The sequence below is a fragment of the Chaetodon auriga genome, chromosome 23, assembly GCF_051107435.1.
Source record: "Chaetodon auriga isolate fChaAug3 chromosome 23, fChaAug3.hap1, whole genome shotgun sequence".
NCBI classification, from domain to species: domain Eukaryota; kingdom Metazoa; phylum Chordata; class Actinopteri; order Chaetodontiformes; family Chaetodontidae; genus Chaetodon; species Chaetodon auriga.
Genome location: NC_135096.1, coordinates 14,750,391 through 14,892,967, shown reverse-complemented (window position 1 = coordinate 14,892,967; position 142,577 = coordinate 14,750,391). Strand labels below are relative to the sequence as shown.

The following is a 142,577-nucleotide window of genomic DNA, read 5'->3' as shown; positions in this document are numbered from 1 at the left end:
CAGTTGTGACAAACCCATGATATTGCTCTGTGAGCGAGTATGAGTCACAAGCTAGCAGTCAGATGTGGTTTTATATTATGGGAGGGGTACGTTAGTTGTGCCAAATCACATTTTATTGGATAAATGTATGTATGCCGCTGAGTGCAAGCTCAGTCACGAAGAAATCAGTGTTTTATGGGGAGACTTTGAGCTATAAATACTCCAATCATCAGGGTTATTTTTTCAGACTTGACAATGCTCCTCCAGAGCCACAGAAGACAGTGTAACTGTTTTTACAGGCTGAGTAGTCATAAATTATGTTAGAAATGCAGTTTAACATTCAAAAACATTCTCATTAAACATGAGATTTTTCAGAACGTCAGTGTGAAGAATGAGATAATAGTCGGGTGGATGCATAAGCAGCTGCATCCTGATGGTGGTCTATATATTCACCACAATTCCTTTACAGCCGCCAGTTTCTGAAGATCTTTTTTTTCTTTTTTTTGCAAGACACTTGGCAAAATCCACCACCACCCCCACCCACCCATCATTCACTTCCTCCCCAGCTGTGTGCCTCCGAAGCGGGGTAAATGCGGCGCGAGGCCTCCCTGGAGCTCCTCACCTGCTCTGGTCACCAGCAGGTCAGACTCACCACCAGACCCAGGTCAAGGGCTTTAATGGGTCCATCCAAGCCTGGAAAAAACAGCCTGAGGGCTGGAGAGGGAGCCTGGGAATCTGGCCTGTACCTGCTGTAGAAGGAACGGGAAAGACGGATTGGAAAAAGAGAGACACGTGGAATTTGACATTTTAATAAGTCACTTAATCTAATATTTGGTGCTCAGAAGATGTTTTTATTGAAACCTGAAAAAATGATAATGGGGTGAGATAATCGCATTTAGGTCCAATACAAATCTTGTTGCAAGAATTTGTTTCTAGAAAGTGCTGTTCTTTATATGATCCACCTAATTGGGCTTTATGGAATTTTGGTGTTGGCGTTGTTTTCAGTAATTTCATTACTGAAGCAAAAGCTCTTACGAATAGGTATTTATGTGTTTAGAGAAGAATGTTTAGACTGGGAAAAAAAAAAGAGTAAATGTCTTGAGATGGAAATTGTTTTGCAATACAGTAAAATTAAACTAATTGCATGTGTGCATAAGAGTGTGGCCATATGAATGTGCAGCCAGACTGGGCTGGGCAGCTTTGTGTGCTGTGGTCCTGTCACTGCCACCCGACTGCCCTCTGCATTTCATCCCAGTTGGAATGAATTCACACGGCAGCTTTTTGCCTCATTTTGAAAATGCCAGTCTTTAAATTCTTCTGGTTTAGTCAATCAATGCCATGTGCTTTTTGGCAGGCGAGAGGTCAGAGGTGTAGCGGGCACTTGCAGGTTATTGAGTAACTTTCTCCCGTCTCTATCGTATGCGATGTCCAGCAGGAGAATCTCAAGTGTTACTATGATTCAGGGTGTTGCTGGAAAGAATATGAATAATGAAGAAGGATTATAACTGAGCAGAAAACCTTCTCCTCCATCTCTCTCTCCACCTCTAACCATCTCTTTTTTGGTTATTGATTTCTGATGGTTTTAACAGAATGCTACATCTCGATGACTCAATAAAGGTCTTTATATGTCCAGACTTTTGGACCTGATCAGGAAAACTTTATCAAACTCAACATGCACCCAATCCAGAGGGGACAGGAGGACAACTGAACGTGTTGCAAATATAACATGCCCCAGCCTAGAATCCCTAAATCTATAGCACTCTATTCACGTCCAATGCCAGCGTTCAGTTGCTATGCAAGAAGTAACGTGCCCTTTATTTACACAAGTGGGTTAATAATGTGATGGATGTGTGTCCTATAACGAACCATTGTGCAGACACCTTCCTGTCTTGTTACAGACCATTTAATACTCAATTTTTGTTTTTACCGTTTTCCTGTGAAGATCTTGTATTTGAAAAAGCACAACACACCGTGGATGACTTGCACTCTCTGTATTTAAAATGTTGCACTCCTAGTCCACTTAAATTTTTTGATATGCCATGTTTTGGGTCCTTTCCTGTCCAAAAAAAGAGTATCAATATTCTGTCTGCTGCAAGGGTTGCACCTCCACTGCATCACATGGGTAATTTCTGAGAAGATATAAGCTGCTGTGTTGCACTCGTTCTTGGTTCATCCTGGTTCACATTTTATTAAAAGTTCAAACTTCAGTCAAAATGCTTCCAGGTATAGGTTTTGGCTTCCATGTCAGGGCTTTTCTCTCGAAGGCATGCACTTTGTCAGCATTCCTGGTTAATTAAGGGTTAAATGAGGGGGCATGCAAAGAAATGACACTGAAGGGCTCAGGCTCAGAACAAAATATTTCCAAGGGGGTTTCCATAAGAAGTGCTGAAGTGGCGACAAAGTATTTCTTATTAGGTCTAGTTTTGGGTCTTTATTTGCATTCAAGGAAGCCAAAACAGGAATCATTAAATATCTATGCTCAAGGGAAAAAAATGGCATGTTGTGGCGTGGCGTGCTGTTTGGTTAAAACAAAGCAGCTCTCCACATCACTGCTCGGACCAAACATACTTCTTTATGTCAGGGAAGCATGTAATGGCTAAAAGATGGTTAGCTTTCATTTAGCTTGCTCATGCCTGTTCACTGAAAACATACCTTAGAGACAAATATGTGTCCATGCACACACACACACACACCCATGTATGCTCTCAAGGTCATACCTACAAAACACACCCTCAAATTACTGTTTGGCCTACTAAGCAGGAAGTAGGTAAGCCCACTCAATCTGGCCATTGTCATGGCAACAGCCAATGGGAGCGGGGGGTTAATGAGGGGGTCAGTAGCCTGTCTAGCCAAGTGGGATTGTCAGTCATTCTCTTGTTGGCATGAACTCAAAGAATGTGGGTAGAACAGCGGTGGACAGTCTGGGACGACTAAATTAAGAAAAAAGAGAAGGGGGAGGATGGGAGTAGAAGAAGAAGAAGAAGAAGAAGAAGAAGATATGGGGAAGTAAAGGAGAGATGAAGCTGGAAAGCACCTGAAGTGTGAGTCAGGGGAGGAAGAGGAGGAGGAGGGCTGGTTGCAGCTGCAATAACACTGTCTGGCAGTCCGAGGGGGAGCTGCTAGACTTACAGCGCACTGTGTACACACAGACGCACACATATACACTTAATGTGCATGCTCGGCTATATGCTCTAAAAACATGTTCTCATCTGCCAAGACTTTCTTGTGTCATACATTTCGTGTGTGTGTGTGTGTGTGTGTGCGCACCTCAGAAAACATATTAATAAGCAGCTGCCTCCTCTCTCTCGACACAATGCAAGAAAAAAGACTGCATATGTCATTATCGGTATACACACATACAAGCCCGGGTCAGCTAGTGCAGCCAGCCACAGGCACGGCCACAGCCGCTGATCCACACCCCCACATCTGGCAGCCTGCGATCTGGCCTTGGCCTCGGTTCATAGCCTGCGGTGGTCTGCTCCGGGTCTGGGTTTCCCAAAAGCATCTCGCCTTGCGTCTTGTCTTCGCGTCTGGTGAGACATAGCCGGACTCTTAGAGGACACAGTGTGCTGTTTACTTTGGTTATGGCAGCACTTAAACAAAAAATAAACAAGGGTATGAATCTTGAGTGTTGGCGTAATTTGAGGTCACGGTGGCAGCGAGCACGCCATGGATGCAGACGCGTGAAGATAGAAAGGTGGCACTTCGAAGTGTGCAGTGGGGAGCAGTTTCATGACACATGCAGACCGTGCTTCGAGTTAGCAGCTACAGTTCATTTAGTCAAGCCTTGGTTTGCTGTAAATAGTCCCTATTCTGTGCAGCTGTTGGTTGACTTTGACGTTTTCACTCTGGTGAGGAAATGATATCATCTAACTCTCCTCACTTTACTCTCCTTGTGAGTTCACTCACTGTTAAACTTTACTACTCTGGAGAATCAACCTCCTTGTGCAGTGAAGCTCGGAATAGAAAGTAATAAATGTCTTTTGCTGAACGTTTGTGCCAGCGTTGAAGTTGAAATATTAAAAAATACATATATTTCTGTCCTCTGAGCATTGGAGTCAAAGATTCACAAGTTGACCCTGACTTGTAGGCCAGTCATCCCTCTAGTTTCTGTTCTTACTTACGCATAAGCGTCATGGTTTTCGGTAAAAACAGAACAGAAACAAAAATGAAACAAATATAAAGTATCAGATTGGTTTGGTTTGAACTGATTTTAACCTGAGTTTGTAATTTCCCCCACCTAAAAGTAAATAAGATCTGTTTACAGCAAGTACAGCACCCTCCAGTTACACAGCAGAAAGTGAAGAAAAAATGCTAAATGAGCTGCTGATTACACACCAGAGTGCCCTCATATATCTGCCCAAGGCTTTCGATACCACAATATTTTGTTAGATAAGCTTTAATCAAGACCGTGATCTTCCCCTAACCTTAACCACAGTGCTTCGGTCGCCTAAACCAAACAACAGATGGGAGTCTGGACGTGAACTCCAGAGTCCTGAACTTTGTCCGCCCACCATCCACCCAGACCACCTCACTGCGAGTCCAGTGCGGTGCATAAATGTGGCCAGATGTTACCTCTGCAGCAATTATGTTGTTCATCACAATGTAATTGGGAAAACAATTTAGTAGTATATAAACACAATTCTAGGAGGCAGGGTTGGTACAGCTGGTTCAAATCATATCTTCCTGGTTGTGACGATAGTTTGAAATCAGGTCTGCCAAAGGTGTCCCACAAGGATCAATATTAGGTCCCCTGATAATTAGTTCCAAGCTTCCTTTTAAACATTCAAAATAGTGGCAGTTTCTAGATTAAAAAATAAATGAAATCGTGAGCTCTATCTAATCTAATATTTCCCAACATTAAAGCAAACTGATCCAAGGTGACACATGATTCAACAGTTTTTCTCACAATTCAGGATTACACTTTTGTTTACAGCTGCTTTGACCTGAGCGGGATTTACGTGTGTTTCAGTGTGTTTACTGCAAACACTTGCCATGTCATAATTGAGCAGAAACAGAGATTTTTTTTAAAAAAAAGCGAGCAGATCAAACAAAGATGAAAGTGGTTCCAGGCGCAGGAGGGAAAACACTTTGGGGAGGTATGTTTATGAACGCAGCTTAAGATCATAATCATGAAAACACAAGCTGGCAATAAGGCCTGAGTCGGCTGAAAGCTCGGCCTCCGGTGCTGCGAGGGGAAAAGCTTCTCCTTCTGCAACACTGAACTCTGCTCCCGCTGCTGCTTTTCTGTGTGCTCAGCAGATGTCTCCCACTGATGACATGCACAGATCTGAGCGTTAGCCCGTTTGCTGGCCTCAGATCAGTGTTCGGCTTTGTCAGGGACAGCGTAGAAAAACAAGGCTCGATCGCGGTTCATGTGATACTTTATGTGTTTGAATATTTTAGCCAACACGTGAGGAGCCGCAGGAAAGAGAAAAGAAAACATTTATCCAGTTCAGTGTGGTGTCACTATAATTCAGTATATGCAGCCAACTTTCAACCAGCATTCACAACAGGTGAACTCAGCCTCGAGCTGGAGGGTTCAGCTCAGGTTTGTAGAGTACATTTTTTCTGGCTTTATGCTTTTATTGAGAATTTTAGGTAAATATCTCATTGTGGAACGCATCACGTTCACCCATAAACACTTTAATGGTGCTCTTCCTGTTCCAGGAAATGTAACTGTACATTAACTGACGGGTAGTTTCTTCCTGGAAGGATTATCAGCCCTAGTAAACACTTTTCCATCCATGCCTCATTTATCCAGCATCTTTACTACATGCTTCTGTTTGGGGTCGAGGCAGCTGTATCCCAGCATGCATGGGGGGGAAAAAAGGCGGGGAAACACCACGGACAGGTTGCAAGTGTATTTGCATGGCTGAACACTTTGCCAGAATAAAAATACACCCTCCCAGACGACAACAATGCCGTCCATGTTTGCTGGCGAGCTTGTTAATGATGCTGTAGTTTACAAGCAGCCTGTTTCTCACTGTGGAAAAGTTTTGCAGCCGCTCGGAGGCCAATCTGGACCCTGTAAACAGACTACTTATTCAGATTATTTACAGGGGGCATTAAATCATAAGAGGGCTCTTCCTGTGTGCAGGATACACACTGTGTGTGTGTATAACCACTCTGTCTGTCTCTCTCTCTGCTACTCTCCGCTTGTGTCTCTCTCCCTTTTTGAGCAGCTTTTTGTCCTCTGAGGGTCTGCTCCCGTGAAACGTTCTACGATAATAATGTGGCGACTGGAAATTCAGTTCCTCTCATAAAAGTCTAATTGCTCCTCCTGGTACTTCCGTGCGACACACACACAGACAAACACACACACACGCACATTAAAGTGTCACACCACAGTGCCAAATGGAAACACCTTAAAGGTAAGTTTGTCATAGTTGCTGGAGTAACACTGTTTCCAGTTTTATGTAGTTCATTCACAAGGGTGGGCCACGTCCACAGAGCATTTAAACATGAAGAATCATCCCTCAATAAAGCTTACAAGACCCGAAATACCAATAATTAACTTCATAGATATCAGGGTCCAAAAACTACACCACACTGACCGGCCTGTGAAGTATGCAAAATGACATAACAACGTGTTTAGACTTGGCTATCGTAAAGGAAAGTAATTTGCTAAAAAAAGAATTTTTGGTTATGGTTGACAAGTCACCATGAAAAGACAGATTTATTCCAGAGTCCTGTGGGGTTAAACATGTCACCAGTGCCATAGTGCAGTTGCTAAAAAACAACTCTGACTTACACAGCCACCTTTATATTCTGGAACCTGGAGCCACAGGCACCCAAAGCAGGACTGGGGGATTTTTGCCACTGCATCATTCTTTATACTGAGGGGAAGAAAGCTGTACAGTGTGCAAAGATGAGTTTTCTATGTTATCTAAAACTTGCATCAAGAGTTCTTGCCGGGAATTTACCAAAGTCTGATGCCTCTGAGGTGGCCACAGGTGAGACTTAAAACTCACTTAACGAGCCTTGTTTCCTCGACTGAGAGTAAACAGCAAAAATAAATATTCACACAACCTCTACCCCAAATTCAAACAGGCTCTAAATTTAGAGGACTGTGAAAAAGAAATATTGACAGATGGAATCTGAAGGTATGTGACAGCCATTAAATCTAATAGCCCTAATATGCCTCCAGTGGTGGACTCTGAGCGTCTCTGGGCTTAATTGGGTGAATTTGGCACAGGTAGTGTGGGAAATTTAAATTTGGGATTTGGGACTTTAAAGCTTACTTCACGTGGTGCACTGACCTCAGTAAAGTCAGTCAATGGTACTGATCACCCCACTGATCATTCCATGCAACCATCAGTGGCAAGGCCCACTTTTAGCTGTCTGAGGCTGTTTGAGCGTGAGGCCTGTACACTCTGCAGACGCCTCATACACCTCATCCACACCAAGTCAGTCTATTTATCATTTTTCAGTTGCACAAGTGGCAACTTTTATTGCTGTCTTATTTGCTGTGGGTAGCGTTAGTGGCAGCCCAGGATTTGAGTTGCTTTCTTCGGTAACAGTTTGTGTGAGAGTGTTTTTCCTTCAGTGCAGGTGCAGGATTGCCTGGCCTCTCCCAGGTATCGTAACAGCAGTGTAGTGTGAACAACGGTACTGTTTGTGTGTGTGGTAGAGACAGAAAATGATGGCTTGGTGGAGGAAAAATTTGGTTGCCTTCATTATGGTTTTTAGGGGCATGCTAGCCTTTGATTCCAGGGCAGGGCACCAGGGTGCTTGAGCTAAATGCTAACATTAACCTGCTAACATTCTCATAATGACATTGCTGACCTCTTTAGGTAACGCTTAGTGTGGTCACCACCTATCTTAGCATACCAACATTTGCTAATTAGCACTAAAACTACAGCTAAGGCTGATGGTGATGTCAATAGTTTTCCAGGTATTTGGTCATAAACCAAAGTATTGGACAAACTGAAACTTGGATCTGATGATGGCACAACATGAAGTTGTTGTAGTTCACCCTCAGGCGAACATGATGGTTAATACCAAATCTTGTACTAATCCACTGAGTAAATGTGGAAATATTTTAATTAGATAATCAAATTTGGTAGTGGTGCTAAATGAGGTTGTTATAATTCAGTGTGTTTTCTTTCTTTCAGAAACAGTCTCATATTCGATGTTTAGTGAAGGGGACATAAACACCCAGTCGGGTGGGGTTCATACAATCTTGAACCATTATGATGGGAAAAAAAGTTGATTGCCAGTTTCTTAAAGGGTGATAATGATCTAATTTATTTTACGTAGCGCTGGAGTGGTAACATTAGCACCTCTGACTTTTCTCTGGTGGATTAATTTGTCAGCAGTGATAGATTATGGGTATTTTTTACATGTCAGATTCTGTCAAGTGAGTTACAGCATGAATGTTCATGTTCTCTACAGGGCCTCATAGGACATGGGAGGAGCTGACATCATTAACAGCAGTAATCACACATTAAAAGCATTTTTCTTTTCTGACTCACATTGTCCTTAAGAAATATTTCTCATCAGTGGTAATAATAGTGACTAAAACTCACTGTTTCATAGAAATCACAGGGAGCCCGCTACATTCTTCAAGGAAACATGAGAGTGAAGGGGTTAGAAAAGTTAACAAATAATGCTGCAGCCCACACCTGACAAGCACAGCTGAAAAGAAGGACCACACAGTTTGCGCCCTGAGAAACTGGGCCATAAGATCTATTAACACAATAAACCGCTGGGTGTAATTTCCCCACAGATGAGCCAGCTTCGCACTGCCAGGGACTGTCCTGTGGATGTCAGAAATAAACCTCGGAGTCTGCGGTGTAGGTGAGGGTTTCGCGGCATCACTTTGTGTGTTATGGAACTGAGGAGCTGGAGAGAAAAGTATTTAATTGGTGGAATTGATTGGATAAAAGTACGAGTGAGGACGCAGAGGTTGGCAGTTTAGCTAAGACTTTGCAAACCGAAGATTCGCATGAAAATACTGTTCAACCAGGTATTATATTCTCCCATTTGCTACATTTTTGGTCTTCCTCCTCCTTCAAACATAAGATGGATTATTATCACCAAATTGACCCACTTATAGACACATATCCAGTTTGTAGTCAGCACCATGAGAAATGAAGTAAACTAAGACCAGAAGATCCAGGCACTCACATCCATGCATGGGAAGGTGACTGGTGCACGATGCTCTGAAGCTCTGCAGCATTTTTGTTACGAGAGACGGTGAACAGCCCATTTTGAGCGAAGCGAGGGTGTGCGTTGGTGGACGTGGATTCCCAATGCATCTTGAATTGGATGGTGCCACGCCATTTAAAATTCTCTACAGTTTATTTCAGTTTATTTCTCTAACGGTTTATTAGCAGGAAGACCTACAGGACAGTGTGAGTATTTTGGTATGAGGAATTCCACGCTGGACAGCCCTCATGAAGCCCTGTCGTCTTGTCTTGTGGTTGTTTGATGGCTCATTCAGTGCAAATACAACAGCTTAGTTTGGATAAATTGAATGGCAGAGCCTGTCTGTCCTCTGTTGGACTGCACACTGACCTTTAATCTCATGTGGACCAAGATCTATACCGTAAACAGATGGTTTGTATTTTGCTTCTGCTATCGTTCATACATCATGTGGGGTTGGAGGGGGGTTGGTGGAGTACTCCTCGCACCGAAACCCCTGGGAAATATTTCATTTTTTATTAGAAATATGTGTTGTTCACCAGGATGTTTTCTCAGCACGCTGGGAAGTTGACAGATGGGTCTATTTTTGTAATACATTATGGGCTATCAGCACCCCTTCAGCTTGCAGATGCCCAGAAGGTTTTTTCCCATAATTCCTTGAAAGGAAAGTGAACAAATGGAAAAAAAAGAAACACCCACATGCTGTGACTTCAACTTTATAGAAGTTCTTAGAAAGTATCATAAAACCACAAAGAGAATGGAAAACTGGTTCGTTGCGGATGACTTAAAGTTGGCGAATCTACTGATATTTTTCTCACAGATATGCAGCAAAGGTCAATACTAAAAGCAGAGAATTGAGGTTTATTTGTATTATTATGAACCCATACCTCTTTGAACATCTGTGTAAGCCCAGTTCTGCCAAAAAAGAGTAGAAAAACATAGGAAAGGTTCAATGAAAGAAAGAAAAGAGATAATTTGATTTAAGTTAGTGTAAAAAAAACTTTACTGGCAATGCTTTATGCTCACAAAAACCATTACTTTGTTCATTTAATGCCACCTGAAAGCTTGTATAAGCATTCAGTGCACCAGCTGGACATGCCAAGTCATCATTATTCACATAACACTCACAGAGAAAAACAATGCATGTTGTTAGCGTTTATGTTTAAGTTCATCAGAACAAACTGAAGGTGATCCAGGGTTAAGATCTTTCTGCTGACATTTCGATTTGCACCCATTTAATGGTGTCAGGAAATAAAGTGAAACCTTAAAGGCCCTGACACCTCGGGATTTTCCACACCACCTTGGTATTTAAACGCCGGCTCTGAGCTGGGTGTTTCAAAGCCATGCACCAAGAGTGAGGTCATCCTGCACTTACAGCTGCGGGACAAACTTATTACACATGTGGGCCACAAGATTAATGCTGTGTCCAAAGTGTGTGGGCGTCCCAAGAGATATGCAAGAGCAAGATCGATATTCTTCACCCACTAGATGTCAGATTCACATGCATACAATCCACACATACTGTGTAATTATGTTAATAGACTTTTAACCAAGATGGAAGCTTATCCATTGTGGAATTATGTGGAAAACTCATGTCCATCAGATTTTGCCGAACTGCCCCTTTAAAGAGGCCACGCTGAGGTGTTTATTTACGACAGGCGACCGCAGACCGTGACCAATCGCTCTGCTTTGTTCCTATTGGCTTCCTGCTGTTAATGACCCCCATCCCTGACAACAAACGAGCCGCACTGTGAAAAGAAACCTGCGTCACGGCCAGGATGCTGTCCGGCCAGCTCCAGCCAAACAGTAAAGATCAAAGTTCAAATGTCAATGTCGGGGTTAATGGATAGATCAGACACCAAGCAGTTTGAAGGCTTGGGTGAAGTCAATATTTTGTTTGTCTTCAGTGTGTGGATTCAGGCCAGGCTTTGCTTTGCACCAGTCTATTATACATTAGTTGAAGTTAGATAATCGAGGTAATAAGAACTGGTATAAAAAGATAAACAAGGAAAGAAATCTTTTGCATCTAGGGGCAGAAGAAGGAACTAAAGCTGTCTGAGAAAGAGACAGTTGTGTAACAAAATCTTCATCTTTTATCATTAATTGCTTCCTCTGTGCATTCAAAGTCACTGAGCCGTCAGGGTCTAATGGGATAAACATTTCTGTTTTTCTGTTTTACGCACCTGCTGGTTTTGGCTTTGTCCTGTGGGAGGCTGCCCATTAGAGCAGATTAGATTACACACATGCACTCACACTTGCGAACTTCAGTCATTAGTCACTGCAGTATCATTTTCAGTTCTCAGAGTGGTTCTGGACTTCTCAGTCCAGCAAGGGGATGTGGAAAACTGTAAGGGACAAAATGTGCAAAATGACACGTTTTCTTCCTCGAGAGCTTGATAGGCATGAGCACTGAGAGACAAGCATTGGTCAAAATATGACGTTAGCATACGGATGAACAGCAGAGAGGTGGTTTTTGCTGCAGGAGTGCTGCAAATTGAATTCCATGTCAACTGCCATGAATCCAACTGGACCATCAAATAGAGAGCGAGCATACGAGAGCGCCTATCTTTGCCAAGGCTGCATAAAATAGCAGGAGGCAATCAGAGTTTGGGAGAATATCTAAGTTCCAGGACTGGACAATGTACAGCAAACGTCTGTACAGTTGGAACAAAATGATCCCACGCTCACATTTGTGTGAATGATGCGAAAGTAAAACTGTTTTGCTTTCCGTCTGAACACGCCAACGCAACCAAGAAAAGACGTTTTGAGCCTTGCAGCTCAAGAGCAAGAAGTGCTTCCAAATGATCAAACCAAACCTCACTGACATTCGTTAAGCAGTTGATGAGAAATGCACCTTGATGCACACTTCCAGCTTGCACTTTCATTGATTGAAACACACACATTCCCGCGAGTAACGTACGACACACACCTCACACGCCCGTTGCGCAAATTGCCTCGTTTTCACCCGCCACTTCCTCCTGCTCTCTGTTAACGGCGAACAATCAATCAGGGTCATTTCCTGCGCAGAGTGGACATCCTGTCTCACAGGATGTGGCTTAAGAGGGTCATGGGCACAAGAGACTCGGTGGGCAGAAGCAGCGAAACCCCCCCACCCCCAGCCCTTCATGTCAGGAAACCTCTACATGGCTACTAAACACCATACTGTATGTAAGTGTGTAATGTATACCCAGGCACTGAGTGCAATAAGGAAATATCTAGAGGTTAGTCCTAGTTAATATAAACAATGTATGTAGTTTCTAGAGTGCACGTTTAATGGATTGGAAATTTGTGAAGCTTGGTGCTCGCTGCCTCAACTTCTAAAACACTTCTCCTCTCCCTCGCCTTCTTGCCGTAATGTATAGTGCCTGCCTTGCTAGTTTCGAGGTCCTGTTTCCCCCGCTAACTCCTAGTAATACCAGGGTGAGAGAATGGAAACAGCATGTGAGTGTGTGGGGGTGCAGGTGGCGCCTTCAACATGTGTGTTTGCGAGACACAGCAGTGCGAGGGTTGTGCAACGCCAGTGCCGACCACATTTTTCACACACACATGCAGCACAGGCGTAGCTAGCTGTCAGATAGGGCAGATTCTGGCTTTGGGAGCATCTTATAAATAATGTTTCTCTGCCCCTGACAAGCCACTGTTAACAGATTTTAGAAATTTGCAGAAAATGCTAATCAGAGCCAGCACCACAAACCAAATATCAGCCTGCTGATCTTTAGCAAATTGCATCCATGATTGTGAGATTCAGAGATTCTGTGTTGCCAGTAAAGAGGAGATGCCTGAGCAGTCTGTTGGGACACCTTTCACACCTCAGGGGGATGTCTGCTTTGTGTACAGGTTTAAAATAAAAGCACACTTCGGTGTCTTTAAAAGCCCATTGAAGACCAGTTCCACATGAAGATCAAAGAACTCGTATAACTTTACTCTCAAAGTTTACATTCATTCACTTCAACTTCTTTTTTTTCGTTATTGCAGTTTAACCAAAGAAGGCCATCTGCTTGGACAAATGGCTCAGGTCAGGCCGTGGAAACTTATGTAATGACGAGTGGATCTACACCCTTACGGAAATATTTCACAACGTTTCAGGGAGGGCAAAGGACGAGCCGCTTCTGGGAGGAAAAAGTAGGAACGGTAACAGTGGAGTGATTCACGTGAAGCCAAATAGGTGGTTTTTAATGTGGAGATTTGTGTAGTTTAGAATGGGGTTTGGCGCAGGTTGAAGATGCCATCTGTGTCCCAGGTTAACTTTATTACTGTCAGTGGAGCTGAAATGGAATTATCCTGATGAACTTCAACTGTCTTTTTTTCCTGCTGACTTACATATTAAATAAAATCCCTGCTGTAAAGCTTTTCCAATGAAAGTGACATTTCAGATGTCTCCAAAATGGAAATATGCTATAATCAGAAATAGTTGTTGTTCTTTAAGAGCAGGATGAGACTCACCTGCTGGGGGGCAGAAATGAGCTGTATGTATCCTGTTACCTGAAGGTGCCCATGCGTACAAGGCACATGACAGGCAACACATGACATTTTAATCATATATAGATTGGAATTTGTTTCCTAAACTACACATTTTTCATTCAAAGGAAGGAATAGTTCACTGTTTTGGGAAAAAACGCTTCTTTTCTTTCATGCTGAGAGTGCCACACTTGCGTCTGATTAATCCCCAGCCTAACCCTGTTTTCCTGTCACCTACACGCCTGTTGCTCGTTCCCCTAATCTGTCTGCTGGTTTATGTACTTCCCCACGCGCTCTAGCCCTCCAGCCATGTTTTCCAAACCAGATAATCTACCTGCCTGTCGAGTTTCTTGACCTCACACTGTTTGAAATAGACACATTTCACAACCAAGAAAGTTTTGAGGGTTGACAGCCTGCAGCAGAAATAATTAAAGTGTTAACACTAGATTTTGAGCAAGGGATCCTGCTTTCCAAGAGAAGAAATAGCATCAGTGTGGGAAATACAGCCATACTGGACAATTCTGCACCTCGCGCTTTAAGCACAAAAGATTCAATGCCACGCAATGCTGGATGTGATGGTGGGTTTTGCAGAAACACACAGTATTGACATGCTTGTGTGGTGATAAGGTTGATAGAAATGCATTGCCCCTGCAACAAAATTATTGCCACTAGATAAACCTTGAGCCAGTGGAGCCCCTAAGGGTCTGGAACTCCAAGACAGCCCCACTTCACTTGTTGAAGAGTAAGAAGGTGATTCTCTCCAACTTCACTCCATTTCTTCACATTCTGCACCACCGGCGTTGACAGAGAGTCAGCAGCAACTGTAACTGCACCAACATTATTCTGCCAGAAAACTCAGTATGCACATCACAACATATTTGAGTTCAAACAAGTTGGTGTGCAGTTTGCTTTTTTGCAGTGTGGGTGCAGCTAATGAAGACACTGACAGTCAGTCCTACGCAGGCAAGTGACTCAGCCGCGTGCTGATTAAGGGATCTGCTCGCAGTGGAGCCATCAATCAAGCGCAGGATCACTCCTACTCTAACTCCACAGACTACGGCTGTTATGTCGTGCTTATCCAGCTGCTGGCTCGGTGCCTCTGACGGAGACCCCTGCTCCTGTCCTGGCTATCTGACGGAGGTGCACAAAGACTGTAGGAGAAGGCTGGGAATTCAATCCATGCATGGTTACGTTGCCAATTTGAGTTCAGTTTATAGTCATATGTTTAAAAAATTACAGCTGAAAACTGTGTCACAACCTTGTCTCCGTTCCAGACATACAAAATAAACAATGTGCACACAGCGCATATAAAAAACAAGCGTTTGAAATGTTTCTATGCACCGCTGCCAGCATGGAAAAAACATACAGTTTAGTGCACTCTGGGAAAGTTGGAAAGGTTGGAATCTCAACTCACCCACGTAGAGGAGGATTTGCAGCTCAACACCCAGCAGAATAGACATATGGCTTAGTGGTTTGGAGCCGAGATACGTTGGAAGCAATGGAGACTGAATAAAGAGAGAAAAAGCGGCGATAAAAATGACAGAAATAGAGAAGAGAGAAATTTGTTTTTATTTGCTTGGCTTTTGTTTGATAAAGTGTGCTGAGAGTAAAAAATTTGCGAAATGAGACATATCTAAGGAAGCATGTGAAATACAGACAAATCCGGAGGAGACACTGTACGATGAGTTGAGATGAAATGAGCCAAAGAGCTGGGAGAGACCAGCATTTCTTGGTTTGCATGTCCACCGGGAGGCCAGACGGAGTTAAGTAAGAGAGCAGCTGCAGTAGGCAGGATATAAAACCAGCTACTCCCATGGAATCCCCCAAACTCCTCCAACCAACAGTCAGCTCTCAGCTCACTCCTGGCCTCCAGAGAGTCCATCACACGGAGCGAGGAATGTAAAAAGTTTAATTGAAGTCACCTAAAACTCTAAAATAATGTCTTTCTGCTGATTAGTCCTGCGGCTGTCAATCAAACAATCAAGGTTTTTGGACTGGAGCGACGCCAGAGGAAGAAGGAACGGCAATCACAGCCAGAAATTAGGAAGAAAATAAATTATATAGCAGGCCTGAAATGTAATCCAGCAGATTATGTTTTTAATCAACATAACCAGCAGAGATTTATAGTGAATATATCTCCAAAACATTCACTGACGTAATTCATTTTTCACTGGCAACTAAAGCATGAGCAACGACTCGAAGCACTTGATTAGGCTGGAAAAGATTGAAAACGCATGCTGTCTCATCTTTCATCAGCTTTTTCAACATTTAACCAAAACTATGGTCTTTCCTCAACCTTAACCAAGTGCTGTCGTACTCCAAAGCCAACAGCATGTGGGATGCAGGTTGTGAGCCCTGCACCAGCTTTGTGTAAGCTCAACCGTAGCTTAGTTTAATACCTTCCACAGACTGTTTAATAAATTGTGGACAGAGCCATCGGTTTGTGGACTACTGCTTTCATTGCTCTGCCTCTATCCTGATTGGATCATCCATTTTACCACAGGTGGGACCACAATTTACATGCTGCATTGAGGAAGACTTGATACTAGTGACTGAGACCATAAACGTAACAGGAAAACGTTTCCTGAGGTAATAAATCAAGTAAGAAGTAAGGTCATTTTCTCATAGCTTTCATACAATGTGACTTCTTTTTGCAACCAGTGAAGTTGCCCCCAGCTGGCTAATTAAACAAACAGATTTTTTTTTTTTTTTTTTTTTTTTAGGTTTAAGTCTTTAAAGGGGTTTAAGGCTTCACCTTTCAGACCAGGAAGCTCTGTGCATTATTTCTAGTGTAAATTATCTTATCTGTTTTGCTCTGTTTTGTTTTTAATACATGACTGTTTTAATTAGCATGATGCTTTGTGTCAGACTGTTTCATGTCATGCAAATCTTAGCGTCTGGCTGAATTTCTGCTCGTCTCTCTCTGTTTGTGTATGAATGTGGTCGTTTTATCCGGGTGTGGTGACCTAGTTTCCTCCTCCTGCCTACTCACCTGTGCACCTGTTGCCAATCCACTCATTAGCCACACCTGTAGTGTGCAGTGTGCAACCTTTCCTTCACTCTTTGCCAGATCGTTCCATGCGGTGCTTCGTTCAGCTTCATGTTCATGCTTCATGTGCTCCGGTTCGAGCCTCAGATGCAGACAGCGCCTACAAACAAACAGCGAGCCCTGTCAGCGAGTTCTCAGTCTGAACCTTTGTTGTGTCTTTAGACTCCCCCTCGGTGAAAAGCCATTTCCCTGCAGCCAGCGGACAGAATGATGAGAAGTGTTCTCAAATCCCACACCACCCTGAACACACACAGGCAGGAAAACACACATTTCTACTTAAACACACTTTTCCCAGCCTTTAGTGTGAAAAAGCAGTAGTCTGACATCACTCATGTTACACACTGAGACAGACAGCTTGTCCCACAGGATTAGTCTGGGGTTTCCCACACACACACACACACACACACACACACACACACACACACACACACACACACTGACATCATCTGGTGCCAGCCATGGCCATGGTATATAAACTTTATGTGTGTGTGTAGATGTGTCTGTGTGCAGTACATTTTTGTGCATATTTATGTTGGTTTTCTCGTTAAGGAGAAGGTCAGGGCGCCCACCTGTGACTGGCTCCTAGTTCTGTGAGCCACAGCGTCGTTGTGCACCTAAAATGTCCATTTTTGTGTCCAAAACTGACAAACACTGAAGTTTGTTGTTGGGAATAAGAGAACATTCAGCAGCATTTTGTTGTGTGTGACAGTTGTGTTGTGTATGTCAGCGAACATTATTTGTCATTATAGGTCATTTTACTGACTTCATGGCTTGTCTCTCTCATGTTACACTGGATTTTTAAACATGATGATCTCTTTAAAGCAACACACACAAGATAATCATTAGAAATGATTGGTTTTGGTAACTGGCTTCCACTGATGCCCACAGCGGCAAACATTTCATAGTCTTGCTCTAAACAGTTCATTCAAATCTCAAAGCATGTTTTCTAACTGGTGGTATCCAGCCATGCAGAGAGTTTTGGTTTTACTTGTCCACCCCAGTACAATGGAGATGAATGGAATTTAGTTGCTCACACAACATCTCTTTCCAGAAACTGTGTGGTCTTGACTGAATAATCCACAGAACACAGTCCACTTTAAATTCCAGTTACTTTCTCCTTTTTTCCTCTTCTTGGGTTGTCAGTGCAGAACGTGATGACAGCCAAACAGTCTCCGTCAGGAAGAACGTGAGATGTGGTTGAAAGCTCTGGAAAAAGCTAGCAAATGGACCCTGAATTAATATTTTTCATTCTATTGTTTAGATTTTGCCACGCTACTGCTTCCAAGGTCAAGAACGAACTTTCCTGCTTCGCACTGTCAACAGCTTTCGTACTTCAGTCTCTGGCACAAAGACGTTCCAAAGAAAACTGTTGACAGCACTTAAAGATGAAATCAAAACAACGTGCACCAACGTGGGGAAGTGAGAAAATGTTTATGTTTTTTATTTTTTGTCATTTGGGCAACAAACACTTTAATGCTATTAACGCTGATGTTATTAGACACATGTTGATTGCGTTCCATCGCCCGTTCCTCCCATCTCCCTCAGGCTCAGATTATGTATTTATGCTCTCCCGCTGACATGAGCATCAGTAATCAAACAGTATGATGACACATCCAGCATGTGCGCATATTTTTTCAGAAATGTAATGGACTCGGTTTAAATTTCAGCCGAGGGGCTCTATCTCCCTGACATTTCCCCTCTCCTGCTCTCTGTTTTTGTCTTCTCCGTTGTCTGTCTGTCATGTCTGGAGAACAGATTAGAGGCAGTGAAAAGAGGTCACACATGTGTGCGTATCTTTTTCTTTTCCCGACTTCCTCTCATATTACTCTCTCTCTAGTTTCCATCACTCAACGCAAACATCTAACCTACCCAGTGGTGGAATGTAACCAAGTACTATTACTTAAGTAGAGTTTTGGGGTACTTGTACTTTACTTGAGCATTTTTTCTACTACTGCTCTACACTTCTGCTCCACAAGATGATGGAGGTAAATACTGTTATCTAACTATTGATATATCATTATGGTGTAATCTACCCCGCAGCATGTAAAGTATTTAAAATTAGCTCCACCCTTAACAGCTGCAACCTTAAAGTATGCATCCATATAGTCCAGTAATATGATATATATTATTCTGAAATGAGCCATTCTGCATAAGAAGTGCTTTCACTTTTGGGACTTTAAGTGTATTTTGATGCTTATGTGCCTTTACTTAATTAAGAAGAATGCAGGACTTTTACTCGTCACAGAGCATTTTACGGTGTACTTCACAGCTCCTCATGCAGAGACTCCTACTTGGGGAGATGTAGTTTCTGGCTGCATTTTCACACTGTATGAGCTGACCTCACCAACTGTCTGTCTGGCTCGGCGCTTTATTTGGTCGGGACCGGCCAGATGGATCAGATTGTGCATAGAACTGAGAGACGTACATTGAGCACATTCATCAACAGAGATGAAGATTTTTGGTTTTTAAGCACTGGGAATGCTGGGGCTCTGACAGTTAATCCCCTCACTGCATGTGGCAAAACTGAATATCTAAGTCGCTCTGGAAAAGAGCATCCACTTTCATATGACTGTCGATTATTTGTTCATAGTATGTAAAGGAAAAAATCGCATTTGAATCAGTCACGAGCAATACAAACGCAACCAGCCACCATCATTTTTGAGCTGAACTGACATCATTTTAACCAGGATGTAACAATGATTCACATTCACTTTGTGGCTTGTTTGTGAGGAAGGCTCCATTGAAGTTCATGTTTGAGTTGGATGTACTTTCAGGACCTCAAAATCTATGTCCACCCCCCAAACATGTAAGCCTTAATCAAAGGTGCTGACAGAGGAGTTGTAGTGTGTGTGTGTGAGAGACAGAGAGGGAGAGGGTCGTAAGTCTGAACAATTAATAGGGCTCTGCTGACAGACAGAGAGGAATCTCTGTCAGGGCCTGAATAGGAAGGAGGAGGATAGAGACCAAAAACACCCACACATACATTAGAAGAGCAAACACAAGATGGACGCAGATAAAAGCCTGAAATATGTATACACATGCATTACACACAGGTCATGATCATGGCAGTGGCGCTGCTGCGTGGCGATAATCGAGTCGTGCTCACCAAGCGCCAGTGCATTTTCATAAAGTTGGAGGACTCAGGAGAGACAGATTTAAACATGAACGGTCAAAATCAGCAGCAGCAGCAAAGGCCAAAATATCCTCTCATATAGTCGGTAATATGGGTCACACTCCAAATAGATCCTACACTTCCCATGATGCAACCTGAGAGTGTTTTTATTCGGCCCTCCTGGTCTGTCTCTTTCATTTTCATTTTCGAATATGAGTACGTTATTCAGTATTTCAAAAGCTCAAGAGTCCTTTCTGATAACTTTATTGATCTCACGACCCTGCACATTTATGTTGCAGCCACTTGGAATGGCCGTGACCCAAATGTTGGTTATGATGTCTCATTAAACGGAGACGTACATGTCAAAGTCAAACCAGGAAGTTGGCCTGCAAAATCTAATGTGATCATTTTAACCGTGCCCCTTCTTCTCTCTTCAAAATAAGTATCTTAACCGATGGGAATGATGAGCGAAATAACAAAAATATGACACAAAATTTCAAAGGAAGAGAAAAACACCAGAATGCTCCTGATACTCAAACTACCCGCCATCCAACTGTATGAGACCTGAGGCGGAACGTTGCTGGGAAATATCAATTATGGTCATCTGACTTTCATTGGACAAATTAAACATTGTGTCTAGTGTACACACATCCACGCCTCTTCCATTCTAAACACTTCAAGCCTTGTGAAGTTTTACCAGCCGCAGCTAACCTCTCACCCTCAACAATCTGTTCGGACACTCCCTGCCTGATTAGATTTCCTGCTGCAGGTCAAAAGGATAGAGGTAAGGAGAAAGGTAGAGGGAGAGAGAAAGTGAGGGAAGCAGGAGGGTGGAGGAGAGCTTTGGAAAGTCAACGACTTTGCCCTGTTCGCTCCTCTTACGCACACTTTCTGTCAAAGAATATGGGTCACAAAAACACATTCCAGCCTCTGAACATTCATGCGATCTCTGTGAGAGCAGATGAGATGGAGGTGAAGGGGAAAGTAAGTGCACTTTACTCAAAAAGCATGAAACGGGTCAAAATCAGGCAAAGGGAGGAAAAGGAGTGAGACGGTAAATCATTCAGGAGGTCATTGGAAACATCATTTTGAGCGATGGTTTTCACTTTAACAGATACTGTAATCCTGAGGTGAGTTATAGCCGACCCCCGCGGAGCGTGGAGATCCTGCTCAGAGGTGATATGGACTCCTGCTGTTTTAAAGCAGCTCACTCTGGTTCACAGTGTTTCGCTTCAGATGATGGATTTGACTCCATGATGGGTGGCAGATTCCATAACATCTTTTTTTTTTTTTTTTAAATGGTTAGGATTCAACAGCATGTTGTGAATTCTCTGTTTTCTCACCTGAAGGCTGTGTGTGTGTGTGTGTGTGTGTGTGTGTGTGTGTGTGTGTGTATGGATGTGATGTATGTCTTTAACCCGTCTGACCTCGCATGTGTTATTGAATTCAACTGTACACCAGACACGCTGAATAGCTTTTTCAGCCTGTGGTGTTTTTTGTTTTGAGCTCCTTCAGGGCCAAACGTCTCACTCTGCATCCTCACACTCACTTGCGGTGAAGGTCCTAAAACCCTCTTCATCAAAATCTGCCACACTTTATGAAACCTCGGGGGTAAAATATGGGCATCTTGTCTCATCATTATAGGATGCTTTAATTCCACAAATCCATCTTGTCACAGGTATAAATCACTAAGCGACCTGAAGCAGAATAGTCAGTCTCCTTGCTCAAATAAAATTCTTGCTTGAGTTTGTTTGGCTGCACTGTAGACAGACAGGAGAGGGGCTGATACCATGTGCCCTGCAAGGCAAGGGTCATGTGATTGACAGTAGACGGAAATCCATCACAGCTGCTGCAGAGCAAAACTGCTAGTATGTTTACTACTATTGACTGCAAGAGCTAAGGTCATAGTTTTGAGCAATAAAGGAACTCAGACAACAACGAATCTGTTTCCAAGGGACGTGAATTTGCAGCACATTTGTCTATTTGGTTGTGTTGGGAGTGTTTGCAGTACAGTTGTGTGTTGAACTGATGATGATTTGCCTGTGTTTTGTCTCTTTGCATGTTTTTTCTGAAGCTGCAGTGCATTCTGTTATCACCATACAACGACCAGGATTGAAATCCTAAGGATTATGACCATTAAAAACAACCCCTGTTTAGTTTAACTTTGTGAACTCATTCTGTCAAAGCAGGTGTCGAGTTTTTCACCATTTGCACGTTTGCACATAAAACCCATAATTTAGTAATCCATTCATGTATCCAGTGAAGTCAGACCAATAAAAGATGCTCCCTCTTCCCGTTATTTTTGCAGGATGTTCTTGGCAGTGGGGTTGCAGCGTGCAGAAAACTTTGCAGGGCAGGACTTTGTCATGGCTACATCCACAAATGCTTTCTGACATGTTTAAGAGTCTGAGAGACACTAAACTGATGCAGGCATGCCATGCGTGTCAGAGAGCTGATAAAGACGTGTGCAGAGCGCACCATGTGACGTGTACATTCATGTACATAGGTGCCATTGCGGATGTTAAATGTCTTGTTGACATGAACCATGCTGCGGCTCAGATGTTTGGTTTTCACTGTAATGTAATGAGATAGTGACAACACGTCTGTCACTGTGTGCTTTGTACTGCTGTGGGATTATTTGCGTGTGTGTGTGTGTATATGTGTGTGTGTGTGTGTTACATACGGCTCATGCTCTTTGACACAAAGCAGTGTCGTGTGCTCAGTCAAACAAAGTGCTCACAGATCAGTTAGTCAGCACAGCGAGGTCAAAGGACGACACTGAGTAAAGCTGAAAGTCTTAACAGCTGACAGCAGATATTCAATAAACCCATTTCACGGGAGACAGGATGCTGGTGTGTTTCTGCCGCATGCCACTTTGATTAGAAGTGAAATCCTGCCACAGACATAGAATAATCAGAAGGGACATTTATTTTAGTTCATTTCTTTAATATATATTGTGATTTACTTTTCTGATGGGCCCCTTAATCAACATCTTTTCGAGACTACTTTCAGGACCATTTTAGGCTGGAAATTTCCTCTGAACACACACTCTTGTGCCCAGATTTATATAACAGGGTGTTTTGGCTCTTCTGATAATTGTGGTGCTATGCTGGCAGGCTGACCACTGCCCATGGGCACTGACCTACTTCTCCAAAAGCTCGCTGTTCTTTTAGGCCGCTCCCAATGATTTATCTGTGACCAGCGTGTGTGTGTGTGTGGAGCTTGTGGGTTGGTGGACGAGTGTGTCAGTCTGTCAGTGTGTCAGTGTGTCAGCGTTCAGCAGGCAGGGGCGGGTGACACAGTTTGTCAACGAGGCTGGTGATTTCCTGTCATCAATCTCTGTCAGACACGTAGGTATACACACTGAGAGTGTGTTGACAGATGCAACAAGGAGACCCGCCTGATCAAGCACAGTTACAAGTGTCCCCTCTGAACCGCATCCTCCATCCTCCTCCAGTCTACTGTACTGTAACTCAACCAGACAGGACTCTCACAGGAAGTCGACCTTTGACCCCGAGGTCATTGACCGTGAGACCCAGACACACAACAGGAAGTGATCTTTTTTTTTCTCCGCTAAATCAGGCCAACAGACGCTGATCCTGCACGCTCCTCTACACATGCAGCAGAGCCTGCAAGTGACCACGGCACGACATCATCGTAGAGTCACACAACCTCACCAGCCGTCGCCTGCGGGAAAGCACAAACAACTTGATCAGAGGGAAAGAAGGTCCTCAGTTTAGATATTGCCAGCGTTGCTCACAGTTTTTCTCTGGATCCGTATCATGTTTTTGCCAGTTGAAAATGCAAAGAATGCTTGAATAAACACAACCAGACTCTCGCAGAGCTCTGCCACAGATGACAAACGTCTGAAGCCAAATCGACTTTTGACCTGCAAGACCAATAACATTCTTTCATGTGGAGAAACGAAGTCCATCAGAGGAATTCCCACTTAACGCAAGAAAAACAGCCAGAGTCAAGGGTTGACACGCTGATAGACAGGCGGCCAGTGAGCTGATCCACACAAGGGGAAGCACCCATGCATCCCTTTCCAAAGATAGAGCAGTGGGTTATTGTGCCTTTTTCGTAAATATAGCTCAAATAGCGAGGCTGAGGTAGTGACACAAGGAAAACTCTGTCATGCTTAATTGAAGTAGAACATTTAAGCATTATATAATGGTTGGTGTGGTTGTTCAAGAAGGAGTCCAAATGGGTGTGTTGAGCCAATTCTGCCATTCGTCCAAGGGGTATTAGTGGGGTGGGAACATGATCCTGGAAGCTGGGGAGTATCAGGAGCCATTAAAGGGAGGTGAGGTGAGGAAAAACAGACCACGGCCTCTGGACAGCATCACAGTCCAGTGAGTCCTGGGCGGAGGCCTGGAAGAGAGGAGAGGAATGAGAGGTTGTGGCGGGATGTATCGTCATGATGTTCTGCACTGAAGAGGACACATCTGATGCTCAAAGACGCACTGGCGGTTGACATTGAAGAGGTATTCAGACCACAGTGCAGTTTGGCTACTGGCGGAGACAGAATTTAATACTTTGAAGTCAGTAATTGAAGCTGACACAACTTGAATTACTCAATGTTAAGAGTCCGAGCGACGCCATGCCAGAGAAACAGATTCAAAAGGTACCCAAAAGGAGAATAAAAAACCAACATGACACGAGACAACGTTTCATCAGACCTCTGAGGACTGCTGAGCGTTAAACTGCGAAGTGCAAAGTTCACGCTTGAAGCCTGGCGGAACCGGCGCTGGCGGTGAAGTCATGGTTGCCTCCAGGATGAAGACATGCGAACAGCTGCGGCCGCTGACCTCGTCCTCTGGCCCTCGCCGCTGCAGCAGTGCTTACATAATCCCAATGTAACGCTGTGAGAACGCTGGTTTGGCACCCGCTGCTGACATTGCCACACGCTAATGTAGTGAAAAAGGAAAAGAATTCACATGTGTGTGATTAAGCAAGTGTACTGTCAACTGGAAATTGCACACACACACATACTTCAAAAAGAGGAGGTTATTATGGGAAAAGCAGCGTAAATCACCTTCAGTTGACCACGAACTATCAAAGTCATTTAACCACCTTTCATCGTTCTCTTCAAACAAGGCCAAGGCAACCAAACTGACTCATCGTAGAACCACTAAAGACAGAAAGCTCTCTCGCTGTCGTTCTGTAACCAGTATCCCGCTTTTCAGGCCCGTCTGCCCCGGCTGAAAACTCAATCGTCAGCATTTTGATAGACGCACACACAAAGACACACAAGCACGCAGAGCGCAGATCGTCTCCAGATGTCTAATTGGAGAGAGACATAAATAGGGTAACAATGGCGGAGGAGAGAGTCATGAAGTCAAGCTGAATCAGATGAGGAGCTCGTGGCTGTCTGTATGGATTAACAATTACTGACACGCACGCGTTCATACAAATGCACAAGCACGCTCACTGCGAGGTTTGATCTGCTGGAGTCCTGCATTTTATATACAATCAGTGATGTAGGAGGAACTCTAACGTTTCTAAGTTAGCTGTTCATTTGAGGGTAAGTCGTATATAACAAATGCATCCTGTCCTTTACAGTGGGGTGCACAGGGCACCTTCTAACACAGGGTCACAGAGATGTGTGTGTTCCTTATATAAAAGCATGATTAGTCTGACTCAAATGTTTTTTTAATTATTAAGGCAAAACCAAAATGTGTAACTTCGAAAACCAAGCCTGAACTGAAAAAGGAAACATTGGCATTGGAAAAAAGTCGTTTTACTCTGCGTTGCTGTCATGTTACAAGTCACTTCAAAGGGCATTGTAACATACTGACAGTTTCTTCATAGTTGAACTTTCTTCAGAACAAAGGGAGGCCAGCTTGGCTGATAAGTCTCTGTCATGGCCACACGCTCACTTTGTCTGCTTTATCGAGGCTGTGTGGGTGGGGTTGTATCATATATGATGGACAGTGAGCAAACCGCTCCACCGATCCCCCAACTATCCTCAAATTCTGACTCAAATGTGAAAACTCTGGCGGAAATGTTTTTGTACATTTTCATGGTGAGACGTTCATTGAGAGGGTTTTTAAATTGTAAGGAGATACTTGTTCATACTGCATTTGCAAGAGTCTTTAAATGCACAAATATGACGGTTTGGGAATGACAGTTGCTCTCTCTTTTGGTAACCCTATCCCCCTAAAAGTTATGCTCATGAACTATTTTGCATTAGTAAATATGGTTTGTTTTAGCCGTCCAAACATAACCGCCTGTGTTCTGTGCGCCTTTTCTATTACGTGTTGCTGTGGTTGCTTTTTCCTGACAGAGAAATTGCGCACACACACATATGCAAAGACATTCAAACACATTGCACACGCACACACAAAATGCAAAGCCATTCAAACACAGCCTGTGGGTGATGTTGAGGACCGTGCAGGGGTCAGTGTGAAGGGTTATCTCTGCGACCAGCCGGCTGACGTTGCAGGGAGGTTCTCACAGATTGTATCTCAATTGGAGACAATGAACTCTCCCAGCGCTCTCCATTAAAGACCAGCATGGCTGGACTTTCTCTGCCCATGTCAGACTCCCTCCTATTAAATGTGATTTCAAGTGGTTGCTGCTTTTAAAGGCCTCCTCCCACAGACCTCATCACCCCCTTCAAATCTCTATGAAAACAATCTGCCAAACAAAACTACATTCATATGTACGCTGAGCTGTGAGTCTACCGATGGACAGCCGGGCCTTTTTTAATGGGCAGCAAGCATTCAATAGACTAAATCTGTCCGTAAAACAAGACTGAAAATGATGGAATTCAGGTGGATTTTGGCAGCATACTTGGGTCTACATGAGTATACTTTCCAATTGTAACAGGACTGTGTGTCTGGCTTCTCCACTCATCTCTGGTCACCAAAGGATGTAAAGATTAATCCAACAAACAACTGTCATACTTGTATAATCCTCAGTAAAGCCAAAGAGAACAAAGGAACTGGAGGAGTGCAGATCTCCAGCAGGTGTGTCTGGCTGGAGATCAGGTGTCATGGTTTTGAGTGCTGGTTTTGTTATTTCCTGTTTTATGTTGAAAGTTTTCACCTCATGTGTCATCTTTTGCTTTACTTCCTGTGTTTTCCTGCCTTCGTTAGTGTTGTTTTGTTTCACCTGTGCCTCGTTAGTCTTCCCTCCCTTGTGTATTTAAGCCTTGTTCTCCCTCTGCCTGTGCCAGTTTGTCCTTGTATCTTGTGTATCCAGCGTTCCAGCCCTCTCCCAGTGTTTCCCAGTGATTTCCAAAGGTTTCCAGTGTTTTCCAGTGTGTTTGGATTATTGCTTTGTTTTTTCCCTGGACCTTGCTTGTTTTTGGATTTTGAGATTTCTGCTCTGTTTTCGGATTTGTTTGCCTTTGCCTGCCTCACCATCCTGTAAGCCTTTTGTTTCTTGCTTTTCTTTTTTTTTTTTCAGTAAATAATTTGAGCTGTCCCAGCTCCAACTGACTCATTTGCATTTGGGTCCAAAACCTTCCTTCCTTGTTTTCCCTGTTTGCATGAATCGAAGGGGAGACAATATGCAGGTTCCAAAATGCCAGAGATGTAAAATATCAAAGCAAAAATGCCAACGCAAGAATCTGTGACCTCCATGTACGATGTCTCTGGCGGAAACAAGGCTCCAAACTGACCCAGCTGATCACTTGCAGCTCCTACTGGCTGGCCATGCTTACACCTGGTGGAGATAACAAACAGTAACATCATAAAAAGACAAGAAGAGGAAGCACCAAGCTTCCTCTTGACAACAAGGGCAGTTACCGTAAATGGAAGTTTCGACCTGGCCAGGATAAGATAATCCTTTATTGATTGGCTGGGGGAAACATTAGGAGTGGTGCCAGGTAGAGGTGAGCAGTACGACCTGACACCACACGGTCATTTGTTTGTTGTTATTAGGCATCAGTTCAAAATCAAATGTTACTCAGAGCACCTTTTAAAGTCAAGTTCAATCGTCTTCGATGTTGGAACATGCTTGTGCTGTCCTCACAACACGTGTCTGTGTGCTGCTAGACAGCTAGTGAAGCACTTAAGAAAACTCCGTACACGAGGCTTTCTTTTCTTGTTTTTATGGAGCCATCTTGTAGTCAACATGCCAGTTATTGATATGACAATGGTGACAAACGTTGACAAACGGTAACTGTAACATACAGAAAAATGCAATTAATATCTATAGTAAATGTGGTATGCTAACACAAACATGTAGCTAATACACGTCGGTAACATCGGCATCCGCCAACGGAAACACAATTGACTTGCAAACACTAATTCATAACATTCATGGCCTCTATATAAGTGCTTTGTATACGTGATACTTACAAAGAAGAAATTTTTCCGAGGCTCAAACGCTTTAAAGTCAACACGGCGAACTATGAGGGTTTTTACGATCTTAATTTTTGCCGTACCGCTAGCCAGTCTCTCGTGAGAGAAAAATTACCAAAGATTGTCTATAGACGTGATAAGCACCCACTCTACAGAAACTAAAACGATCCTTTACGAAGGGTGTCTCACTCTGATAACTTTTAACCACAGCATTTTAACAGTTTTTAACCATGAAATTAACTTATGTATTTAAACATTTTGAACTTATTTGTGACCTTATAACTAACTGTTAACCAAAGGCATGACAATGCTGAAATCTAATGGCAAATCTCATCTCATACCCTGATTTGAATCATAATTTCAACATTGGGTAGCGTCAGTTTATGGAGCTGAATCAACTGCTGTAACGCGCTCCAGCTGTGTTTCCCTCTTAGCTCCATTCTGACTGTGTGCTTTCACATAGCACTCAACAACATGCCATCCTGCTTTTAAATGTGGGTCATGTTGGTGAAAAACACAGGAGGACAACCGACAGCCATATGGAGATGGGAGGAGATGATGGATGGATGAAATGAAGAGGAGGCACGAGGGTAATGAGAGCAGGATGTTGTCTGACAGGCAGACGGAGAGAAAGAAAGTCAGAAAAGTTGAGGGTAAAGATAGACCACTTCCTTTGTCTCTGACGTGGCGAGACAAATAGAAAGAACGAGAGAGAGATGAGAGGACGGACAACCTGCCAGCTGGGTGTCATCTGGAAAACGTTTTGTCTCTCCTGGACAGATGTGGGGTAGCATATGATTCTGGTTTGGGAGGAGGAAAAAGAGAGGAGAAGGTAGGAGGACGTGATGGGGGGAAAAAGATGAGATAAAGGGAGGAAGAAAGTGCTGAGAGCTGAGCGCTATCACATATCACTATATGTCTCACCATTATCCTCCCTGGATGAGAATGAAAAGCATTCCTGTGACCACCCTGGCCTCTTTCAATGAGAGTAGCTTTGGTGGCGTTCCAAGGCAGGGACCCCCTGTTAATCCTTGGTTTATTGACAACAGGTGCTGGGGTGGGAGAGGCTTGTGACTGCTACGGCTTCGTCAGTCCTTTATGTATATAAACTTCTTCTACGCACCTCTTGTCTCCTGAAAAGAGAAATAGCAAAACAGCAACTACAAGTTATTGTCATTATCAATTAATCTGTTGATTGATCAATTAATCCTTAAACCTGAAATATTGAGGAAAAATGCCCATCACAGGTTCCGTAGCTAGCTTTCCGTCCAGTTGTAGTGTTAACTGTAACTGAATTTTGAGAAAATTTGCACAAGTAAATGCTAATCAATGCATGCAAATGCTAAGAGTTGGTTCGCCCAGATAAACAGCTGGTGGCGCTAAAGTTCCAGTCTGATGCCATTTATTAAGTGTTGTGTGTGAAGTGAAGAAGAGGCCCTGACAAGATGTATTTAAGGGAGCGAGTGAACCCTCAAATGGTGAAAAACAATGGTATTGATTTGAGGAAGGACACAGTCTCCTCATCCCTGCACAGAGCCTGGATGTGTACATCTAACACCACTTTTCACCTTCCCACTGGAAGCTTCACTCAACATTTTACTCATGTGTTTCATATATACGTGATAACTTCTCCAGCTCAGCAGTGTAAAAACTTTTTTTTTTTTTTTCAAATTTCTGGGGTTTCCATTCAGGGTTTTTTACGTCAAGCTGAAAAAGAATTGAAACAGGGCGATGGAAACCCACTGAATGACAGGAGACACGGAAAAGCAGCAAACACTGGAGGCTCAGGACGATGGGCCTCTCATGACTTGAAGGAGTGTTTTAAGTCAGGAAAGTTGAAGTTCAGTTTCAGTAGCCATAAGTAACAGCGCCAGATACAGTCTTAAAGGAACTGTTTGGTATTTTAGGAACTAGCATATTGCTGAGATTTAGATGAGAGGAATGATACCACCAGTATGAACTACAGTCAGCATCTGGTTATCTTGGCTTAGCTAAGTTTAAAGCGTGGAAACAGGGGGAAACAGCCTGCCTGAAGCTAAAAAAAAAAAAAAAATCTGGGTTGTGTGCGCGACTGTTTCCTCCACCTGACCCCACATAGAACCACAAATAGTTTGTTTGTGAGAACTTGACTTTCATACAGATCAGCTGCTATCTTATCTTGCAGGAAAGAAAGTAAATAAGCATACTTCCCCAAAATGTTGAACTATTCCTTTAAGGAAATATTGACTGTACATCATTGTTTTCAGCATTTACACTCATCTAAGAAGAGATGAAGTACATCAATTCTAATAGAAAGAAAGAGTTTATATATTTCCATACATGTAAGGCATGTAAAAGAGTTCTTAATCCGTCCATGGCCTCATCAACACATCACTTAACTAATGATTTTGCCACTAATTTATGGTTCTTTCTTCTGTTACCTCTGCAGCTTCCTCTATATTTTATAATCAGTGCAGTGTGTCGCATGCTTGTCAGTACTGAAAACCAGTCCACCACCCAACCTGTTCCTAATCACATTGGTTACACCATCTTACATCTCCGCTCCGATGACCGAGCTCCGTGATGAATCAGTAACCATGAAACAGTGCCCATGAGTGACATCTCCATGGCCATCATCATCATCACTGGAGGCAGGGAGACATTTTTTGGCATTCGGGACAGTCCAGCAGTCAGGGCCAGTGAGCACCACGCACGGCATATTTTTCAGCAAGTTCCCAGAAGGCTAAACCAGAACCACATGGAGGGATTTTTCCAAGAAACTACCCTGTGGAAGCACCTCCGTTTCTCACTGTCATCTGCCCTGTGAGTCAAGCTCAAACGTGCTTGTAAATGTCACATAGGTGTAAGGTAGCATTTTTTGACATAGAACGCAATTAGGTAAAACGTCAGCTCGATTCGCCCATGAGAGTGACTCTGGGTGGTTTTAACTGATGAATGGTCATTTTATATGCCATAATGTCCTCATGTCTCATGCATGAGCCCTGCTAATTCATTCAAAAATACTAATGTTGAATGGCATGTTGTGCTTACACTGAGTCCTGCGACTATAAGGTCAATTTCCCCAAGTGGTCTTGATTTAACTGAATTATTCAAGTCAGGAAATGTATTTCTTTTCATTTAAAAGTTGAAATGAAACATAACAAATTATATTGGTGACTTCTGTAGCGCTGGAGCTCAGGGAGCTGTTCTTCATGAGGCGTGACATCCAGCAGGGTTTCTGTTCACAAATTGAGGTTTTCTTACCATAAAAGATGGAAGATTTCTAGCTTCCACGGCTGGGCTTGTGGACCCAGCGCAGATCAAACACAATGTGGGCGTATTGATATTGGCCCGGTGTGTGTGTGAAAGAGGAAGCTGCTCCTGTCACCGGGGGAGAAGAGCAATGTGTGCAATATGTGTGTTTCCATATGTGTGTGTGTGTGTGCGTGTGACCACAGAAGGATCTCCCTGGCTGCATCTAAAAGGATCCTTCAGCGAGGGGACCCTCCCTTCCAAGCTTTCCGCTTCCTCGCCCCACACCCTCCAGACCTCCACCCAGGCCTCACTGGCTCTGTCGCCCAGGGATGGGCAGCCGTTCCAGGGCAGAGCTCGCTGATTGTTCCCCTGTGTTATTCCGTCACGGTTCTTCCTCTGAGGGGGCCAAGGCAAGCACTGCACTGGACGTATTGATGGTGTGTGTTTTGAGCCCGTGCGCTCCTATGTGTTTCTGTGCATGTGTGCACGGGCGTGTTAGCTCCCAGTAGTGCCCACTGACAGGAAGAGGACAAGGAAACGACTGCCATCTTCGTCACAATGTCTGCACATCCATTAACCCTTGGCCCTTGCTATTGTTCGGCTTCAAGCACTGATCTGCACTGATATGTTTTCTTTACAGAAATCTGATATGGCTATGACTTCATAGTGTGTGTTTACATGATTGCTGACTCATTTGATACATTTTCAACATCTTGAGTTTTTTCCTACAAACAAAGTGCACATTGCACTTAGCTAATTTCACTTTTTTGACCAAAAATAATATTTAAGACATTTCTGCAGCATGTGTCTTTGACTGATGCATGCGGTCAGAGCAGCGATGTAGGTGGCTGCAGACTGATGGACTATTCAAGATACCGTGTGTGTTTTTCAGAGAAACCCAAAGGGGAATAGAGGGGCTGTGAGGCCTTCACCTCTACTTAAGGAGAATATGTGTGTGTGTGTGTGTGTGTGTGTGTGTGTGTGTGTGTGTGTGTGTGTGTGTGTGTGTGAGCGTGCATGTGTGCTCCAGGCGGTGGGAAATGAAGCCGTTTAACATTCCACCTCTCACGCCCATGGCAATCATGGACAAACTATATTTTTCTCTCTTTTTTATGAACACCACACACATCGGACACTTAATGTAAAGTCATACAGAGCAAAGTCATAATTTAGAACGTAAAGGTCATAATTTAGAATTTAAAGGCTTATTAAATGTAAGATATTAATTATATTAATGTTAGTCTTACGTAAGGTTTTCTTTTTTGCAGAAAAGAGTAAAAATGTAATGTGTCAGAAGCAGATTCTAACCCATGTATATGTATGATTATTTTTAATGACTAAGTGCATCTGGGCTGAATTAAAGTAGCAAAACAGGAGAAGAGCCACCCTCCCTTCTTTCTGTTAGCCCTCCAACCCAACAGTCTGCTGAGTTCTACACACTAAGACAGGCAGGGGTCAAGGGTCAAGCGCATATGCGTCATCACACACATGCACTTTTCATCCGTAATAACACATGGGCTGGAAAACCAAGGCAAATCCTCCGTAGACTTCAAACAAAATTTCCACATTGACCATCTTTTGATTACATGACTGATGAGTGATCTCTATATGAGTATGTGTGTGTTTGGGTGCTTGTATGTGTGTGTGTGTCTGCAGTGTTTACCAAGGGGGATGACTGGTCACATGGCTCGTCAGGTGATGTATGTTGCCGGCTACCTGCAGTGCAGCTGCAGACTGTTTTGGAGCGCAGGTCTGACCCCGGAATCTGAGGTAAAAACTCATATTGAGTGGGAATAAACCCAGACACATCACAAGAAACTGAGATACACATAAGTTACATAATACAGGAACAGCACAGTACAGTCGGTGGATAAACCAACCGAGACCTCACATATAGTGCAGATAAACTACAGAAACTTCTAAAAGTTCTGTACATGTGCAACAGATTTTCAGACCACTGTAAAAAAGTTTCAGATGTGGGCAGTGAGTCAGGGGTCTGGAGCCAGGCGACACAGAAGCATCCGCAAACGCATTTAGGCATAAACATAACGACACCTGTATGCGTTTTTTTTTTTATCAACATAAAAAGTTTGTGTTCAATTTATCCACAGATTTCTTGTTTTTTCACTCCTGGCAGTTTAAGCATAATTAAAGGGCAACTCCTTTAAGGTCTTTGGTGAGCTGTACTGCATATGTGAGGCTCAAGGCTACATTCGCTGCTACTAGCATGACACGCCCGAATCTCTGACTGAGCTGTCACATTGTCGGTAATTTAGGCACCAGATTTTGGCAGAGAAGAAGAAAGCATGGAAGAAAATGATTCTTAAACTGTCCACCATGAGTATGACAATGTGACAGTGTGCAGCAAGAAATCAGTGCACCTTCAATGTTTTTATGGTCACATTCAGGCAAATAAAAGTACTCGGGGTCTTAGGTAAGTATTGAAAAAGTCAACCGTAACCAAGTGTTTTCATTGAATAAATCGAACACCGGGTGGGACCAGGTGAACATACAGTAATCAAGTAACCAAATAACCTATTTGGCAAAGCAAATTAGCAGTATATCAATGCATTTTGCACACACACACACACACAATCATATCCCCACCACTTCCTTCACTGTCACTGAAGTCGTAAAACTAAAATATAAAACTTCAAACTTTTTGCCTTTTTATGACACAGAAGATACTGAGTGAGCAAGTTTTGAGGTTTATTTATGATAAAGATAAACATTTGGGGGGTTTCTGCTCTGCTCATGATGAAATTGTGGAAGTAAAGTTTCCACTTCACTGTCAATACATCAAGACATTTATTACAGTGTGCTGACAAGGGTGTGTAAAGAGACGGCAACAGACATTTGTGGGTGTGTATGAGCATTCTGGGGAATAATATGAAGTGACAATATTGAGGAGAGTATTTTGGGTGACGCAAGAGCTGTTTTGACTCCACACTGCTGTTTAAAACTGAAATAAATCTGCTTTCACGATGTTTTCAACTCAATTTGACTGAACTTAAAACACTGAGGGTGGCAATTTGGAAAAGAGCATTGAGCGGATGGGAGGGCTGCACACCTGGCAACCGAAATAGCAGCAACGAGTCTCCTTTTGCAGCATGTTGCCAAGCTCAAGGAGAACATGAGTGCCTCCATGGATGGACACGTACACCTTCACACACATGCTCAAAATTGTGTCTGAATCATTCGGTTGCTGCTGGTGCGACTTCGGTCCAAAAGAAGCCGAACCCACAGCCAAAGAACACAGCAGCAGACTGTGTAGAAAGAGCAGTGTGTGTGTGCGTGTGTGTGTGTGATGGGTTGGTGTGTATACCTGATTGCAGGAGCATGAATAAGCATTTCGTGAATGTGCTTCGCCGTGTGCGTGCCTTTAAGTGAGAGATCACACACACACACACGCTGGCGGCGCAGAGCAGTGCAGCAGGTCAGGAGTGTGTGTGTGGGCCCGGGCTCTGGACGGCTGAATAATAATGTCAACGGGTTGATGTGGTGAGGCCTGTCATGAGAGCGCTGTAGGTTCGCGCCGTCAGCTGTGCTTCATCAGGGAAACCCTCACCGCCAAACCTCCCTTCTTCCTCCTGGGCTCCCGCTCTCCTCCTGTACGGCTCTGTTTTCGAGCTGGCTCTGTTCCCCTGTGATCCTCCATCTGTTTCCCCTCACCTCCACGCTCACCTTTCTGCTTCTTCCCCCGTTTTATCTGTTCTTTGCTCTCTCACTGGCCAAATTTCTAGCACACGCTCCTCACTTTTGTCTTTCAACAGATGTTAATCAAAGTCACAGAACACCAAAACCAGCCACCTCCCACCTCAGATCTTCTGTTTAGTAAGTCTTTAATCTCTCTGTGCTACTTCCTTCGTTTTGCACCTTCTGACCTCAATATGTTGCTGACATCCATATCAACGTCTGCCTCCAACGGAGACGACTTTTCTGATGCATCCACCCTACAAATGCGTACATGTGAGTTTTCTGGGACCGAGCAGAGGAAGGGAAGGCCGTCCTTATTTCCCAGAGGATGCCGAAGACTGTTTTTCTCACGGTGGTCTGGGCTGAGCCGTAAGCTGGCACGGCTTGGCATGGGTTGGCACAGGAAATGGCTGCCTGAACCCCGCAAGGGATTCTGGCCAGTTCCATTTCCTGTCAAACATCCTCCCAGAGGAAAGGAGCTCCAGGACATTAGAGACAAAGCCCACAGTGGGGGAAACAACTGGACTGACGTTTTATTTAACTTCACACTCGACAGTGTCTGATCTTTGCCGGAGTGAAACACAGCCTATGTAGTCAAAAAAAGTTATGCTCATTTAAAGTGTAGGTTCACCCAAATTATAAAAAAAAATCTCACGTACTTCTGCTGATACCTGGCCATGCACATACCAGCAGAAGTGATCCAGTGATCAATGTCCTGTGCAGAAGGCGAATGGAAGAATTGTCCATCAATCCCAATCTGTTCTCAGGCCCAAGTCGTCCCCTTTAGCATTTTTTTTTCACATGCAGGGGACAGCCTGTGCTCAGTCCCGACAGGTGAAATGACGCAGCATGAATAGCCTGCATTGGAGGGCGGTGGGGTGGTTGGATGGGATACTCCACTTGTTGGTTTTCTTTTAACTGTGACCACGATCTCCAACTTTTAATTAGTAGTTATTTCAGCCCAAACATGATCTTTGCCTAAGCCTTTATTGCTGTCTGAAGCAGCATGTTGGAGCTCTTTCCACAGGTATATACATATATCGTGTTTTTCATATTCCACTGGGCTAAATAATTCTCCATCAGATGACATTACACCACAGATCCTCACTGCTGATAACACGAGACATCTCTGGACGGTTTCCATCGGGGGATTCGTGTTTGTTTCTGTCAGGGTAAAGCTACATTTTTGTGGGGCATGCTCCTCTATCTCCTACCACTGTCTGGCTCTCTGTCTCCTAAGCTCATGTTTTCTGGGTGCAGGCCAGGCGAGACACAGGGCAGAGTTTGCCTCTGTGGTTTTCGGTCATGCATTCTCTCACACGGCATTCCAGACAGATCTCCTTACATCCACACATTTCATCGTTTTTTCTCTCTCTCTCTATCCTTCTTTCCTTTCTTTTTGTCTCTGAGGGCAGCATACCACAAAATCACTGGTTGCCACAAATAGACTAAGTAATTTGTTTCAGCCATTGCATTGGGAAAATGGTATTTAAAATGCACATATTCAAAGTGCTGTAGCTGTGTACGCTTGACTCAATTATTCATTTTTATGGGGTAACAAGTGAAGATCCAAAATAAGACCATTTTACAACTGTGAAATTTCTAATCACAACATGATTGCTGTAATTAGAAGCTTCATTTGGAGTAAACCTCCCCATATATGGGCTATAGTGCTAACGCCACTGAGCACAAGAGAGCCACAGATTCATGAGGAAAGCTTTTTGGTTTTATGACGTGCTAATGTCGAGGAATGCTATTCGGCCGGCTATTAAGAGCTTAGATAGGAAAGAGGCCCTTAAGTTCAGGAAAAGGAAAAAAGAGATTCTCTAATGGAAAACGTGAGCAGCGGGATGTCGTGCAAGGTCACGTTTAAACTGACTATGAGCCTCGAATATCTCCAAACTGAAAGGATTGTAGCACAAAACATCTCACCTCTTACGGGGTCAAGATCATTCTCGTGATGTATTGCCTTATTTTGAGGGCATTCCTTACAGTGAAGGCAATCACCACTGACTTTTATCAGAAAAAGCGAGACATAGCAGCTGTACCGTGACGCTTCGCAGTGTTTTTGATAGATTTATGGTCAAAGCATCAAAGGAATCCAGCAAAAGAATTTGTGACACATTCGTTTGGTCAAGAAACTGCCACATTTAATTCTTGTGGACGGAAATTTGCATTCCCAAAAGTTCCACTCCTCCTGGCCTTGAGGAGTGCCATCACTTTGGCGAGAGGCAGAGGACAGCCGGTGCCTATTGTGTCTGGGGGCAATTCATCACAAGGGGAAGGCAATGAAAAGCCTGGAGGGGACATGAGGGGCGACCGTAAATCTAGCCAAGCCGCAACAAGCTGCAGGCCAGAGGACTAAGTCAGGGTTGATGTGCCTGTCTGTCAAGTGTGTGGAAGAGTGTGTGTGTTTGTGAGTGTGTGTATTAGACAGTTCCTTACGTCTAGACCCTTATTCTTTACTCTATGTTACATATATATATATAATATGTTATGAATGCTGGTCATCGCTTCCAGTTTACTGTAAAAGAAGGTTCCATGTTTCTGTCTGGGAGTGGCAGTCTTTACTCCATCCATACATTATCTGCAGTGGCTGGGGGAGCCAAACACACTGCAACTGAACAAAACACAAGCAAATGAAAGACAGATCTTCACCACCACCAAAACGCTGCCACTCAAGAAAACTGAGCGAGAACATCCACAACTTAAAGCAACACTCGGCAAGGGAAGAAAACACAAGCAAGCAAGGAAACACTGCAAGTTATACAACACAAAAGAAGAGATGAACATACCAATAATCAGCTTAAGGTTAATTCTAAAGCCTGTATCTAATGCTGGATCTAACATGTAACCCACAGCTTGAACCTACAGCCCTTTTTATTCTTTTCTATTGTAATGTACATATTGTGAAAGTGAATGAAGTCAAGGCCTGACGAGCAACTTTGAATGCACATCCTTTCTGATAAAACATTCATAAAGCTCATAAAAGCATTGCTCAATAGTGCTTTCTATATTGCCTCCTTGATGGCTGATTGAGGATCTGTGCGCTGAGCCATTGCTCCAGCGACAAAGAGTTTAACAATGTAGACTGCGTGTAGGAGGTTACTATCTTATTACGTAGCTCCTTTTGAAATGAAACACTTGGGCTTTTCATGAATCACAACCCTGGCTTGGATTAGGGCAAAAGGACACAAACCACACAGAGGCTTTTATAAATGAGGTCCCAGCAGAGGATAGTGAGGTTATGAGCCTCGATTTGGACCAGAGAAGCGGACCCTCCCTCCATTCCTCAGAAATGTTTCCTCTGCTGCTTTGTATGACGACATGGTGGGTCAAAAATCCTATTTTTCTTCTTCTGTTCAGCGAAGTCTTGACAGGACTTCTGCACTACAAAGTCAGTAAAATATGCATGGAATTAAAAGCAGACAGTCACCCCAGAGACCATAAACACATACCTCATTCCATGACATTGCTATCCACACCTGTCTTTTTCCAGAAGAAAGCTAACAGACTGGACAGACTGGAGTCGTGTCTTGACAGCAGGACCTTTTTTTTTTTTTTTTTGTTAGTGCAGCACTTGCATCTTCTGCTTATAACTGATGGTTGCAAGCCAGAAATGGCATCTGATATCAGTCCTAGCAACAGTAATTACTGGGGCCGATACCCACCATAGGTGTATCAAAATGTGGCTTGTGAAATGAAAATCTTGGGGATTATAACTTCAGAGCTACCTGAAAATCATATGTGTACTATCTCCTTGTCATGAACGAGTAATAATTATTGCGCAATCTCATTCGGTAGCCCGCATTCTACTGAAATTTATTGTAGTTAGCAGAAGATTAAATAACTAGCTCGTGATCAGATCAGATTCAAGCAGTTGATAATGATGCCTAAATACCATCTCTACTACACATACTACGCATTGTTGCGAGAATATTTATTGCATGCCTGTTACTTTAAATTTGTGGAATATGCTGCAATTTGTGAATTTCCCTTTGGGATGAATAAAGTATCTATCTATCTGTCTATAAATGTAAGACATCTCACACGCACAGCTGTGTGTGAGAGATCACTTGCCTGTACTGTCTGCACTGGCATCTCACTTGCTTGTGTTTGTATGCTTATAGCTGTAATTCAATAACGCACCCGTATGCCCTCAAGTTCTTGTTTGCTCATCAATCTGATAAACACTGGCGTGTCATATTAAGCTGTCGGTTAAAGAGAATGTAACAGAATGTCAGACCTTGGTTTGCACTTGGTGCAAAGACATCTAGAATGCATTTCCTGCTGCCAGAAGAGAAAAAGGTGTGGGTTTAATTGCACCATAACTGACTCTGTATCAGACTTTAATAATACTGTAATTACAGCTGTCGGTTAAGACAACACTTTCTCACGCCTGTCAGCGTACCATATGGTTGCACAATTCAGTCTTTCCCACCTGTATGAAAACCACCTGGCATTCAACAAACTCCACTGCAAACCCATCGGCAGCACGTAACATAAAGAGCAAGAAAATTTGGTGCCCAAACAAAACCAAAACTGCAGCTGTTTCTCAACATTAACCACTTGTAAGACAGGCAAACGTGTTGGACAGCCAGCAGTTGTTCTGGGAGTCTAATATTGTCACGGAGGGATTTATTGGAGTTAGCTGAAAGCCCAGCACCTTCAATGTCTGTATGCGACGCTCTTGGAGTGGTTGTCCGGGTTGTCCTTCAATACTGAATTTGTTACATGTGTCTCCTTTTTGAAAAATCTTAAATTTGAGCTTGATTGAAATGGAAAACAAAGCCAGTTTATTGGCGCCAGTCAAATTGCTGAGAAGAATATGGAGATTATGCTGTCCATCCATCATGCATTCATCACCGCTAATTAGATTCTAAGAGAATTTAGAGGAGTGACGTATCTCATCCCTGATTGTATTTTCAACATTGGCTTAAGGGAGGACTTTGGTGATAATTGGTTCCGTATGTCTAAGTGCCAAATGAGTTATTGGAGACACGGCTGGGTAGATTTTGGAAGTTACTTATTATGCAAAGGGAGGCCCACATGTTTGCTATTGTCTTTCCTTAAGCCTTGACAGAAAATCTGACTCCTTTGATTTCGTCTGAAAACAGAAGGCAGCAAAATCAAGCTGAACATGAACAATTGTTCCTAATTTCAGGCCTCAAGACTGGAGTTTGACAGTGTGGTGTGGCAACGCTCGATGCTGCTTTGATTGGGACAGATGTGATTTTAAGCAAACTGTGCAACACATACTTACGGGTATTGAAGACTAGTGCATGAAGCAAACAATCTAGCTACATACAAAATGCCATGCTTCCCCCTTTTATTGCCATCTCTTGGCCTTTTTATTGACCAACCCAGTTTCCCTGCATGCTTTCCCTTCTCTCTGCCTCTGTGACCACAGTGCTGTGCCAAATAGGTTTCTGCATCACTGTCTGTCCATCCTCATTCCAGCTCTGTGACCCTAAACCACCAGACAGAAAGGAACGAGAGCGAGATGCATTCAAATATTGGTTCTCCGGTTTCTAAGGGCATTTTTGAGCATTAATGATTTTGCTTTTATCATTTCAAGGGCCTTGCAAAGAGGTAGTTGTTTCCCAGGTGCTTTAATTTTGGAGTTAGGCACCTTACAGTAAGCATGGATGCATGGCACAAACACTCATCACCCTTAATGTAAATAACATGATTTAATTGCCAGAAAAACATAAAATCACACTACAGACGGATCAGAGCAATTATCTGTTGCATAGCTGACATGTTTTTCCATCTGCAGCCATTTTGCAAGACAATGCCATCATGTGAAAAATTTGGGCAAGTTTAGGAAATGCCCTCCTCAAGGACGTGTGTCTGTGTTGCACAAAAGTCTAACCTCTGGGTCAGTGACTGGGAAAGTCCCAAATAGTTTGATGTTGAGACAACAGACAGATACACAAGATGGCAACTCTGAGCAGAGGTTGCATGATAAAGTCCTGCAGGAAAAAGACAAAGATATGAAGGGCAGACAGAAGGACAAACAGCGTGTCTGTTGAGGTTCCAGAGTCCGCTGGATTTCAGAAGCAGAGTTTTTGCTTTTTGGTGATCCTTTGGCTTTTCTCCTAGATCCACCATGACATCTGTTGAGTGAAACTTCTCACCAGTTTTTGGGTGGTGTACCAAACTGTGTATTCCTCTAGCATCACCATCAGGTCAAAACTTTAGTTTTCCAAATACTTTACCTGCAAAATATTCCCATCATCCTCAGCTGTACCTTTTGCTTAGGGCTATTTAGCAAAGGTTGCATGCTGAACTAAGGTGGGGAACATGGTGAATATTAAATGCCAAACAAACACAGAGTGTTAGCGCTTAGCTCCACTGTGCCTCTTACTCCTTATCCAATATTTATCTTTTGGCTTTTCTGATGTTTCTGATAAATTATTTAAATATTGATATATGACTACATGAAATACTATATCTAATGTCACATAGTTCTCATGGTATCTCCTACCAAGCTGAAAAAGCTTGATGCAACACGTCATTTGCTTCAGAAAGTATTCTTATCATGCGGAAATAAGGACAAACTCAAAGAGGAATCAGATTTATACTTGGACAGCTCGTGTTTGTCTTGCACCTAAATACAACCTGTGGAAGAAATGTTCAAAATGGGATTCAGAATAAAGCTTCAATGGGTTTAAGATTGGAACTAGGAAAATAGGCTACATAACCAGCGAGAGATGCAGAGCGAATGATAGAGACAGCACAGTGGAAAGCTGGTTATTAGAGCATGTTGGTCTTGTTTTGATGGGGTCCTGCACTCTGAATGACAGACTGCTTTGGCTTCTATCGGTCGGCGTCTCTCTCTCTAGCTCTCCCAGGAAACCACTGAGGTGAAACAGATACAGGCTTAATTGGGGTTTTACAATCATGTACACAGAGTTCCACATCACACTGCAGCTTGAGAAACCAACAGGCTTCGACAGCACTGGCTGGCAAAACACTTGCGTCATCAATCAAGCTGATTTATACGTTTGACGGCTGCTTGTGCTGCCAACACAACCACTAATCCCTGATCAGAAAACTTTTCCACGCTTAGAAAGTAATATCAGTGGTATGTTGCATTACTGCAAACACATTTCAACCTAGTTTCCAATATTTATGGGCCTTCTGTTACACTTCAAGCTCTAGACACACAAAAATGTTGCAAACCTGTGTTTGCAAGAGCACCGACAGCCTGTTCTAGTTTTATCACACTAAACCTGTTCCCCCAATCTGAAACAAACTTTTGCATTATTGCTGGAAATGTTGCTGGGCAGCTCTAATCGTGATTCCATTGTTTCGAGGCGCTGACAGCACCCTCCCTGAAATGACGGGTTTCCTCTCTAAGAGCCGAACAGCGACAGTGACGTGATGCATAGGATGTTATCCTGCCTCATCACCAAGATCTCTGCTGTTTGCTGTTTTCCCCTCCAAAGTGTGTCCTGTTTGCCTCTCTCTGTTTGTGTGTGCACGTGTTTCTGCTTCAGTCAAGCTGTGGTGACCTTGTTTGGTCCTCCTGCCGACTGACCTGCATACCTGCTGCCTATCCACTCATCAGTTACACCTGTGCCTGCATTACATAAATCCAGACCCACTCTTTGTTTGTGCGTCACAGTGGTGCCTCATCCTATTTTACCTGTGCTTCTGGTTTACTGTCTCCTGCCCTCCTGATTTCCCTGCTATGCCCTGATCCTTGTTATGCTCCAGTGTTCTTCTGAAGATTTGCTTCTGATTCACAAAACACAGTTCAGCCAGTCCCCCTCCATCACACCGGATTTCCACCGCTACCTAATCTCATAATAAATTGCAAACAAACAATAGTAACCCATGATAGAAATCAAAACATTCCGACAAATAGATTAAAATAACACCAAGTTGTTGATGGAGTCCTAAACTTATGTTTAAGTGACTTCGTTTTTGATCTGTTTGATGTTGTTAGGAAGACAATGCATGCTGTGGCACCATTCCTACTACTAAATACCATTTAATTTTGGCAATGATCAGTACCAATGAGTTCATTTTCACCCTTTGTAGTGATGGTATGTAACTCTACCAGATTCTCAGTTCTGCTAACGTCGGTGACACACGACGTCAGAGTTTTAAACGTTGGGCAAATCTTTCATAACACACTCGCTTCGACACTCGCTGTCTCCTGCCAGAGAGGTAACTCCAGGCCAAGATAACATTTGAGCTTGGCAATTAGAAAACTGTTGTCAATGACACCAACAGTTGCAGCAAAATCCAACAGCACAGCTACAACTAGTTTCCTATTAATCGTGCACTAATGCAGTGCTAGCATAGTGCCCTGGTCTATGTGTGCAGTGCTGATGTAAGTAGTCCATTTTTACTAAAATAGTTTAGCATTTACTTGAAAATCAAACTCTACCAAGACATGTTTCATCAGAAAGACAGAACAACATCTCAACTTTGTCCTGGCTAACCTTAACAAATGCTAAACAGCATGATTTATGGGCTGAATGGCTATGTGGCTGGCTGAGGCAGAGGATGGTGAAGAGTGTAGTAGCAGACAGGCAGGCAGGCAGGTGATAGTGATCCTGAAGCACAAGGAAAACAGTGGTTAACAAAGAGAAACAATGATTCAAGGCAAAAAAAAATACAGAAATATTAAAATCTCATGAACCTTATTCCTACATATAAGTGAGCTAGAGCCAAACCTTTCTTTAGAAAAACTGATAGCAAACCTTCCCTTTCAGTTCTTTTCAAGGCTTTTGTCAAGCCAAGCATTTTAGACGCCCAACATCAAACAATCTCATCCACACGTCAAACAAATATGTCTTCCTCATAGAGCATGATGTCCTGGTCAGAGTTTACACGCACATTCTCAACGCCCGCCAAACAGCTCACCCCTGGCACCCAACAAAATGTACTTGCACTGAGTGTTCAACCTGTTCGAGGAACCTGTTCTGTCACTTTCCTGGCATCATATGACCTGCTGAGGACAAGCTGATTTACCCCAATTAGTGGGCATACTATTATCAAGTGATCATGAAGTGGGTGTGTTTGCTCTCTTGCATGAAGTTGTGTTCTGCTTGCGTGACTAAATGCTGTCGTAAGTGCTAAATGTCAGCTTATTCATCAAACTCACGGGGCTGGTACACTGGTTAGCTTGTAATATGCAAATTACTTTACCAGCTAACACTACAAAACAACCATTGTCAGATCCATGCAGCTTTGCTATGTTGCTATGTTAGCTTGCTGGCTAGCCTTAGCGTGCTTGCTGACTGTGTCAAGCAAAGGGTTTTCCAAAAGTTTGTTTTATACATTTGAAATCTAACTAGTAACTAAAGCTATCAGATAAATGTAGTGGAGTAAAAAGTAGTCTGTTATATTTGCCTCTGAATTGTAGTGGAGTACGTAAAGGTAGCAGAAAAGTACATGTACCTCAGAATGAAAATTAGCAACCGTTTTGCAGCATTCCTGGGTTCTTAAAAGCATCACTAGGCAAACCATACTGCCTGCCTCAAGGCTCAGTCAGCTCCTCCTCCTTCATCCAATACACCTGTGATGTCTTCAGCGTACTGCACTTCAGCCCTCGTTCAGGACAGGACAAGAGTTGAGGAGTCACTGCGAGCCCCAGAGGTGAGTGAGGGACATTTCTTTTTGCTTTGCTTTCACATTCAGTTTATTAACAGCCAAAGTTTGGCTCAGAACCATAACCACATAAAAACAAATCCAACACACTTGAATGCTTGAAGGTTATCTGCACCTCCCACCTGATGTGTTTTTTTTATTACTGATCATAGACACTCACTGAGTCTATGATCCAACATCAGAGAGGACTGCAGAGAGGACAGTGTCAAGTTTCCACCGGTAGGTGCAAGATATTTATATATGTGTACGCAGGCTTGAGGGTGTGTGTGTGTGTGTGCAAGTGTCTGTATTAGGCTCAAAATTAAAATTGTTTTGGATATGTAATGAATTTCACAACAAGTGAACAAAATATTTTGTTTGCACAGTGCCATTAGCCATGTTTGTGGACCTGTTTGCCAAGTAATATAACATGATGGAACAGAATTTAATTACATAATGCATGCAAGTTGATGGTTATAGGCTAGGATTAACAGGCCGGCTGCAAGATTTGATGTTCCTGATCCAAACACAGAAAACCAATAGCAAAGCTATCATTAAAGTTATAGTCATTTAAAGCCTGTTTCATTCATCCTGAGGTGTTCACCTTTGCCTTGTACTTTCCTCAACTCTTAGCTTATCATTACCTGTATTACCAACACATCACTTATGATAGATATCTGTAGCATGGCTTTGATTATACGTATGCAAGTTTGTTTTCCAACACCTCCAGCTTTTGTGTTCTCATTATGTGCCACTACCTTATTGTATGTGTGAAGGGCTTCTGTGTGCTCTGTGGCCACAACCCCACACCCACATGACACAGCAAAATGTCAGATTATCAAGAGTCTATCAACAGGAGCTTGATGCACATGAAAGTATGAGAACAGGCGTTAGAGGTTGACTTACTGTCAGGGACAACACATTTCCAGAGTCTGGATTCTTAACCATGTGCTGTAGGCACTGGGTTAATAAATGCTAATATTAAACTGCAGTGTTATCAGAAAGTGGATAGATTAGACATTTCATGGACCACATTAGCTCAAAGATGTGACATAGACATGAACTTCTTTTGAAGCGAATAGCCGTCATGCTTGACATTATCACGTCAGTGCGCGGTCATGCACATCCCAACTTTTGACACCAGATACTCACTATGGGTGCAGGACATCTGCAGAACATGTCATTACAACACAACTGAGAACATGACCGTATAGTGATAAAAGCAATAATTTAATTAAGAATACAAGGAACAAATGAATTTTTACTACTAATATATGTCAAGGATTTTAAAAAGCTGGACAATTCATTTCTTAATGCTTTAAAAAAGTGCAGCAATTTGTTAATACTTTCTCAACCACTGATGGCCAAACATGGAAGAACTAAGTTAGCCCAGTATAGTTTCTGTCAATCATCACCTTATAATGTTGAAAGATTCAGTAAATCGCTTAAAAGGCAACGCATTTTGGTCGTAGGCCTGCGGGTCAAGCTGCTGTCTGTCCCCGAGGCGTGACCATGGATTTAGCTAACACCTGAAGGCGCCTGGGTCATAAATAAAAAATAAACCTTTGTGTTCCAAAGTAAGACCATGATCCTGTTATATCTTAGGCAGGTGATTTGTGTCCATCAGTGTTGAACATTTTACTCCGCACTCTTATCATCTGTGTGTCTTTGAGGTCACTCTTGACTGAAGACACGTTGGAAAATGTTAAGAGGTTAAGAAGTTTATTCACCTATACTTCACCTCTCTGTGCTACTACGGCATGAACTCATTTGTGTTACAGCACATGTGTTTTATTTGTGGTCCTTATTTAGCTGCGTGAACCTTGTAACGCCTGCCAAAGTCGACCACGGATGTTTCCAACCCTTTCTTGTGATCCAACCACAGTGCTGAGGCAGCTACTTGGATTTGGCAGTTGCATTTTTCCGTCATCACCGTGCGGCGGTACTTTGGCCTGTGTTGAGCAATCTGCCTCTTTTGATAGGCTGCTGGCAGGAGAACTGAACAGAAAAACCGGTAATATAGGCCCAGCCCCCCCCCTCCCCCCAATAGCACTGAGCAGTCGCCAAGATCTTCATAATTCCCATGTATGTCTATGCATAAGGAAGAAGTTGATGCTTTGGTGTTTTCTTGGACCATAGTTGTGTGCTAATTAGCTAATATAGCTGCAGGAGGCTGGGTGTAGATTTCTCTATCAGAGAATTTATTGTTCTGGGTCACCCTCCCATCATGGAAAAAGTGTGTGTCACTTCACTGCGAATGTGTGTCAGATGCTATCCACTGTAGCTAGCTTTCATCATGTGCTTGTGATTCAGTATTATCAGATGAGTAATCTCCATAATAATCGTCTTTTTGTTGTTTTTGCGGTATCTGGACAGACTAAGAGATGACCGAATCACTGAAAATATTCTCTGCCAGCAGTCAGCTGGATCTTGGATATAGCCATGATATTAGAAAGTCCAGAGTCTTCTACAGTATCTACAGCCATGATTTTAATCATCCCTCATTTCAGTTGTTGCTCAGTTTCTCTTTGGAAATGCACCTCCATTATTTTATCAAACCAGCAGAAGGTGGTGTTATTTTCAAATATTCCTGTCTTCATGCTTTCTCTGCCATGTTATCCTGTAGCCTCACGAGTAAGGGGCCCCTCTACAAATCCCGAGTGGAGCAGTGTGGCCCATCGAGACCCTTGACCGAGGTGTTTAACCTCTATTAAGTCTCTGCCGCATCCAAGCGTATGTACAGCTGCCTATGGAATGCAAAATCTTGCAATGAGAGCTGCCAAGTCAGTAAAGAGCACAATAATGAAATAATCAAATCAGGTTATAATGGAAGCGATGGCCTGTAATGATATAATTACCTTGCAGGTACCCCACAACGTTGTCATGTGCACAACAGTGGAGATAAGTGGGGTACTAGTCACTGAAAATTAATCAAATTATTACTTTTGTGGACTTAGCAGCTTCCATCCACTTAAATTATCAACTTAGCTTCAAAGTCAGATTCCCGCAGACTTTTCTTCTTAAATTCTCCAGGGGGATGAAAACTATTTGCTGTAAGTGGCGGACGAAGTGGGGCTTATTGCCCAGGTGGAGGTTATGTTTTCGGTTCGTTTGTCAGTAGGATTAAAGAAAAACATTGTAACATTGCCACAATTGTTCCCTCAAACTAAGGTGTGGCTATGGAACATGAATACACACATCATTCAAATAATTCCACTCTTACTCACATCCAAAAGAGAATTAATAAACTTCACCAGAGACATTTAGGAAGAATATTCAAACTTTACACTTTAAGTGAACAAGCAAATATACAGTGTGTGTATATATATATATATATATAAGGATAGATAGATACATAGATATAGATAGATAATATACTATTGCTGTTAGCGAGTTCTTTGGTAGTTCAGTCCTGCATTCCTCCCTGGGGCAACCTCAGTCCAGGGTGTGACAGCCTGGTTGTCTCGTCCACATTAGGTGATTTAGTCACTGCATAGCTGGAGGCTTGACTTCCAATTTCATCCTTCTTTTGCAAAATCAGTCCAACCAGCCTCATGAATGTAGGCTTATACAGCACTGGCGATACAAGTTCAGCCATATACTGGTACCTTATATCAATATATCACTGTAATCTTCCTGGCTGTCACACTGGCATACAGAGATGTTAAAAATTGTCAACAGTGTTTGGTTTAGACAAATTAAACAGTGTACATGTTGCTTAAGGGTTGATGCTAATGTCAAATGAAATGAGACTTTATTAGTCCAGCATCCCCACTCAAATCCCATAACATGATCATCTGGCCCCTGACTTCGGCTCAGTGAGCAGGAATCTCAGTGTGTTTAGCTTGTCTAGACCTGCTGAGAGCCTGCTTCATCACAGGCGAAGGCTGGACACATGGGGGAGAGGAAGGATATTCACTGACCAGACAGTCTTTATTAATCCATTTCATATCGCCTCGAAACATGTGGAGGCTGATTTCAAACAATATGAGCGATTAACTGGCTTGTGTCCTCCTATTCTTATGTGCTACATGGACTCAGTTTTCTGAAAACAGCAACGGAATCAACATCTGGTCTTGAGAAAAGTAAGCAGCTGGAGCCACCGAGCACTCTGCTAGCTTAGCATGCGACAAAATACTTCTGAAAGTATGTGAGAGAGAGCAAAATGGCCGTTCCGCTCATCACAGCAGTGTAAAGACGGCTTAACACAAAGAAATATTCATGCACTTTGACCTGTTTCTCAAAGCGTTTAACCACAGCAAACTGACCGACCTCGCTGAGCAAACCACAGAATAGCACTCACATACTAAGTCAAGTGTCTAATGTGATAGTAAGGATATGGATAAATCAAGATGACCCTCAATGAGGACTAGTTTCAATTCACAATCATGTCAATTAGAAATCAGCAGGGAAAGGAGCAAAGATCAAAAACAACCAAAGCAAACGAGTATAAACTGAGGTTTGGATAAAGTACCTTATATTTCCACTGAAGCCCCACAAATCTCTGAAAGCAGCACTAACACATGACGGGGCAACCCACTGTGGTTAAAGGACTCATGTAGGGAATTGCCCCTCAAAACATTCCCTTGAAATCTCCAGGAAAGATTATCAGCACCAAATATCTGGCCTACCACAAGCCACAGGGGAGCCCTGCACAGTGTGGACACAGGCGAGAGGTTACATTTAAATGACTCGCCTTGCACAGGGGATGTTTTTCACACAGGTTGAAGAGGAAAGGGGTTAAGCCACAGGAATGTTTACCTATTCAGGACATGGGAAGCAGAGTATAGGAGGGAGCTCCGGACTCGGAGGTCTGATGTTGACCACATCAGGACCTCCCCATTCAAAGGGTTGAAACGAGGCAAAAGACCACTTTAATTTCATGCACTGTGTTTGACCTGAAGGTTGAGACAGCAGATTAATGTGTCTAGCCTGACTGCTCCGAAATTTGAATCATCCCCCTTTTTAATATTGAATTACATTCAATTCTTGGATGTAATTCAATTTCAAATCCAAATATTGCGAAGTATGTGAACTGGTCACATACTTTTCTGGTCTGATAGTTGGGAGATTGTAATCAAATGGATGGCCTGGTGTTGTCAAACATTCACACTGTTGAGGTGCTTTTGAGCAAGTCAGCTGCACTGTACCGACCTGACCTGCCTCAAAGTTGTTAAATCCTTTGTTAAGCTGTCAGAGATTACAAAGGCAAGAACAGCTTTTACTGACTTGGCTCCAACTCCTCAGTACCACAGAAAGAGCGGGTGATGCTGGTGTTCTGTTCTAGCCTACTATCCTCGAGTCAGGCACTGAATTCCTTATTATCAAACCAGATCCATCACATCTTCATCTTATCTCAGCAATTTCACAGCACACGGGAATACTATCCTTCATGCAACACATAACAATAGCTTTTGTTACGATTAAATTACTCAAAGGACAGACGCAAAGCAGCTCTCATAGCACGAGAAGGGTGTGTTTGTGGCCAGTGACAATTTCTCTTAGCCTGCATCAGGAGTGTGTTTCTATAGCCCTGTCACCTTAGACATGTGGCTGGCACCCAGGTTGCCTGACAATGAATGAGCAGGCAAGTGTCAGGTATCGTTTCTGCAGATCCTGCATGAAGACACATCTCTGCTGGATGCCGTAGTGAACCTGACACTTTTGTCAGATGATCTCTTTAACCAGTCCCAAAACTTGCACACATTGGTGTCAGCTGGAGAAATGAGGTAGCTGTAATTTAAGTACCCACCATGCTTACTCAAATTTAACATTAGCATTTGGTTGCTTGTGTGTTTTTATATATTGTGAAGCCCCTGCCTATGCTGCATGTGTGTAATATGAGCAGGTATTTTACTGTGTGCTGTAGTTGAGTGTTTGCACGGTAACTGGATATACATACAGTATAAGTGCTCAGGTTGTGTTCATAGGATGAATGTAGAGCAGATATCATAATCAAAGCTGAAGTTTCGTCACTCCCTTCAGCGTGCGTCCCAATAAAAGCTCCAAAAACCTTGCAGTTATACAACAGGATAGACGCAGGCTGCAAGAGTTTCACAATGCCTACCACTGTATATCAGTGACCCACTGCCCTTGTCCTGGATGCCAGACACCAATAAAAACAGCCGTAAAGCATGCAGAAATTGTGTACGGCTACGGCTGGTCTGAGTTACACGCTGTGGCACCAAATTTACAGGGGCTACAGGTTTGTCAGCACAGAACAATGGCGACTGTATTGAAGGACCCTTAATGCTGGGATTTATTTGGCCCCTGGGAGGCAAAGCAGAGTCTGCATTTGAAGAGAGTATTTGCAGGCGGTGAATGTGTACGTGAGCGGAGTGCACACGCGTGGTTGGGAATTTGTGCATTGTGTGCGACTGCAAGACTTTTTACCACTTCCTGACTCTTAACCCTTGACTTTTAGATTTTTTTTTTTTTTTTTTGTACACTAATGAGGGCGACAAAAGTATACTTAAACAGAAATAGTGTCATTGTAACAACTCGGTCTTTCTTTAGCTTGATGAATGTCAGAGTTGCACTATGATCGTGGATTTGGTGATTTTATTTCTTGTTTCACAATATACAGCAATTAAACATTATAGATTTTATCATTATTAGAATTTCTCATTTTTAATGAGGTTGAATAAATCTGAAATTGTAACATTGTTGCAATCTGTTTGTACACAAAATGGGTCACTTCATTCAGAATTCATGTCATATGACACACAGGAGACGATTTCCAAGGTAGTAGTTGTCTAAATGAACTGCTTGTAATCTATTAAGGTTTTTTTTGTTGCTGTAGGTAACAGTGGAATAAAACCGCTACTACCACCACCAAAAGTTACCACTTCTCCAAATATGGAGACTTGGCTTTAGGTCATAGGGTAGTGTATGTGTATGGTTGTAAGTGTGGTGCAGGACTGTGTGTGTGCTTTTGAATATTTGTCAGCTTTGCTAATGCGATGTGATTGCATTAATTGGATAAAATAGAGCACTTTAATATGCACAGTGAGAGCTCTGTGTTATGTTAAATGTGCTCTATTTACATTGTATTTAGTTTTTATACACGTGTATATATTTTTAAAATAATGTTTTTTCTTACTTTCTTCAGGTCAGCTTAGTGTAAGTTATTTGTGTTATGTAAAACTGCTTGTCAAAATATTTTATTTCAATTAAGCTGCTAAAATTTCTGAACAATATCAACAAAATTTGAATGATAAAAAATACTCAAAGGCAGTCAAAAGTAGTCGTATCATTTATTCAGTGCACAAAAGTATAGTTTTGTGGTCTTGAAGAGAGCTTGGGGGGACTTGGAGGTAAAATAATATGTCATCTGCATAAAGGCAGCTCTTGAATTGGAGCATAAATGGTTGGAGATTACAACGATCTCCACTTCTGCATGTGATTTATACATCTAGTAATATAAACTAATATGCCTTTACAGTGGAATGCATTTTTTTCTGAATGAAGTCCTTAGAGCACAGTGTCAGCTGGAGTCTGGACTTTTTTACTGTGGCTATAAATGTTCAGCTGAGAGAGCACAGGTAATGACACAGCCCATTAAATGCACTAAGAGCTGCTTAAGGTGGCCTAAATAGTTCAGATGTACTGGTTTAGTTGTATTCATAATGCAGTATTTGGTTATAAAAATGTACATGTAAGGCACACACCAATCAAAAAACTTCCAAAGCACAGATTTGATATAAATGCTATATTTAAGGCATTAATCTATTCAGTCAATATATTCTCGAGTGTCTTATGACATTATGGGCATGGGGGTTGGTGGAAGTGTGTCCTTTGGGTAATGACATGACAATTTAAGGTGGCAGGATGAAGTCTATATAATGGCAGTACAGTCGTACTTCTGTTTCGCTCTATGCATTGTACCATAGCTGTTGAAATAATGCCATAGATTATATGATTTACTTTTATTATATCATTATTAGCCACTCGAAAGTAAATCACTAACACTGTAAATATAAGATCTTATATTAAAATAACTGCCTCTTGCTGGGACCCGTTGCTCAAATCAACCCACTGCAAAGTAGTCTGCAGGATGTGACTACAAGAACCTGTACTGGGGAAAGGACCACATCACAGGAACAGCTTGGTTTATTTTATATGTGCTGACATTAAAGGGAAAACATTTGAGCACGTGACAATGCTCCAGTAAGGGAAAACAGACAGTCCAAGGCCGAAAATCAGCTGAGCTGCACGTCTGTTGACAAGTTGCAAATTCACTTGCTTCTTGCACACTTTCACTGATCAGTCAGTACTGATACAGCAGGTAGTAACTTAAACCCAGGGTGTTCATCATGCCCATCCCCAAACAATAATAATGGGACTTCATCAATTTCCTCAACTGCGACGATCGCGGTCGTTACTTCCGCCAACCGTCAGGCCAGTCCGAGCTTATCGGCACACGCACGCTCTTTGATACCTCCCCCTGACTTCTTCTCTCATTTACTTGAGAGTCAAGCCACGGCTCATCTCCAACCTGTCACCTCTTTAAAGTTGGACTGAGGCGCACGCAGCACCGGTCAGCAGCACTGGAACGAACCATTTGACCACCCGCACACGGGGGTGGTCGCGTTGTAGAGAGCTACAGGAAACGGCGAGGTAGGCAACGTAATGTCGATTTCTCTACAGTTTATCCTTTGCCGCGACATACCCGGCGAAAATTCACGTGAAGTTGCACAGTTTTCATTTGAGGCATCCGCCGTAGAGCATCGTGAGAGCGAAAAGACGCCTGTACCGTTCACGGCTTGCATAACGCTCTCATGAACGTTACATGTGTAGCCTTCAGTTTGGAGATAACCGAACATTTGAGTCAGACCATGTGTTGTTCAATACCGTTTTCATGTTACTCTGTTTTTCCTGTTCGTTGGGGTGTTGTTGACAGTGACGTGTGGCTTATGAAAGGTGGCTTGTGGTCGTTATATCAGCGTTATGTGTCACATGGCACAGCCGGGGACAATGTTGAGGAAAAAGGAAGAGTGGGACTGGGTTACGTCACGTTTACGGCTTCAAAGCGAAGAAGGTGCGCTGCGAGTGGACACTGAAGTGTGATTTCTGAGGACAAGAGAGACTCTTTCACTGTATGTATGCATACCACAATGTTCTAGACTGACGGAGCCAACTTTCTCCAAAAAAAAAAAAGTGCTGAAATCAATGTAGTTGATCTAGTGTTAGATACGATGCTGTATAACACACAGCAATCCGTTATATTTGGTATAGTCCATATGCACGCGGAAACAACTTTCCTGCACTTTTATTACATGTAAATAAAAGAGCACCATCTTATATGAATGTTAAAAAAGCTAAAGCCTTTAAGTTATTAAACAAGCATAATGTGCTGCATATAATTCAAACTCTGTGTGTGATTGTCTTTGTTTGGTTTTGTCTGTTTATGTTTTCTAATGTCTGTCCTGGGTGTGTCATTGTTTACGAACAATAAAGAAAGTGAAAAATTCAGCTGCAACCCCTCCTGCACCTGCAGCAAGTGCCACAACCCCCAACCCTTTCCTAATTAGATATATGGAATGGAAATAATCCACCATTAAAAAACATGTACAATAAATACCACATGACCATTACAAGTGTGAGAAGATTATTAACTATCAACTGACCAATGAGTGTGACTACGACACACAAAGGTCTCTATATGCAGGCATTTCTGAAATATGGTGGAGATTTTGATTAAATCCCTTATATTGGATATTGTTTAATGTAAATATAGATGCTGTGTAGTCATCTGGTTTAGCAAAAGTCTGGAAAGCCACTGGGAGTCTTTTTATACGTAAACACACATGCGCATTCATACAGACAGTGTACAAATATACACCAGAGTTTTGAGGATGTTAGATGTTAGGCTTGGCACAACAGAACAAAAATGTGTAGTTTTATAACAGAAATAGTCCCCCACCAGATGCACAGCCCATATCTACCAATCTAGTCCTTGAGTGTGCTGCGAAGCTCAGATAAAGGACGCACACCCTCACAAGTCTGTCCTTGAGACACACATGGCAGATAAGTGAGGCAGCCAAACCAACTGTTAGAAAATACAGTCGAACTCTTGCTGTTCAGTCCCAGCTGCGAAGATGTGAGCAGATCTTCTTTTGTCCTTTTTTTTTCTTTGTATTGAGGGTTTAATATCAGTGCTACAGGGATTGTGTTTGTTTACATGCAGTAGTTGCTTTCTTTGGACATACAGCATCTGTGGGTTTTCTGTCTTCAGGGGTGTGTGCGTGTCTCTGCCGGAACCAGAGATGGCCGACAAAATGCTGCCACAGCAAGGGGACCTGCTGCTGAGTAAGTTCCACCAAGGGAGCCTCTGCAATGGGAAAGAAGCCACCAAAGATGACGGCCTGCATGCCAGGGGACAGTGGGCGAGCAAGGCTGAGTTCCTCCTGGCTGTGGCGGGCCAGATCATCGGCCTGGGAAACGTCTGGAGGTTCCCTTACCTCTGCTACAAGAACGGAGGAGGTAAAGCATGCGAGATAGCAGAGGAGCGGGGGAGAGGATAGGAAGTTTCAGCTAAGAAGTGTGAAAAATTGTGGTTAATTCTGTCTCTCTCTCTTGGCTCTCCATCATCTGTCCGTTTCCTATTTCTTTGTTCTACTTCTCATTCTGTAAACGTGGCATTTGCAAGGTGTTTGTTAGAGCTGGGGAAATCCTATACAGATGCACAGGTGAAGAAATGTACCCACTGATTTTGGCAGGTCAGGTTGGAAGTGAATTTAGAATTTGAAACTGGGGTAGAAGTTATTTCAGGGCTGAAGGCGACCAGTGAAGCTCCTCACAGTGATTGCACCTTGTGTGTGTCCAGGTGTGTTCTTCGTACCTTACCTGTTGTTCCTGGTGCTGTGCGGCGTGCCCCTGTTCCTCCTGGAGACCTCACTGGGACAGTACACCAGCCTGGGAGGGGTCAGCGCCTGGAGGAGTATCTGCCCGTTATTTGGAGGTACTCTTATCTGATTAAGCCATCAGAAGGCTGTGCTGTGCTGCAGTTTGTGCTGTTGTTGTGTTGCATTGCATATTGTTATGAGTACCTGGGCTTTTTTTTTTTCATTATTGATCCGGCTGCAGATTATTCCGATTCACTTTCCTCTTAATGCTCTTTGAATTATATCCAAAGCTGCCATGTGTATTTGCAAAGCATGTGAGTCAATAAGATGAAGTTCAAACACACTGATAAGGTGTAAGTCAGACACACTGTACACAGAGGAAACTGCAGTGTCATAATGGCTTTCAGTTTGTATTAGCTTGCCCTGCTGCTGTAAACCCGCCTGCTGCCTCTGTTTCCTTTTCCGCCACATCAATACAAAAACACATATCAGCCATCTGACTGCAGTCAGATTTGTCATGCCCTGCTAGCTGCATGCAAGTACAGATCAGAGTGAATCTCAGCTTGTGTATCAGAAAAATTCCAAAGTGCCAAAGATCATGTGCGCCCAGCTGCCAGTACAAACACACTTGAGGTTGACTGTCTAGTTTTCGTGGTTTCCTCTCCTGCAATCCAAACAGAAGATGTACATCAGTGAAACAGAACGTCAACTTGATGCTTTTTAAGAGAAATAAAACACTGTGCATTTGGACACAAGATCCTGGATGATCAAAACACTTCAGCTGGCTTAGAGAAAGTCCTTAACTGTACCTGGACATCAAGCCGGACTGCCAACACGGCAACACCATGGAGGACTTTGATCCACCGACCAGCCCAGCTCGATTCATTTATCAGTGGAGCACAATGGCTAATTGTTGGGTGAATGATATGGATTCAAACAGCACAGTAGATCTATGTTGACGGGCTGAGCTGAGCTTTGATTGGTTAATGTTTAAAAATAACTTGGCTTGCATTTGTGTTATATAATGGCCGCTCAGCACATTGCTTTTTGGGGGTGCTGGGGCCCCTGTTAACCCTCCCATTCCTCCCACTTTATGTGCAAGGGGACAGTTTTTCCTAAACTGGAGTGCTACTTTGCCTTAATTTGGAAATGGACTTAAAAGCACAAAATTGAGCTAATGAAGATCAGAAACCACCACAAAGTCCATTTTGTAGCTGTTCTGGAGCTTTCAGTCATATCACATGATCCCTGTCAGCAGATGGAGTTTGTGCAATTGTGGATGTTCACATTTCTGTTTTTTTCAGCGTACTTAAAGAACTTCCTGTTATTGTTGGTTTAAAAACCGACGTTGAATGTTCATTCTTGACTTTGCAAACAGTCTCACCATGACATTTTGAAAATCTGGTGATATGAGAACAGCTATGAAATGGACCCTGAGTTTGTTGTCTTTAAATTTGGACTGAAGGACCTTCTTCATGAGCAGCCCTGTGGCAGTCTCAGGCCTGCTCAGTGCCGCTGCAGTAGGATACCTTTTTTTGAGTGCTTTAACAGAACTCATTTTTGCCACTCGGCAAAGTGCCCGCTGCTCAGGAGGTGATAGAACAAAATGTTTCGGTTAGGCTGTTACCAGTTAAGCCAGTTGACATTCTCAAGCACACGTGCAGGTAAGCTCAGTAGCATGCTAACTGGACTGCCTGGGAAACACGTTGTAAAGAGAATATGTGTGTGCTCCATATTGCTGTCCTCCCCTGCTTAGCGACAAATGGTTATGAGTGCCAACGTGCTGCTCTGCTCCTTGGTCCATATGGCCTGCAGACACACACACACACACACATGCACATGCTCACAGGGTTACCAGCATTTTCTTGACAGCTCGTCGTGTGAAGGCCATGTGTTTTACACAGGAACAAACTGTGTTGTGGCAGAGAATACGCAGTTCTTCCCCTGGCTCATGTATCTGTATACAGTCAGTCTGCACTAACATGCTTCTGAAGGAATTCCTCACTGGTTTGCACATTTAATGTGCCGTCATCAGATGAAGGCCTGAATTTCATTAGAGGGTGCCACAAACAGCTATTTGTCTCCAGCCTACACTCTCTAACCCACTCAAGGCATCATAAGACCATCATTCATTCGTAATGAAGATGTACTAGATGTGGGCCATGTGTCGAGTGTCTCAGTAAATGGGTGCTTTCATTAGAAACTCAAGTGACTTGCAAGAGATAATAGAGCACGGGTGCTTTGACGCTCATTTATTTCTGTATATGGTTGCATACATCCGATGGCATGTGCTTGTGTGAGTCACCACACCCTGTATCCATCTAGCTGCATCCTCTTATGTCTGCGCAGGTCTCGGCTACGCCAGCCAGGTGATGATCCTGCACGGCTGTGTGTACTACATCGTCATCCTGGCCTGGGCTCTGTTCTACCTGTCCTACAGCTTCCAGGCGGAGCTTCCCTGGTCGCACTGTAACAACACATGGAACACCGGTCAGTAAGGACGGGAAATTAGATGCTTTGTTGTAATGTGAGGCCGCTGTGGGGCCTGTAAGGGGAAAGCAGGGTCTATTGCAGAGTCTATTGGTCTATTGTTTGTTTGTGTGTGTGCGTGTGTGTTCTGCTGTAGAGACGTGTGTCCTGTTTGAACACCACAACCAGACAGCCAATGGGAGCAGCCTGCCTGAGAATGCCACCTCCCCTGTCATGGAGTTCTGGGAGTGAGTGCAGCTTCCTTGGTGCTTTTTTCTGTGTTTATTGTTTCGCATCGTGCATTAACAGCGGTGTGTGTGTGTGTGTGTGTGTGTGTGTGTGTGTGTGTGTGTGTGTGTGTGTGTGTGTGTGTGTGTGTGTGCATGTTTGTCTGCATGTCTGTGTGGTCTAGGCGGGAAGTGCTCCACCTCTCCAGCAATTTACACGAGCTGGGTCTGATCAGCTGGAAGCTGGCTCTGTGTCTGGCCATCATCTGGCTCATCTGTTACTTTTGTGTCTGGAAGGGAGTCAAGTCCACCGGAAAGGTGAGAAAACACACCGACATCATCATCACGCTGCAGGATGACACCCCCCCACACATCCCAGCTTCTAGGCCTATTTTGTCTGCTTCGATTTGTTTCTCACATGAACATTTTCACCAACATGAGTGAGCAGAAGCGAGAATGTTTAGCAGCAGTTGGTGCAGAGCAGGTGCAGATACTAGGTGAGCTGACAGCGACAGATGTGGTAAGAATAACAGGAAGCTAGTCTTATCTAGGCTTATCAACAAGATGAGCAGACACAGCAGCAGCAGTGGCGGTGACACACAGCTTAACGAGGTCATTAAAGCGAAACCCTTTCCCTTTCGAGTCATAACTAGGTCAAATCTGAATACGCAGACGTAACACATACATTGTTCGATTCAGTGTGGTGTACATTTTCTGAGCATATTGTCTCCGATGCATAAAAGTCCATAAAGCCAATTAGAAATGATAGAAAAAAGATGCTTCTTATACTCTTCTACTAAGTTTTCTCCAGTATCAAAGTAACGCACTGAAAGCTGTCTGTACATCCACAAGTACATCTCAAACAGGAAATGCTAATAGCTAATTTGGCAAATTCAGTATCCTGCCCTTTTGCCAAAATTAATGCTCAAAAAAAAAAAGTGCCCATGCTGGAGCACACAGGGGAATTCACTAAATCTACTGCAGCTTCTCCCACAGCATTAGTTTTGTTAGCGTGGGTCGTCTGAGAGCAGAGAGCACAAGATCAGATAAACATGAGTGACCATGAAGCTGGCAGCGGCTCAGTCTTCCTCCAGGGCTTCGGCAGACCAGGTGCTTTGTTTATTTTTGACCCCAGGTCTTCTGCCCTCTTCATAAAATCTGGATCTAAATGCTGCTTTTAGATCCAGGTGCTTGTTTATATTTGACCCCAGGTCTTCTGCCCTCTTCATAAAAGCTGGATCTAAAAGCTGCTTTTGTGCGTTCCGGCTTGGGTTGACACTACGTCTTTGTTTGAGATGCAGTTTTCACACTCAGCAGCCCAGCAGCTCTTCTCCAATAAGTGTGCTGCAGCGTACAGGAGCAGCGAATAGGGCCCAGGAACTAAATTTAAACATTTGTTCCTCTCGTTTAAATGCAAATGAACTTCCTGAGTCCTTAAAAAGTTGCTAGTTTCTCTTTCCGAATGACCAAAAGAACCTTTGATTTGCTGTAAACCAGGCCACGTGCAGCAGAAAAACACTTAGATGGCACAAAGTTTTTTTTGCCCCTTTTTTTTCTTTTTGTGGCGTGGTAGCAAAGTTAGAAACAGAACATAAATCTTCTTCTTTCATATGGCGAGCAAATGAAATCAGGGACTTGGCACTGAAGTCATTGCAGGACTTGTTTGTTGTGTTACTGCCACCTTCTTTCAGCAGGTTTTAAGACTTTCCAGGGTTCCCTCTTTTAGTATTTCCGCTCTGTTTGAGGACGTCTCAGATGTGTCCCTTCTGTTTTCTCTGTCTCCGTGCCGTCCTGACCACATCCCTGCACGCTGTGTACATTCTAGGTGGTGTACCTGACAGCCATCTTCCCATATGTCATGCTGTTTGTGCTGCTGGTGCGCGGTGCCACGCTGCCCGGGGCGACGCAGGGCATCATCTACTACCTCAAACCCAACCACACCCGCCTGGCAGACCCACAGGTACGAACACAAACACACACACAAACACGCACACACACACGCACACGCACAGATGGACATGCTTTGGAAGTATTTAGACTATGCAACATTAAAAACTCTCTGTTGGAGAAACTCTTCCAGTCATTCTTTCAGGTGGTATAGCAGCTCCTACGGGCAGGGGGCCCAACCTGTCAGGTGAGAAGGTGTATGGTCAGATCTACAGTACAGTCGGCAGCACTGTCTGTGTTCTGAAGATGAACGCTGTGGACTTTTTGGCCTCTAAGCTTCATGTCTGCAGCTTTGCCCCATGCAGAGACAGCAGGAGTTTATGAATGAAAACTGACCTTATTGCACACCCTTATGGCTAACTTGCTTTCGCCTGAAATTTCCAACGCAAATCAAGGAAGGTGTTTGAATCAGAAACAGATATTTGAAGGTCAATTATAGTAAGTATTTGACAAGATAGGGAAGCAATCACCAAAACTACGCTGCGAGCACGAAGCCGTATTATTTGAGAATTCACAGGGTCTAACGGTCACTGCACAGACTGCTGAAGGTTCTGCTGATGCTTCAGTGTTTATGCTTACGTTTTACATAAACCCGCACACTTTTTTTGCACTTTGTGTGCCAAGATTACAGATAAAAACACATTGCTGCTTGACACTATGTGACAAAGTGCTGGAGCAAGTTGAAGGTTGTTTATTTACACGTGTTTGCAAGCTCCTCGCCAGCCCGCCAGCAATTTGTTCACTTCTAGTGGGAATTTGACAGTGAGGTGTTACTGCCATTAGCTTTCGGTCCAAAATAAAGCTTATCTGAGGATGTTTAAAGATATATCTGTCAAATTCTCCATTTGGCTTGCATACACTGACAGCAGTTCTTCTTGAGATTATGAAAATCGAGTCGCTCACGGGCCAGAAAAGTTGCCAGTCACAGGAAAATATCTCAGATTCTATTACTTTTCCTACTTATGTGCAAATTTTTGGTCAGTTATTATACACACGTCAAGGACACTGAAACATTTTTCGAGCCTTGTCTGTGTATTTTATCAGGTTAAGTGGTGTACAGAGAAAACCAAATATCACCTACAGGACATTCTGGGACATGCTCATTACACTGTGTGCCCTCTCTCTGTCCCTCTCTCTCTCTCTAGGTATGGATGGATGCAGGTACACAGATATTTTTCTCATATGGAATCTGTCTGGGAAGCCTCACAGCCCTCGGCAGTTACAACAAATACAACAATAACTGCTATAAGTGAGACACAGAACACACAACAGCCGCACAGCGTCTGCTCACACTCCACTTCAGACAAAGCGTATTCACTGAAATGCAAGATGTAAGCTCCCACTGGTCAGATGGCTTCCAGAAGGAATGGCTGGAATGGACAGAGAAAACACACGGACACAGCCACACCTCAGAGAAAAGCCCTCGTTGCCATGTTTCCCACACTGGAGGACCCCCACACACACACACACACACACACACACACACACACACACACACACACACACAGAAAGAGCCCAGTACTTAACTGTTGATGTGTGTTGACAGTAACAAGGCCAGAGCCTAACCGTACAAGGCCAAAGACCGAGATCAAGACCAGTTTTGCTGAAGGCCCTTTCAGACATTTTGACTCTCGTATCACATTGTTTCTCCTAATTCTGCACGTATTTCTTCAAGCTGTGTCTTGCTGTAATGCTACATTCTTTCTTGTGTGTCTGTGGTCTTCCAGGGACTCTTTCCTCCTGTGCCTCCTGAACAGCGCCACCAGTTTCCTGGCGGGGTTCGCCATCTTCTCTGTGCTGGGCTTCATGGCTGAGGAGCAGGGCGTGGACATCGCCACCGTGGCCCAGTCAGGTGAACCAGCTCGATGGGAGCAAATGAATTTCCTTGTGCTTGATACTGAAATGGCCCGTTCCTCTGTGCCATCGAGCTCTATTTTTTCTCAAAAACTGTTCATCTGTATGAGTCCGCGTCTGGAAATATCCTATTTTTCCTGTGGGTGCGTGTCCTCTCAGGGCCTGGACTTGCCTTCATTGCCTACCCGAGAGCTGTAGCCATGATGCCTGTCCCCCAGCTGTGGGCAGTCTGCTTCTTCCTCATGATCATCATGCTGGGGCTTGACACACAGGTAGACACACACACACACACAAATCGACTTTGATGAATTACGTTTCACGGCGTTGATGTAGTTTCGTGTTGAAGTGACAGCACACAGCTGACCCCGTCTCCCCTCTGTCACCCAGTTCGTGAGTCTGGAGGCCCTGATGACGTCCATAACTGACCTGTACCCTCACGTGATCAGACGAGGCCACCGTCGAGAGCTGCTGCTGCTGTTCGTGTGTATCGTCTGCTTCCTGGTAGGACTGGTCATGGTCACGCCGGTAAGTGGGTGGACGTGTGCGAGGTGTACCCTACCCTGTTTGCCTTTCATGCTGTGTTATAATGCCATTTTTTGTCTTTTGTGTGCATGTTTGCCCCCCTCCCTCCCCCTCCCGATGCAGGGTGGTCTGTATGTGTTCCAGGTCTATGACCATTTCTCCTGCAGTGGAGCCAGCCTGCTGCTTCTCTCCATCTTCCAGTCTGTGGCCATCGGTTGGATTTACGGTAAAAATCCCGGCTCCGCTCTGCTTACCTTTCCTTTTGTCCTTTTGTTTCTTCTGCTCCCTTTGCCCTCTTCTCCTCTCCTCTCCTTTTCCACTCCACTAATGAAAGTAGTTCCTAGAATCTGATAAACACACAGTCAAGCGGTCCACTTCCTCCCCTCCTCCTGCATTCCACTTAGAGTCAGTAGACAGCATATTAACATGGCTGCAGCTACCCACTGCTGTAAGGAGACTGGCTCCTAGCCAGGCCCCTGTCTGTCTCCTTCGGGCCCTAAATCAGCCCCCGGGCCCCGTCGCCTCTCAGTCTCAGTCTGGCGGCCCCAGGGAGCCCCTATCCGAGCCAGACCTGGGGCTCAAGAGCATTCACACAAACATTGTTTGTTTAAGTGTGCGATAGGCGGAACGTGCCATGTTTGCACATCAGGACCATCCATTCGGCGCTCGGGCGTTTTAGACAATTTACTTTGCACCTGGTAAAGAATTAAGACCCTGAAAAGTTGTGAAAAACGAAGCACGGGGGCATCACAAGTGATAACAAAGTCAAAAAGATTAGCAGGGTGTGTGTTAGTGTGTGTGTGAGTGAATAGGAATACCAAGGAAGCCTGTTTTTATGGCTCTCCCAGCAGTAGGTGAGTGGAGCAGCGGAGCTGAGGAGAGGGGCTGTGAGCGGACTGGGTAACACAGCGGTCAGGACTCCAGTGCACCTTTCCCCCGCTTTTTATGGCCGTGGGATTTTACAGTTTTTAAGCACTCTAACATACATTGGCACTGCTCTGCTGCTTGTTATGTGGTGCTGAAGGAATTCCACTCCACAGGTTGTGCTGTTTTAGAAAAGGGGAGCCTACTTTTACCGAGTGAGTCATCAGATTGTTGAGTTGTTACCTGTGTTTAAAGATAAGTGCTAACAATTAGTTAGCATTTCAAAATGAAACCTATCAGGTTTTTCTACATACGTGATCACATATCTTTTATTGTGAAAATTCCATATGCTAAATTCTCAGAAGTCAGTCAGAAAACAAGGCTATAATTAAATCCTTAAGTCCAAAACTACTTCCTAAACTCGAGGTGCACTTATCGGTGCTAAAAACAATCTGAAATATGATTATTATTTTCTATATTTCTATTTCAGATTATATGTTTTAGTTCTATGTTGTTGTGAGCATAAACTGGGTGATTATGTAATTTTGTGTGTCTCACTTAATTTGATTGAGATAACTGCTTCTTTCTTTCCAGCCATAACTACTACAAGTACTGCTACTACTACTACTACACTTACATCTCCTGTCGCTCTTGTGCTACATGGTAGAAAGAAGGAAATGTGGGATTAAATGAGTGTTTTGTTTTTCAAGGCCCGTCTGTACTTCCTTCCTCTGTAGTGGTGAACACTGGCAAAAAAAAATCCAACCAAAGTCAGCCAAAGCCACCAAAAACAACAACAAGTCAGTCATAAACCAGACCGCGGCGTCCAATCAAAACACAACCACTCACAGTGAATTTGTTGATGCCAACAGGAGCAGATCGCTTCAGTGCCAATATCAGGGATATGACCGGCTACAGACCCCTGACTCTCTTCAAGCTGTGCTGGAAATACTTGACCCCAGCTGTGTGCACTGTGAGTGACCCCACCCTGCTGACCTGCTGTCAGTCTCTGCTTGCTGTGAAATAGAATACACATAAACGCATGTTTGGGATATCATACAAACTCCTCCTCCTGCCTGTCAATCAGCCACAACATGTGTGTGTCCATGTGTCTTCATACTTCTGTTCGACCCATCGATTGTTGCATTTATGTATCGCAAAGGCAAAATATTTCATATCAGAGTAGGAATATTTTTGTAATTTTAGCATAATTTGAATATTATATCGAACGTATATGCTGCATAAGATTTATCAGACAAGATGTTAACATGTCAGACAAGATGCTAACATGTTAATGACTGAGCCTTCGAGGTGTTGGCAGATGGATTCTGTTACCTTTGGACAGGACAGGCTCGCCGTTTCTCCTTTTTCCAGTCTTTGAGTTCAGCTAAGCTAACTAGCTGCTGGCTTCAGCAACATATTTGCCGCACAGACATCAGAGTGTATCGATGGTCCCTAAACTCTCCAGAAGGAAGCAATAAGCATATTTCCTAAAATGTGGATGTTTTCCTTGCTGTGCTTCTGGGTCTTTCATCCTGACAACAAACACTGTGATGTGAATGTTAGCTGTCAGGAAGTCATACTGGTTGTTGGCACCCGTCCACAGACATACTTCTCCTTCTTTCTGTCTCCTGCAGGCCACCTTCTTGTTTTCCCTGGTGAACTGGTCTCCGCTGAGCCTGGGGAAAGGCCTGGTGGCTCCGGCCTGGGCCACCACGCTGGGCTGGATCCTCACTCTCTCCTCCGTCTCCCTGCTTCCCATCTGGGCCATCTATGCTCTGGCCACCACCCCAGGAACCCTGCGACAGGTACACCAGAGCTCGCTTTAATCCATTTAGTACCACGTGCTGCTGATTTCAGATAATGAAACAGAATGATTTTAAAACTAAACACAGAATAAAAGACTTGTTCAGAGCAATAACAATATTACAATGTTAAAACAACTGTCTTTTTTTTGTCCCCCCCCCCCCAGCGCTTCAAACGTCTGTGCACCCCTGCCAAACACTCATCACAGGCCCTCCACCACTTCCACACCAACAACCCAGCACTTCCCTACAGCTCCCCACTGCCCCTAACTGAGAAGCCGAAGGAGCCGATCACAGATAACCAGGATCAGACGGCATGATCCTGGTCAGTGGCAACGTAACATTGGATGCTGGTCAGCCAATCAGCTGTTAATAAGGGGTCAAGGTTAATGCTGCTGGGTCCCAGTTGAGGGCCTTGATCCTCGTTAGTCCTCGTTTGTTGTTAGTTCTTCTAAAGCAGCGCACACTCCACAATCTTGACAACTTTATTTGCTTAAAATCCAAAAACTTCTCTATTATTTACCAGTTAAATCACTGTACGCGTGGACCATTTAATAGCAGCCTTTATAGAGATCTAGATAAATAATAATGCTGCTGTTTCTTCTTCTTTTTTTTTCTTTTTTGTCAGCATTACATATTAATTTACTGCTTTACTCTCTATGAGAGATCAATGCTAGATTTAGCATGTGTGCTTAGCTTTGACTCTCAACTGAATATTTCTGGTGTCCTCTGAAGTGACTCTATGAGTCAGGCGTGTTTTATACAGTGATTTGTCTTTTGTATGTGCTGCACCTTCTGTGATTGCCATATCATGGAGTTCAAATGGTTCATGTCATGCCTTACACCCAGACCAAGTGGTGCTGATGCAAGAGTTGCATTAGCCAAATGCAGCTTTTTGCTGCCAATATATCAAGAGTTTAAGTTGATGTCATGGTTACATTTTAGGACACAGTGATTGAAATGTGCAGAAACTGTTTTCATCCATTTTGCATTTATCTTTTAGAAAAGTGGGCAGGAGGGTTTTGTACTTTTTATTCAGTTGTTGTTCGTTGCTGTCTCAAATGCACACATTTCAAATGTAGTTATTAGCATGTCTGTGCACTGTACCAAAAATAACTATCATTTATGAAGCTGGGAAACATGCAATCATTTACTGAATCAGCATGTAGGAGTACAGTAATACAGTATTGTTGCTGCTGTGTCGACAAAACAGAACTATGTTTATATTCTCCTCCAAAGATATTTAACTTAAAATGTTTGAATAATAAGAAATGCCACTCCAAGGTGATTATCTTTGTACGGGACATTACAGTGTCTTGCACTGTAACGTGAATGGTAACATGCAGTAAATCTGAAGTGGCAAATGGAGAAATTACCTCTATGCACTATACAGTGGAGGGATCGTCATGTTTTTCAGAGTACAGCACACGAATGTAAAGAATCTTTTTTTTAGAAGTCTGATGCAGAGAGACGATGAAGGTGTTCGGTCAAAATGTGACCACCACAGTTTGGTATATTTCTCTAGTTTTAGTAACTGGCCCTCATCTTATTGCCCCCTTATCAATAAAAATAACCTCAGTTCATGAACATTTCTTTGGGTGAATGTGATGTGTTTAACAATATAATATACATACACACACTGCAGGTAAAAGAGTTTGTGTTGTCATTGCATGCGAAGAAGAAGTTGAGTGAGTGTGTGTGTGTACACAGGTAGGTGTGTTTGTGTTCCTTAGAACGGAATATACCTGTGGTGGATGCTAGCTGCCACCCAGGAGATGTTGTGTTCTCCCTTGGTGCCATGGTAACAGATGCTAGGAACACACCTGGCTTCTGCAAAGGGGGAGGACAGGAGGAAAGAAAAGAGAGGAGGAGAGAGAGTGTACGTGTATACACACACACACACACACACACGCACCATCAGCCATTCAAGCATCGCAAGAACAAGCGATGTGATTGCCTTCATCTGAAGCTTTTTCATCCTGATGGGAGTTACTGGTTTAATATCCATGAAGGGATAGAAGAGGAGGGTGGTGTGTGTGATGAGAGGGAGTCATGGAGACTGAAGAGGGAAGGAGAGTTGCAGCGTGGCGGGGGGGGGGGGGATTCTGACACCACCACTTACATACAGCCCGGTGGTTATGTAAAGGGCTCGGCTTGTCAATTAACCGTATTGGATTCCCTCCACTCCCAGCCACCGTAGAAAGTGGGCCGGTCCCTCACACGTGGCTCGGCACGCGGGTTCACACACACAACTTGTTTTGGTGACGCTCAATACTGTATGCAGCCTGCTTTGCACGTGTGATCCGGGTTACCGTGTGTGTGTGTGTGTGTGTGGATAATGGGGGTGGTTTCTGTCCATATGGTTGCTTTGGCATACATCGTAGTTTCAGATGATAGGGATTAAAAATGATCCAATGGGCTGAGTGTAGGAGATTCAAAGGGGAGAGAGGAAGAGGGAGGGAGAGGAGGACATTGTAGGGGCATGAGCTAAAGCGTGTGTGTGTGTGTGTGTGTGTGTGTGTGTGTGTGTGTGTGTGTGTGTGTGTGTGTGTCCTTTCACTATAGCATTGAAAGATGCTGTGGAAAGTTGCCTGATTTGTGCTCAGGCTCAGTGCCACTGGTTTGCAGCTGCAATACATTTCACCACATGTATTAACAGTCCTTCTTGTGCACATAAACTCAACATATTTAGTTTATATGTTTGATTCGTCAAACAACTGCAGGAAAATGCTTCTCTCACATGCATATTGATTGAATACACACACACACGCAGTCATACATGAGCGTCTCAGGTCTGAGTCGACGACGCCCTGCCCTGATCAAACATCCCCTCTCACACACAGCTCCGGTTCACTCTGTCTTTATGGGTGTCTGTTTTACTGCAGGTAATACACTTGACAGTTTGGTGTAAAGGAGAAGCAGGCGGCAGCAGGGGGTGGTGGCTGGAGACGAGACTCGAGGACAGAGAGAAAAGGATGCGGGTGGTGGGGGTGGGAGGTGCATTGCATAACATTCGGGTGATGTGGACATGAAGTTCAGCTCGATACTGGATCTGCTCTGCAGGGAAGTTGTGGAAGATGAGGACACAATATTTTTAGGTTCAACACTGGGCAGCAGGGCCGTAGCAACGATTTTGGAAACACTGAACCCAAGGCCCAACAATGCAACCTGACACCCCCACCCCCCCACCCCCCAGAGGATTTTGAGACCAGAGTCTGTCCAGCTTTCTTAAAGACAGTCACATTTAAACGCATCAAGTCTAAACCTGCTGCGAGTGTTTTTCTATTTGAATGCAGAGTGCATCCTTGGTGTGTGATGTTTCATGTGTGGATCCTACCATGGTGGGATTTGACAGGGGCGGCGAGGCTTACGGTGGCAGCACACCGTGTTCCGTTTTTGGCCGCGCTTCCGGCGTCCGCCCCCGCGCTCTCACACCCACTCCCTGGCTGCATCCCTGCATGTGCCAGGCCATACTACCCACACCGCTCAGTCACGTAGAAGGGGCTTTGGATTAGCGCACCGCTTTTAGGAGAGCCGACGTGGGCTCTCACCCTTTTTGGGTGACGCAAAACCAAACTGAAACGCAATATCTGCTGTCAGGTTGTGTGTGTGTGTTGGGGGGGGGGGGGGGGGGTATCCACAAAGAGAGGCCTCCCTCTTGGCATGCAGACACACCGAAACCCTCTGTGTGGTGTGCAAAGGTAATAGCTGTTAGGTGACTCAGCAAATGAGCACTGTCTTGGAACTTTTAAGACTCTTCAGAAAAGCCACTCTCTAGTTGGCTGCCCTCTGAGAGAGTGTTTGCGTGTGTGTGAGACACAGTGACTTCAGCTCCAGTGAGGTATGCATGGCTAAATCCCTCTCAGCACACAAGTATGACATCCCATTGGCACCACCACACACACTTCCCTAAAGGTACAATAAATAACATAGACAGCTCCCAGGGCAGTTCCAGGTCCAGTCACACACCTGCACACTCACACACACACTTATTTCTTCGCTTTTCTCATACCCAAGTGCAGCAGCACAGCACCTACTGTGTGCATGCTCCCAGATTTCCTCCATCCCCTGCTCTCACACACACCATTAAACGTCTCACACAGGAACGGTGAACTCCCAGACCTCTTATTCGGGAATGGCCATAAATTATCTATTCCCCTCTAGTTTGCTGAATCTCTCCAGCCAATTCCTGTTAAGACTTTTCAGCCTTCAATTATTAAAGGAGTCAAAGTGGGAGAAGTGTAAAAATAACAAGCTGGTGTTGAATGGAGACGTTTTGGAGGGAAGATGAATGGTGTTGGTCCTGGCTGTTTAGGAACTTGTTTTGCTGATGTTTTAGTGATGCAGACAGAGTGAAATTGATGAAAACAGAAGAAGGGGTGACTGTCTCTCGTGATTTTATGATTTATTCATAACCAGAAGTGGCTTCAGACCTCTTGGATCCTTTTCTCTACCTCTGAATATGATTCATAAGGCTTTTGACGGACTCTGCGGAGGCAATGGGAAATACTCCAGTGACAGCATTGTTCAGGTTTCTCTCCTCTGCTCTCCTCCAGCACTTGACTTCAGTCTGATTTGAGGAAGAGAGGGAGCGGAGAGAGAGAGAGAGGAGAAGAGGGGAGGTGGAGGAGTGGTGATTGAGCGCAAAGGGGGCAGGACTTTTTCTCTCCGGGTCCTATTAAGAGCAAACTTTGTGTTTTTGTTCTCCAAGTTCAGCTCAGTGCGTTTCTCTCTGCGCACAGTTCCTCTCTGCTGCTCTCTTTCTTTTCCATTTTTTTTTCCTCAATGGTTTTGTTTGCTCGCCTGTTGGTTACTCCTCTGTGTGTTTTCATGGGGGATTTGGACACCGGGAGGATGCGCTTTTTGGAGGAACAAATACTCAAAGTTGTCTCTTCGGCCAGTCCGAGGTTGTTTTAGTACATACATAGATGTTCTTCGGGTTGGAATGAACAATGGTGCGGCTCCTTGGTGCTCTGGCCGAGGGCATGCTCTGGTTTCGGCTACTGTTGCTGTGCGTCGTGGAGTTGGAGCTGGAAGCCGGGCTTTCCACACTCCAGGGTTTTTATCTTCCACCTGCGAACGGGTCGCTTCTCACACCTGCCCGGAGGACAGATGGGGTCGTGCGCACCATTGACCGGATTTACCACGGAGGAGGGAAGGTGGGCTACCTGGTGTACCTGGATGGGAGCCGGTTTCAGCTGGACATGGAGCGGGACGAGTCGGTGCTGTCGCATCATTTCAGCCCCCAGTATGTGCTCGCTATGATGGGGGAGAGCCCCGCGCCTTTGCAGCGGGAATGCGCGTACCGCGGGACAGTGGACTCCAACCCGGAGTCCCTGGCGGTGTTCAACCTCTGCGGAGGGGGTCTCGAGGGCTTCTTCGCCGTGAGTCATGCACGCTACACCATCACGCCTATCATCAGGGCGAAGGGACACGAGCACGACGTGCGCGCCCTGCAGGACTCGGACGCGGAGAGCGCGCTCCACGTGTTCACGCGCGAGAGTTTCAGCTTCGAGGCCATGCGCGAGGGGCGCGAGAGCTGCGGGACGCGCGATGGGCGCAGAGGACGCAGGGATTCGGCGGGGAAACGCCGGCGCAGAGGGCGTGGGAAGGGGAGACGGGACAGAGAGGGGGTCCCAGGGGAGGGCATAGACGACCATGGGCGGAGATGGTGGAGCCATCTCGCCAAAGCGCCTGCTCTGGAGCTTGGCACGCGGCGCAAGAGGTCGGTCTCTCGCGCCCGGCACGTGGAGCTGCTCCTCGTAGCCGACGACACCATGACCAAGAAATATGGCAAGGACCTGAACCACTACCTGCTCACACTGGCCTCCATCGCCTCCAAGTTGTACGGGCACGCCAGCATCGAGAACCCCATCCGGCTTTCGGTGGTGAAAGTGACCACGGTCACCGAGAAGGAGAAGGGGCTCGAGGTGACCAAAAACGCCGCGGCGACACTGAAGAGCTTCTGCAAATGGCAGAACCAGCAAAACCCGCTGGACGACGACCACCAGCACCACCACGACGCCGCCATCCTCTTCACCAGGCAGGTAAACAAACTTCCCTCGTGTTCCGCACTTCTCACCTGGGCTCCGCCTGTCTTCCGCCCCACGCGGCGGAGCAGAGGCGGCTCACGCCGCGGTGTGATGCCGAGGCGCGGAGTGACGCCACGGTTTGTTTTTATTTTGATGGTGCACGCGGTGGCAGCTGGTTCTCTGCAGCTAAGCGCCTGGCAGATTAAGCCTTGGGTGGCTTAATGCAAATAGCCTATAACAGTCATATTGCACGTTATTTTTCCCCCTAGAGTCTGTAGATAAGTGACACAGAAGGTGGTCATTTTTTAAACTGTGTCCCAATTTGCATCACAGTCAATCAGAAGTGATGACTGCTCAACCTGCCTCCCACCTGTCCGTGCTTAAATCCACCCCTTTTGTTTTCTTTCTCTTTCTATCTCCTTTTTTGCTGAATGTCAGCATCTGTGAATCACTTTAAAAACCTGTGTTTCCTGGCCTGGTGTTTTTCTAGGCGGGCTCTTGTCTCCAGCCTCCCCCTCCCAGTCCCCTGACAGCCCAAAAGCCCTGTGTGATCTGAGGCGCGCGCTCGCGGCCCTGCACGCAAATTCTTCCTGGGGTAGGAGGCTTGAAATCAGCTGCTGGGTGCACTGCAGAAATATTCCTGAAACTCCCCTGAAACTTCAGTTAATTAGGTAGTCATCCTAGCCCGCAATTCTTCTCTCCCTCCCTCGCTCTGCCTCTCTCTCTCTCTCATCACTCCAGTCTGCACATTTTTTCCCAGTTTCTTTTCCAGCGTCTGTCAGCTGGGGCTGGGAGCTGTCAGAAAAACAAACACATCCACCCAGTGAGAAGCCGTACGTTTACCGAGACCACACTCATTTATCCCCCCCCTTTCACCATCCCTTCTCTTTCTCCTCCTCGTTCCCTCCCTCCCTGGTTGAAAGCCACAGGGCAGCAGCAGCAGATCCACATGCATTTTTCACCTCTCCGGGTGTGGCTTTGTGGTGGTTAGCTCCAGTCGAAGTGTCAGATAGCCTGCCTTGGATTGCGGTGAGTTCAGCTCATGCCGGGTCTTGTCGCGGCTTGGGCGGAAAAAGCAAGCACCAGGGGTATTACCTCGGATCTCCTGGCACCGGCAGCAAATTGGCGCCGTCATGCGTTGGCAAGGCAGCCGGTAGTGCATACCTGTGGTCAGCAGGCGTTCAAAGTGGACCAATTCCTGTGTGCCAACCACCTCGTGGCTCCTCACTAACCCTGTTGCCGCTACACCTGCAAGGGCAAGACTGGAAGAGCCCAGGGAGAAGACTGTGCCATCCTCTGGTGGTTAGGTTTTGGCAGGGTGGGCAGGGTCAGGCGGGCATGGAAACAGTTATCCAGATACCTCAAAGGCAGCCTCAGGATAGGAAGAGTCAAAACGGACAGGAAACTAATGAAACATGACAGGTGGCCTACAGTGGATTTTTCTCTGTTCTACCAGGGCTTTGATCCTATTAAAATACCCATGCTCACTGTGGTACAACCCATACACTCGCAGTATCTTTCCGTCGATTTAAGATGCCTTTTCATCTCCAAGCAGTCCACGTTTCAGACAGTATCTCATACTGATATCATTATATTAGACCCTTTCCATAACAACACCTTCAAGTCTGTAGAGTTGCCACATGATTTTAGTTGTTTTCTGAGGAGAAAGGTCTATCAAACTGTGTGTCTGCGTTCATTAATAGAAGGAATGCAGACGTATATTTGCCTTAAGATGAAGAATAACAGCAAATTAGAGAACCACAAAAGAACAGTTGAATTAATAAACAAAGCACAGAAAATACAGGTTTTGCAGACTGTTATGCTTCTGTGATCGGGGGTAAAAGGCCAATATTAGCTTTATGTCAGTCAGCACTGAATTCGTGTCCCACCCGTCGCGACACTTGCATTATTCACAAGCCTGTCTCCTGACCCGCCTTCACACACATCTCACCTTCACCTACCTGTCAGCAGCAGAAGAAGCAGGGGATCCTGCTCTGCTACACACTGAGCGTATAAGCGTCTCCTGTGGCCCTGCAGCACAGCACTGACAGTACGAGGTGGGTCTCTGGTCCCTGTCTGTCGCATTTGTGCAGGACAAATTAGCCTAACTGCAGCTGATTCTGGTCAGTGTGCAGAAAAAGCACATGGCTAATGCATGACTTGACTTTAAGGTCGTGACCTTAATAAGCCACACATAGCAGCCGCCGCCTTACTTTAACGTTGACCTTTGAACTCTGGCTATTAAAGGTCATTTGCATTTTGGCTGAGTGCTTAAATAGCTGGTGCTTTACCTGCTCGGTCGTTATAGCAGACAGACGAGCAGGGCTGAGCTTTGTTTACATCTGAGCAGGAGGACAGGCCAACTCTGTCCACTCTTGTTGCAACAGAGGGATTACAAATACTGTCAGTTTGGAATGTGGCGACGCTGACATCGTTTCGACCTATTCTTTATGGGAGCCATGCCGTCGTTTAGCCATCAATCATTTTACAACAGCCCCTGTCAGAAAAGATCCCCATTCAATATGAAGAGCTGCACAGAATTCTTCATTTTACAAGCAGCAAAGAATCATTAGGGTTTCCATTGACCGAATGCCATTCAGGAAATAACTTGATTTGGCTGAGGCACCTCATACCTTGCTGCATTTTGGGTTGAAGAAGAAGGACAGAAAAAGGAGTTGGATGCACGAGGCATGGTAATGTGTTAGCTGTTTTCTCAGGGCTCTGTCAGGAGAAGAACTCTGGTTGTAACCTCAGTGGAAGCTCTGCAGGGAAAGACAAACATTGATGTGTTGTAGATTCAGTTCAGATGTGTTCTGGTGTTCCATTGTACTGAACGTCAGAGGTGGCAAGTAACCAAACAGTGGTTTATGTGTGAAAGAAATAACCTTTCTTCATCTGTGTATTTGGAGCGACTGTGACGTCGATCCCCACTATTGTAGTCTGCTGAACTGCAACTGAAGCTCACTGAAGACTTGGTGACTGTGAAGTCAGAGCAGTCCCATTGTTCCCAGAGTGCATAGAGTTGGAGGGAACTCTCTTTGTGGTCAGGTCCAATTACTCCAACACCCCGTACCCGCAGGGAGCTGACCCGTGTGGCGGTGTCACCCTGTTCCACACATACCAGCACCGGAACGAAACAACGGGCACATTGAGGGGACCGGGGACTGTTCTGAGCGTGGATGCGTGTATGCATGTTATGCATGGCTGTGTTCACTTGTTGTGAGCTCGGACAGTAGACAAAGCTCTACTGTCAGGTGGCTGCAGAGCTGTGGAGACATTGACATACATTTTTTTTTTTCATCTGCTTCTTGCAGCAATGCATCAAATATTTGGATAGATGTTGCTAGCAGGTACTTGTGATGCCAGTGACTGAAGTGCTCACCTTTGCAGCCTGGGTTGAGGTCAGGCCCTTGTCAGATTTATAATAATAAAAACATTCCTTTGTTTTTTACTTGTTAGACTGACCGTCTTGTCCAGACTGAATGAAAAATAAGCACATGAGTGAATTAAGAGGGAACTTCTGGTGAATTTATAAATCATTTTTGGATAAAAACATCAGCCCACATAATGTCTTAGATCACATGATGATGCTGCAGCCACTTCCATTTGCTGATGAAGACTGTGAAGATAATTCAACATTATTGCCATACGATTCCACTGAAAGTTGATAAAACTCAATAGTTTGCAGAAACACAGAGGGTCCTTATGTAATGATGATAGATGTAACATACACACTGATGTAGACATAGCATGCACACATACACAATCATTTCCTCCACATGTGTAAAACACACAGTTATGTCATTTATCCTCTTACAGCGAATCTGGGAATGTGCACATGTGTAGAATGTGGCCTCCTCCTTTTCCTGTGCACTTGTCTTCCTCCTCGCCTCTCCGCCTCCACGTGTTTGTACATTAAAGTGTACATTTCCCAGCCTTCGCCCCCGTCACAGCTACTCCCTCTATTTGTTTTAACTGTTCTTGATATTTCACACATGCTAGACTTCAGCTGGCGTATGTTGAAAACCCGCACACGGCCTGTGGATCCCAGACCCTCAAACCCGGGTCTGTGGACGTACACAACTGGTCAGAGAGTTCAGCCTTCCCAGCAGCCTCACTCCCTTCACACTGTGATGCATCAGTGGCTTTGAACAGCGCTCCTCTTTTCTGACCGACACTGACCTTAGGCCTGTTTTCATGCAGAGAAAAATGACACCATTTATTCAGTTCAACTATTTCCACTTAATGTCTATTTAATAGGGGCAGATAGATAATTGTGCAGCAATTACTTTATGCAATGTATCACAGCATTCATAGCGACTGGTCAAGTGCCCGTTCCTGGAAGGGCCTTTGAAATAACAAGTATCAAACATTTTCACAGTGATGCATTTTGTCAGCAGTGCGACGTCATATACAGACATACACAAGCACGTAAATATACATGATGCATGCGTACATTCAGAACACACACATACACACAAACGCAACATTGATAATTACTATGCTGACGACACACAAATATATCTTCCTGTAACTTTCAGTGACTCCTGGCTTTTGAAGCAGTTGCTGAGATATTTCGTTCTGGATCAAAGTGGTAGAACGTGAGCTGGCATGAGTGTGAAGTGGCATGAAAACTTATTTGACAGCCTGTCAATCACTGGTGACCAGTCATTAGTCGCCCGTCCAGTCGATGATGGAGAGCAGGTTTCTGTTGCTTCTGATCAGCAGGTTTGTTGAATCAGCCTGAAGTGTGTTTTCATCACACAGAGTAAGCTAAACTCACTCTGCAAGTGTGTGTGTGTGTGTGTGTGTGTCTGCGTCTGGCTGGCTGTTTGCTTAGCACAAGCCTTGGCTTAGATTGCAAACGATCTCGTAACACACACACACACTCACACACAGCTCTGATCGTCTCATGACCTTCGCAACCAGCTTGCCACCTGTTCTCCTGTTATTTCTGCCAATATTTCTGTAACTCCTTGTTCTCTCAGTTCTTCTCTTTAATTTCCTGCGGCCCTCCATCCCCCAGCATCTGATTCCTGAACTTATTTGTCTTTCCCTCCCTCTTTGTGTGTGTGAGAGGCCTTTGGATGAAAGGAAAGTTTGACGGAGGGAAGAAGTAAATAACACAGAGACAGGGATGTCAGTTTTGGGGAACTTTCAGGTATTTTTCACATGCCGCAGTTTAATTTCAAACGGGAGATTCCTGTTTTCTGCTTTTCACCCACGTGTTTCCCGTTAGGCCGTGTCGTACTAACGAAAGCCGTGTGTACAAGCAAGATCGAAACAAAAGCAGTTCTCGTACTCGAGCGTGGGAGGGGGGCGAATGAATAAATAAATGAAATGAACGGAGGTGTAAAGAATGTTGGGGTGAGAAGAGTGTGGGAAACGGGGAAAGAGAAACAGAATTTTCAGGCGAGCTCGTCTATAGGTTCTCACTGTCTGATCGAAACAAACAGGCTCCATAGTTTTGAGCTTGTCTGCATGTGGAAAAGTTAAGAGAAGCTTCAGCACAGTTTGCCTCTCAGCAGCATCCATGCGGCGAGTGTGACTTGCCCTTTGTTTGCCTCTCGTGCATCCAGCAGTCAATTGGCAAAAAGCAGACACTCTCTTCCTGTTCTCTGTATGTGTGTGTCGCTGCATGTGTGTGTATTTGCTTGTGAGTATACCATTAAGCATGTGCAGTCTGTGATGGACATGCTCGCATTTACATGTGCTCTGTACGTGTACCCATTGGTTTACATGTACGTTCTTATAGTTATGTGCATAACATATGTGCATCTGAGTGTATTCGCATGTGTGTGTCGTGCCTACGAGTGTGTGTGAGGTGGTCCCACCCAGTCTGTCATGTGTGTGACTGCAGAACACAAGGCAGTTTGTTCCAAACCGATCTGCCCGGAACGGGTAAACACCCTCCACAGAGAGCCTCTAACACACGACCCAGCAGGCCTGTCAGCACCACTTAACATGACGATTCATCCTCTCCATGGGGTGTGTGTGTGTATGTGTGTGTGTGCTTTCTTTTTTTGGATGTTCTCATGTGCACATGCATGGGTGTTTGCCTCCATATGTCTTGGTGCATCTGTGTGTTGAATGCACACATATATTCTTGTGAGTGTGTAGCTCATGCACACGGCCCGTGTGCAGGCGTGTGTGCTCTGATGTGACGGTATGATTAACTGATTGATCTCTGCACTCGGCAGGGCCAGGCAACACACCCTGAGGCCTCATCTGCATGGACATGTGTGGGAATCAAAACAAAGATCAATACTGTGTACTCGGGCACCCCGTGAAGCAGACAGAGAGATGGTGGAGGCAGAGGAAGGAAGCGGGCATTAAAAGCAGTGGAAGGACGCTTAAAGGGACACTTCTGTCTCCTGTAGCTCTGGAGGAGCTTTGTCAGAGAAAGTGACTCCATTGACATTACTTGAATATCTCAGCTTGGACCTCTGTTGCAAACTGGGGTTATGGAGTTTGAAAGCCAGGGGGGCTCTGAAGTGTGGCATTATGGGAGGAGCAGCCAGTGTTTTTCGGAGCGTGGAGCTCTGCTGCATCGATTTTGACCGTTCTTTTTGAAGCTGTCTCTCACAAGCCTTCACTTCACTGCTAAATTGCAGGAGTGCTCCTTTGAGGGGCAGTGGCTTTGATCAAGAGAACAAAAGCCATAAGAACATAACACCTCGCATTTGGTTTCCAGTTTGTTTGCAGTTAATTTTAATTTATTGTTTACAAAATGTGTGCAGCAAGTCGAAATTCATCTTCAGCTGCATCACCACCCAATGACGTGATTAAAAAGATGCAGAAGAAGACAAAGTCTGGCTCTTGACAGGGGAGCAGTCATTGCACTCTAAATGACTGCAGTGGCAGTAAAAATGGCATTAGCAACACACTGTTTTTCATTACAATGGGAGGTGAGTCAGGTTATGGTCCCAGATGTCAGTTAAAAAAAAACATGTAGCAAGTTGAGACATAGCAGCCAAATATCCATTTTCAAGATGAACATTGTTCTGATTGTTCCATGTGCATAGTCGCACCAGTGTTTTTGGATGAAGTGCCAGTTTAAACTCACAGTATTTCCTTTGTCCAGGACCTCTGTGGCCACCACTCCTGCGACACCCTGGGCATGGCGGATGTCGGCACCATCTGCTCTCCGGAGCGAAGCTGCGCCGTCATCGAGGACGACGGCCTTCACGCTGCGTTCACTGTCGCGCATGAGATTGGTAGGCAAGGATACACACACGTATAAGCGCACAAACACAGATATAAGCAGGCCAGGGCATGCATGTGCACATCTGTTAGCACATCTCCCCTGTTGATTAATATCACAGGAGCATCGTCTGATGTCATGCACCTGATACCTGTGCATGTTTTCTTTTCTCATTCTTGCTGCACTTGCAAACTCATGACAAGGCTCGCCTCTTCTCCCTCATCTGTCAACTCAAATTCTGTAAGTCGTGTCCGTTCTCTCTGCGCCTCAGGCCACCTGCTCGGTTTGTCTCACGACGACTCCAAGTTCTGCGAGGAGCGTTTCGGAGTGAACAGCGACAAGCGGCTCATGTCCTCCATCCTCACCTCCATCGACGCCTCCAAGCCCTGGAGCCGCTGCACCTCGGCTACCATCACCGACTTCTTTGATGATGGCAACGGTGAGTGCTGGAGAAAATATAGAGCAATAAAGGCACAGGGATTGAAAGGCTCCATGATTTGTGGTTCAGCAACCATCTGTAGTTCTTTTACTAGTGAGAACTTTTCCCAGCCAGTAGTTTTATTTCCTCCATCTACAAATTGCATCCATGTGAATTTGACTTTTGATTGCATTTCTCCCACAGTACCTATCACTGAGAGCTGTTTACCAAGAAACAAGCTGTAATCTCTGCTAATAGAAAGTTATTTACAATCCTATTAACTTCTTAGAAAGTGTAGTTACAGTGCAGCCAAAGACATGTCACTGGCGGGGAACCAGGATGAGTCATACTTTGCGTTCCTGTTTCATCAAGTCGTTTCACTCTTGTCGACCGTAAAGCATTGCCTGCTGACAATTTGCAAAGAAACACTTTCAGCGTAATTCATGTTGCAACAGTATCATTGTAAGCTTGACAGTATCTGCAGCTGCTCCGGCACTTTTATTGACTGATAGGTCATACAGGCCTTGTTTGTCAATAGACTAAAATAGATTTTCACACACCGCCAGCTAGGAGTATGTAGGTTGCAGGCCCTTTTTTAAAAATTTAAAAATCCCCTCCTCCCTCTTTCCTACCACAGCCGAATGTCTCCTAGACTCTCCTCGCCAGCCCCTTTTGGGCCCCGAGGAGCTCCCGGGACAGAGCTACGACGCCGTCCGCCAGTGTCGCCTGGCCTTCGGCCCCGAGTACACGGTCTGCCCGGGCATGGACGTATGTTCTCGGCTGTGGTGCGCCGTGATTCGCCAGGGACAGATGGTGTGTCTGACCAAGAAGCTGCCGGCCGTTGAGGGGACGCCCTGCGGGAAGGGACGCATCTGCCTGCAGGGAAAGTGTGTGGACAAGACCCGCAAGAGACACTACTCGGTAAGACAGACGGATGGTAGCAGAGTATGAGGGAGAGGAGGAAAAGGACATGGAAATAGACGGTGTCTGTCAAGAGAGACAAAAAGGACTCAATCTGAAATAGATTCCTTTTTATAGTTCAAAAACTGATATTTTAAGCACGCATTGTGCAAATTTGTCTATGGGAGACAAGTTTGCTCACAGGGCAGCTAGAAAGAAAGAAAATGAAGTAAAAAGGGAGAGAGAGACACTTGAAGAGGAAAAAAGTCTCACAGACTCTTTTTGTGACTTCACTGTGTGGTCTGCGTTATTTATGCCACTGCTGATCTGTGCTATTTGTTCGCTTGGCCTTGCTTAAACAGATCTAAATTGAATTTTGCCATAATGAGTTAAAGGGCCAAATCTGTTCTTGGCAGGCTGTCGACACCGTGTGTGTGTCAGAGAGGGAGAGCGAGTGTAAGTCAGAAAGAATGGGAAAGAGGGAAAGAGTCTTTTCTTTGTGTTTATTTGTCACATGACATTTGATGAGCCTGACTCGATCCTTGGCAGTCGACTGCATGCGTGGATCTGGCCCAAGTTCTGACACGCTTCATTTTCACTGCCTTGTATGACGACCAGTTTACTGCTCAGAGAAAGTTAAACCCCTCCATTTTAGACTTCAGAATCTTTGAAACTCTATATATTTCTTGTAGCATGATTGCGGATTAAGTAGCCTTTACTGTGGAAAGAAGCAGTTCAAGCACTATAAAGAGTCAGCTGTGGAACTAAATGGAAAAGCAGTTTCCAAACAAGCTTTGCAGAACTTCAGGGTTATAAAATCAGCTATGTCTCGTAAAATACGAAATGCTACTTATTCAGCCGTTTTATCACAGATGACTCACGTAGCGCTGGTTGGAAAAAACACGAAAATAAGTATGTTACCTTAAGAATTTCATTCAGGCTGTTCCTCGGGGGAAGCATGTGAGCTGTTACGCCTCAGATCCAGTCATGCTGTCTTAATGAATGGCTTTACCGCATGAGGGTAGCCTCGTTCTTTTTCTGTCTGCCTCTTTTCCACATCACAATGCGTGCCACATCTTTCTTTATCGCACATCTCTCTCCAAAGGCTTTCCCTGTGACACGTGGCTTGGCCAGCAACCACTCTGACATCCACCATGCCTGATAAGCATTAATTGTCCTCTCTCATCTCCTCTTTCTTTTCTCTTCATCCCTCTCTACGCTCTGATCTCTCGTCCTCTGTCATTTTCCCCAACTTTTATCTCCTCTTTCATCTTCCCTTCCCTCTTTGCTCCTCTCCTCCCTCTCCCAGGCATCCAACCACGGCAGCTGGAGTTCCTGGGGTCCTTGGGGTGCGTGCTCCAGAACTTGCGGGGGCGGGCTGCAGTTTGCCCAGCGTCTATGCAACAATCCGCCGCCACGGAACAACGGGCGTTACTGCACGGGCAAGAGAGCCGTCTATCGGTCCTGCAACGTCACACCGTGTCCACCATCAAGTGAGTGTGGCAGCCGGAGAATGCATGCGTGAATTTAATAGTACACGCTAATATTTATTTGTCATACAAAAAATTCAAACCTCTTGCAATTCAAATTTTCTCCAGATAAGAGTTTCCGGGAGGAGCAATGTGAGGTGCGCAACGGTCCCCAGACAGATCCTAAAGGGGTGAAGACCTTTGTTGAGTGGGTGCCTAAGTACGCAGGAGTCCTCCCTAAAGATGTGTGCAAGTTGACCTGCAGAGCAAAAGGAACAGGATACTACGTGGTATTCTCTCAGAGGGTGAGTTAGCTAAAAAGAAAAAAGAAAAGGGTGCTGTGTTTTTGATGGAAAAAAAATGTGGAAGATAATTGATTTTGTGGCCGTTTGTCTTCAGGTGGTAGACGGGACAGAGTGTCGTCCTTACAGCAGCTCTGTGTGCGTCAAAGGGAAATGTGTACGGACAGGCTGCGACGGCATCATTGGCTCCAAGCTCCAGTTTGACAAGTGTGGTATATGCGGAGGCGACAGCACAGGATGTATCCGCGTGGTGGGCAACTTCACCAAGAAGAGGTGAGGAAAAAAGACAAGACTTGAACAGTGCATTATGGTATGTCTTGATATCACGGGTGCAATCATGCACATACAGGCATTTCTATAGACGCGTTAGAGGGGAGGCTCAGCGGTGATGGCAGGTTTGCACACGCGGAATTCAGAGGAGTCTTGAAAGTGCTTTTCAGCAGCGTTATCTCATGGCTTTTACAGTATGATGAAATGATAATACTGCCTTCACTGCATGTCAGCAGAATATGTATAGCTCCTTCACACAATATTCCCAAATGCCCCCCCCCCACACTTTGCAGGCCTTGTTGTCGCACTGACTAAATGCTGCAGCCTTTTTAGATAGATCGATAGATACTTTATTCATCCCCAAGGGAAATTCACAAAATTTTATTGCATAACAAAAATACCGTTTGCACAAATGTGAGCTAATGGCAAGAACACGTACATTGTTCACTCTTATGTGAATGCAGGCCACGTAGTCTAAACCTACATTGTATTGGCACATACAGAACTGTGCAAAAGTTTTAGGCAGGTGTGAAAAAATTATTTCAAAAAATAAATAAGAATTGTTTATTTTTATCCATTTACAAAATGCAAACTGCAAATCAAAATCAAATCAATATTTGGCGTTACTACCCTTCAAACCAGCATCAATTCTTATAGGTACACTTGCACAAAGTCAGGGATCAGGGAAAACAGGTGCTACTGATCATCAATTTCACATGTAGGTTGAAACACAGTCGTTAACTGAAACAGAATCAGCTGTGTGGGAGGCTTCAAACTGGGTGAGGAACAGCCAAACTCTGCTACCAAGGTGAGGCTGTGGAAGACAGTTGTGTGCTTCCAAAGGCAACTGGACTTGTTTTGTGTTCAATCAGTTCTAACTGACTGGTTAGAAGTCTCAGGCATTTTTCCTCCTGCTGGATCATAGCACCACCCACCATCATGCGAGTTATTAGAGTCACATGAGTCCTGGTGTGAATGCTTGTTGTGCTGCGTTGTAGGTGGCTGATAACTGGTGTCTTTGACCACCTCCTCTGTTCAGTGATGGTCTTTCCAGTTTGACATGGGTGGCTTCTTTCACTCCTCTTTCAAGTCATCGGTGTTCCCTGGCGAAAATATGTACATTATTTTGTACATAGCAATGTAGTTTATGCAGTGCAGTGTAGCGAGGAATGCACAGACTTGTACATCTTCTTCACAAGCGCGTGGCACAACACAGAAGAGCGAACACCTCAGGTCAAGACTCAGCAGTCCACCTAGATCTACTTCTGTTCGTTCACTGTATTTTGGTTATCCACATCTTTCATTTGTTCAGTGTTTTAAAGGAAACAACGAGTTTTAGTTATGTGACAGCATATGCAAATAAAGTATCTTATTTGTTTTAATTAGCTCAATGATGTATTGATTTAAGAATTGGGTTCTATTTTGATCTAAAGCCAGCCACAAAGAAGACACTGTGTTATGTACTGATCTCACCCTGCTTCTACTTTCTCTCTTGTCAAACAGTAAGGGCTACACTGATGTGGTGAAGATCCCTGCGGGCTCCACCCACGTCAAGGTTCGTCAGCACAAGGCAAAGGACCAGACCCGATACACCGCCTACCTTGCCCTCCGACGCCCCAACGGCGAGTACCTCCTAAATGGCAAGTTCATGATCTCCACCTCCGAGACAATCATCCCACTCAACGGTTCTGTGCTCAACTACAGTGGCTGGAGCCAAAGGGACGAGTGGCTTCACAGCATGGGTCCTGGGGCCCTCCAAGAAGCCTTGGTGGTCCAGATTCTAGCGACAGACGCTAAAAAGCCCCTGGATGTTCGTTACAGCTTCTTCATGCCCCGTCGGACAGCCCCACAGCAGCCATCAGCTCCCCTCATTCCCAACTTAAAGTCGACCCCTGTGCCGAGCACAACTACAACCTCAACCACAACGAGAACCACCACCACCAGTAGCACCACTACATCCTCCTCTGCTCCCCCTGTGCTGGTCCCAGGGCCACCTACAGCCCCAGGTCCCTCCACCCCAACCCCAGGGCCCCAGTGGGTAACAGGGTCCTGGATGACCTGCTCTAGGACTTGTGACACTGGCTGGCAGAGCCGGACAGTGCAGTGTAAGGACCGGGACGGGAAACTGTCCAAGGGCTGCATGCTAAGTTCCCGCCCCTCTGCCTTCAAACACTGTCTGGTGAAAAAATGTTGAGGCGGCAGCAGAGCGAAAATGATTCGGAAGACGAGAAACAATTCATTGGAAGATGTTTAACCTGTACATCTGATAAAGTGCTGGATGTAGGACTGTGGACCAGTGAATTTAGGACATAGAACCTCAAGCAGGACTGTGAATGTTGGCTGAAACCGCCAGATACGCAGAGACTCAGAGACAGGTTGGCATGGATGTACCTGACTATATGCCATAGGGATGTCCTGGGTTCATAGTAGCTATGCAGAGGACAAGTAGGACGAAGAACATTTCTGTATAACGACGAAGTGTGGCCCTGGCAGAGCTAAGGACTTAAATTGCATGTCGTTTCCACATGGACAGTGACTGATCGTCTTTACTTCTGTCTCCAAACCCCCGGAGGCTTAGTGTGTGTCGCCCTGTAATGGCATGCGTGTTGTGTTTTTTTATGCTATTCCATTTGTTCTGATCACTGTGGGGATTCCGAAGTCGCACCCCTCTGTCTTTTGTCATGAGTGTGTCCGAGACAAGAGCCCCAACGATGGGAAGCACTCGTTTTTCACCTTGTCGTAATTTCTTCTTGTATTGCAGCCCTGTCCCACGACCACCATACTCCACTCCACAGAGTGCCCAGAACCCAAGAATTTGGACATTGTGGTGACTGAATGGCTCATAAAATTTGATACAGGAAGAATGTTGACAGTACTAACTCACTAGATGGTAGGCGTTGCTAAAGAAAGGAGAGTTTCTCCAACCAAGAAAGGTTTCTCCCATTAAAAACAATACAAACCAGTCAAGCAGCAGTGCTTCAGTGGTGCTACTGAGGGCCAAAAGGTATATTTGAGTGTGCATTATTACCAAATAAAACAGGTCTCCGTTCCTACTGAGAATATAGCCTTCCATTATGCTCCATGTGAGGAATTTTACGAGCCCCTCAGTGATGGAAATGTCCAAGTTACAGGAGATGTACGTAGGTATGATGATCCTGGATCAGGGCTGCCCATAATGCCCTGACTATAAACGTTCTGTGTCTTTATTTGACTGACTTGTCCAGCTGAAAACCAGACAGGAGCACTAAGAGAGGGAAAGACTGACGATTTCCAAATGAGGTAAACCCAGACATTTGGGGATCAGTCACTGTTTCGATACTTCTCTGTGCTCAGGTTCTTGAGAAGTTGGGAAGCAAACTTCCTGTTGACACGAGTATCGATTGTACTGAAACTGATAATCACGTGTGCGGTGTCATGGCAGCAGCAAGGTGTGATGGGATGGAACGGGAGCGCCCGGTGGACTTCAGAGGACAAACTTTTTCAAGGTTAAATTGACAAAGGGGCAAAGTAACCACGACACTCCTTAACATTTATGGAGGTTGATGATGACTCACAGGCTTGGGGCAATGCTTGGTTTTTATGTGTGTGTGTGTTTGTCTTTGTGTGCATGTTTTGTGCTAACACATTCACGTAGCCAGGCCTGTGGTTCAAGCACATGCAGTACGTGCCGGGAACGTGTGTTTTTGTCCTCTACTGCGTCTTGACTCTTCTTCACTCTCCATTTGTGTCAATCATCAGGCCGGTGCTGGGCCTCTTTTTTCATACTGGTCATCAGTATCTTGTTTGTTTGTCTGTTTATCTGCGTAGGAAGCAATGCTAATATGACAATGTGTGCCCTGGATACTCGCAACAACGGCGAGAGAGATACTAATGCAGTTGTCAATGTCCTTTTGCAATTCAGTTCTTTTCACCACTCATTTTCCATTTTACTACATTCCATTCTGTATTTTTTGTGACAATACAGAATGTGCCACAGGTTGGCTGATTTCAAGGGGTCAGTTCACCCAAAACACAAGTTTTTCCCACTTACAAGTGGAATCTAGCCATGTGGGTAGTTTTGGTTTTATTTGCCCAAGTGTTCAGATATCTATCCATCTATCCCCAATGCATGGGTACTTCAGACAATCCACAGACCTCACTGTCAGCAGTTTCTTTGGAGCTATTTTCTCCTGAAGAAATAGTCCCTTTGACCACTGGGGGAGCGTTTATTCTGAAAAATGATGTTGCTGTTGATTCGAAGAAGTATTTTTAGCAATTTGGGAAATGCACATACTCATTCTTTTGCAGAGAAATAGATGAGAAGATTGTACCACTCTTGAGTCTTCCCTTTGAATCTAGAGTAGAGTAATGGTTAGCATAGCTTAGCATTAAGACTGGAAGCTAGTGTAAAAATGATGCCCCTGTTTCCACTTTCAGTGCTGCGATCTTCTCATCTAAGTGAATAAAAAATGTTGAATTGTTCTGTTAAATGAAAAAAAACAAAACGATCTGCATCACGAGATGCCACTTTTGTATTTTGGGCGAACTCACCCTTTAAAGTCCTCCACCAAATCTCACAATATCAAGTTATTTAAACCAGGAGGCATTTAGAATGAAGTCGTTGTCTATATTCCTCAAGACAGAGGCAGACGGGCTTCGAGCTGAGACAAAGTATGAAAGACCTTTCACATTTGTGTGCACCTGTGACGTCTTCCTGTGTGGTAAACCTCACACATCTGTGCAGGAGAAAACAAAATGAGAAAGATTTTCAGACACGACATGACCCGGGGACGACAAACCACTCGCAAAATGTTCCCTCTTCTCCCCTCACACGTTCAGATTTATTTACATTATGTAGACATTTTTGTACAACGAATAGATCGTTCATATATGTGTTAGTATTCAACCATATTTACACAGAAATGTACACATACAGACACACACCACTGAAACAATCCATCATTTATGCAGTACTTGAGTTTGTTTGGTTTTTTTTTTTGGTTTTTTTTCTTTCAGAAAGACACACTTCATACACACAACCAACTCTGACTCTTCCAATGGGGAAAGCCCTCTCGCTGAACGACAGAAACACAGCACTGAACTTGTAATTTATTGTTTGTACAACTGGTATGTGTGAATAAAAAAAAAGCAAGGAGAGGAGTTTTATTTATTATAGTAATTTTGTATCAAATTACTATTTAACTTAGGAAAATGACTGTGCAGAATCATTCCTTTGTAAGAATATAGTGTTTCTTTTCTAGTCATCCACATGAATATATGTACATAAAATCTATATATTTAAATATCTCTGGGTGTGTGTGTGTATGTGTGTGTTGTTCTTTTTGTCATGGCATCGGTACATTTCTATTTTATTTATCTTACATGTGTTTCAGCTGCTAACGAGTCCATAACATCACACACACACACTGTGCAAAGCAAGATGAGTTAACTTTATTCAGGCTATGATCATGGAAGTATAGCAGCAGAGAAAACTTTGGGCAGGTTGAAGATAAAAGATGGATTCATCATGTAAAAACAGCTCTGAGTGCCGAGAATGAACCAGTATCAAGTACTCATAATGCACACTGGCCACTGAATAAGGGATGAGGATGGGACAGTTATGACCGACGATACAACATGTAAGCAGCATTTTAATGCTATAATAGGATGTGATCTGTAACATAACTGAAGTTGTCAGATGCTATAATTGTAGTGGAATACAAAGTACGATAGTTCCTTCTAAAATGTTGTCAAGTAGAAGAATAAGGTATCATTATGAGATATGTATTCAAGTAAAAGTACCTCAGAATTGCACTTAAATACAGTATTTGAGAATTGAGTGTGAGTGTGCTTTACTGTTGATTGTTACTTCCACATTTATGATAAATAGTTTAATAATACTATTTCAATTGCAGTTTCTCTGACAAAAACTGGTTCTCCAAAAAAAAAAAAAAAAAAACAAAAACTGGAGGGTCAGGATGGCACTTTACCGAAGTTCAGAGTGGAAAAGAGCAGATTTCACTTCCTCCAATTCCAGCCTGAAGCCTCAGTTCAAAACCACCTTAAGACAATGAAGTTTGGTGGTTTTCTTACACTACTGGTAAGCTTAGCTCTGCAAATGCAGTCCATCCAGTTAGTTACTTATTAATTTGAGTGGATTAATGTCCATCTGGATCACCTTGTTAATATAATAACCCTTATTTACACATATGAAAAATGTACGACCTTATATGGCCCACACTTTTTTCCTTGCAGAAAGAGTAAGTTTAAATATAAATAATCATCAACGTGGTCATGTGGGTTCAGGCACACTCGTGCTCCAACATTTGGAGATCAACAAGACATAAAATGATATAGAAAAGAAGATATTTTCCAGTCTCACCTGGTCATTATCTCCTAAACGTGCAGTTCTGACCTGGGATCAGCACCCTCAACCAGATTCTCCACAGAGCACATTGGTGCACCAGCGTTGCCTCCCCGTGGTCACTGGCTCACGGGTTGCAACTTTGCAAGCTCCCAAATGTGATGCTGAAGCGCCACCTGTCGGTTAAACATGTGATCGGTCCATCAAGTCATGGAAAACTTCTCCAGCAATCTACGGAATTTTCCCAAGTTCAGGCCTACCATCTACCGGAAATCTATGGAATTACACCTGTTCACTTTTTCTGACCTGTTGCTTTTAAGGTGGACTGACACAATCTGTCCTTAAAGAGACTCATTAGTGATGTTTGCTCCAGTGAGTCAAAAGTTACACACCGCAGTAAAATGATGCCAGTAAGCTCACGAGGGTCCATCAAAATTATTGTATACTTCCTCAAAAAAAAAAAAAAAAAAACTACACCACCTATTGGTCTCCTCCATTGTTATGTTTTATATGATGTTCTCATATTTTGATCATTATTCTAACATTATTTGGAGAGATTGCTTGTTTCTGTACATATTTAAAAAGTTGTTTTCTTTGCTGTGAAACACTTGTGTCCCTCAGTGCACAGTTGATAACAGGATTTCTGATGTGCCAGTTCTTTTTAATGAAGCTCCAGCGTAAACTCTTCCTGTCTGTTGGAGAGGTGGAACAGCCCGGGCGGGTGGGGGTAGATACCGGAGGACAGGGGCTCTGTCCTGCCTTGATTTGATCGTACAGACATCCCGCTGGAGAACCCGATCCACCTTAAGACCTCGGCGGCCCCGCTCTGCTCCCTCTCCCCGGGGAGCGGGGCTGAGGAACCCGGCCACGGCGCACCACAGCCGGCTTGGCACGGGGGAGGCGAATACGGCTCCCGGAGCCTTGGCCAGCACGATACGTTTACCATTCCCGACCTGCTGCCATCTCCCTTCTCCAGTTGCACTGACACTACAACACTGCTCCACATCAGCCACTGGTGCCTGTCACCCTGATTTATGCTGGAGTAGGCATGAGTTTAATCAGCGGTGCGCAGCTCAGTGATTAAAATGCAGCTCAGTGATTAAAGTAGAAAGTAGAGCACTGCCATTGTGCCAGAGTTAGAAGTTTGGTTTTTATTTTGGCCACACATATAATAAATTAATACGCTATTGCTGCGTGTAGGGCGTTTTGGATGAAATGATATTTATCTCTGTATAAGAAACATTAATGGAATATATTCAGTAACAATGCTCGTGGCTTATGGCTGTATGTGTACATCTCGTGACAGACAAGCAGAGTTTGAAGAAGAAAACTTTTCTCTGCCCCCAGAGATTTCTTCCCTCCACAATGATTGATTATTATGGACGCTCTCCAGGACGCTGCTGCGTTTTCGTTGCGCACGGGATTTGGCCCCTCTCAGATCAAAGGGCCCTCAGGAAAGGGGTGGTCCCGGGGCAGGGGGATATATAGAGGGACCGGCTGTGTTCTGACTGCAAGGCAAGAGCAGAGAACAGACTAGACGGGCCAGCAGAGGAAAAACCTGCCCCCGAACTCAAAGAGAGAGCTAGAAACTGAGACATCTGCTGAGTTTTGGAGAGAGAGAGAGAGAGAGAAAGAGAGAGAGAGACCTGTTGGAATTTACTGCCGAGATCCAGCTTTTATTTTCATTTAATGAAATGACTTTTTATGCAGCAAATCAGACCTGCACATAACTTTAAATGAGTTTTGCACTGGATTTGATCCCTTTTTAGATTTTTATGAGTGTGAGTAATTTTGGGGACAGTTTTGTGGAAGTTCAGAGACTTGGGGTTTGTAGCTCATAGTGGGAAACCTTTTAAAGGATTTACTTGCTTCCTCGTAGAGACTTTATTATCAATTTCTGTTTCCACTTGTCGGATTTCAGTTATATCATGTTGTTTTTACGCGTTTCCATTGGTTTAATTGCCGCTCTGTGCGTCGGCACGGCGCACAGCGCCTGGGAGGAGAGCACCGTGGTGCCGGTCAGACTAGACCCGACGGCCCGGTTTGAGAGCGAAACCGAACCGTGGCGGACTCTCTCCGCAGAGGAGAAGGAGAAGGAGGCGGAGATGAGGGAGTACCGGTTGGACGTATTTGGCAAGGAGCTGATCTTACGGTTAGAGCCTGACCAGACCTTCTTGGCGCCGGGTTTCGTCTTCCACATTGTGGGGAGTCCCGAGTCCGAACCGACACAGGAACCAAAGAACGGAGCCGAGCCAGGTTGCTTCTTCTCGGGCACGGTGAACGGAGAGGAGCACTCTGCCGCTGCGCTCAACCTGTGCCACGGACTGAGGGGCGGATTCTACTTTCAGGGTGAAGAGTATTTTATTCAGCCCCTTAACTCGAGCGACTTCCTTGGCACAGAGGAGGATGTCCACACGATCCGCCGGAGAGGTCGGGCAGCTTTGGCTGAGGAGGGGAGCTCCAAGTGCGGGGTCAACGAGGACGAGGAGAGGGTGCCAAAGAATCTGGAGGAAGAAGCCAGGCAGGGAGCCGCTAACACAGACCAGACAGGTAAGGCTGCAGAAGTATTGTGCGCATTTTACACACTGTCACTCATTTAAAAATAGATTCATCTTAATTTGGAAGACCAGTCACCTTAAAATTGCCCAAGGAAACACAGAGAAAATGAATTGCGCTTTAGAGGGTCGTGAAATGTACACAGCTGAATAAAAACAAGCAAATTACTTATCATCCAGTGACAGGCTACAGTGAATATGCAGACCAAAGTGCTGTCAGCTGGAGCTGTGCGTGTGCCAAGGCGCACAGCATGCGCAACGCACTCAGCTACCTCTCTGACAGCGCCGCCTGCGCACTGCCAGAGAGGAGAAAGGGAGGGGGTGAGTGGAGTGGAGAAGGAGGGGGGGGGTCAGACTCCTCAAGGGGAAAGAGGAGGAGGAGTGACGGAGGAAGGGGAGGGGAGCGGCGGAGTTGGGACCAGCCAGAGCCCGGCAGTGCTGATACGTAACTCGCCTCCTGGTACAACTCGCACCGGCAGACATTTTTCCCCGAGAGAGGATTTTCTCCCATTTCTCACTCGCATAATTTTCCACCAGAGAAGGTCACTGCAGGAATGCGGACCCTGAGGAGGAGGAGCCGCCGGTGGTGTGACGCTGAGTCACAGCCAGGCTCCTCCAGGCACATCCGGAAGTCTCCTTGGAGCCTCTATCCCCCTGAAAAACTAGTCTTTGCATCTGCTGTTTACAACACTGGCAGGCTGCAGAGTGTTCCAGACAATTTTAGCAAAAATAACAAATGTCTCAAAAGTTACAGTGCACCAAGTTTAGGACTGAAACCTGATATCAGCTCACATGACATGTGAACCTACTTTGGTCTGACCTTTCTCTCTCTTCTCTCCCCTCAGCCCACCACAGGACCAGACGTTTCGTTTCTACCCCTCGCTACCTGGAGATCATGCTAGTGGCCGACCAGTCCATGGCTGAGTTTCACGGCGCCGGGCTCAAACCCTACCTGCTGACCATCATGGCGGTGGCGTCCCGCCTCTACCGCCACCCCAGCATCCACAACTCCATCAGCCTGGCAGTGGTGAAGCTGCTGGTGGTATACGAAGAGGAGCGAGGCCCTCAGGTGTCATCTAACGCCGCCATGACCCTCCGCAACTTCTGCCAGTGGCAGCGGCAGCACAACCCACCGAGTGACCGCCACCCCGAGCATTACGACACCGCCGTGCTCTTCACCAGGACGGTAGGTTGGAGTGGAAGAACAGGAAGTGTGACAATGGAGGAGATGCATTCAAGAGTGTTCAAACATTAACTTTATTCTCCCTCTGCCTGTTTAGGACCTGTGTGGAGCCCACTCGTGTGACACTCTGGGCATGGCAGATGTTGGCACAGTCTGTGACCCTGACAGAAGCTGCTCAATTATTGAGGATGATGGGCTGCAAGCAGCATTTACAGTGGCACATGAGCTGGGTAAGTAGAAAGAAAATGCTTGTTTTTGTGTGTAAAAACCTTTGAAATGTATTAAATTGCATACGTCTTTTGTAGCAGAGGTGCTCAAAGAACTCTTATTTCATCTCTGTCCTGCAGGCCATGTCTTCAACATGCCTCATGATGATGCCCAGCTGTGCTCCGGGGTCAACGGTGCCCACTGGGGCTCCCACATGATGGCCTCCACCCTGTCCAACCTGGACCAGCAGCAGCCATGGTCCCCCTGCTCTGCCCTCATGGTCACCACCTTCCTGGACAATGGCCATGGTCAGTGCCTGCTGGATAAACCGGTCAAACCTCAGCCACTGCCCCAGCCCCTGCCCGGGACGGTCTATGACGCCGACCATCAGTGTCGGCTGACCTTCGGCGAAGACTCCCAGCACTGCCCTGATCTGAGCACCACTTGCGCAGCTCTGTGGTGCACCGTGACTACATCCAATGGTTTGCTCGTGTGCCAGACTAAGAACTTCCCCTGGGCTGATGGAACACCATGCGGCCATGACAGCTACTGCCTGGCTGGACAGTGTCTCACGAAGAGCCAAGCTGCCAAACACCAGGTAGGAACTAGACCCCATCCAACTACACTGCAAAGCTTTCCTCTCAGACCCCAACGCAGTTCAACATTGTAATTGTCATGTCCCTGGTGCTTTCAGACTCCTGTTAACGGTGGCTGGGGAGTGTGGGGTCCCTGGGGCGACTGCTCTCGGACCTGCGGCGGAGGGGTGCAGTATTCCTTTCGTTCCTGTGACAACCCTTTGCCCAAGAACGGGGGCAAGTACTGCGAGGGAAAGAGGATCCAGTACCGTTCCTGTAACACAGAGACCTGCCCAGATACCAATGGTAAGAAACATAAAGTGTAAACTGTGTCTCAGGTTTGCCAAGCAATAAGTCCTTTAGCTCAAATGTAGGAGTTGTGTTTTGATGTAGCTTGCACATTGGTGTGGAAGTTCACAAGGTGGGTCAGGCTGAACAAGCAGTAAATCTGACCTCTCTGTGCCTCTTTCCCAGGCCTGTCATTCCGTGAGGAACAGTGCCTCGCCCACAACGACATGTCAGCCCAAGTGTCACTTGGTTCAGGCGAGGGTGTCGAGTGGGTGCCCAAGTATGCTGGAGTTTCACCCAAAGACCGTTGCAAGCTGGTGTGCCGGGCCAAGGGGACTGGCTACTTCTTTGTCCTCAAATCCAAGGTGAGAGTGGCTAGATGTCAGATTATTTTCAGCTCGTAATCAGCTATTGTAATTTTTTTTATCTTGCTGGGAAAAGACTTTCTCTTTTTAACTTTTAAGCCTCATGTAACAGTTTTACCAGAAATAACTTTAAAGCTCCATTTCTGTCTCTCTGCTGCCCTCAGGTGGCTGATGGCACACCTTGCAGCCCAGACTCCACCACAGTTTGTGTTCAAGGCCAGTGTGTCAAGGCTGGATGTGATCGTGTCATCGGCTCTAGCCGTCGCTTTGATAAATGCGGCGTGTGTGGCGGAGATGGCTCTACCTGCAAGAAAGTGTCTGGCTCTCTGGAGCGTGCCAGGTAAAAATCTCACAGCCATTTTGCTAAACATGAACCTCACGGCATGTATCTCAAAATCATTTTTATGGCTGAGTCTGACCTCTGTCTGTTTTCTGCTGCAGGCCTGGTTACCAGGATGTTGTAACTATCCCTGCTGGTGCCACACACCTGGACGTCAAGCAGCGTGCCCCAGGCAATGGTCGCCATGATAACAGCTACTTGGCAGTGCGTCGCCAGGATGGCACCTATCTGTTAAATGGCGATTACAAGCTGATGACCATGGAGACCGACATTGCCTTGCGAGGGGCGCTGTTGCGATACAGCGGCTCCTCTGCCACCCTGGAGCGCATCCGAAGCTTCGCCCCACTTCCTGAGCCCCTCACCATCCAGGTGCTGTCTGTGGGGGAAGCCCCAAGGCCCCGGGTAAAGTACAGCTACTTTGCACCGAGACCCAACAATGCTGCCTCAGTGTCCAACAATGGAGGCCGCCGCCAGTCCATCAATGCCATCCGAGAGGTGGGTGGAGCCGAGTGGACCCTGAGGGAGTGGGGTCCATGCTCCCAGACCTGCGGAGGAGGCATGCAGCAGAGAGAGGTTGTGTGTCTGGATCCCCACGGTCGTCCCTCCAGAGATTGCCCGGAGGAGCTACGCCCCTTGGCCTCAAGGTCCTGCGCCACCCAGACCTGCCCCTCCTGGCTTCTCGGAGAATGGTCAGCATGCTCCAAGACCTGCGGCCGAGGCTTCCGCAAACGCCAGTTGCGCTGCATGGGCCACGATGGCCGCGCTCTAACCCACGACAGCTGTGACCCCAAAGACCGGCCGCGACCCCTGCTGGAACTGTGCAATCAGGGTGCCTGCTAAGGACTGCTTCTGCAATCTAACCTTCTTTCATACAGCCAGCTTTCAGAACATCAGAAAAAGACTCTGATCTTCACTGCCTCCTTTTTTCCACGGACACGAAAAGAGGCTGATGAATGTTTACATCCAGAGCAAGAGCGCTGCAGATTTTCGTGGGTTCTGGGTCATCTAACAGTCCCACATAACAATGGGTCCACAGTGACTGCGACTGTAAAGGACAATTGTTCCCCATTCCCTCCATCTATTTTGAGGCCAGACGGTGGTCCACAGTGGCGCTGCCACCTAGCTGCAGCAATAAAGACTGACTACAGCTTGCTGCCTGTCTTGCCTCGGTGCAGCAGTGGCATACGTTGCCTTCCATTCGGAGAAGAAAGCATGGACATTCCTGATTTCTTAAAGGAGCATGCTGCTTACCGTGCCAATGTCATGCTTGTGTGTATGAATGTGAGACTGTGTGTGTGTCAGATTTTTAATGCATGTATATGTTTGTCCAAGCTGGGCTGGACAGACACATAAGGGTTGGGGTGGGGGAGGTTATTGCAGAGTATATAAAGAAACAAATGAAAGAGAATAGGTCATAGTCTACTTGCTCACCCCATCAGGTATGGAAAATAAGATAGCTAATAGTTATAGTGTTTATGTTCAAACTTGCCAGTCTACGTTTATTTATCACAAACCTGTAGCACTTCATCTTTGTTTTTGCCAGCGGCACATTGTAACACCCAGTTGTCTCTAAATGCCTCAGTACACAGTACTTTATCCTTTAGCCATATCTTGCCCTCGTCTACACAGCCTTCAATGAGGGAACTCTTCAAAGACCAAAGAGGAGTGTGAGAGAGTGTGTGTGTGCATGTGTGTGTGCATGTGTGGAGACCTAAAGAGGGACTTGTCTCCTGCTACTACTTCATAAGTAAGTCTCTCCTGCCTTCTGCGAAGGCACCTCCTTTTTTCTATCAATTCTTTTCCTTTTGTACAGAATATCCAAACATTATTTATTTTTGTACAGCCTGTTAAATATAATCATGTGGCTTTTTTAATATTATTTTTTATTGTTATTGAGATCACAGAAGGGAGTAGAATATATAGAGTATTTATACATTGTTTTATATATATATGTATATATTTATATATACATATATATATATGTGGTCCTAGGTTCATGAATAAAGTATCACATTGACTTGTGCAGCTGATGTCTCCAGAGTGGTTTGTCTGTTTGACACACACAAACATTTCAAATGCTTTTTTTGAATTCACCAATTACTTTAACAATGTACTCAGATATTCACAAAGGACTTACATATTCTTTGACACTGAGGGGTGAAAGGGGCACTGCCTCCGCTACCTGTTCCACCATCTGTCTCACTTTTCTTTGGTAGAAGAAAAAACAACACCAGGAGTGTTGCAGAACGTGTCATGAGAAACATCAAACCATCCTGGCATGATCGCGTTGTGCCATTTAAAAGCCTTTATACACCTTAGAGACACTCACAATATGTGAAACGGATTAGTGTTGGTCAGAGTCAGAATGCAATGCAAAAAATAATAAAAATCACAATACAGGCATGTCACCACAGCTGGTCCTCTCAAAGATAGCAACATGAGACCACCCAAACACAAAATCGTGGAGACGTCCCTGGTGTTTTAGGTCCTGGTGAGTTGGAGTGGGTGCTGTTTGACAGCCCCCTCACACTTCACATAGCTTTAGAAAGATATGGTACCCTTAAACAAAATGTGACGGCGTTGTAATTCGGGTTTTGTCCACTAGGTGGAAGTATTTCACCATGGCGTCCAACTTAGGTATAAAACGAAGTGAAATGAAAGGGCAGCCAAGTCATGGCTGATTCAAAGTGCTAGAGGGCAAAACTGTGCTTGTGGTCTCCTAATTTCCGTGTTACGAAAAGTCAGATATATTTGCCTTCGTGCATACAAATTCTGGCTGCATCCCTGCTTTCTTCTCTTCAACACTTTTGTTTTAAATGCCCTGAACGTTCTGGACCCCAGCTGGGACCAGAATATCCCATCACTAAAAGCTGAAGCCTGTGTGGCACTTCCTGTTGGGCCCCGAGGAAGATGATCTCCTGCCTTGACGGCTCCCACTGCAGCACAAAGGAAATGATTATCCTGTAATTATGGTCGGTTAAGAAGAAGATTGGCCATCTCTGTAATCTGTGTAACAGCATAATGTGTCACCAGGCTCTGTGAGCCTAAACAACTGCTGCAGGCCAGGATGTATGCTGCAAGGTTTTTTTTTCTCCTGATTTATGATTGACAAGGAAAAACACAAAACCAGGGAGGAAAATGTCAACCTTTATATGTCCTTTGCCTGCAATGAAATTCATGCCTGTGTTTTTACCTGCTTTTTTTTTTTTCATGTCTCAGCGTCACATCATTACAGCTTAAAAGAAACATCTGGAAGGCATTATGAATCAGCGCTGCTCAGTGTGGGTGGCATTTCCGAGACTAAATTATCTTCCTCCTTTTGCCACTGTTGGTTGCCCATAAAAGTTTATTTGAATTATGGCAAATTTGATCCAGTTTTCAAACCAAAAGTCGCAATGTTCATGTTTAAAAACTGAAATCTGTTATGAGCAAACGCTTGAACAGATCATGGCAAAGCATTGATTATTCTTGTGCATGCATGTATCATTTACTGATAAAATCTCTTAATTAAATCATAATTGGAAACTTTAATTGTCCTTATTTCTATGTACTTTGCATGAGCTTGCAAAGTCTTTGTATTGCTGCTGTCTGGTTTCTACTAATTTATCCTAAAAACAAATATGTTTCCCACTGTTACGTGTACCAGTGTTCACAGGCTACCAGGGGCCTTTTCACGACTATAATTTAGCTCTTTAATTAGCACGTTTATGACTGCAGTCAAGTCCCTGCACGTTAGCACAAAGGCCATTTTTGATCCAAATTCCCAGCACAGAGGGAGGTGTGTGGAGCTGGTGGAGGTCCGCCGCTGCCCCTTTCTGTCTGTAGGTGCACGAGGATTCTCTGAGTGGTAAACCAAAGCTTTTATGTGTTGCTTGATGAAAACATGCAGCTTTGAGAAAAATACTTTGCCCTCCATCGATGTGCTATCTGACTCTTTCTCCCCCGTCTGGTGCAGGGGCGTGGATGTGGAAGAGCTCACCAATAACTTTATTCTGCACATGGTTCAGGAGGTGCACACGGCAATTATCTTTAATTTCTTATATTTCTGTGTGTTTACTGATTTATGTGTTTTATTTTCTTGTAGTTTTCACGGTGTCTGCTGACAAGAGAGAGAGAGAGAAACAAGTAAAATTACAGAAGACATCAGGATGAATCGTGTCCGTTGTTAGTGCGGCTACTCTCCATAATCTTATCAGGTGTGTCTTCTTGGTCTGTTCAGCCGTTTCTGACACTATAGCTGTGTGTTGCATCAGTGTTAGTAAGTTTTTATCTTACTTCTTTTTACTCCACCGGTTTGTGTTTGTTTTGGTTTCTGAAAAGCGACCTGAGCGGCGTGAGATGTTGCCGCACAGGCGTGAAACGGCGTGCCGCGCCGCTTCGGGTCATCACGGTCTGATTCCTCCTCTTTCATCACAATGGAGGTCGTGATGTGACGGCTGGCGAGCACGCGGACGTGCACACGCACAGACGTAGAAACGCACGCTCAAGTGTTTTTTGTCCTGCTGGATCAAGCTGAACAGAGGCAACGACAGTAAGACCGGAAAACGGGTGATGCTGCCTTCAAAATTAAAGCACAGTTAAATGACTTCCTTATTATTGACTTAACTTATTATCGTTGATAAGGGTAAGGTCAATAAAGGACTGCTAGAACAGTTACTGGACTGTAGGATCATCTCACATATTACTGTAAAATAATCTGATAGATAATGATGTCTTCAGGTTTCAAGGGCACTCCATCGATTTTACAAAGATCAGCTTGCAAGTCAAAGGAAGCACTGCACCGCCTGTGAACAGAGAGGCATTGTGTGCACGGGGGATTGCATTACATGAAATCAAAACCAAATAAATAGTAATAAAGAATTGTGGATAACACATGCTGATGTTCTGGGCGCGTCATTCATAGAAAGCTTATTGAATAATGTCCTGTATGGTTATCTTAAAGAAGATGTCAAATTCAAATGGATTTATTGGCATGACCGTGTTTGTCAGCATGGCATGAAAATCAATACGAATTTACAATATTCAGAACAGTACTAAAGAAAGAAAAAGAGGAGACAGCAGGTCTGCATGCATGTAATACATATATTACAAACATATACAAAAAAAATAATGATTTCAATAAAATAAAACTGTTAAAATAAATAAACCTGCAAGAGCTCACCGTTGGAAGATAAATACATATAGAAAAACAGAAGTGTGCACTGAAAAGAAAGAAAATATTCTTAAGCAATAAAGCACAAGAGCTATAAACATAACTGATATTAAAATCAGCAATAATAAAAAATGTAGATGTCAATGAAAATGGTGATACATGGTGGTCAATTAAAGTCTTATTTTGAAAATATCAACCGGAAAACATTTGTTCGTCTCTCTCTCTCGTCTCAACAGGGTAATTTCAGCAAATGGGGGGTAGCGGGGGATGGGAGGGGAATAAAAAGCTCAGCAGGCAGTCAGAGGTGTGGGAACCGGACGAGACAGCGGCGGAAAGGACGCTCGCACGTGGAGGAACAACCGAAGAAGACAAGAGAAGAAGAAAAAAAGTGAAACAAGCCGAAGTCAGAACGAGGAGAAAGGAGGGGAGGGAGCGCAACAATGCTCCTGCTGGAAGAGCCAAAGAGGTGACTGCAACGAGCCCTGGGAGAAGAAGAAGAAGAAGAAGAGACGCTTTTTGTGTCGTCCCCTGACGCTGATTGAGAGAATAAAAGTGGGCGCACTGGGAAACGGTGTGATCCGAAGGGTCATGGAAAACCCCTGGAGGAGGAGGAGGTGGGGGACGCAGGCGGTGCGGTGGAAACTGTTGAGGAACTCGCTGCTGCTTTGTTTATTCACCGGTGAGTTTTGCCTTTAATCCACTTTAAACGCGCCTCCGCCTTTTCAAGCAGGCGCACGTCCATAAATGAGCGCTCATTCGTGCTTTACGAATGATGGGACTCCCCCAGCCTCAGAAATGAGCCACTGGAGCAAAGGGTAAAGTGTTGAGGAACTACAGAAAGTCAAGAAAATCCCTATGAGTCAGTGATGGCTGGTATTTTCTTCTGATCGCAGCAGTTTTAAATGCGCTTTGCGCCAAATTACGCACAGATTAACCCTGAAAACTCCTGGAAACGAAGCCAGATCTGTTGGGGGGGGGGGGGGGGGGCTTCTGGCGGTGTTGGTGTGTGTGAGAGAAAAAAGGGGTGGTGGTGGTGAGAGGGGGCGTTAAAGGACATGGTGCCATTGTCTCCAAGCGTGTGTGGAGAGACAGGAACCAGGAGCTCCGAGGACCACCCAGACAGAGCAGCAACAGGAGTCTGCTGGTGGGACCTCCCGTTGGCTCCTATTTATGCAGGGGTGGAGGGTTAAATTAGAAAGGTGGGTCGGCTGTGACCTCCATCATGGAGGAGACATCCACCAGAGCGCGCTTTGATTCCAAAGAAAACGCGTTTCCAGTTTTAAAAGTTGCAGGAAAACAGGTTTTATCCACTTTCTAGAATGTTGTGCAAGTTCTGGGGAGGGGGCAGAAAACGCAGCGCGTGCGTGAGCCCACGCCTGGAAGTGTGCACGCATGCCTCCAGGCGCACATCATTTGAGAGTGAGTGATTGCTGAGAGAAAGCAGATCCAGCGCAAAGACGCGCATATGTGCGCATGTTTTCTTGCGGGGGGGGGGGGTCCGATGAGAGAGGCTCACGCGTGGAAGCAGGTTGAGACGAGTAACACGGAGCAGCACAGCTGTGTGTACAATGCCTTTGAATGTGGAGGCTTTTGGCTGCGCAGGGAGGGGGTGGGGGTGGGTAATGAGCCACATTAATCACACACACTCACACAAAAGCATGTAATGGATCCTGAAAATGTCATGTCTGATCGCAGCAGGAATAAGCATGCTGGATGTAACATGATCGTGCTGGATCATAAATTGCGTCTTGCCTCTTAGATCATCTCAATTTGACCCCCACGCAAACACGCGTCAGTCAGCTTCTGTCTTAATGACCTCCCACTCAAAAAGTAATTAATTCAGTGGCTCGTGATTCGGTGTCCATCAGTTTTCACACCTCCCTCCTCTGGGTACAGTTTTAGAGGAACCTCCATCGACCCCCGAACACCTCCGCGTTACTGTTAAAGGTGTGCGCTGCAGCGGTCCACTGTTCTTCTGTTCGGTTCTGGTTCTGGTTCATAGTCGAGCTGCAGAGTTTTGGGTCCAGTCAGCTTGAATTCAAGGCATGGATCAGTTTTTCCAGCATCAGCACCCGGAACTTATTTAAACCTCCCAGTGCTTTTATTTTCATCCCTGATCCCAAAACAGTCACGCAGACCCTCGGAGGAGCCTTTTGGAGCAAAACTCAACACGCTCCACAGGTATTGATCGCTTCTTACGACCAAAAAAAAAAAAAAAATACAAGCAAGTGCTTCTCCGGTTCTCTGAGCTCATAATAAACCGACCGTCTTCATGCTTTTAATTCAACCTTTGAAGGTATAAATAGAGGCTGCTGGTTGAGGGTTGTGTGCTTTGAGGTTAGTTCGTGAAAGGTTTCATTATAGCGTTCACGTTATTTTTTCCATCTAAGGGAAAGTTTTTTAAAAAGGTTTGCCAGATAACAAAACCTGACTTAACGGCTTCTGTGGACAGATACAACTTCTTAACATGAAACACACCAAGTGTCTTTTTCTTCCAGTCATGTTCACTTAAAAAACGTCTCTTTTATTCCTGATTATTCCACAGAAGAGCTGAATGTGACAGGCTTTATCTGTGCTCGTGATGTTCCTCCTGAGCACGCGAGGAGCTGCTGGAGGTCCCTGGTTACACAAGATTTGACACCCTGAAGTAGCTGATTCTGACTGTGTGTGTGTGTGTGTGTGTGTGTGTGTGTGTGTGTGTGTGTGTGTGTGTGTGTTGCAGGTGGCAGCAGAGCCCAGTGTGAAGGCTGTGTAGAGTACTGCTGCGATGGATCGCCGCCTTTCTGCTGCTCCTACTACGCCTACGTGGGGGACGTCCTCTCGTAAGTTAGCGGAAGGCTCTGAAGCTGACTACCAGCCTTTTTTAAACTCTGGCCTTTCATCACTTTTTACAAATACATTAACAATTTCCAAATGAACACGCACACACAAGTGTAGGTTTGTGTCTGGTTGTGGTGGTGAGAGTCAAACGAGCCAGGTCAGCTAACTTGCACACCAGCTGCCTTTTAATGTCCCAGGATCTGACCTTTGACCCTGTGCCTGCTGTGATTCTGCACAGCTGCTCTCACACTTTCACCTTTCAGTGTCCTTCAAAATATTTTCTACAGAACTTCTTTTTTATGATTTTTGCAATCTCTGGTTGCAAAATGGCACTTTTGTCTTAATATTCTTTCTGCCAGATCCTGACTGACCTGGGATCAGTCTGAATTTGCTGCTCTTGAAAACAACCAGGGCTGACTCTGATACCGAAGCTGACTAACGCTGACGATGAAGACCCAACAAACCTGTTAATGATCAGTGTGTTTTTTTTTTTTTCCAATTTGTAGTGCCAATTCACACACTCCTCTGCAGCGAACCACGGCGCGCACACGCCAGCTCACACACACTCTGTGGCGCTGTCACACACGCACGCACCACACAGCGGAGTTACATCAGACGCTGCAGTCCATCTCCATGGCAGCACCTTAGAGGCGGCATGTCTGTTTGAGACAGCTGCCTGCCATCACACTTCACTGGGTGGCTCACTGATTGGTTTGTGTGTGTGTGTGTGTGTGTGTGTGTGTGTGTGTGTGTGTGTGTGTGTGTGTGTGTGTGTGTGTGCGCGCTCCAGGGGCACTGCCATCTCTGGTATCGTTTTCGGCGTGGTGTTCCTGATGGGGGCGGTGGCGGCCTTGTTCCTGTGCGGGTGTATGTGCATGAAGAACGGGAGGGGCGCGCGGGTTGGCGTGTTCAGCACCTCCTACATCAACACTGTGACCCAGGGCTACCCAGGTGGGTCTGCAGGGGTCTCCCACACACACACACACACACACACACACACACATGCAGCTCAAACTCTTAAAAGTATGACTCAGCACAAAGTAATGCCAATTTTAAATGACATACATAAGCCAAAGTAATTTTTCAAAACAAAAGTTGCCACTAATAATTGATCTTTAACACATAAATACATGATTTATTAATGTTAAGACAGCATTAGTCACAACTTAGAAACTCTTTAAACAACGACACATCAGGAAGTGCTGTGAACCTATTGATCAAACACAAGCTTTTTAAGGAAAGCACACCAACCAAAAACGTTTTTCACAATAAAACGCTTTTTATTGATCTGTTAAGCAACAATACATCATTTCTTAATGTTCATAAAGCTTGTAAACCCTTTAAGATCTGACACATCAGAACATATATCACACTTTTGAGATTATACAAACTGATATTTTATACATTAATACTTGAATGTTAGTAAAGCATGGCTGAGCTTCACTTCCAAACTTACTTTTTTTAAACTTTATAAGATTTCGCCTTTAATAATAAGAAGTTGTCACTGATCTATAAGGTGCTGGTAAATGATTTGTGAAAGCATTAGTTACATCTTTCCATAGTATGACTAATCAAGCGTGCTTCTATCTTATTTGTCAGTGTCTACATGATGATTAACTATGATTTGCAGAGTGACACCTTATCTCCTGTCCTCAGGTGAACACATATGAAAAGAAAGCAGCAGATGTGAAAAATGGCCTTGGCCTTGAGCACCATTCCTCCCTCGTAACACAATGACTAATCAGAAAGTAAAGGCGACAAACCACCCGCCGCTTAACCATGAGCCCAATTCAAGGATGTTACGAGCCTTTTTCAATTCACGTAAATACACCTCACTCCTTTCTACCTGCTGCGTCTTGCGTAAGCATGTTTTTTTTTTCTTTGCTATCCCTCCACTCGCGCCGTGTTGTGGTTCTTACACCCTGTTCCTGCGACAGCATTCCCACATTGCACTCGCAGGTACATCATCTGCGCATCAGAGCCGGCACTGTGCGACTCCCTCCAGCCCCAGGAATGCAGTTTTTTTCTGGGGCTCATCATTTATTCATAACGTTTCATTCTCCTCTGTGTATCGCCGTCATGCTGCGCTGGACCGGCACTCTTTGCTCTGCCCGGCAGCCCTCATCATGTTTCATAAACATGACACTCACACACACGAAGCCTTGCAATATAAATCCATATGTATGTCGCTACAGTGATATGGATTATTTTCTGTGTCTTGGCAGAGGATGCGAGGAGTTGCCGTGCTCTTATTGTCCTACTCCATTTGTCACAGATGAGTTAATCCATATTTCTATATGGTTTTGATCAATTTGGTGATTAATCCTAGTAACAGTGCTTAAAAGATGTCCGACATTTATGAGGTTGCTTTTTTTCTCATCTCAAATACAGCTCCTCCTGTATCATGTCAGGCTGTTGAGTTATTAGTAATAATAGTGTCCTAAACGTGAGGTTTCGCTGTTGCAAGCCTTTGTCTTGGAGAGCGGCTCGACTTACTGCATCCATCTTTTCTTTCGTCTGTGCTGCTTTGATGTTTCAGTGAATAATGTAAGTTCCCCTGGTGAGACTGATGCATTGTGGTCAACAGAAGCACTTTTTGCTGCCAAATGTTTGATCCTCAGCGTTCATGTAAGTCCCTTCCTGCACCGCGTGCAGTTTATCAGTTCAGCCACTAGAGGGCGCAGCTGTCCATCAAAAATAGGGCAGGTTTTTTTTTTTAGCCTCATTCACCTTCAAACAAGTGAAGTTTGTAATTATAGACAAAATAACTGATTTTGACTAAACTGCTCAACTAATCCTTCTTATTTCTTACTCTTTCTTGAACTCAGGTCCCCCTCCTCCATACACCTACGACTACGAGATGTACCCTCCCTCGCTGCATCCCCCGCCGTACACCCCAACTCAGCCTCGGCCGGCCAACTGCTCCCCCCCACCTCCTTACCCCGGGTGCACACGCAAGTGAACCTCTGCAGCGCAGATCATCCGGCGGCCAGCTCAAAGGAAACTCATGACGCGGATATGGCTGCACATCTCTGGCCTCTAAAGCAATGCTGCTGATAATGGTGTTAAAGACAGTTTAAGGACCCACAGAGAAATTCATATTTTAAAAAAAAGGTGACCTAGTGCAATATTCAGCAGGCCAGAAGTCCCAGTTACACACCTGTAGGGTGGAAATGTCACTACATTTCTGCTCCTCAGCTGCTGAGTCTGGACCAAATGGGGGGAGATAATAAATAAGGATTTAACGCGATGCTGGTCAGGAGGACACCCCAACACGTCCAACACGTCCACAGTCTGACAGACTCATCCGTTAGCAGCCCTGCTCGCCTGCAGCCTGTACTTTCCCCCTGCTAATATCCAATATCCTTATCTGTCCCCGGCTGTGCACATCAAAGGCACCGCGCCGCTTTGATGAAGGTGAAGACCACTTTTGTCAGCATGGAGGGAAACCTCCCATCACTGGAGGAGAAAAGTCTTTCCAGGACACAATGTAGACTCTGCTTTGGTTGAAACTTATCTATCTTTTCCCCCCATTTCTTTAAAAAAAAAAAAACTTGACTTATGTCAGTGACTGAGGTGGAAGTTGATGATAAAAGCTGTTTTCAAATGTCAGGCCTGGACCTGTCATGAAACTTGCAAAGACTTGAATATAATACATAATAATACTGAACTTAATGGCATGGAAAACTTGAAAGGACCGGCTTGGTGTTAATTAATCACTTTTCATCACCTTACTTGAAACAATGTGAGTGTGGAAACTGAGCTGGGTGGGGGGGTCACGCCACGTTCAGTTGAACCAAAGTGCATTCTCTTTTGAAATGGAAAAAAAATAAATCTTTTGCCTTTGCAGGATTTGTGAAAATGATGAAGCATTCCTTTGAAATGCAGCTGTGGGCTCATTAAGGTTTGTAACAGGTGAGCTGACCTCACTGTGTGCTATGACTGCTTCCTGTGATGGATGACTGTGAATGATGGAAGGGATTTAATAATATGTCAGCTCAGTGACTTTCAGTGTTCGCTTACTGTTCTAGTGGCTGCATTGTAAATTAAAGATGTGATTAAAGACGTAACGTTTTTTTAAAGTATGCACAATGACGTCTACAGCCCCTGTTTCCTCGTGAATGATCAATAATGCACGCCTGTGCGCGCGTGCGTTGACTGTGGGAGTGTTTGGCACGGGTGTGCGCGAGACTTGATGTAAGTAACGTGCGCATGCGGCTCCGATAGAGTCCAGAGTGTGCGTGAGAGATAAAAATGTATGCGCGTGCGTCAGACAGATAAAACGTGTGTGTGTGTGTGTGTGTGTGTGGTAGACTGTGCGTACACTCATATCCTACGAGTGTGCGCGCGTGTGGCTAATCCCACTCCGCTGTGGTCAGGTGATCCGGCGCTGAGCAGCTGTGCAGCCTCGGTATCGCTCACCATCAGACAACGGGAGTCACCGGCGCTGAACACACAGATTCTCACCCAACCGCTCGGTGAAACGTCGCCTTTAGGAGCTTTGTGTCAGTAAAACGAGATGGGGGACCGAGTGGCTTTGCTGCTGCTGGCTGCAGCGGCTTCGGTTCTGGCTGCCGAGGTAAGAAAATCCCGTTTTTGTGGGAGAATTTGTAGCGTTTTCCACCATATTGCTGCTGTCAGCTGAGTCAAGCTAGCTAGAGTTAGCTACGGCTAAACCGGAAGCTAAGCGGTTCAATAGACCCACACGCAGTTTTGTTTGATAAAAATATTTTTAGGGCAATCAATGAAACGATGTAAAAATGACTTATGTGAAAGCAAATGTCATTTTAGCGAGTACTTGAAGCCCTCATGATACTTAGCACATCATTCCATGAAAAAGAGGCGGGTATTTTGCTTATCGTTTTATGTTGAAGGTTTAAACCGGATGTCGTGTGTAAAAATCCACACATCTTAACGCCGATTGTAAATACTTGGATATTTCTAAATCAGACACTACCCACTGTTTAGTACATGACAAAACCGTCGAGATGTGTTCATATTTGTCGTTTTTTCATCTGTAATTAACGTCCTGCAAACCACCAGGTATAGACTAAGACTGCGCACTTGTTTAAATACCCTGTACCGATGCTCTGTAATGGCTTTTCTCGGGCAAAGTCTCTGTCCGGCTGTGGTAACTGATTTATTGAGACTATGTGACAATGGAGACAATGTCCGACACCCTGGATTTAAAGCAACACCCACGATGGTCTTTTTCCTTCAATGTAAAACCGATGAGAAACTTGCGTTTTGTTTCTGATTTAAAACGTTACGAACAAGTTGTCAACAATGATTTGTCCTCGTTGATACTGCGGTGACGGCTCTGATCGATCCGCGTATTTTCAGGCCATTCATGCTATTTTAATCCAGTTAAAGTCATCCCGGTGGATACCTGAAACAGCGTATTGTTTCATTTTTCATATCCCCAGGGCTAATTTTAAGGGAGTGGGCGTGTTTTTGGGGAATGAAAATAAGTCAATAAGGCGTCTTGTTCCATCGTAATGACGACTGGACGCCAGATTTGTGGTTTAAGCCAAATCGTGACGGTGGCAGTGTCCTCGGAAAAGCACACATTATCAACAGTCTCCCTCATATTTCAGCCAGATGGGAGAGAAGAGAAGAGAATAGAGAAGTAAGATGGCGGCGGTGCACTGCAGCATTTATCGAGGTCGGGAAACTGGGAAGCCAACAGGAGCTTTGACTCTCATTGTTGCCTCTCAGCTCTCCTTTAATCCGCCGTAGAGTTTGCTGTGAAAATAGTCCCATTGGAAATCTAAGGTATTCTCCACATTGGACCTAGTTTCACACAATCAGCGCTCATCCATTTTTTTAAAGCGTCTTTCCCCCCCGAAAAAATGTCGCTTTGTTAACGCGCACTGCAAAAAATATCTGTTTTTAACACGTCCTCATACGTGACAAATAGCAGCTATTTGAAGTGTCATCAGTGCTGGTAATTATCTGAGTGTGTGTGTGTGTGTGTGTGTGTGTGTGTGTGTGTGTGTGTGTGCAGCACTGACTTCCCCTTTTCAAGGAAGATTGCTGAAATTTACTTGTGGAAAATTCCCCGAACATGAGAAACACCCACAGGGATCTTTTCACCTATTTCAATGAGTAACGTGAACGCGTCAGGCTTTGCTACTGATGCCACTTTTGCGGCCGCCACAGTATTTGCAGTGTGGCTTTGTTGTGAGAGGGATGACACATTCCTGTACAACCACCAGTGGCCACATTGTTTCAGATGGGACCCGCAATTATGGTGGAGGAGCAGCTGCAGCTCGGTGTTTGTGGGATCTCCGCTTGTAACAATTATGGCTTCCAGAAATGATAAAGGTGTTGCTTGTGGTCGATCAGTGGTGCCAAACAATGGCTGCTATGCTCCTCTTGTTTTTGCTGACCGTTTCTGCTCAGCTTTTGAGTTTTGTTTTGTTTTTTTTTTCTTCAGCTGGATGTGGTGAAATGTGGCAGCTGACCTTCATTGTTTCCTTTGTGCAGCCTCTAATCAGTGGACTTGGAATGAACGGCCCGGCCCGCTCATCAAGCAATCCTGTATTTACATTACAAACATCAAAGTGATGACATGCAATAGGAGACGTGTCGAATTTCAGGAATAAATGAAGACTTGAGAATGAGATGTTGCGAGTTTTTGATCTGGTCAGGGCTTGTTTATAGCCTTCGTGACTGCGGCGTGCACACGCTTCGGAGCACGCAGCTCCAGGAAGCTGCTCCTCCTGACGGGCCCGTGGTGTGGAGCGTGGGAGTTGGATGCCAGCCTTTGTGTATTTGTAAATCCTCGGGAAATGGCTGTTGGATGGGTGCAGGCAGTCTGTTTGTGTGCATACTGCAGTCTTTCAGCCCGGGGCGGACTGGCCGTCCCCCCTTATTAGTGAGTTTAATGCCATTATTCCTGGCGGCACTGCCAGCGTTCTTCTCTGGCACCTTCTCTGCTGCTCGCGCTGCAGTTTCGGTTCTTTGAAGGAGAAATCCGTCCAACAGTGATGTCTCCTCATGCTTTCTATTTTCTTATTTTGCTTTTTATTGTACCCGCTTTCGCCTGCCTCGCCTATACTTCCACTTCAGTTTGTAATTTACATTTTGCACAATGCCTTTTGACAGCCCGACTACAAAACTGTTGCGAGAGCTCTTACGCGTAAGAAACCTCTAAATCACAGTGTAACACATCTTATGGCTGCGCTGTTTTCAGGTCAGCTGAGGCTAATGTCAGTGAATAATCCAGTTTCTCAATCTCTGGATTTATTTCTGATTGTTGACTGTTGAACCGGCCTGGTAACAGAGAAGCCTTTGCTCTGATTCTGAGAGACTTACGCCAAAAAAATTGGATGTTTGCTGTTTTCTTTCCACAGTGGCTGCACTGAAAATCAGTAGTTCAGCTTTGCAAATGTGAACATTGTCTGGTTTTCTTACTCTTATTTGATAGTGAGTTGAATATCTTTGTATTTTGGGCTGTTGGTGGGACAAAACGAGACATTTGAAGATGTCTCTTGGGGCTCTGGGAACTTAGCTTTTGCTATTTGCTGACATTCTGTAGACCAAAGGATTGTTTAATGAATGATCGATACAGAAAGTAATCATTATTTCCAGCCCTAGTAAGAGTTTCTGTTGGTTCTCGTTGTAAATTGAATATCTTTGGGTTTTGGATTGTTAGTTGGACAAAAGGAGCAGTTTGAACGCGTCTCCTTGTCATTGACATTGGGACCAAATGATTAATGTGTTGAGTGAAGGAGCTGCTGTAGACATACCTGTTCCTGTGCAGATATTAGCCTGTCACGCTGTCCCTGAGCCGGTCCATCCTCTTCTCAGTAAATAGTGGTTATTGTCATATGCCAGGACTGGATGTCCTCTTCATTATGAGCCATGAAAGGACTTTGTCTCCACCACTCCCTGGTTTTTGTGTCTCTCTCTGTCTAATCTTTCACGTGTAACCAGTGTTGCAAAGAGCTGGCGATAAAAATGCCTCGTTCAAACGGCACACATTGTCCATCTTGGTTGTGTCAACAACAGCAATGCACAACAGTGCTCCCAATTAATGTCCCCCTCCCCGTATCCCCCCTGTCTGTCCTGGAGAAAAGAATTCCTGACCTTTTGATACTGTTGTTTCTGTTGTCATGGTCCCTGGAAACGGGGATGACGCTGATGTGCTTGTTGTCTTTTGGAGCTGTGTGTCCGTCGTGTCTCCTCTCTGTCCACCTAATGACACTTCAGACGCACAGGTTTCCCTGACACTGATGTAAATCATGACCATTGAAAGGTTTTGCCTGATGTTCGTTGCTTGTTTCTCTGTTTTACTTCGTCAGTTTCGCAATCCTGAGTCTTTGTGTGTCCGTAATGTTTTCCGACTGAAAGCTAGCATCCCCCCTTTCAAAGCATGTTAGGAATCTGGTAGTGCTGATTCCAGTGGTAACAGACCAGTGCATAGCTCAAGGGCCTGCTTTGTGCAGCGCAACCAGGCCTCCGAATGAGATATGAATGGATGCCTGAAGGTTTGATTAGATCCAACAAGTAACTGATAGCTGTGTTTCCTTGCTTGTTGACTGAAGAGACCACTCTGATTTACAGTGAAAGTCTGGGTGGATGTGTTTCACACTCAACTGCGAGCAGCACACAGCAATTAAAGTCTGACTTGCTGGTTTCTGAGCTGCGGGGTAAGACGGTACATCAGCCGCTGCTTGAGAAATATATTTTTAGCCAGTTTGGGGATCGGGTTAAGAGCCCGATTCCGTGCCTGTCATTAAGAGCAAACCAGTGCGGCACAGATACAGTGCTGTCACGTTGTAAAGGATGGATTTTGAGTTGAAGTCTGTCGCATTGACCATACTATTATGAAGTATTTATAGTACAGACTTGCTAATTTGACGTTGCAGTCAGTCCTTTGGAAAGCCTCTTCATCATGCTCACCTCTTCCTCTTTACGACTGGCTCATAATTAGCTCTAATAGGTCAAACATGCACACACCCCGAGCTTTATTGCCAGGCGGTCGTGAGGGAACACGACACTCTCCCTCCCACTTCCCATATTGGAGCGAGTCTCCCACCAGGCAGCACCATTCATCACCATTGGACCGTTATTTCCATCTGTAAATATCAGCAGTGCGCCACAAAGACACACTCTTCATTTCGCTGCTGCTGAGTAAGCAGCTGTTGGTACAGAATCTGAATAATAAGCCGAGAAACAGGTCGCCCTGACCTGCGCAATTACTCAGCAGCAGCAGCACAGAGTGCATCCAGCTTTGACTTCATCGGGGAGGAGGCTGCACACACGGTGTCTGTCTGTCTCCATAAGTCTCCATAATTGTCATGTGTCCCTGTCAAGGCTGAGGTGTGTGTCTGTGTGTGTGTGTGTGTGTGCACGTGTGACCGACCCTCCACCTGAGCTGAGACATGACCTCGCCTGTCATTGTCTGACCAAGGCCGAAACAGTCAGGTTTTAATCATGGATTCAGTCACACGGACGCAGCGTTATCACTATGTGGATGAGTTGGGATATAAATTTAAGATTTTATGTGTACATTCACGCCCATGTGAGAAGCGGATGGTGCTGCAGTCAGTATATTACAACATACGGCGCATGTTCGTCGTCCACCCATCATGACTCAGACCCTCTTTGCATTAGAGGTGTCTGACTGCAGCCGATCCAACGGGCATGCTCGTGTCCTCTGCGTTGGATCCCAGATGAGTAATGACCCAAAGAAACGGCAGCTCACCTCCAAGTTCTTAGTTAGAGGTCCCACCACCACCTTTGTGCGAGTTTTAGCATTTACTTTTGGATAACTGACATGTAGCATATTTGGTACTGCTGTCCTAAAAAAAAGCACGCTACTAAGAGGGTGAGTAAATGCTCACACTCTCATACTTTGAATAAAAAACATTTCTTCCATGAATTATTTTTATTTAATGAAGTTATGAGTTGAATATGTAAGGCAGAGTTCAAGAAGAGCATGTACTTCTGTTGCGAGTTTTCGCTGCCCGCTGGCAGCTCCAGACATGTGCCAGATGCTGCTGATGTTCCCGACCGCAAGGTCAAAAAGCTTTCGGAAAAATGCAGAAATGGGAAAAAAAAAAAATATATATTAGAAGCATCACTGTTGATGTTTTTCTGTTAAGCATTTGCCTGGTTTTCAGTCTCTGAGTTGAATTTCAAATTAAAAGACATGCATTCAGTTTAAAATTCTTTGTCATCTCAGCAGTTTAATAAGACGAATCCACTCATGAGCTTTTCGCTATCACAATCTTCCCTTCACCCAAATCAACCGTGGACATATTTCCTGGAACCGCTCTCCGTGCTCTCTTTTCCCTTTTACTGCCTTCCATCGTGCTCATATTTTCATCTCTTCAGCAACGTGTTTTTCCATTAAATGCAGGCACACTAAGAAGCCGCTTTGGCCCGGCACACCTCTGACTCCGACAGATGTTGCTGACTCATTGCTTTAAAGCGTGGAATCGTTTTGAGAAAGACGCTTATTTCGTTTCGCCACCTCTATCAACACACAAAAATGCCCATGAGGGCCCTTGTTTTCTAAGGCCGCGTGCATATTCCTCCGCTCACAGAAATGATCTCATCCCCTCATCCTCTCACTCGTCTCTTCCCAGTCTCCACTCTCCGTCCTGGGTGTTCTGGGTTGCTATAGCACTCGAGTCTTCCCCAGGTGCCTGGTACTTGGACTATAATTAGGCTGCGGTGTGTTATTCCCGTTGTTCTTCTCACCTGTTCCTCTTTTGCCATTTTCCACCAGAGCGATTTCTCACTCTCGCCTTTTCTCTGAAATGCTGTGTCATCCATACAGCATGTTACTGATGTGCTGCATGCCCTCGGCTTGAGATTCACAGTTCAGAGGGTTTATGAAACTAGTACCTCTTCGTGTTGGGCGACACACCATCAATTGTAGATGACAAGCCCTCTCGGAGTCCAAGTGTGAAATTGGAACGCTTGTGTAAAATGCCAAGTTGTGTGTGTGCATGCATGTGTGTGCGTGCGTGCAAATGAAAGGGCTGAGATGGAGGTTTGCGTCAGAAAATGGACTGGTGTTCTCGACTGTGCCCGGCTATTTTTGGATCCGTTTCCTGTTTGGTCTCCATGATAGAGGTGGACTTCCTGTGTTTGTGCAGTGGACAGGAGTGATGCGGAACTAGCCATGCGTGTGTGTGTGTGTGTGTGTGTGTGTGTGTCTGTCTGTCTGTGTGTGTGTGTGCACATGCATGCACGTCAGGAAGCCATTGTTTAGAATATCCCTCATGTTTGAATTGACGCTATGCTTTGGAGGAAAACCCGAGACGAACAGATGTTCTCTTCTTGTTAAGCTATTTTTGATCATAATGGCATAATTTCCAAGTTATACTTTGAACATTTAGTCGTTTAATTTGTAATTAAACTAAGGTTGACATTGGTAAGTCGAACCGTTTCAATACAGAAGCGTGTCAGTGACTATTTACTCTTCTATCTGTGTTTGATTTCCTTCTAGAAATACTGACTGTTCTCAGCTTACCTGCCGGCTCCGTCTGGAGGTGGTGCTCATAACAACTGATTATAATTCCAGATATACACGCCCACCTGCACCCCAGGGCCCTGATTCACAATGACTCTAAGAACCTCAACTCACCATCAGCCGGAAAATACTTTTTCTCTACCTGTAAACATGGTTATTTGGCTTTCAGTCTGCTTATTTTCAGCAGTCTTTAAATGAAGTTCTGCAGTGTTTTCTGGGGACAGAAAATTGTTGCGTTTATCTTCATTCAGCCTGAAATTGATGCTGTTACGTGAGAGTAATCACTTACTTTACCTGACTTAGCTTAATTTTCCAGCATGATGCAAACATGACAAATGAATGAAAACATGTTTTGATGTGGTTATAATTGAAGAATGAAGATGCCGCTGCTGCATCTTTGTGTTGAGACGAGTGAAGAGTCGACATGTATACGTCCAAGCGAGGGGCCAGCTGAGGATTGTGAGCTTTTCCATTTTGCGATACGGCCTGTTGAGGAAAGATGATGTAACATGATGCAAAAGGATGTCGTCAACGTACAGCAACAGCGAGGCTTTAATGGGATATTTAAATATGGTGGTGGTGGTGGTGGGGTGTTCTGGAGAAGATGGGAATGGTCCCAGGGAAACGAGGGAATAATATTAACCTCACACATTCACCGCAACTCCGCCGATATTTTATGGAGCAAGACGAGATGCATCTTTTTAGTTTTGCGACCGCAGTCATCATGAACATATTTTTTGGTGAGATTGTAAACAGATTGGCATAATTTCTAATCTGTGAAGCCACAGTTCATAGTGTGATCACTGAGTGTATCCTCAGTGTGTGTGTGTGTGTGTGTGTGTGTGTGTGTGTGTCCATCTGTGTATGTTGGCGGTCCACTGCAGGGTGCTTCCCAGTGAGGTCAGAGCCAGTTTAGCAGGCAGTTACTGAATCAGACGGACATTTAACAACATTTAATCTGAACTTCAGGCACACAAAGCACCTGTGTGTGCGCCCAGCTGTATGCAGGTTATACACCCACACCCACACCCACGCACACACACGCGCTTCCTGACGAAAGCAAGCCAACCTGATGATGAAATTCCTGCTCCCAGGTGACTTGGACTGTGATGTTGCCTCAGGTTGCCACAGCAATGACAGAGGGAGGTCATAACAGGCAGCTCCCCGGGGTTGAGTCCCTCCATCACGTCGACACAAATTAAGTGGGCAGAAATCAGAACTGTTTTTCTTACACACTTCTAATCAGATTGGAAACAGATTCGTCTGAGATGCTAATTCTTGAGGAACCCCCCGAGACAAAGCTTAATCGCATTGAATATGAATGAAGATAATGCTTCAAACAAACTGCAATTTTCCTCACCGACTCGGTAAAAACTTTAAAAGATGCGGACTGCTGGGACGAGCGCTGAGGTACCACATGGGTGTGGTTGATCTTTGATGTGAGGCGAATCATCAGCGTAGACGAGCGTGTCTGCGGTCTGAAAGGCATTTGAGTGGGAGTAAACATTTCATTGTGTCGCTTTGACCAGTATTTTTGCCAATATTGATCTCCAGTTTTTCATTTTTTTCTGTCGTGTCTCGTTTTTTTTTCCGATGAAGGCGTTCTGTCTGGTTTTACATCTGGTCTGTAATTGAACTTTTGGCCGGCAGGGAGTGTGAGGGGAAGGGAAGAGGGTCTGGCTGCCCTGTAATCAGTGAAACACACTTCCCAAACATCAGGCGCAGATAGCTTTACACACACACACACACACACACACACACACACACACACACCAGAGCGGAGTAACTTTGCACCAACACTTTTAGTCCAGTCAAAGATGATCTGAGGGTTTTAAGTAACAGCTGGGTCTGCTTGCCAAGGTGACTGTCGAGTGTGTGTACATAGACGCGCACAAGCACCGCGGCTGTGTGTGTGTGTGTCTGTCACCTTGCCAGTCTTATCTAATTCAGCCGTCACATATCCTCCCGAGCTAAGCAAACAAATTCCCACAGCGATGCATCTTGTAAACAACCCACAGACAGCCGCGCTTCTGCTCCATCGCAACTGATTGATTCATGACTCAAACCAAAGCAATATACGTTTATTGTGTTACACAGCGCGTTATCCCAGTCGTAGATGTTTAAAAGCTGCCTTGGATAACACAATAATGCCCTTATTTGCGTTGTGTTGCGCTGCCACTTGCAGCGGGTGCCTCCTCGCTCTCCTCTGCGTCGTGACTGCGTGTGTGAGCCGTTGTTAGCTGTCTCCAACACTCACCAGTTGACACTATCTTGGGTGTGGTACATTATGTCCCAGTCTGGACAATAAAGCCCCGTCTTGTTAGCTGCTAGCTTGGACGTATCCAAAGATGCCTGCTAAAGATGTGTGCCAGAGAGAGAGTGTGTGTGTGGTTGTGTGCGACACATCTTGCTCTCCAGGGAGTCTCCCCCCGGGATGAGAGCTGATCTGAGACACCCCCCCCCCCGTTACCCACATCCCCCCCTCTGCCACCTTCACTCAGCTCCCCATGGCAGGCCTGGGTCACTCAGATAAGACTGTACAATTAATAGCACCGCAGGACCAGCGCCCGCGGGGACACTTCAAAGATTGCGTGTGTGTGTGTGTGTGTGCTTGCTGTGCACTTGAATACATTAAACTGTTTCTCAGCCTCAGTGTCAGTGAGAAGATTCATGCCCGTGTGTGCGTAAGAGCAGATTTATTTGCATTTTGTAAGCATGTGATGCAATATTTCTTTTTCTGACAAGCCCTCATTTACATTTAATGGGTAATAAACATTTTTCTCTCCGTTTTTTTACTGCTCCTCCTAATCACATCTGTGAATGCACCAGCCATTAGCGGGCTCATTCACGCACATCAGTACATTTTATGCACGTCCGTCTACACAATGACTTGGCGATGGGAAAGGTTCGGAAATTTTGGGGAAGGAAAGGTTATTGTACCTCACAGAGTCCCACACATGTAGAGCGCTCTGCTGCTGCGTAGCCGGGTGAGGATGCTCTTTCTTTTGACATTTGAGGGGCCAGAACTCAACCTACGAAAGGTTTTTCTGCCTGAATATTTAGAGTTTGCAGGTCCGAATAGTCAATGTGGAGACGGGCTTGGAAAGGATTATTACAGCTTTGTATTGTACTGTAAAGGTTGTAAACAAAGCATCAGTTCAGCAGAAGATTTTCTCGATTGTTTCACAAATAAATCAATTGGCATTTTTGCTCGAAGAACAACTTCAGTGATTATTTGATTGAGCAGGAGGAGGAATAGTAGCTACCCAGGAAGCAACTAATGGGGATCAGCTGAAACCTTCTAATGAACTGGAGTGATCCTCTGAGGCAGAGGATGTGACAGGCAGACACACGAGGACGAAGCAAAGATCGCATCACGTGCGTCTACGCTTTGCCAGCATGTGATTTCCGTCATGTCTCCAGCTGTGGAAATAGGTCACCTGTCTGAGATGGGAGCTGTGATTTCGAATTGCAGTGTCACAAAAACACACACACACACACACACACACACACACACACACACACACACACACACACATGCACTCGCGTCATGTGAACTGCTGCAGCGAGCTTGTCATCCTCATCATAAACCTCCTTGGGGTAGCAAAGCACTCTATCAAATTGCAGCAGCAAATAATCTCACTTTAATCGCTTTACGACTCCAAACTTGTATTTTATTGCATTACATTATTAGATTGTGTGTTTGTTTGTGTTTTTCTTTCTTTCTTTTATGCGCCTCCCTCGGGGGGAAGCAAATTCCCTTCATCCTCAAATTATTATAAGGACGTTGAATGCTTTGGACAGTTGATAAAGCAGCATTGCATGCCAAGCTGTAACAGCTTGGACATGGTCTACGTGCAGCTTCATTTTGCGGTCCTGTGTGGGTCAGCAGGCCCCGTGACCGGCTCGATGTTGGACACAGCCTTTCACTGTGCAGTTTATTCGAACTTTGCGAGCTTCCTCGACCGCAGCTTTTTGCTTGGCTCCCATTTTTGTCAAACGTTAGAGGTATTTCATCAGATAGTGTGATTACTGAAAGCCGCAAGAAGGAGGAAAACATTTTTGATGGATCGCTGCTTTAGTTGCATCACTTGTAATTTCTGTCTGGGGGAGAATTAGCACGGCAAGCAATATGTGACTGGGGCTTGTGCTGACTTTAATTGAACTATCTTCTCAGGGTCAATCTCATGGCATCAGCCTCCTTTCCCCTGGCTTATTCCCCGTCCTTACAGCGATGGCTATCATGCCAGATTGAGACCAAAGGGGGATATTTCTCCTGACCGCGCTGTCGTCCTAATCCTCAGTATCCAGATTACTACTCCCTCCCCTCCCTGCAGCATGACCGGCTGGCTGGCAGGCAGAACTGTGAACCAGAGCTGAGATGGGATAAAGATGGAGCGAGAAGCCTGGTGTCTTGGTCTATCATATACATTTGTCTGGCAGTCTGCTGCTGATGTTTTTCAGTCTGCCTGTCTTTCAGTCCATCTGTTGCTTCTTCAGGGTAGATTCAAGCTTCCCAGCAACGCCAGAAGAGAACATGAAACGACCCTTTTTCTCTCACTGCCATCTTTACGGGGCCGATTTGCAAAATGCAAATTGCACGGGTCCCTTATTTCTCCAGCCGCTTGAAGGCCATTTGATTATTTGCATGCACCGTATAATCGGTGGAGGACAGTACTTTGACGTAACCGGCACCGAATTTAACTGACAAAAGATGCAGTCATTCTTTCCCTCCAAACTACCTCTGTCTGACACCAGAATCCCCCATCTTTTCTCTGTTAAGCCTTGCCTAATTTCCGACAGCCTCCCTCTCTGTCTCTGGCCCTCCATCCCCACATCCTTTCTGTTTAACAGAGCGCTTGACCTTCTGCTCAAGCCCACAGGCTTATTGTCCAATTCATCTGTTCTCCAATCTCTCCCCGTCTCTCGCCATTGTGGTTATTGTTCTTTCTCTCACTTTCTCCTCCCGTTCCTGCCTGCGCCATCATCCTGGGACTCTGATTTATAAGCTTGCAGCGAAGGCTTGGCCACCCCCCCACCCCCGAGCTGAAGACAGAGCGGTGGAAAGATAGCAGTGGAGAGGCGAGAAGGAGGAGGGAGAGCGATTGCCGAGGATATGATTTGCCAGCCAAAAGAGGATGATACAAAGAATTTGAATGTCAGCGAGCATTTGGCACAGATTTGCCTACCTATGCCTCAAGCAGGCAGGAGGTTGGTTTATCTCTTTCAATGAGCGTCAGGGAGAGGCCAGAGGGGGCCCAGATAAGGTCAAAATGAAACTGGGCACCCGGAAAGTGAGCTAATTAAAAGATAGCACACATGCAAACGACTTTTTAAAGATTATTTGAAAACTTTCTCCCCTCAGTTTGCCTTGGGTTTTGCTGTTAATGAGCAGGATGGGATTTGATCGATTCGCTGTTAGCAGGGCTCACTCACAGATGGTCGTGTGGGAATCGAGCGGCAAACCCCCAAATAACCCTGTGCGGTGCAGATGGCGCCGTGTCAGGACTGATGACCACCAGTGTTAAGTTGCCATTTGTTGGAGCTGAGGAGGGCTGGGGGCAAGAGGGACTTTACCTACTTTGTGTGTGTGTGTGTCAGTGTGTGTGTGTGTGCGCACGTGCACATGAGGGATTTACTCATTTCCGTGCTGCTGCAGCTTGTGGCTCATCATGTTGGCCTGTGAGGGATGTGAACTCTGCAGGTGCATATTTGACCTGTGGAATCAGGTTACACTGATCTGTGTGTGCGCGCCGTCTTTACCCCCCATTTGACTGCAGCGGTGTGTGTTTTAAGCGTATGCTATTGAACATATGACTGACTGACTGGTCGAGGGGAAACCAGGCAGAATGGCTGAAGATTGAATGCTAATCATTTTACTATGGAGACCCAAAGTGTTCAATGTTGAATAAATAGATAAGACATTAAGAAACAATCACATCAATAAACCATGGAATTGTGAAAAAGTTGTTTTACATCTCAGCTCAATCTTTAATCTGACTTCTTCTCGCAGTGACCGATATTCATTGCAGGTCATTTTTCTTTCATCCCATCAGCTTTTATTTCCAGACGGTCTTCTTCAAAAGTCAACGCAGGCGTTTTTACAAATGACCGTTATATTTTTATAATGTCACATTTCATCTCAAAGAAAGAGGACAGAGTCAAGTATGTAATTGGTTATCGCTTTGATCTGAATGAGCAGACAGCCAATCGCGTAGCTGGCTCTGTCCTGTTTGTCTTGATTGACAGAAATGGACTTTGACCTTGTTGTTGTTGTCAGCTTTAATGAAATGCGCTGTTGCTTGTCTTAGGTGTGAATCTATACGATGGGAGTAGGATCTCAAAGGCATCCCTGCACACAACCTCTGCACTTAATGCAAAACAGTAAAGCAACACCGCTTACAAATACATCACATCTGAATTAACACGTGTCCCGTCCACCGTTCCAGAGTGATCATTACAGTCTTTACAAATGTCTGCTTTCTGGTGTGTTTAATGACATCTGATGCTCTAACAGTGAGAGCATCAGATGTCATTAGACCGTGCAGGTGTCGATTGTGTTGCGTGAACCTGGCAGGCTTCCTGTTGTGCTCTGCCTGGCTTCTCTGGGCCCCATCAGGTGAAAATAGATGAGGAACTAACAACTCCAGAGAGCGCTATCTTCCTCTGCCAAGTGTGCAAATATAGTAAATGCGTATTAATGGAATATAATGAACGCTGATAAAGTTTATCTTTCCATTGACACACCAGGTATATGCCTGCTAAATCTGTTCAAACATTCGAGTTTTCAGCCTCAAATGTATTCAAATTGATGGCCCCCACTGGCTATTCTCATATTGGAAGAGGCCTTCGAGCCCCTGGCTGCTTGGAGAGAATCAAGTCTGGAGGAAAAATATGCTATCCATCTCACAAAACACCATTTGTTTGCCTGCCAGGGCCTTCAAAACCATTAACAAGATTAGGAAGCACACAATGGCAACAGTCCCTCTCCTCCCTCCCTCTGTCTCCTTCTCTTCCCCCCCACTATTCCCTCCCATTTTGTTCTAGCTCATTTGCCAGTACAATGCAGACATTCAGTGGTTTGTCTGCACCTCCTCTCCTAAGGGAACCTCTGCACAAAACCTCCTTATGCAGGCAGACAGCAGTGGTACACACACGCATGCACACACGAGCACGCAGAGGCACAAACCAACACACGGGAGCGTAAATTAACACAAAAATTAATACATTCATGCCAAAGGCGGACGTTCTCCGTCTCACACACATACATACACGCACACTTTTGCTCACACGCACACACAGCCTCCTTGCCTCCAGCCAACCTGCTCTTGTGCTGCACCAACATAGAGAGTGAAATGAACCAAAAGTGAATCAACAGAGGTTACATAAACACTATATTGTCCTGGAAAAACTCTTAAAAAAAAGCCTGCATGGACGCAGAGACGTACACTATTCCCATAAATGGTATTGCACAGGCAGTTTAGTGGGTGTGTGTGCTTGTCCGTGAACATCACAGAGAACAGAGGGTGTATTGGATTGCTCCAAGCCTGTTGTTTGAGGCAATTTATTCCTCTGAAGCTATTGATTTTTGTGTCCATCACTTTTTTTTGCAGTTGTTTTTCCAGTATTTTTCAGCGAGATCTTTTGCACATTTGATAACTCCCAGCGGCCGACGTGAACGGAGGCACTGAGCATGATGCTAGCGTTGCCATCAAACCCAAAGTGTTGACGAAATTGGGAGAGGAAGTTTTGTTCCTGCCCTCCTTTGGCGAACACCTCATCTTTGGCTGCTCTCCTCTTCTTTCCATCCTCTCTCCCCCCTCCCTCCTCCCTCCTCCCTCTCCCGCTCCTCTCATCTTAAACTAGCTCACCTCATCTTACTTTTCATCTAACACGCTAATCTCCTCTCCTCTCCCGGCCCCCCTCTATCTAAGTAATAAAATTTAATTGCATCCGTCTTGCATTTTTCAGCGCAAGTGCTCAAGGAGTTTAACATGAGTGGTATATCTCATTAAATCTCTCTCCCCCTCTCTCTCTCTCGTCTGTCTGTGCTCACTCCTAGGTGCCTACAGATGTGTCTATGGGTCTGTTGGCAGAGCCCCAGGTGGCCATGTTTTGCGGTAAACTCAACATGCACATCAACGTGCAGAGCGGCAAGTGGGAGCCGGACCCCTCAGGCACCAAGAGCTGCATCGGCACCAAGGAGGGCATCCTGCAGTACTGCCAGGAGGTAAAGTGTGGGGAGCGTGTGGGTGGTAGCCTGGGAGGTAAACCTAACAGACGCTGGTTTATATGTACAGCTGTTTATTTCCCCTGTTGAATCAATTAAGTCTGATATTACATGGTCATATTAATCCTTTCAAGATGATATGAATCTTTATTTATGTGCTGTATGAAACCTGCTTAAAGGCTTTAGAGAAGGTGGGAGATGTCAATATGGGGTGGTGGGATGGTGTTAAAAAATAGGGATCGTGTGAAGGTCAAATTTCACACTTTCTGGTAGCAGCAGAGGTTACACAGGTCATTTCCTCTCACACCATTTGTAATCATTTTCAGCGCTTCTCATGTCAAAATGGCTCTCAGTTGGCCACAAATGCTGTAATATATGGAATACTTAAACTGTAATTACCCAGTGTTTATGTTGTTTTGAGTGAGCAATAAGCCGGGATGACAAATTTTTATAGTTGTGACATTTCAGTTGGATTTTTGGGTCGGATAATTTACATTATAGCCATAAAGATGACACCCTGAGAAAATTACAGTGATTGAGCAGGTAGCAGTTCAGCTGCTTTATGGAGAAGACTTTATGGGAGTGCACAACAAGCGAGATTGGATTGTCTTTTGTTTAATTTTTTAGAAGAGTTACGATTTATTTTCGGCATATTCGGGCAAGTGAGAACAATTTTCAAACTGTCGTGGGACCAAAAAATGCGAGCACAGAAAAGTGAGTGGATTACAGAGTCTGCGAGCAGATTTGTTTTTACTCACCAGAATCCCTAATTTGGCAGGATGACACGATGCCAAAACTCCACTCAGTAAACAAGCTGCTTAAGTCCATGTGACTTTACTTTAAAAGCTCTGGATGGCTTATAATTAGACAGTGTGAAGCTAACCAAACCAAACGCAGAAATACAACACGGTGACCTCGTTTGGACGAAGAGGAACGCAGCTTTGAGCGCGCTCCTCATGGAAGACAGTCATGAATGACTGTTGTCGTGATTGAAAGTGTGATTTTTCAGTTTCTGTAATCTCGAATAAAAATATTACATTTCTTTGGGGAATATTCCAGCAGCGTACTGTGGAGTCTCACTGCATGACGGCACTGTGTGAGAAAATTTAGATAACGGGAGGTGATGCATAATGAGATTTCTCTGAAAAGCATGTAAGACAGACTCAAAGGAAGATAAGCTCATCTTTCCATTGTTACCTCTGCTACCAAACAATCAGTCTGAGATCCCAGCTTTAAACATTTCAACATTTCAACCTCAAATGTCAAAAAAAGAAAAACAGAGATCTGGAGAACGTCAGGATTTTCCCTCCCCAAAGCTGAACGGAAGAGCCGATTTGGCAAGTGTGAGAGTGACAAGGAACCAAGACGGTTATGGAATTATTATCTGCATTCGGAGAGGCTCGAAGGGAGAGAAAACAGAGGGGGAGGTGTCGTGAAAAAGAATGAGGGTAGAGGTATTTGGAGAGGGATGACACGTCGACTCAGAATATTGTGCAGAGGCAGATGTCATGCATGGCTGAGAGGAACATAGAGGTAAACACAGCAGAGTTTGCCAAGGCATCAGGGAGCACTGCAGTAAGGTAAAGATTGAAATATCTTGAGCAAAATATATTAACAAGACAGTAAAAATAGAAAGAAACCTTTCAGGCTTTCCAAATGCCTCTAACTGTGTGTCTAAGAGTTCAAAGAAGCTGTCTCCCATGGCTCCATTACAACATATAACACTGTCTGTGTAGGTGTACCCAGAGCTCCAGATTACCAATGTGGTGGAGGCCAACCAGCCAGTCAGCATCCAGAACTGGTGCAAGAAGGGGCGCAAGCAGTGTCGCAGTCACATGCACATTGTGGTGCCCTATCGCTGCCTGGGTGAGTCACATATTTGTTCTCGGCTCACAGTTTGCAGCATGTGTGTGAAAACGTTTCTAGAAAGCTGCGTTCACTTTGAGGAAAGCAGGAGGAACAAAGCAAACATCAGCTGTGAGTCAGCTGTGCTTAACGGGCGTTCTAGGCATTGGTTGAAATGTGTCTTCGGTCCGTCAGAGGGGCTGTCAGGCTGTGCTGAAGCTGCCCGTCGTGTGTGAATTCTAAATATGGACGTTGTTATTTGCTGCAGTGGGAGAATTTGTGAGCGACGCCCTGCTCGTTCCCGACAAGTGCAAGTTCCTGCACCAGGAGCGCATGAACCAGTGTGAGAGCCACCTGCACTGGCACACCGTGGCCAAGGAGGTGAGTACAAGGGCTGCCCCTGAAAAGCCGATGATTCACATCTGCTCGCGTGCTGTCAGTCGAGTCGAGGCACTTTTGTGTTTTAGCTGCACCATCGTACACAGAGCAGCGTAGGAGCAGCACGGCAGGCTGACAAACAGAGTCTCAAAATGACCACAAGACTAACTGTGATGGAGGAGGAGAAGGGCGAAAGAAGCGGAGGGCAAAGTGACGGCGCACAGCGAGGCAGGGCAGCGTCACTCCAGTCTGCCGGCTGCTCCGACGCTCTCTGCTCCGCTGACGACTGTCAGCGAGAGCCAGATGGCGGTGCGACCTCCTTTTACTGCCGTCCACTGAGATGGACTCCAATTGTTTAACTGAACAACTCACTGTGATGAAATCTGATGTTTTTCACGTCACAGCTGACAAAGAAACGCATTAAAAGATGAATCTTACAGGTGAACCATGAGACTCATGTGGGCTGATACTGATGGGGGGAAACAGGAAGGGAGCAGCCAAATCTGACTTGACTGACACGCCCGACTGGCGCCGCTGTAATGAAAAGCGGGAGCAGTCACTGATCTGTTCTGCGTCTCCGTAGTCCTGCGGCGACCGCGCCATGAATCTCCACGACTATGGGATGTTGCTGCCGTGCGGCATCGACCGTTTCCGGGGAGTGGAGTTCGTGTGCTGTCCCGCCGAGGCGGAGCGCGAAGCCGACAGCGCCGAGCAGGACGCTGACGACTCTGACGTGTGGTGGGGCGGAGCGGAGACCGACTACTCTGACAACAGGTACGCGCACACGCACATTTACCTGGGTCACCTTTGGGGACGTTACATGGACTTACAGTCATTTCCCGGGGAATTCTGCTCACGAGGCTGAATCCTCGGCAGCAGCAGCCTGGTTCAGCTCCAGCGTGTGGCCCCCAGCAACCCAGACCTACTCACCCTAACCTTACCCTCACCCTAACCTTGACCACTGAACCATAAAACAAGCTGTTCCCACTGAACTGGTAACCTATGTCAGAACACACACATACACACACACACAGATAAATGGCAGGCAGCAGCAGAGTAATACATCAGTGCTCAGACTGCACTTTCATTTTCAACGTTGACGTGAGGCTAAGATTTCTCTGTCCCTGCCCTTCCCTCCGTCCCATTCACCCCCGTCGTCTTCCTCGTTTCCTCATCTTTCTCTGTCACCTCTCCTTCCCCCAATCCTTCCCTTGTTCTCTCCATATGTCTCTTTACTTCCTTCCCTTCATTGTCCTCCCTTTCCCCTCCCCTCCTCTTCTCATCCCTCCCTCTCTCCCAGTATGGTGCGGGAGCCGGAGCCAGCGGAGCAGCAAGAGGAAACCAGGCCATCTGTGGTAGAGGAGGACGAGGAAGAGGAGGAGGTGGCCGAGGAAGACGAGGAGGAAGAGGAGGAGGAAGAGGACATGCTGGACAACGACCAGGACGGAGACGGAGAGGAGGACGAGGAGGCGGTGGGGGAGGAGGAGGAGGAAGAGGAGGAGGAGGAGGGAGATGACGACATCGTCGAGACGCTCGACGACAGCGATGACGCCGACGAGTTCACCACCAACGTTGCCATGACGACCACCACCACCACCACCACCACCGAGTCTGTGGAGGAGGTTGTCAGGGGTGAGGACATATCTGACGCTGGCGTGTGTGTCCAGTTTTAGCTCAGGCGTGAGATGACAGGGTTCTCCTCACGGAGACGAACGTGGAACGAGCTCGACAGCACAACACAGAAAAATGTGTTTTTCTCTCCTGTTTTTTATGCTTTGCTGAACACAGTTGAACTTCATGTTCCTCACCAATTAATTTCCTGCTGTCACTTTTGTTATTGTGCTCGTTTGTCATTTCATTAGCTACGTTCCATCAGAGCCACAATTGGCTGTTCCGGCTTTGATTCTTCGTTTTGGTGTTAAATTCAGATCAGTTCCAAGTGGCATTAATAATGCTCAAACCTGGCCAAGAAGACGACACACTTACACTGAGGCTTTGGTGGCAGTGTTCTGCTCTCCCAATGATGACAAGTGTATGTGTGTGTGTGTGTGTGTGTGTGTGTGTGTCCTCCAAGATGTGTGCTGGGCCAACGCAGAGACCGGTCCATGCCGGGCCATGCTGCCCCGCTGGTACTTTGACCGTCAGGACGGCCGCTGTGCTCAGTTTATCTACGGCGGCTGTGGAGGCAACAGGAATAACTTTGAGTCAGAGGAGTACTGCCTGTCTGTCTGCAGCAGCGTCAGTAAGTCCTGCCAGCGGCAGCTGACCTCAACCAGCAGCTCACTGGTCTGAAGTCCAGTTCCTGTCCTCTAACTCTCACTTTTACTGGCCGTCCACCTGAATTGTCCCCTCGCCGCCGAGCTGAATTAACAGCTGCTCTAAAGTTTCTTGCTCGGTGTGTTTCTTCTTTTCTGTTTCTATTCTATTTCTATTTCCATTCCTGGCTAACCTTTACTTCTTCTTTTACTCACCGTCTCTGTGTGTGCGTCCGCCAGACAAATAAATGTCTCTGCACTAAAAACAGACTTAACCTTTGCTATAATCCCTCGTGGATTGTCGAAGCCACCGACCTGTCTCGCTGTTCCCTTTCATTTCACTCGGTTTGTCAGTTTGTAGGTGATGTCCCTCTATTGTAATTCTACCAGGGTAGCCTCGGCCCCCCCGTGGCCACCACTTGGTGTCACCCCTGGCCATGCTAAATGATTGAACACACCCCTGTGATGGCTGGAATTCCTTCTCTTTGGTGATAGTGATGACGATGACGCTTGCAGCTTTCCAGGTTTGGGACCTGGGTCTTGAGGGGACGCAGGTCTTTGCAAGTTTTGAAGAGACCTGCTCACCAAAGATTCTGGCTTTGCAGCTCAGTGATTTCAGCGTGTAGGCTGTCAGGCACATCAGCTGGTTCCACGTTGGTCCATCCACAGCAGAGCAGATGTGTTTATTTGCTTTTGTTTACTCGTCATGTCCTGAAATGCAGTGGTAATGTCCAAAATGAGCATCAAATCACAGACAGTTGCCATCACCGAGTGTCCACGATTGGTTTCCCTTCATCTCCATGAATTATTCCAGACAAACTGACACTTTGGGACAATTTTGCTTTGTCTGGTGGTGGCAGCTCCTCACAAATCGTCCTTGTGAATGAGCTTTTAGCTTGCTCACCACAAAATTTGCCTGCTTTCGAGGACCACTCAGAGCAGCATGTTAGTCTGCTATTTTTTGTCATTTTCCTTATTGCTTAAAAAGGGTAAATGCTTTTTCTGTATTTATGAATGGTGTTGTGGGCGTGATGCTGCCCAGAGGGCGGAGGTTCCCCACCCCTGCTGTACAGTATGCTCCGATAACAAAGGTTAGATACGGAGGATTAATTTTCACGGACAATTGGCTTTAGAGCCGTCGTAACAGTGTTGTCCTACGGAGCACATACGACAACCACTGTAAGGTCTGTGGTTACAGTCATTTCCTGGACATCCTGTATATTACTTTAACATGAACGTGAGCTGTAAAACCATCCAGGCAGGAATTATTTTGCAATAATCCTCACCTCGCTGCACATTATCCCTTACATCCCTGACACGTCGCAGGCCGGCTCGCATTATTCCGTCCTCCAGGAAATCAGGGCCTGGTTAAGTCATTACCTTCACTTAAATGACTGATGACTGATTATCAGAGGCAACGCCAAAATGAGGATTCTGCTTAATGATTTTCCCTCCTTGTTTTATAATTTTATAATTTTATAATTTTATGATTATAATCCTTATAATTTAACAAGTTTAAAAACAAATTGTCGCCACTTCCTGTTGAGATAGACATGATCACTCAGTCTGAAAGTGAACTGATTGGATTACAGCCTTTTTTTTCCCCTTTTTGCATTGTGTGTGTGCACGTGTGTGTTTGCGTGTGTGTGTGTGTTATAGATGAGCTGAGGAAGGCGGTTTAAGTGTTCGGCTCTGACGCTGATTTCAGTGTTGTGGAAGGGTCGGTGACCTTGCTCGATATATGCGTGAATATGTGCGTACGTGTGCGTCTCTGACCTGCCCTGCAGCAAAATGGAGTCATGCTATCTCCATCTCCCTATGTTTTGATCTAATTTTATCCGCTGTGTGTGCGTGTGTGTTTAGGTGTGTGAGTGCATGTGCCTTTGTGTCTTGTTATGGGATTTTGGCTCTGCTGAGCATAGTGGAGGTGAGAAAGCGCTGCAGTGTCTGTCCGTCTGTCCACCCCCCCCCCCCTCGGTCTCAGGGCAACTGTTTTTTTTTTTGTTTTTTTTTCTTGATTTTTCTGATAATTACGGTGATAATCCAACTCATTTTCATCCAGCAAATGTCACTTTCTGTCTTCGATCTCTGTGATGGTTTGCTTGCACAAATATTGATTCAGCGTTTGTCCAGTTAATGAAAGCTTTCAGTATCCTACTTGGGAAAAGTTCCGCAGCACTTAGGAAGAGATTCACTTTATATTCTGGTCAGCAACAAGGGAAATCATTCGCTTGTTTAGTCTTTCACTGTTCCTACACAATTAACACTCAATAGTTTATCATGAGTAATTGATGCAGACTGTGAACCACCATCAGTTTGCACCGCTGGTGACAGCTGTAGTGTCTCTTAACTGTAATTTACACAAGCAAAGTACTGACTTGTGGGATTTTTAGCTAGAAGTAATGATTCCAAAGAATACAAAGAACATTTTCATTGACTTTCATTGACTAGAGGATAATCTACAGACCCGATCAGGTTTCACTGAACTGCTTTCCACCAAAGAAGCAGCCTCTGTGTAAACTGTTCAGTGTCCTCTGTGAGTTTTTCAAACAGCCGTCAGCACCACGAGCTAAATTGCGTTCGTGTTCGTCGTGTTGGGATGGAGGCAGAAATCTCAGAGATCTCCACGCCTGGATAAATAAAACGAAAAATCTCCGCATGATGCCACCAGACCAAAGAGAGGAAATGATGATGGGAAATGATTTTGAGGAACAGTGACGAATAAAACGCTCGGCTTATGTCAAAGTGAATAACTTCTCTCCGGTGTTGTTGCGTCTCATCGGGCATCAATTCCACATGACGCGCGACCTTCACGCATGCACACACGCTCACACACGCGCCACCAGCTACTTTTGATAGCACACTTGATAGTCAAGATAGTCAATTTTCCACTGATTAAATCCAGGTTTCGCGGAATTGGTGGTCAAATTTAGATTTCTCGCTGCTAAGTCGGCCATGGTTCAGCGCGTTCCTTTCGGGCCCACAGGATAAATTCCAGCATCAGTGTTTTTGCACGAGAGCTGCTCTGAATGAAGTTACATAAATGAGAGAGGGGTTTTGTCCCTCTCTTTCAAAGCACTAATGCTCGTCTGAGGCATTCACTGGTTTGCTTTTGGAGGGTGCTGGCTTCCAGCTACAGCTACTGTCTTGTTTTCTTTCTCTCGTGATCTTGCACTAACTCTATTAACCCATTTTGGACTCTGTGTTTTGTCTTTGTGTGTGCTGAGGAAGCGCAGTTGGTCCCAGATCAGCCAAATAAAGGTAAAAAGCTGCTGCGCTGAAAGTCTTTTCACCTCCCTGCCTCCTCTTTTCCTCCCTCGACCTCCGTTTCATACAGTACCCACAGCCACGCCCAGCTCCTCCGACGCCGTGGACCACTACCTGGAGACGCCTGCTGACGAAAACGAACACGCCCACTTCCAGAAGGCCAAAGAGAGCCTGGAGGCCAAGCACCGGGAGAGGATGTCACAGGTATAGACACAGAGGGGGGACATGAGGTGAATGAGCAACGGCAGCCAGGCAGGGAGAGCAGAGAGGAGGATGTTCTTTGTAGCAGAGAGAGGACGAAGATATTCCTATGAATAGAAAATGGAGGTGGAAAAGGTGTGTCAAGTAAAACGAATAGGTGCGTTTCTTAATCCCTCCCGGGGAGCCGACCGAGCCAATTCCACTTTAATTGTGTTCTTTAATCAACCGGCTCGCTCTGCGGAGGAGAGCCAGATGGTCTGCAGCAAAGTCACAGTTTGCAAAGCTCAAGACAAGAACACTAACAGCCTCGTGTGGCTCCGAAAGCCTCGTCTTTCTTTTTTGCAGGAGTTTGTGCGCCGCTCTGGATATTTGTTTTGTGTGGGTAGCTACTGGCGCAGCGTCGTCCGATTTCACACAGTGGGCTTCACCCTCAGAGATACCGTTCGGTCATTTCTTTGGCAAAGCCCTGGGTTGAATTAAAGAAGCCCCCCAGTGAGTCAGAGAGGAAGGGACTGAGTTAGGATGTACAGTCATCTCTGTGAGGAAGATGGAAGTGACCAAAAAGGAACAGAAACCATCAATTTTTATCATCCTGCACTTTGACCTTGGTATATAACCCCACGTGATTTAAAAAACAGAAGATCCCTCTTATCAACGTTCTCAATCTGAAAGGATTATTTACTCAGACAGCAAGGATCTGGTACACACTCCCTGCAGCCCAGATGCTATCGTTTCAGAGCCATGTAAAATGTCAGATTTTCCTCCATTCAGACAGCCGTGAAAAGATCAGATTCACGCCACAAAGAGCAATGAGATATTTCGCTCAAGTGTAAAATCAACCTGTGATGAAACACGTAGAGAGATGAAGTAGATTGACAAGAATAATTGATGTTTTTCCTCCCTTTTCTTGTACTCAGGTGATGAGAGAGTGGGAGGAGGCCGAGAGGGAAGCCAAGAATCTTCCTCGTGCTGACAAGAAGGCTGTCATCCAGGTGAGACACGCACATACCGGACACACGCAGAGCCACCCGACGTCTTCGGCGTCCTCTCGTTGATCTACATGTTGCAATGTGCGTGATTGTGTGTGCGCATGCAGCGTTTCCAGGAGAAGGTGGAGGCACTGGAGCAGGAGGCGGCCAGTGAGCGGCAGCAGCTGGTGGAGACGCACATGGCCAGGGTGGAGGCCCTGCTCAACGACCGCCGCCGCCTGGCGCTGGAGAGCTACCTGACCGCGCTGCAGCAGGAACCACCCAGGGTACGCTACACACACGGTTTAGCAGCCAGGTGCAGATGAGTGACAGCGTAACAGTCCATCAGAGTCACCTCCCCTGTCATTGACAGAGCTGATTAAAATCGCCTTTTCTTGCACAGCTTACTGTTGTCCTGCTACTTCCCACCTTCGTGTTGTTGCTTTTAAGATTCTCACCTTTTCATCAGGATATTTCTTCCTCTGTTTTTATTTGAAGTGAGATATTTTCACGAGTCCCTCAATGTGATCTTCTGCAAAACGGGAAGAACTCTTCTGTTTTTGTTCTGTTTTTTTTTATTCCTTTGCTTTGACAATTTGTCGCTGTAAAAACACACCTAACAAACGGAGCCCTTCATATCATACATGCTGTGTTAAATCACATTGCCATCTAGAAAATATTCAACTGCCTAAAAGCTGAAATTATTTAATAAATAAGCACAGTCAGCTCTCACACACACATAAAATTAAGTCCTTAAATTCTAATGCAGGGTCATTCTGAAGCGTTTGATGGATGTGTGAGGTTTGATGGATAGAAATAAGTGAGAAACACAGTGTTGCCGACTCAGGTTGACATTTTAGTTTCAGCTTGATTTCAGTACAAAGGTGTGTTCGCTCTGCTCCTGACTATCCGTCACGTCTTGCTCTCTCTGTCCGTCTTTCGTAGCCCCGCCACGTCTTCAGCCTGTTGAAGAAGTACGTGCGTGCCGAGCAGAAGGACAGGCAGCACACCCTCAAACACTTTGAGCACGTCCGCATGGTGGATCCCAAGAAGGCTGCACAGATCAGACCTCAGGTAGCGTCAGACACACGAAACGCCTTTCTCCATCCAGCAAGTCGTGTTGCCTCTTTACTAAGTACACACTGTTTATTTCCTGAAGAAGCTGATGCAGTTCTACATGTACTTGTGTGTGTGTGTGTGCAAAAGGTTCTGACCCACCTGCGTGTCATTGAGGAGCGTATGAACCAGTCTCTGGGACTTCTCTACAAGGTGCCCGGTGTGGCGGACGACATCCAGGACCAAGTTGGTGAGTTTGTAATTTTGACAGACATTACATTTATCTGGTGCTTTTTGGTGACTTAAAATGGGCACAAAGATAGAATCCTGTTCACTGCAAGATAAAATAATCACAGAAGTGCAAGCGAGAGAGATGGAAAGTCAAAATTACAGGAACCGCATCTTGTAAATGTGAGTTTTAAATATCCCTGGCGCTGACCCTGGTGTGAGAGAGAAATACGAGAAGACACTGTCCTGATTGTGCAGCATGTAACAGAAAGATTGAAATTCCAGCCCCCAGAATTTTTTTTTTTGTTGTTGTTGTTGATGTTGATGAGGGCATTGGAGCCATTTGGCCTAATTCTTCTGTTCAGAATCAAATGAAACTGTTTGCTGGGAAGATAAATCCCCTTCCCCTCCCTCCCTCCCGCCCCTGCATTTGCTAGGTTTCTGTGGGTTTTTTGGGTTTATTGGAGTTACGTGCGTCACACAGCCATCTGTGTCTCTGTCTCGGAGACTGTCACAGTCTGTGCCGCCCGGCAAAACACACGCAAGAACAAACACACACACACACACACAAGAAAAGTCACCGCTAGCTGCCAGGTCTGTTAAACATAGAGGCCGGCCGCCTGTCCCTCTGGACAATAGTGTCTTCATTGTATAAACACATCTGCAGCTTCAAAGATTGAAATGTCCTCTTTTAAAGCTCTAATGACCAAAGACATCATTCTTCCTGTTATCATCAGCTATATTTTCATCATAGAGATGTTGAAACCAGCTCAAAACAACAAGATACAAGAGGTCTGATAATAGCTGGAAAAGTGAAGTGAAGCGTCCTTCCTTTCTTCTTTCCTCTAACTCCTCATCGCCTCCATCCAGAGCTCCTGCAGAGGGAGCAGGCGGAGATGGCCCAGCAGCTGGCCAACCTGCAGACGGACGTGAGGATGAGCTACGGAAACGATGCCCTGATGCCCGACCAGGAGCTGGGAGACGGCCAGACCGACCTGCTGCCCCAGGAGGACACGCTGGGCCTGGGGGGAGTCGGATTCATCCACCCCGAGAGCTTCAACCAGCCCAACACCGAGAACCAGGGTACTCACTGAAGCACTCACATTTTACTATGTTTTAGCTGCTGCAGAGTTGATAGAAGTGACGCCCATAAATTCGATAAAGCAATATGAAATCCACTTCTCCGGGGCTCATCTTTCTGTTTATAAAATGAAATTGCCATCTCTCTCTCCCTCTCTCTAGTTGAGCCAGTGGACTCTCGCCCCAATCTTGACAGAGGCATCCCCACACGGCCAGGTTGGTGCCGTTGTTCGAGAAGCTAGCCCAGTATTGCCATAAATATTTATGTCTTCAGAAAATCAGATGGACAGGCTTTATGGCCTGTAGATATTATGCACTTTCTTGCGAGCCCCTTGTCAGGTTTTGCTTCCTTGTGTGTACAGATGGTCTGTGATGAGGAAGTGCACCCTCTGGTGGTCATATTGGAGGCCTTGTGGCTTTGGTTTTGGTGGCCACGTATGAGCCACGGGTCAATATCAGTTAACAGTTGATGAAATTGTAAAGAACAGTAAAATTTCTCTCTGTAGTCCTGATGGAGTTAAATGTGTGCGTACTGCTTTTGAATAAGTCACCCTTTGTTCAGGGTTTGTCAGTTATAATTAATGGCTTTATTAATAAATCAGCCACTGATGCTTCATAGCTATAAGATATACATAAGAACTATTGAGTTGCCAGGTCTCGATCATTGACTTTCTCTGTCAATCAAATGGCTCATAATAATGTGAGTAAGGCCATCTATTGGAAGCTACTAAAGCTACATGCTAACTTTAACAAGGATTGCTCTGTTAAACCAGCATCCAGGCTCACAAGAAATATTAGTGCAGGTTAGGAACGCTCTCTTAAAACGCATCACAGGATCGTTTTGACGCAAAGATATGAAGTGAAGTCACCGTCGCTCCCTCTCTCAGCCGTAATTTGCACACAGCCGACTCCACTTGACCTCTGTGAAGGCATCGGCTGAGCTGTTAAAGACTTCTGATGCAGCGGCAGCGTCTGTGCATGCTCTGCTGTATGTGCTGTACTATATATGTATGTGTTATATTCAATTCATCACCGCTGTTACATCCGACACTCTGCTGTCCCTCTAGCTTGAGCGAGTGAGTTTGAGTCCCCCAAGTGTGTGTGTGTTTGTGTGTGTGTGTGTGAGAACGAGAAAGCAGCTGAGTGTCACCATCCATAATAGATGGTACTTTTCTTTCCCTTGCCAGTGACTGGAATGAAGATGGAAGCTATTCCTGAGCTGCGGATGGAGACAGAGGACAGACAGAGCACTGAATATGAAGTCCACCACCAGAAACTGGTAAACAAACACACACACACACACGCAGAGAAGGCAGCTCACTCTGACACAAGCTGTGATCTAGAGACTCATTTGAAATTCAGAGTCATTTATAAATGCAGGCTCGTTAATAAACACAGAGAAAGAGACGCAAACGTGCACACACACACGGAGATGCGTTTACTGACACTGGAAGCTTGCACTCTGCCCTCTCTTCTCCACACACACACACAAGGTTGTCACCATGGAGACAACCGCGATAATGCGTGCGTCACACTTGACTCGCCTCTTCTCTAAAATCCACTGTCCTCCAATCAGAGGTGAGCTTTGTGCTGCGTGTGTCTGTCAGTACTTTCCTGGTCAGTCACAGGTTATTGTACTAAACATTCGAAGAGTCTAACCCAGTTCTACATTCATTCCTTAATCTCATCCGATGTTGTAATAGCAGCACAAAAACCTCAATCCATCCTCAAATCCCAAATCTGCGTACCTCATTCCTCTCACCTAAAGGCTTTAATCTCTTAATCCCTACTTTTTATTACATATCGCATTCCTCGCATTCACAACGAGCAGTTAGGGTGTGAGGCGGGCTGTTTAACTCAACTCCTTGATTCGATATTCACCGTAACCCCAGTCATCGTTCTGGAGGATTGTTCTGGAGGAGGCTCACCAGCCCAAAATCAAGTCCCCGCTCTCTGCAGTGTTTGACACAGACAGGGCCAGCAGCACTGAGATGTCAGGGTGTGTTTCTGTTACATTATCTGCAGTTTCGTGCTGTTTGGATGTTTGCGCCAGGTGACAAGGTTTCATTCCCGTTATCCCCGCTGGTGTCAGCACAGGTCGATCTCAGGAGTTGATTTCCTCCCTTCAGGGGCGATTTGCTTCAGTTTCTTTTGTTCTGCGTGGGAACTGAGTTCCACAGAGCAGCACAATCTGCGACAGAGAGACTGAAGACCTCACTTGATTTTGTGAAATTCTGCTAATCGTGTGTCTCAGCATTGTGTTGTGTTGGAGCTGAGTCACGCTGCTTCAGTGCTGCCTTACGCTTTGCTCCACTTTCTGTGAATCACCTGACAGCCGCGGGAAGAAATTAAAGTCTCCACCAGGAAATTATCTCTCAAAACAAGTCGCCCTGCAGTCATTGTAATTCCCATGTGTTTTTATGTGTCACGTCGTTCTTCCTCAGCAGCATCGCAGTTATTTTCAAGCTCAATTTGACTCTGTAATGATGCTATTATAAAAAAAGTTGCGCACAGCATGACCTGCAAAACAATTTGAGGAAATGAAAACTGGAAAGTAGCAGGAGTAAATGGGCTGTAGCTCCGAAGCTCCCCTGTGTCCTCCCCCTCCTCAACACAGTGACATGCAAAGCCTCTCTCAGCACGGTTAGCTCTGAAAACAAAAACTACACTCATGACTCAGCACTGTCAGCGGATAAACACACATGATGAGACTGTTCAAACAGAAGTCCTGTATTAATGTCATCATGCTGATTCTGATTGGTCGCGCCCATGAGACTGACAGGTCACCCGACCGCTGTCTGTCCTTCACCTCCCACAGGTCTTCTTCGCAGAGGACGTGGGCTCCAACAAGGGCGCCATCATCGGCCTGATGGTCGGAGGCGTCGTCATAGCAACCGTGATCGTCATCACCCTGGTGATGCTGAGGAAGAAGCAGTACACCTCCATCCACCACGGAGTCATCGAGGTGAGAAACAGCTGACCTGTGTGCGTGCAAGCTGTTGTGCGCGGCGGTCAGTCTGGTGTGTGGGGGGCTGACGCTGTGCACACGCACGCACACGTGAGCGCAGGGTGTTTTTCAGGATAGCGCTCGAACTCGTGTACGTGTAGATGGACGCATCGGGGCGCTAAAGCATTTTTTAATTATATCTTTTCACTAATTCTAATTGGATTACTGCCCGCCACCAATTAATTTCCTGCATTCCTTTTTCTAATTGTGCTCATTTATCGTCTCAGAACTTTCATTAGCTGTTTAATTAAAAAATATGGCAGTCGTGGCAGCGTTGTTTCTTTATTTTTGTCAATTTACTCCCAAAAAATCACTTCCAATAAGCATTTAGAAGGTCTTGAAATCTATAGATTGTCTTTACATTTGTGTGTGTGTGTGTGTGTGTGTGTGTGTGTGTGTGTGTGTGTGTGTGTGTGTTACCCGCCTCCCACCTCCCCCCTCCTGGCTCCGCTCCAGGTTGACGCCGCGGTCACCCCCGAGGAGCGCCACCTGTCTAAGATGCAGCAGAACGGCTACGAGAACCCAACCTACAAGTTCTTTGAGCAGATGCAGAACTGAGGAGAATGTCACATGTCCACACACACACACACACACACACAAACATCTCCTCCTACACATCAAGCACCTCCCCTCCCCCTCCTCCCACCCTCTAGACTAGTCCCACGTCTCCAAAAGATCATTTGCGTGACTGAAATAGTCGGGCGTACGGAGCGACTGTAGCCAGGGTTTTCTTTCCTTTTTGCCTGGGCGGACACTGTGGCCAAGCCAGTTTGCACCAAGTTTGTTCACTTTACCGGAGCAAGACACCTTTTAGTTACAGAAAGGCGTTTTTATATGTTGCTCCATCTGGGCCTGCTGATGTATGGAAAAAGGCCCCGCCCAGTGCATCGAAACAAACCCACTCTTTGGGGAAAGAAGCGTGCTCTCTCCATGCTGATTCAGGGCCAGTGTGCAGATGGGGTTTTTTTTTTTTTTGCTTTGGATGGTTTTAGGTGTGGGCTTGTGTAGGCAAATCTGGCCACAGATCAGTAGGGTCACGCTGAACTGGGCCTCATTTCCAAAAACTGGTTGCATCATCCAGATCATTTCATATCATGACTCAGCGTGTGGACGTATTCATATTCATTTGTTTCTATCATATTCTTTGTAATGATTATAGAATGAATTATAAGCTAAAATCAAGCGACATGGTTTTTGAAATGAAGCCCAGTGTTTCCCCACCAACTGCACCACTACTGCACTCAGTCTACAGTCTACACTGGAGTACAAGTGAGCCTCCCCTCCCTCCCCCCTCCTCCTCCATCCCTCCCTCCATCCTCTTTTCTTTGCGCATTCTTACGACAGCTGGGCTGTGCTAAGTCACACAAGGCTCTTAAGGATATCTGGAGATGCTGATGATAATGAATATGTTGATGACGACAGTAGTAATTATGTATTCTGAATGAGCTGTTTTTATTTTAGGGTTTTTCTCTTTCGTTTCCAGTTTTGTTTTTCAAAAAAGAATGAAAACGGAGAAAAAAAAAACAGAAGTCAACCGATGTAAAGTCCTTTTTTTAAATTGCGTGTAATGTTACTGAAGTAATGCTGAAGTCTTAGCTGTTCCTATGTAGTGCATGACAACAATGACAACTGGATTTGGAAAAACAGAAAAAAAACAAGATCTTATCGCTGCTCTCTCTGAGATCCTTTCTCACATATAGATTGTCATTCTAGCAAGATTGTACATTTAGTATCTTCTCGTGATCACGTGACTTCAAACAATGATGAAAAATATATATAAATCTAGATGAACGGGCTCTGCTTTGATATCATGTAAAATACACATTTAAAAGAGATCTGTGATTTTTGGAATTTAAGTGTGTTCCTCATTTCTTGTATTTTCTTTATTTTTTAAATCATGCTGTGTTCCTGAAGCTGCAGGAGGGGGCTGGCTTCATCCCTGTTTGTATATTATCCTCATTCACTGAAATATATTGTGTTAAAAATCCTTATCACCTCCTTTTATTTTTGCTTCTTTGTTCAATTCACGTGGCTGTGTTTTTGGAAAAGGGCATGCTGTGGGCGTGAAGGTTACAGGGAGCAGGAAGGGAAATGGAAAAATTGAAGGAATCCAGTGTGGAGGAAGGGCGAGGATTATCTCTGCCTGTGTGTGTTTTGTCATTTTCAGTCTGGTGTTTTGTCCAGTTGTGAGCCGACGTCTGTTTTTTTGGTTTTGTGATCATTTTGCTCTCTGCTGATAGAACAGGTGGGGTGCTGAGAGGAGGAGGAAGAAGAGCAAGGTAGAGAGGAAATGACTTGCAGTTCCGGATGGATAGCCAGCCAGGCAGGCAGTCTGTATATATAATGGATTTTCCCTCCCCCCCAGCACCTCCCTTCCCTCCCTCCTTCGCCTTCACTTCCCCTCAGGCATGCTGCTCACCTCTCTGCCATCAATGCACACTTGACTCCTCAGAGGCAGAGCACTGTAGTCTGTATATAGATGATAGGCGTTCACCATCGAGAGAGAGCTGAGAGCCAGTCGGGGATGCGCAAGCAGGGATCAAACATTAGTCTGAGGTAAATTCAAGCTAACAGTAGGCGAGAATCCCCCGTTCATCTTCACACAGCCAGCTCATGTTAAAGGTTTGCCACCATCTCAACATTACATCGAAAGAAATACAGTGTGACCTCTCGCTCTGTTATTCAATCTAATGGCGAGTAAGATCTGCAAGGGAATGGTGAGTGAAATGTACATATAGAGGCTGCAGTGGGAGGCGAGTCCTTGGTTTTCAGAGGGTGCTCATTAGAAGCCCAACAGAGGGCAGTAGAGTAGAAGAGGAAGCAGGATTTTCTTTCTATCTTTTTCTGTGGATTATATATTGGTTTTGTTTTCCACTGTGTAATATTGTGCAGGCCATTTGCATTGACTGGGAAAACGCTTTCTACACTGTATTCCATAATAAAGTTTTGAATGTACATACAGATGCTGTCTTTGTGTTTTTTGTGAATTTTCCAATCCTAAATAAAACACCAGTATTGCACTGTGACCTTCTGTTGTATTATCACAAGGCAAGCAGCATCTGATAATGACAAAATAAGACTTTTTTTTCAGTTCAAAGGCATTTATTCCTCATGTGAGGTCAACCTAAATGTGCGCAGCGCTGCGCAAAGGAGATACGAGTTTGACGTCCGCGAACGCCTCCTTTTCGTCAGTGCAATCCCAGAATTCACCGCGGCCCTTCACATTCGGACCGTCTGCTTTGAGTGTCAAATCCAAGGTGAGTGAGGAGTTTGAGAAGAAACGCTACCAAACATTTAAGTTTACCCTGTCTGTCGCTGCTTTGCAAACTAATGAATGTGTGTTCAGTTTTTTAGTGAGTTAAGCGTTAGCGTGATTTGTTTTAGTACAATGAACGACAGAGGACACGGTGAGAAAAGTGTGTCGCGTTAGCTAAAGTTAGCTTAACATGTTAGCAATAGCAGTTGTAAACATGTAGCTAGGCGGCTAGCAGAAATCCAAGAGACCTTGTATAACGTCGCCGTGACTCCACTATTGTAAGTTAACAATTTAGTTAGGTTTACCGAATCTGACCACAATGTCGCATGTGTTTCTTATGCAGCTAGCTTAATGTCATTCAACTAGATATGCGCTGTTGGTGACTGCAGCTAACTTACGTTAGCTCGAAAGCTAGCCAGCACTAACGTTCATTTGGCCCCGCTGATCAGCAGCAGGTGCGATACTGTAAATGACGAAGCATTGAACGGTTTATTCGGGATTTACTTTACAATCACTACCCAATTTTACACTAATAAAACGTCTTAATGTAATACCAGACCGCGCATACCATTCTTATGCGATACGGAGACAGAATGAAAACAATGCTTCTTGCTCCTTCAGATGGCACTTCACCGGCTATTCCAGCTGTCCTCCGTGCTGCGCTCTGCGGTGAGCCTGACCCTGCGCAGGAACATCGGCATCTCTGCCGTCCTCTTCAACCGGGCCAAGGAGATCGACCCCGTCCAGAAACTGTTCCTGGACAAGATCCGCGACTACAGCAACAAGAGCAAGTCAGTTGATTATGCAGAGCTACTGTTATACACCCACATGAAATGTCCCTACTTCGTCCTTTCATAATGCTTAGATCATGGTCCGAGGAGAGGCTCACAAACGATGCTTCCAGCTCAGAGTACAGTCCTTAGTGAAATATTAACTTTCTGCCTTTGGAAAACCTATTAAAGCTGCTTTGTGGCCACCTCAGCATGATTGTGAATTTCAGTTCTCGCGGTTTACGTTGCATGCATGTGGCATCTCCTCCACCCATCGCCTTCACCGTCATCTCCTGAACATTTGATGATATTTGATGCCTTGGCTCTCTCAGGGCTGCAGGTGGCATCGTGGACGCAGGACCCGCTTACCAGAAGAACGTGAATGAAGAAATCACCAAACTGCAGAGGTTATATGGAGGAGGTGACCTCAATAAGTTCCCCGATTTCAAATTCTCAGGTTAGTTTGTCCTTATGTTGGTTTACATTGTGTGCTGTGAGTGTGTTTTGTCTCTTGCCCTAATTGTTTCCTGTGATTAGTTAAGAACATGAACGTGTCAGCCTATGTGTTGGAATAAATCAGAATTACATCTTGATTTAGTCAGTGTTAATTTTCCTAATCATCACCTATATATTTATAGAATTGTTTAATTGATATTTTAGACATAGTGTCACAAAGTTCTTAAACAGTTGTTACTGTCACACATTTAATATCATTGTTCTCTAATGAGCCAAGGTTTTAACGTTGACCTTGGCTTACTGTACAGAGGAGCTTTTGAAGGACAGAGTGACCCAGACGGTGTCTTTCTTAGTTGTTTTAGTCCAAGCTGCAAATTTCTAAAATAAGATAGTTGGTATAAATAATTGTCTGTGTCATAGAAAAGTCACAAAGTATGATCAGGTACCTTGTTGGAATGATAATTAAAAGTGCTCAGTTGTGCTTTGAAGTTATTCTTTGCTTTCACACAATTTAGCAGTTCCCCCTCATAAATATTTATTCCTTTGCCACTGGAGAGATGCGCTGTGATTTGGGGCTCTGTCTGTGTCTATATATAGTGACACTAATCAAAGCAGGGCGGTTTTCTCATTCTGTTTGAAATAGGTTCAGGAAGCTTGTATTTCTGAGCTTCACTGCATTTTTGATGAAGCTACAACCAGCTAGTCGCGATATGTTGCTGTAGTCTTTGTCTACATCGAAAGTCGAATCTCAAGTAGTGTTGTACATCAGCAGTGTGTCTCACTCAGGGAATTACACTTCTCAGCAACAATCACTAATTGCTGTCTTTTATTTTTTTCCTCCTCAGAGCCCAAGTTTGACGAAGGAGCTAAGTGAACACTGTCCATGTTGTGTATCTCCTACATGTCACCGATATAGTGTATTTAATAAAAAGATAGTGGATTGAACCATGATGCAGTGGTTGTCAGTTAAGCTTCATGTGATGGTACCACACTGTCACACTAACACTTATTTTGTGATGCTTCAATTTTAACTGGATAAAATATCTCCAAATATGTGATACCTTTTGCAGGTGTCACATATATTGTCATGTAACTTATCAAATATCTGATAATTCTCTGTTTTGTGTTCAAAATATTTTCAGATACAGTGAAGCATTCTGTGTCTGCCAGAAACAGAAAATGCCATATGTTGACCTATGGCATTAGAATTGATCGTAACTTACATATAGTAACTACTACTACCGAAGATTGGCTGTCGCTCTGAATCGGTCTCGAGTGTGCTGCATTATGACAAGGTCAGAAATACATTCAAGCTTCTCCGGGATGAATGTTTGGAACCCAAAGTAGCCTCAGAAAGGGTAAGTTTATATAATAAATTTGATGATTCATTGTCACAGGATGACTTTGACAAGGTTGTCAGAACATGGAATACCCACCAAATAAGATCAACACCTATCAAAGCCATAGTGTGCACAGAGGACGGCCCACTCTTATGTTCTCTGTGCCACAGCTCGACGGGGGAGCAGGAGAGGACAAACTCAAATGTGTTTGACCTGAGGAGGTTGCTGTTTGCAAGGAGGAGTGTACCCCACAAGGGCAGTACCCCTGGGATCGCTGTTTTTGAGCTCTCATTCTCCCAATGGGTGCAAATGGTTGGAGCCCTCCTGTGGCTGCTTACAGTGGCATAGAACTGGATTCACTATGAACAAATTAAATGCTTGAAAATATTAAAATGGTTTGCTGTGTTCACTGTGTTTTTCTGTTGTCATGTAAAGATTGGCACAATATATTAATTCCACTGACCCTTTGGCAAACCTGTTTTTACAAATATTGTGCACAGAAGGACGCTTTCTTTGAACACATTACTGAGACACATTCTATCCAAAATGTACTAAAAGACATGAATAAGTAGTTTGTTTGTTTTTTTTGTGGTAAGATTTAAGGAAAATTGGTTTAGCTGAGATTAGCTACTGACAAGTCCAGTCCTCCATCACTTCTAAGCAGGCTCTCCTCACTGATTATTCTTAGGATAAGTTATGAACTGTCTGACTGAATTCTCTGATTTTTTGTGAATACGGCCCTGAGTCACAATTAATGGCTGGAAAAGAAAAAAAGCTTCCTTTTATTGACCCTGAGACACAACAAAACTAGCTTGGTGACCTGGCACACTTCAACCTCACAAGAAAGTTTCAATGTCAGACGATTTCTTTGCCATCATGGATCAATAATAATAATAATAATAATAATAATAATAAGAAGAAGAAGAAGAACAGTTTAAATTGAGTAAATCAGTTATTGTCGCCTTTTAAAACATTTTCCACAATTGGTCAAGTCTATTTAAAAGCCTCATTCTTTGTGCTTGCCTTTAAAGTCAACCTATTTATGTGTCATATAAACTTTTTGTAAAAAGCCAGCCGTAAATCAAAAATAACTTACTCAACGACACCGGAAACAGTGATTGCCAGGGGGCTGCCCGTGCTCCTGTCTGTTTTATTTCCTTCCGTTGTAGGACAGGAAACGGAATAT

The 142,577-nt window shown here is 45.0% G+C and overlaps 6 protein-coding genes across 10 annotated transcripts; all 6 read left to right on the top strand.

Moving 5' to 3' along the window:
• Positions 1–44,821: 44,821 nt before the first annotated feature.
• On the top strand, positions 44,822–66,780 carry LOC143315902 (sodium- and chloride-dependent GABA transporter 2-like). Of its 4 annotated transcripts, none has more exons than XM_076723468.1 (15): positions 44,822–44,842; positions 54,840–55,087; positions 55,431–55,565; positions 57,799–57,939; positions 58,076–58,166; positions 58,331–58,463; positions 59,971–60,105; positions 61,238–61,341; positions 61,820–61,944; positions 62,106–62,218; positions 62,334–62,471; positions 62,592–62,694; positions 64,205–64,305; positions 64,970–65,140; positions 65,305–66,780. In XM_076723468.1, exons 2-15 carry the CDS (start codon positions 54,871–54,873, stop codon positions 65,455–65,457), a joined length of 1,860 nt encoding a protein of 619 aa, XP_076579583.1. In that variant the 5' UTR covers positions 44,822–44,842; positions 54,840–54,870; the 3' UTR covers positions 65,458–66,780. The 4 variants fall into 4 exon arrangements, with proteins under 4 accessions (XP_076579583.1, XP_076579580.1, XP_076579581.1 ...); XM_076723465.1 differs by lacking the exon at positions 44,822–44,842 and adding an exon at positions 53,084–53,221; XM_076723466.1 differs by lacking the exon at positions 44,822–44,842 and adding an exon at positions 53,570–53,700.
• Positions 66,781–69,895: 3,115 nt separating this feature from the next.
• On the top strand, positions 69,896–87,018 carry adamts5 (ADAM metallopeptidase with thrombospondin type 1 motif, 5 (aggrecanase-2)). The gene is made up of 8 exons (XM_076723778.1): positions 69,896–71,184; positions 78,254–78,386; positions 78,645–78,812; positions 79,429–79,712; positions 81,001–81,184; positions 81,290–81,465; positions 81,560–81,735; positions 83,236–87,018. Exons 1-8 carry the CDS (start codon positions 70,090–70,092, stop codon positions 83,924–83,926), a joined length of 2,907 nt encoding a protein of 968 aa, XP_076579893.1. The 5' UTR covers positions 69,896–70,089; the 3' UTR covers positions 83,927–87,018.
• Positions 87,019–89,876: 2,858 nt separating this feature from the next.
• adamts1 (ADAM metallopeptidase with thrombospondin type 1 motif, 1) lies at positions 89,877–94,663 on the top strand. Its single transcript, XM_076723882.1, has 8 exons — positions 89,877–90,625; positions 91,476–91,816; positions 91,911–92,043; positions 92,161–92,618; positions 92,715–92,901; positions 93,070–93,248; positions 93,413–93,588; positions 93,690–94,663. Exons 1-8 carry the CDS (start codon positions 90,004–90,006, stop codon positions 94,426–94,428), a joined length of 2,835 nt encoding a protein of 944 aa, XP_076579997.1. The 5' UTR covers positions 89,877–90,003; the 3' UTR covers positions 94,429–94,663.
• A 4,283-nt stretch (positions 94,664–98,946) lies between these two features.
• On the top strand, positions 98,947–105,649 carry cyyr1 (cysteine/tyrosine-rich 1). The gene is made up of 4 exons (XM_076723722.1): positions 98,947–99,419; positions 101,463–101,562; positions 102,351–102,511; positions 104,389–105,649. Exons 1-4 carry the CDS (start codon positions 99,329–99,331, stop codon positions 104,520–104,522), a joined length of 486 nt encoding a protein of 161 aa, XP_076579837.1. The 5' UTR covers positions 98,947–99,328; the 3' UTR covers positions 104,523–105,649.
• A 136-nt stretch (positions 105,650–105,785) lies between these two features.
• On the top strand, positions 105,786–138,530 carry appa (amyloid beta (A4) precursor protein a). 2 transcript variants are annotated; one of them, XM_076723590.1, is made up of 17 exons: positions 105,786–106,139; positions 121,117–121,284; positions 123,021–123,150; positions 123,398–123,510; positions 124,091–124,281; positions 124,808–125,139; positions 125,582–125,749; positions 129,100–129,233; positions 130,148–130,222; positions 130,327–130,485; positions 131,144–131,272; positions 131,405–131,504; positions 132,353–132,565; positions 132,725–132,778; positions 133,750–133,841; positions 135,381–135,527; positions 136,026–138,530. In XM_076723590.1, exons 1-17 carry the CDS (start codon positions 106,080–106,082, stop codon positions 136,125–136,127), a joined length of 2,367 nt encoding a protein of 788 aa, XP_076579705.1. In that variant the 5' UTR covers positions 105,786–106,079; the 3' UTR covers positions 136,128–138,530. The 2 variants fall into 2 exon arrangements, with proteins under 2 accessions (XP_076579705.1, XP_076579706.1); XM_076723591.1 differs by lacking the exon at positions 125,582–125,749.
• Positions 138,531–138,734: 204 nt separating this feature from the next.
• On the top strand, positions 138,735–140,996 carry atp5pf (ATP synthase peripheral stalk subunit F6). Its single transcript, XM_076724190.1, has 4 exons — positions 138,735–138,826; positions 139,447–139,616; positions 139,928–140,052; positions 140,897–140,996. Exons 2-4 carry the CDS (start codon positions 139,447–139,449, stop codon positions 140,923–140,925), a joined length of 324 nt encoding a protein of 107 aa, XP_076580305.1. The 5' UTR covers positions 138,735–138,826; the 3' UTR covers positions 140,926–140,996.
• Positions 140,997–142,577: the final 1,581 nt, after the last annotated feature.

Bases quoted from the DNA above. Each gene is read 5' to 3' on its own strand.
- LOC143315902 (XM_076723464.1), top strand. The intron at 60,106-61,237 runs GTACGAACACAA...CTCTCTCTCTAG, and splicing joins CCCGCCTGGCAGACCCACAG to GTATGGATGGATGCAGGTAC. The intron at 61,342-61,819 runs GTGAGACACAGA...GTGGTCTTCCAG, and splicing joins TACAACAATAACTGCTATAA to GGACTCTTTCCTCCTGTGCC.
- adamts1 (XM_076723882.1), top strand. From the start codon at position 90,004: ATGTTGTTTTTACGCGTTTCCATTGGTTTAATTGCCGCTCTGTGCGTC. The intron at 90,626-91,475 runs GTAAGGCTGCAG...CTCTCCCCTCAG, and splicing joins CGCTAACACAGACCAGACAG to CCCACCACAGGACCAGACGT. The intron at 92,619-92,714 runs GTAGGAACTAGA...TGGTGCTTTCAG, and splicing joins GCCAAGCTGCCAAACACCAG to ACTCCTGTTAACGGTGGCTG.
- cyyr1 (XM_076723722.1), top strand. From the start codon at position 99,329: ATGGAAAACCCCTGGAGGAGGAGGAGGTGGGGGACGCAGGCGGTGCGG. The intron at 99,420-101,462 runs GTGAGTTTTGCC...TGTGTGTTGCAG, and splicing joins GCTGCTTTGTTTATTCACCG to GTGGCAGCAGAGCCCAGTGT. The intron at 101,563-102,350 runs GTAAGTTAGCGG...TGCGCGCTCCAG, and splicing joins TACGTGGGGGACGTCCTCTC to GGGCACTGCCATCTCTGGTA.
- atp5pf (XM_076724190.1), top strand. From the start codon at position 139,447: ATGGCACTTCACCGGCTATTCCAGCTGTCCTCCGTGCTGCGCTCTGCG. The intron at 139,617-139,927 runs GTCAGTTGATTA...TGGCTCTCTCAG, and splicing joins GACTACAGCAACAAGAGCAA to GGCTGCAGGTGGCATCGTGG. The intron at 140,053-140,896 runs GTTAGTTTGTCC...TTTCCTCCTCAG, and splicing joins CCCCGATTTCAAATTCTCAG to AGCCCAAGTTTGACGAAGGA.
- appa (XM_076723590.1), top strand. From the start codon at position 106,080: ATGGGGGACCGAGTGGCTTTGCTGCTGCTGGCTGCAGCGGCTTCGGTT. The intron at 121,285-123,020 runs GTAAAGTGTGGG...CTGTCTGTGTAG, and splicing joins TCCTGCAGTACTGCCAGGAG to GTGTACCCAGAGCTCCAGAT. The intron at 125,140-125,581 runs GTGAGGACATAT...GTGTCCTCCAAG, and splicing joins TGTGGAGGAGGTTGTCAGGG to ATGTGTGCTGGGCCAACGCA.
- adamts5 (XM_076723778.1), top strand. From the start codon at position 70,090: ATGGTGCGGCTCCTTGGTGCTCTGGCCGAGGGCATGCTCTGGTTTCGG. The intron at 79,713-81,000 runs GTAAGACAGACG...TCCCTCTCCCAG, and splicing joins CCCGCAAGAGACACTACTCG to GCATCCAACCACGGCAGCTG. The intron at 81,736-83,235 runs GTGAGGAAAAAA...CTTGTCAAACAG, and splicing joins GGCAACTTCACCAAGAAGAG to TAAGGGCTACACTGATGTGG.